This window comes from Callorhinus ursinus, unplaced genomic scaffold, assembly GCF_003265705.2.
Source record: "Callorhinus ursinus isolate GAN/ISIS: 27379988/994484 unplaced genomic scaffold, GSC_fseal_2.0 scaffold34, whole genome shotgun sequence".
Classification (NCBI taxonomy): domain Eukaryota; kingdom Metazoa; phylum Chordata; class Mammalia; order Carnivora; family Otariidae; genus Callorhinus; species Callorhinus ursinus.
The window spans coordinates 10,969,770-11,113,948 of NW_027397096.1; the positions used below are offsets into that span (position 1 = coordinate 10,969,770).

General features: G+C 40.8%; 2 protein-coding genes and 1 long non-coding RNA gene across 5 annotated transcripts; 1 reads left to right on the plus strand and 2 right to left on the minus strand.

Moving 5' to 3' along the window:
• The first annotated feature begins 3,815 nt into the window (after positions 1–3,815).
• Positions 3,816–12,939, plus strand: CHCT1 (CHD1 helical C-terminal domain containing 1). 3 transcript variants are annotated; one of them, XM_073879248.1, is made up of 6 exons: positions 3,816–4,038; positions 5,154–5,255; positions 5,490–5,665; positions 6,126–6,273; positions 9,712–9,907; positions 12,669–12,939. In XM_073879248.1, exons 1-6 carry the CDS (start codon positions 3,988–3,990, stop codon positions 12,752–12,754), a joined length of 759 nt encoding a protein of 252 aa, XP_073735349.1. In that variant the 5' UTR covers positions 3,816–3,987; the 3' UTR covers positions 12,755–12,939. The 3 variants fall into 3 exon arrangements, with proteins under 3 accessions (XP_073735349.1, XP_025707206.1, XP_025707205.1); XM_025851421.2 differs by having other exon boundaries at positions 3,826–4,038; positions 6,158–6,225; XM_025851420.2 differs by having other exon boundaries at positions 3,838–4,038; positions 6,126–6,225.
• On the minus strand, positions 11,957–14,405 carry LOC141370387 (uncharacterized). The gene is made up of 3 exons (XR_012374381.1): positions 14,299–14,405; positions 13,011–13,088; positions 11,957–12,517 (listed from the first exon to the last, which is right to left on the minus strand). It is a non-coding gene; the product is annotated as an uncharacterized lncRNA (long non-coding RNA).
• Positions 14,406–26,506: 12,101 nt separating this feature from the next.
• APPBP2 (amyloid beta precursor protein binding protein 2) lies at positions 26,507–86,129 on the minus strand. Its single transcript, XM_025851279.2, has 13 exons — positions 85,702–86,129; positions 58,855–58,943; positions 56,691–56,842; positions 54,373–54,496; positions 42,977–43,145; positions 39,250–39,339; positions 37,839–37,906; positions 37,653–37,758; positions 36,828–36,952; positions 33,673–33,758; positions 31,975–32,165; positions 29,899–30,064; positions 26,507–28,878 (listed from the first exon to the last, which is right to left on the minus strand). Exons 1-13 carry the CDS (start codon positions 85,837–85,839, stop codon positions 28,625–28,627), a joined length of 1,758 nt encoding a protein of 585 aa, XP_025707064.1. The 5' UTR covers positions 85,840–86,129; the 3' UTR covers positions 26,507–28,624.
• Between the last annotated feature and the right edge of the window lie 58,050 nt (positions 86,130–144,179).

Sequence of the window (144,179 nt, forward strand, 5' to 3'; positions counted from 1 at the left end):
CTTTAGGCTATAGACCTCTCTGACTACCTGATGAAGGCAATGAGTCCTTAACTTGCTAGTTAAGAGTTTCAGTGGGTTTGTTGATTCTCTCAGGCTTATTAGTCCACCCCATGCTAAGAGATTTTGCCTTAGGTAGTGATAGAATCCCTCGTGGCCTTGGATTAGGGATGCCTTGGCCCTCAGCTAGAAACTGTCACATTTCCTCCAGACCCAGCATTCCAGCTACGGTGGGAATTTAAATGGCCCTCCTTTTCTTGGAGACTTGATACAATTCTAATTGGATAATTTAGAACAAGATCAAGGGGTTTCTTTTGGCAATGCTAAGATACCCTTGGGTTTCATAGTAAAGAAAGGGATAAAGAGGCACCGGGGTGGCTCTGGCATTAAGCATCTGCCTTCGGCTCAGGTCATGATCCCAGGGTCCTGGGATCGAGCCCCGCATCGGACATCCCGCTCGGGGAGGAGTCTGCTTCTCCTTTTCCCTCTGCCTGCTGCTTCCCCTGCTTATGCTCTGTCAAACAAATAAATAAAATCTTACAAAAAAAAAAAAAAAAAAGAGGGACGCCTGGGTGGCTCAGTCGGTTAAGCGTCTGCCTTCAGCTCAGGTCATGATCCCAGAGTCCAGGGATCAAGCCCCACATGGGGCTCCCTGCTCGGTGGGAAGCCTGCTTCTCCCTCTCCCTCTGCTGCTCTCTCTGTCAAATAAATAAATAAAATCTTTAAAAAAATTTTTTTAAATAAAAAAAAGAAAGGGATAGAGAGAGAGTTTTTTTTTTAAGATTTTATTTATTTATTTGAGAGAGAGAGCACATGAGAGAGGGGAGGGTCAGAGGGAGAAGCAGACTCCCTGCCAAGCAGGGAACCTGATGCGGGACTCGATCCCGGGACTCAGGATCATGACCTGAGCTGATCCTGAGTTGAAGGCAGTTGCTTAACCAATTGAGCCACCCAGGTGCCCCGAGAGAGTTCTTTAAGGGAATTAAAAGTCTCTGAGTCACTGTTGAACCCAGGGAGAGAGATGAAAAGATCTTCAAGTCTATGAGAGGAAGTGTAGGCAGTAGATGCCAAGAGTCATTTTCCTTGTCCCCTGAATTTAGGACATACAACAAGATTTTTGTCACTAGTGGGTAGGGGTGAGACATAATGATTAATGAAACCAGCCCACACCATTAAGGAATATGCCAACCTGCATAGAGTGGAGGGTGAACAAATTAACACCCTCACCCTCACCTTCCCCACGCCACCTGCCTGAAGTACATGGCACACAGAGGTTTTTTTAAATTAAATATTGGAGGAATGACTCAGTTCAATGAGTTGACTTGCCCTATAGTGTCATTTTATGCTAACCAATTGGATTTTGAAGAATGTCTCCCAAAGGCAATGGATTTTTGTTTTTATGTTGAGTGTTGAGTCATTCCTAGTTGCTGGTAGGCTCAATGTTCTTTTCAGGCTACTCCCTATGGCTGATAATAAAACCATTATGGGAACAGGGCAGGCATCCAGAGTCCAGGACTTGTTGGAGGCTCTGGGAGGAAAGAGGAGAAGTGGAGTGGGGTGAGGGAGCAGGCAGGGACAGATAAACTTTGAGGTTCTGACTTACTTCCCCCTTTTGAATTGTAAATATTATTTGGGGCAGGGGGGCGAATAGATATATAATATCTACATCTGTGTTCAATTCCTTGTTTCTTTTTTCTACTGTTTTCTTCCAGTCTTGGTCCATATTCATGTTGGCTTCTCAGAGCTATAGTGTAATACTCTTTTGGTTTGTGTTTTTAAACTTAGCATTATATAACATTTTTAATGATGTTGTTTATTCCTTATGAGTAACTTTTAAAAACAGACTCAGCTCTCCCTTTTTTTCCTGACTGTAAATGTAAAGCATATTCATTAGTTTTAGAAAGGCAGACAATATGCAAAAAAGGTGAAAAATCACCCTTTACATTTTGAAGTGTATCCTTCAAGACTTTTTTCTATGCATATATAAATCCATACTTTCAAAAATGGAATCAGGGCACCTGGGTGGCTCAGTCATTAAGCGGCTGCCTTCTGCTCAGGTCATGATCCCAGGGTCCTGGGATGGAGCCCCACATCGGGCTCCCTGCTCCGCGGGAAGCCTGCTCTCCCTCTCCCACTCCCCCTGCTTGTGTTCCTGCTCTTGCTGTCTGTCTCTGTCAAATAAATGAACAAAATCTTTTAAAAAAATGGAATCATACCAGACATGTTGTTTTAGTCCTTGTTTTCCACGTCATTAAATATAAAGTACTAATTTTAAAAATTTTAATTAGTATTATGTAGATACAGAGTAATATTTTAATAATAGTATTTCAGTAGTAAAGTATTTTTTAAATTAATTTTATTTACTATTTAATAGAGTAGTATTTTTAAGTATTGGTGTTCCACAGTTGATTTACCCTTTCCTACTGATTACACTTCAATTGTTTCCAAATTGTCACCCTTGTAACAGTCCTTATGCACACATCATCTTTCCTTAGGACCAACTCCTAGAAGTAGAATTTGTGGGCCAAAGGGAATGTACATTTAACATTCTTCATTGTTCCCAGTAGAAGCGTGTAAGAGAGCCCCCTTTCCCTTACTCTTGCCAATACAATTTCCTTCTTAATAGCCGCAAAGTAGTCCCGGATTAATGCTCAAACACACCAGGCTCTCCAGTTTGGCGGGGAGCCACATTCCCCTAGGCATGTCCTCAGCCACAGTGTCCCTGTCGTGTGCGGGTACCACCGCCAGATGGCGAGAGGGAGACCTGGCAGGACTTCGCGGGGCGGGGTGGGGATCCCAGCCCGGCTCCGTTGGCCACTGTGGTCCGACCCGGTGCCGGCGAGGGCAGAGGAGGAAGTGGGCAGTATGGACTGGGGGCTGCAGCGGTGGAGTGGGGGGATCCCGGGCCTAGAGGACACGAGAGCAAGGGCCAGGACGTGGAGCTCAGCGTCCCCGGGAAGAAGATACAGGTTGAGTAAGCGGAGGCTGCAACGGTCCCATCAGCGCCGAACCCCGCCGTGCGCCGCTGGAGGTCGCGAGCGGGCGCTGGGCCGAGTCAGGGGCGAGGTCGCGGCTGGTTGCCCGCACCTCCGAGCGCCTCCGGGCCGAGCCGGCCAGGCAGACGCCGGGACTCCGGCCGCAGCAATGCCTCTCGCGGCCTCGGATCCCCGGAGGGCGGCGCGGGTGGGAAAGGCTAGAGCGGTCCGGATCCGACCGAATGCCCCGCGCCCCACTTAGTGGCCGCGGACCTAAGGCAAGTCACCGGACCTCTCTGTGTCTCGGCTCCTCTTCTGTGAAATGGGGTCACTGCGGTACCCACCTCAGAGAAGACTGTTGCGAGGCTCAATTGAGATATTACAGGGTAGCTTGTACTTTTTGCACCCTCCCGAAAAACGCTACCACCACTTAACCATCGCCCAACACAACTGGCTTATTGACTTCCCGGAGGCTACAGAGGAACAGAAGAGGAGATCCGTCTCAGGAGAGGCTTACTGTATTCCATTCTCTCCGAGCTCCCTCTAGACCTTTGTCCCCAAACCAGAAAGAAGCGTTATAAACCATGGCCCTCATCACGGGGAGCCCACGGCATAACCGAGGAGTCATCAGCGATACACATGCAGGAAAGTTACTTCGAAGCTCTTACCAGGGGTCACAATCACCGGCATCTGACGGTTCTCCTGGGAACAGGGGTTACAGCCCCACCTGGCCAGCGCTGAGCTCTGACAAAGTCCTGGGTCTACTCGGCACATCTTGCTCGCTTCCCGAGTTCTGTTCCCTGTTGAAGGAGGTGGCTGGTGGCCACCCCCAAGAACGAGGGCATGGGAGGGGGAGGGGAGCTAGGCTCTGTGTTGGCGGTTGCCATGGTATTGCTCCGAGTTCTGGAGCCAACCTGCCCACTCCCTGAGACACTCAGGTCATAGAAGCAGTAGGTCAGAAGCCTGAGGGGACATAACGAGAGCCACTTTGGAGGCCGCCAGTGCACCTGTTGAGATGGAGGCCTCCGATGGGCAAGGGGCTGAAGGGGACAAGCCACTAAACAAGGTGAAGTGGGGCTAGGGAGGTGAGGGAGGGAAGAAAGGAGGGTCCTTGAGGGGCTGGTCTTGGAAAGCAGAGAACATGAGATTCAGGGAAGAAAAGAAGAAGGAAAAATGGTGATGTACATGAGCTAGCAGGAGACGGAAAGAACAAGAGAAGGTTGATTCATTCAAAGACATACATTCCTGGCAAGATGATTGTTGGTTATGGAGACAAGTGCTCGTGTGTGTGTGTGTGCACGTGTGTGTGTGTGCGTGTGCACTTGAGTTATGGTCTGTGTGCTGGATTGGTGTGTTTATGGAGTCGATCCGCCAGAGTCCCCTCGCTCTGGGGCCTGGAGGAGCCTGGGTTCCATACTCTCTCTGTTTCCCTTCCACCCTCTCCCTGGTCTCCGCCTTCAGAGTGGTCTGGGCCTGAGTCTTCCTGAACACAGGCAGGAATTAATGCTCACTTTTCTGAGAGGCTTTTGCAAAGTCAGGTGCAAATCCTACTGTGTCAACCTAATCTTGTGCTCTGACTTCAAGTATTATTTCAAAGTCACTTTGTCTTCATTAATTTTCAGCTTTTTTTCTGGCCCCACGTTTGCTGTCAGAGAGCTTCTTCTCATTACCATCACTGTCACATGCTTTTCTGAGTGCTCATTATTGTGGCTTGATGCTAAGGGTTGGAGGCGGGCCTGGGACTTCGGCGCTCAATAAATGTTTGCTGAATGGATGAGTGAATGACTCCCTGCTCCTTCCCCCAAGGAGTCCCTTAAATCGCTTGGTGCCTCAAAGTGTTCTCATCCGTAATCAGGGATAATGATGTCTCACCTTAAAGAATTTGTGGGAGAATAAAATGAGTTCATGTTTATCAAGTGCTTTGCAAAATTAGCTACAATACTGTGCTCTAATGATTATAAAAGAAATGGGCAGGGCATTCTAGGTTTTCTAAGCAGGGATCTTCAGGGTTGGGTTTCTTTGCTGAGGGCTTACTTGCCTCAGGGCTGGGCCAAGGAAGAGGTCCTAGGGAAAACGGAGAAGGGCTTTGGTTGGAGTTTGGACCACTGGCTGCCTCGCACTGCCCCTCAGGAGCAGGCACCTAAGCCCCCCAGCTGACCGCGGCACCCTGCCTCCTCCCAGGTGACAAATGTACCCTGCTTGGAGAAGAGTTCCGGCACCACACCCACTGGAGACTCACTTGTACGCCATGCCAAGGGCCTGGGCCAGGACACCTTCAAAATTGTGAGTAAGGGACCCTGTCCCTCCTCCAGGCCAGGAGACCTGGGTCAGAAATTGGCAGGCCTCAGATCCATAGCTTACTGTCCCACTTGTCATGTCAAGTAAGACCTTGACAAGAGCCTCCTTACTTAACCGACTTAACACTTCCTGGCCCATAAGGGCTGCTGGTTACTTGGGGCTACCCATCTGCCTCTTCTTTTCTCCTATGGTTGCTCATTTCACCTGTTGCCTCTTCAGTGTAAAGAATATCTAAGGCCACTGAAGAAGTTCCTGCGAAAGCTGCACCTGCCCAGGGATCTTCCCCAGAAGAAGAAGCTAAAGTACATGAAGCAGAGCCTGGTGGTCCTAGGGGACCACATCAACACCTTTTTGCAGCACTACTGCCGAACCTGGGAAATCAAGCACTGGAGGAAGTAGGGCAGCCTTCTTGCCCTTCCCACTATACCCACTCCTGGGCCCCACCCCACACCCCATTCAAGGACACACCTCAGTCAAGATCCCTGAGTCCCTCACCTTTATGTGAAAGAGTGAGGATCCTGGAGTGAGCATGGTGAAGGAGAGGTGGAGAGACCAGGGGCCTCTAGTTACTCAGGGCAGCACTGATTCATGGCAGCTTGCACACGCAGTGGACAAAGAACTCTCCTGACCCTGTGGAGAATGACCTCTGATCGAAAAACTGCTGTGTGGTGTGGGTGGCCAGCACCAGGATGGGGTACTCAAGGTATAGCAAATGTCCACCTCTCCACGTCCCTGGCCAAATCCAAGGAGGCAGGATGTGGTCCATTTCTCCCTGAGTGGGTCGTGGACACAAGACAGAGGCTGAAGGGAGAGGGGCTGTGCTCTGCCTCCCTCAGCCTTGGTTTCCCCCCGCAGGATGCTCTGGCGATTTGTTTCTCTCTTCTCAGAATTAGAGGCGAAACAGCTTCGCAGGCTCTACAAGTACACCAAGAGCAACCAGACGGCCGAGTTCCTGGTGAGGCGCTCAGGAAAGCTCCTCCCGGGCCCAGCTGAGGGTTGGCTGGTGTGTTCTTAGATTGTGGGGGGAGGCCTGGGGCTGAGGGGGCCCTCTGATACCGCCAGCATCCCTTGACTTGTTTCCACACTCACTGCCTCAGGAAGACCCCACTGCCCCTACCTTTACCCCCGACAGGGGGCACAGTGGGGCTGAAGAGGGCAGAGGCTCAGCTTCAAGTTCTTGGTATTTCTTCACTCTCCACACCCACACCCTGATGTTGACAGGTGCAGGGACATTCCCGAGAAGATACGGGTGGGGATGGTGGAAGCCAGGCAGAGAGGCACAGCCAGCTTGGGGAAGGCTCTGAGGACTATCAGAGCCTGGCCTGGCTTTGTTCAAAAACAGTGACTCTCAAACATTTTGGACTCAAGTCATGTTCACCCTCTTAAAAAGCTATTGAGAAGCCCCAAAAGCATTTGTTTATGTAGGTTACAGCTACTGATATTTGCCCTATTAGAAATTAAAACTAGGGGTGCCTGAGTGGCTCAGCCGTTAAGCGTCTGCCTTCGGCTCAGGTCATGGTCCTAGGGTCCTGGGATCGAGCCCCGCATCGGGCTCCCTGCTCGGCGGGAAGCCTGCTTCTCCCTCTCCCACTCCCCCTGCTTGTGTTCCCTCTCTCACTGTGTCTCTCTCTGTCAAATATATAAATAAAATCTTTAAAAAAAAAGAAATTGAAACTAAAGAAAAAATTCTAAATATGTACTCACTAATCCATTTAAAAATCAAAACAAGGAGCCCATTACATTTTAACATAAATAATTTTTATAAGGAATAGCGATATTTTTCAAAACAAAAAAATGTAGTGAGAAGAGTAGCATTGTTTGACATTTTCACAAATCTCTTTAGTGTCTGGTTTAATAGAAAACAGCTGCTTCTGCAGTCTCTTATGCTATGTGACTTGGCTGAAGGACGTGAAGAAAACCCAGGCTGTACAGATGTGTAGTTGGAGAAAAGAGTATTTTACTAGCATTTTCAGAGAGTCATGGATATTTTTCTTTGATACCACACCAAAACCCAACAAGTGGCAGCTACTTATTAGCAATGTGGAATCTGAAACCATATCAATGAATGTTTATATATGTATATATAATTTTAGGTTTACAGAAAATTTGGGTGGAAAGTACAGAGATTTCCCGTATACTAACCCCTCCTGTTGCCCTCATTATTAGCATTTTGCATTAGAGAGGTACATTTATTACCATCACTAAGCCAGTATTGACACATTATTTATGACACATTATTAACTAAATACTGTCCATAGTTTATATTAGGGCCCAATCTTTGTGTTGTACATGCTAGGTTTTTTTTTAAGATTTTATTTATTTATTTGAGAGAGAGAGAGAGAGACAGAGATAGTGAGAGAGAGCACGAGCAGGGAGGAGAGGGAGAAGCCCTCTGCCAAGCAGAGAGCCCGATGTGGGGCTCCATCTCAGGACCCTGGGATCATGACCTGAGCCGAAGGCAGACGCTTAACCAACTGAGCCACCCTATAGGTTTTGACAAATGCATACTGACATGTATCCACCGTTCCAGTATCATACAGAATAGTTTCACTGCCATAAAAATCCTGTGCTCCACATATTCATCCCTCCATCCTTTCCCTCCAAACTCCTGGCAACCATTGATCTTTTTACCATCTCAATATTTCCAGAATGTCATACAGTTGGAATCATACAGTGTGTAGATTTCTCAGATTTGTATCAATGACCTTTTCACACTAGGCTCATTAGAATCCATTGGTTTCTCTCTTGCACTTTGAGGAGACCCCACTTTGCAGGGGGTCAGCGGGGTCAAAATATTTCAGGGGTCCCCAGGGTTTCACAGAGCACCCTTTGGGAATCACTGGTTCAAAATAAGAATCATAGGTAACAGTTTCTATGTGCCAGGCCCTTTATGTTCCCTCCTAGAATCTTCAAAAGTAACCCTACATGGTAATTACAATTAGTGTCCACAGTGTGTAAATGAAGATGCCAGATGCAGAGAGGTAAAGTAACATGACCCAGACCACATAGCCAGTGGGGGCAAGAGCCGGGTTCAAACGTAATCTGGCTCAGGGGAAAGCCTTGCTCTAACTACGGCACCCCACCCCACTCTAGCTACGCATCTTTAACCCAATCCTTTCCCCCTTTGGGTCTCTGTTTCTTCCTCTGAACATGAATGGGTGGATCATTTCAGGGAATCCTCCTCTGAATATGAGGTGTTGTCATTTTAGTGATTCCTGGATTTCACTGGCCAGGAAAATTTCAAAAGATATTTTTAGGCTCTCAATTTTAATCTTGCCAAAGACTTTAAAACAAATACCATTGTTTCATTACAAACAAATGCATAAGGCACTATAACTCTAGGCCAACAGACACATGAGAAGATGCTCAACATCACTTATCATCAGGGAAATAGGAATCAAAACTACAATGAGATGCCACCTCACACCTGTCAGAATGGCTAGAATTAACAACACAGGAAACAGCAGGTGTTGGTGAGGATGCGGAGAAAAAGGAACCCTCCTAACACTTTCCGCAGCCACTGTGGAAAACAGTATGGGGGTTCCTCCAAAAGGTAAACATAGAACGACCTTATGATTCAGCAATTGCACGACTAGGTATTTACCCAAAGGATACAAAAATACTGATTTGAAGGGGCACATGCATCCCGATGTTTATAGCAGCATTATCAGCAATAGCCAAATTATGGAAAGAGCCCAAACATCCATTGACGGATGAACAGATAAAGAAGATATGAGATATATATATATATATATCAGCCATCAAAAGAATGAAGTCTTGCCATTTGCAATGACGTGGATGGAGTTAGAGTGTATTATGCTGAGCGAAATAAGTCAATCAGAGAAAGACAAATACCACATGATTTCACTCATGTGGAATTTAAGAAAACAGATGAACATAGGGGAAGGGGAAAAAAGAGAAAGGGAAGCAAATCATAAGAGACTCTTAACTATGGAGAACTCTTAACTATAGAGCCATAGAGAACTATAGCAACTGAAGGTCGCTGGAGGGAGGTAGGCGGGGCATGGGCCAGCTGGGTGATGGGGAGTAAGGAGGGCACTTGTTGTGAGGAGCACTGGGTGTTGTATGGAAGTGATGAATCACTAAATTCTACTCTGGAAACCAATATTACACTATGTTAACTAGAATTTAAATAAAACCTCGAAGCAAATTAAAAAAGACACTATATATAACTCTAAAAAGAGATGGAGGACATATATCCAAGTAAAGAAGCACCCAAGAAGAGACGGTTGGCAGCCCGGCCTCAGTGCCCCCACGGTCCTTCCTCTCCCCCGTCTGTGACTCGTGCCTCCTGCTGGCTAGGCAGGGGGGTGAGGTGCAGGCAGACCACGGTCATTTCCTCACGGGGGCAGGGCTGGGGCTCTGGAACGTGGGGCCCTCTCTTCTCCACGCTCTCCTCAACATTATGGGCCCATTGCAGGTGACGTTCTGCCCCTTGGACACCCTGGAGAGCTCCCTGCTGGCCGACCGGGAGGACAGTCTGCCCAAGCTGTGCAGTGCGTGGGGGCTGCACAACAACATCAGCTGCATGAAGGAGAGGCTGTCCAAGATGCAGGTGCCTGGCCGAGAGGCCTCCCTGCTGGGGGAGCCACCACCCCGGGGCCTGGGCAGGAAAGGTAATGCCCTTAGGTGTGGGGGCATCGACAGCCCTCCCTTCCCATCTTCCCTTTAACCCCACACTTCTCTCTCGGTCCATCTTTCCTTCCCCTTCTGCACTTTCTTCTTTTCTCCTTTTTGTCCCCCTCCCTGCGGGGGTGCTTATCATAGAAAGTTTGAAATGTATAGATAAGTGTAAAACAGGAGAGAGGAAGGGGGGTGGGGGGATGGGTTAGCCTGGTGATGGGTATTGAGGAGGGCACGTTCTGCATGGAGCACTGGGTGTTATGAACGAACAATGAATCATGGAACACTGCATCAAAAACTAATGATGTAATATATGGTGATTAACATAACAATAAAAAAAATTAAAAAAAAAAAAGAAAAAAAAAAAACAGGAGAGAGGAAAATCACCCATCCCCCAAGGCCATGACCGGTAAAAGTTTTCGCGTGTCTCCCCTCAGCATTCTGCATGATTTCCCTCTGGAGGTCTCATGATGCATACAGTTTGGGATCCTGCGTTTTTCAATGAACAGTTTAAACGAAGCCACTTGCCCATAGGAGTAGAGGCAGAGACCGTCGCTGGCAGTCAGGAGTGGGGACTCCCAGGAGGTGTCTAAGCAGAGGCGGGAAGCCTGCTCTGGGTGTTGGGTGGGCTGTGGACTAAGGAAGTGGTTCATTCCCACAGCAGGGGGAAAGTCGAGTCGGATGGCCTGGGACTGGCCTTCCCGGCAGCCTTGGTCTCTGCCACGACTGCACTGCTTGGCCCTCTGGACAGAGGCTGTGGGGTGAGGGGACAGAGACTCTTCAGTGAGGGGTCCCAGCCAAGGTTGGAAGCTATGAAGGCCCCTCCTGTGCACTGAGGTACAAAGAGATGTAGGAGCCACTTACCCTTCTCCCTTCTGGATCCGGCTTCGGGGACCACAGTTTAGCTGTTCTTGCTTTACTACTGGGGGAGCAAGTGAAGGTGAACAGAGTGGCCTCGGATCTCCGAGTGTGGTCCTAAACTGGCCCCTCTGAGGGTCGGGCTGGCTGGGTCTGATGCAGGCCCCCGGCGCTCGGGGCCTCGCCCACCAGTCACAGCTGCCCCGAGGGGAGAGCAGGAGGGGGAATGGGGCAGAGGCAGTGGGCGCGTTGTCAGGCATTTCCTGAGGCCCAGAGCTCTGTCTGGGCTCTGTGAGGGCCCTTGGCCCTGGTGCCTATAGTTTAAATTGAGGAAGCAAAATATCCAATGGAATGAAGGCCAGTCCATGATGAAGATGATGTAGGCGACGCAGTTCCTGAATCAGATAGGGAAAGTGAGCTCTGGGCTTTGGGGCCAGCCTCCTCCATACCAGGGGACTGGTATCTTTATTTCACCTAACCCTCACCCCTCCGGCATCCTCAGATGGGTGTTATCACCCCCCTTTTACGAGTGAGCCATCTGAGGCCACAGGGCAAAGGGTAGGACAGGCTGGCTGGAGGAGGTAATTCTGGGACGGGCTTTAAAGAACGGGCAGAGGAGAAGGAGGGGAGGAGGGGTAAGGGAGGGAAGGAGAGGAAGGAAAGGTGTGTGCAGAGATGAGGGGCAATGAGCAGACAGTCTGGGCCTGGAGGTGAATGGAAGAGCAGGTTGAAGAAGTGCAGGACGAGGGGTAATAGGAAAAAGCCTTGGATGGTGGGTTAAGAACGTTGGCTTTTATGTAATTCTTAAAATAACATTTTATTCCTACAAACAGAAGCGTAGCATAGAAAATAAGGTGATACCGATAAGCAAAATTAAGAAAATATAAACATCACATTGTCCTCCCTACTGCTAGCACTTTCCAGATGTTTTTTATACATATCAATACATGTATTTTAGCCAAATGAGATCTCACTGCGTATAGGATTTTGATTGGAACTTGCTTTTTTCAGTTAATTAGATCAGCATTCCATGTCAATATTTTCCTTTCATCCAATTGTTGGATTAAGTACTCCTTCTTCAAATTTTCCCAGTAGTCCAGGACCTTTCTTGCACCGATTTCCCACTCATGCATCATTGCACCTGGTCATGTCTCTTCCATCTCTTTGAACCCAACAAAATCCCCTTTTTCACATCCTGACTTGTTGAAGAGATCAGGCCACTGTTCTGCAGAATGTTCCACTTTTGACACTTGTTGCTTCCTTTTGGCATTTTTTTTTAAGCTTGTTCCTCTGTGCATAAACAGAACTTCAGATCAAAAGTCCTGATGAAGTCCTGTTAAATATTTGTTTGCCTGGGATACAGACAAGGTTGTGTTCTTCACCTTGTGTTATATGACAAAGCACGTGCTATCTGCTGGACCCACCATGAACGGGCTCTGGTCAATCACTGAGTCCATCTGTGATATTAAAGGTAACCCATCTGGTGTTTCTTTGGCACCATGTTCATAAGTCAGTTTTTAAGTAAAAAGATGGCAGGGGTTGGCAAACCGTCTGGCAGCCAAGTCCTGGGAACCAGGGCCTGGAATCTGAGACGGGTGTGGGGAGGTCTCAGCGTCAAGAAATGTGGTCTGGTCCTGACTCTGCCCCTCTCTTGCCTAAGGCTTTGGGCAGGGTGGGCTCTGCGCTTGGGTGAGATCCCTCATCTATAAATCGGGGTGATACAGTCTTCCTCCGCCACAGGGTTTCTGTGAGAAAAGAGGAAGGGACAGAGGTTGCAAGTGAAGATAAGATTTTGTCATTCTTCCTTTCTGTCCCTACCACCCCCCCCTGACATGTTACAGGCTGAGATTCTCTTACTGCTTATGTTATCAGGACTGTGTCACTTTCCCTTTTCAGGTTCTCTAAGGAAACTTCCTCACAAAACAAAACTCAAGAGAAAGAGGATTAAGGAAGCCCCAGAGACTCCAGGGACCAGCCCGTAAGAACAGCCAGGCAGGAGGGGCGGGGGCAGCTGGTCCTGGCTCCCAGAGCACTTGTCTTCAACACCTCTGCACCCTGGGGGCTGGGGGCCAATGAGGGGAAAGAAGAGAACTGTCTTTGTCAGAAGGATGATCAGGTCTTAGTTATGTATAAACGGGGTGGGGAAATAAACATCCTTAAGACAGTTCTACCTTACTTGGCTAACAGTCATCATTCATTCATTTTGTAATTTATTAAAAAAAAATATTTGCCAGCTACCTTCTGAGCGGCAGGTGCCCCACACAAGCACAGACAAATAAGGGGTGGTCACTTGCGTCCATGGCCATCCATCGCCACCTAGAGCAGGAGACACACGTGGAGAGATGTTACAACAGTTGAATAGAGGTGCGCGGGAGGCCTTGGCCCGTAACAAAGGAGTGATGTATGCCCAGGGAGGGCGCAGTGTCGGGGGGCACGGTGGGGAGCGGGCCTGGAGTCAGAGAGGGAGAAGTCCGGCAGCCTGCCTCAGTTGTCTGCACTCGGTCTCCTGAGTAACCTGGGGGGGACCATGGCAAGGGAGCCGTCAAGCAGTGGGAACGAGCTGGTGTGACCTGGCGCCTGGGGAGATGCTCTGCAGGCCGCAAGCAAAGTGCACGGAAGTGAGAGACGGGAGAGGCCGAAGGCGGTAGAGGAAGCCACATCAATAGTCGTAGCTAGGATGGTGGTTAAAACCGGTGGTCAAAAATCAGCCGCTGCCTGCGAAACTCGGACCACTGGTGTGTTGTTTGCCCCTTGTGTTCTACTTAGTGTTTAAAACATTTAAAAAAAAAATCAGTTGCCAAAATTAACTTGGTACATTTCACATTAAAAACAACGAACAGCAACAGATTTCTGGCTTTTAACAACTTGCCACATGTGGATGTGCCTCCCCGCAGAAGGGCACGTGGCTCAGGTTTCACGGATACTCTTTCGGCTTCACGGCAGTCCCCACCCTTCCCTCTTGCCTCACACTCTGGCCTTCTTCCCTTTCACTCGTTTCGCTTTTCATATTTGCTACCCTGGGGATATACAAAGGCAGTGAAGATGCGCATAAAGGGGGGTGGGGTGAATTTGTGACATTACTTAGGATAAAACGGACAGTTTTGGTGACAGATGTGAGAGATAAAAGAGGGAGGAGAAAGGTAGTGAAGATGGTACTTTGTTTCTAGCTAGAAAGACCATGTAGCTGGTGGTCAGCTCCAGGAGAGGACACAGGTGCAATCATTTTCCAAAAGCACAGGAGGCAGCAACATACGAGGTGCCCCATATGTGTGTGACCCTTTCTCCTCCCCCCCCTCAATTCATATTCCGGAGTGAGCATCATCACAATGTTTAAGTGTCAAAATGAATATCAATCTAGACTTGAAGAACAAGTACATGGAAGTATAAAGAGGGAAAAAACACCCTGGCTCTCTCTTTGTTGTTTACACTCTTTGCTTCCCAGAAGTGGCGAGATGAGAGTACGGGCTTGGGGGTTGGCCTCGCTCCAGGGGCCCCTGGCAGTCCTGACAACGCGAGGAGGATTTACCAGAGAAGGGTGAGCTGGCTGGAGGATGTCCCTGATGATGGAGGGCCTCTCCAATTTTCTCCACTCCTGAGCGATTTCACTGACAAGGTCCCAGGGAAAGGGCTGGCCATTCTGGGAACACAACAGAACAGGGAGGTGTCCCTGTGTGTGATGCAGCACCACCACCCAGAGGAACGACAGGGTTCTACAGCCTCATTCTTCCAACTGAGGCAGGGCATGAGCAGAGGCGGAGACCAGGGGGAGGGCTGGGAACTTTATATCCGCCCTCGGACCCGCAGGAGGCTGGAAGGCAAAATAGGCAACAGTCTTGGTTCTGCGGCCCTCTTAACTCTTTCCTCAAATTTAGTAGGATCTCAGAATTCCAAAAAAGATCACAGGACATTGCTTCACTCAAAACCCTCCAACAGCACAAAGGATTTTTAGGGCAGTGAAAATACTCAGTGTGATACTAGAATGGTGGATATGTGTCATTATACGCGTGTCCAAATCCATAAAATGTGCAACATCAAGAGTGAGCCCTACTGGAAACTATGGATCCTGGGTGATGATGTGTCCCTGTAACAGGTGTATCACTCCGGTGGGGGCGGGGGGTGAATAATGAGGAGGCTGTGCATGTGTGGGGATGGTGGTGTACGGGAAATCTCTGAATCTTCTGCTCAAATTTGCTATGAACCTAAAACTGCTCTAAAAAAATAAAATATTAAGGGGTGCCTGGGTGGCTCAGTTGGCTAAGCGTCCGACTTTTGGCTTGGGCTCGGGTCATGATCTCCAGGTCCTGGGATGGAGCCCCACATCTGGCTCCCTGCTCAGCAGGGAGTCTGCTTCTCCCTCCCCCTCTGTGCCTCCCCCTCACTCGTGCTCTCTCTCTCTCTCTCTCTCAAATAAATAAATAAATAAAATCTTTTTTTTTTTTAAGTCACCTTCTTGGTGTAGCCTAGCATGTACCCTCGTTTTATTTTTTATTTTTTACTTTTTTAAAAGATTTTATTTATTTGACAGAGAGAGAGAGACAGTGAGAGCAGGAACACAAGCAGGGGGAGTGGGAGAGGGAGAAGCAGGCTTCCTGAGGAGCAGGGAGCCCGATGCGGGGCTCGATCCCAGGACCCTGGGATCATGACCTGAGCTGAAGGCAGACGCTTAACGACTGAGCCACCCAGGCGCCCCTGTGCCCTCATTTTAAATCCCAACATCCACACACACCCTGAATATCCCTTACTCTGCTTTTGTTTTCCTAAGGCACTTATGCCTCTCAAATATTATATAATTTAATGATTATATTTCTCATTTGTTGATGGTATCCTCCCACTAACATGTAAGTTCCACAAGGGCAGAGCCTTTTGTCTGTTTTGTTCATTGCTATATCTCAAACAATTACAGCAGTACCCCCAGAATGTGGCAGGTACGTAACAAACATTTGTAGAATGAATGAACGAATGAGCGAACCCAACTTGAGCATTTAGTCCCACCACTTCCTGGTTCAGAGGGGGGGGGGGGAAAGAGGCCCAAGAAGAAAGGTTGACTTCTCCGAGGTTGGGCAGGAAGTCAACGCTGGAACTGGGACTTACTCAAACTTGATGCCCCTGGGCCAGCACACTTCCCATACACCCATGACACATGGTCCACCTGCCCTTGGCCGAAATGCTCATGCCCCACAAACAACCCATCAGACTCAATGCATTAGTTCTCTGATACTTTGTATTTTCTTAGCTAAGGTGTCTCTACCCAAAGTATGACTCTCTAAGCTGGACTTGGGGACACCAGAAGCAGGTGGTTGGGGAAGGCTATTTGGAGATGAAGTGCCCAGGTGGGGACCCCCCCAATTACACTTTGGCCTATGGTGACTTAGGGGGTAGTCTCACTGTAGGGAAAAGGCCTCACCAAGAGCCAGACCAGGGAGCCCTCTAGGAGGGCCCCTCCCGTAGAGAACAGTGGATACTTTCCCCCAAGTCTTACATGGAAGCAACTTAGAGCTGGGCCAGCTGAATTGAAATACTGACTTTCCAGGTCTCCTGGCTCCACACCCAGTGCTTCTATGTTTTAACTTTATGATTTTTCCTTTGTGCATGCAGACGTTTTCGATTTTTATGTAGTTCAGTGTCCTTCCTTTAATGGCTTATGACTTGGAAAGGTTTTCCCCACTCAGAGAATATTTAAAATTGTGTCTCTCCTTCTAGCCCTAGGGTTTCAATTTTTACATTTAAATCTCTGGTCTATCTGAAATTTATTTTGGTATAAGTTGTATAATAGGAATGCAACATATTTTTTTTTCAGATGGCTAACCAGTTGTCCTTGCACATGTGGGAGTATATTTATAGGATAGGGGGGAAAATCCATCTTTCCCACACTGATTTGAAGTGTCACTTATACATTAGACGCCCGATTTATTTGGGTCTATTTCTGAACGTTCTGTTCTGGTCCATTCATCTGTGTCCATGTAGAATTTTAATGAAAAAGCAGAAAAATATACTAACATAGCAAGAGTACATAAGGGACACCTGGCTGGCTCAGTTGGTAGAGCATGTGACTCTTGATTCTTTTAAAAAAATTATTTTTTTAAAGATTTTATTTATTTATTTGAGAGAGAGAGAGAGCGCACATGAGGGGGGAGGGTCAGAGGGAGAAGCAGACTTCCTGCTGAGCAAGGAGCCCGATATGGGACTCGATCCCGGGACTCCAGGATCATGACCCGAGCCGAAGGCAGTCGCCCAACCAACTGAGCCACCCAGGCGCCCAAAAATTATTTTATTTATTTATTTATTTAGAGATCAATTTATTTAGAGATCACCCAACGTGTGGCTCAAGCTTACAACCCCAAGATCAAGAGTCACACACTCTACAGACTGAGCCAGCCAGATGCCCCTAATCCATTTTGAATTTATTTTTGTGTATGGTGAAAGAAAGTGGTCCAGTTTCACTCTTTTGCATGTGGCTGTCCAGTTTTCCCAACACCCTTTGTTGAAGAGATGTATTTTTTCCATTGTATATTCATTTCTCCTTTGTCGAAGATTAACTGACCATATAATTGTGGGTTTACTTCTGGATTTTCTATTCTATTCCATTGATCTATGTGTTTATTTTTATGCCAGTACCATATTATTTACTACCACTTTGTCATATAACTTGAAATCTGGAATTGTGATGTCTCCAGTTTTGTTTTTTTCTTTTCAAAATTGCTTTGACTATTCGAGGTCTTTGTGCTTCCATACAAATTTTAGGATTGTTTGTTCTAGCTCTGTGAAAAATGTTATTGTATTTTGATAGAGAATGCATTAAATCTGTAGATTGCTTTGGGTAGTACAGATATTTTAATGATATTTCTTCTTCCAATCCATGAGTATGGAATGTTTTTCCATTTTTAATTAATTAATTAATTTCTACGTTTTTCCATGTCTTTGTGTCATCTTCAATTCCTTTCATTAGTATCTTATAGTTTTCACAATACAAGTCTTTCAACTCTTTGGTTAAGTTTATTCCTAGATATCTTATTGGTTTTGGTGCAATTGTAAATGGGATTGTTTTCTTAATTTCTCTTTCTGCTGCTTCATTATTAGTGTATAGGAATGCAACAGATTTTCTATGTTGATTTTGTATCCCACGACTTTATTGAATTCATTTTTCAGTTCTAGTAATTTTTTGTTGGAGTCTTTAGGGTTTTCTATATATAGCATCATGTCATCTGCAAATAGTGAGTTTTACTTCTTCCTTACCAATTTGGGTGACTTTTCTTTTTGTTGTCTGATTGCTGTGCTAGAACTTCCAGTACTATGTTGAATAAAAGTGGTGAGAGTGGACATCCTTGTCTTGTTCCTTGCCTTAAAGGAAAAGCTCTCAGTTTTTCATCATTGAGTATGATGTTGGCTATGGGTGTTTCATAAGTGGCCTTTATTATGTTGAGATATGTTCCCTCTAGACCTACTTCGCAGAGGGTTTTCTTTAATCATGAATGGATGTTGTACTTTGTCAAATGTTTTTCTGCATCTACTGAAATAACCATATGGTTTTTATCCTTTCTCTTATTGATATGAAGTATGTTTATTGTTTTGCAAATATTAAGCCCTTGCATCCTGGGAATAAATCCCACTTGATCGTGGTGATTGATTTTTTAAATATATTGTTGGATTCAGTTTGCTAATATTTTGTTGAGGATTTTTTTTAAAGATTTTATTTATTTATTAATGAGAGACAGAGAGAGAGAGAGAGGCAGAGGAAGAAGCAGACTCCCAAGGAGCAGGGAGCCCGATGTGGGACTCGATCCCAGGACCCTGGGATCATGACCTGAGCCGAAAGCAGATGCTCAACCGACTGAGCCACCCAGGCGCCCTTGCTGAGGATTTTTGCACCTACATATATGAGAGATATTGGCTTGTAGTTCTCTTTTTTTGTGTGTGTCTTTATCTGGTTAGTATCAGGGCGATCCTGGCCTCATAGAATGAATTTGGAAGTTTTCCTTCCTCTTGTATTTTTTGGAATAGTTTGAGAAGAAGGGGTATTAGCTATTCTTTTAATGTTTGGTAGAATTCGCCTGTGAAGCCATCTGGTCCTGGACTTTTGTTTTTCGGGAGTTTTTTGATTAATGATTCAATTTTATTGCTGGTGATTGGTCTGTTCAAGTTTTCTATTTCTTCCTGCTTTAGTTTTGGTGGGTTATAAATTTTTAGGAATTTGTCCATTTCTTCTAAGTTGTCTAATCTGTTGGCATATGGGTTTTCATAATATTCTGTTACAATTGTTTGTATTTCTGTGGTGTTGGTTGTTATCTCTTCTCTTCCATTGGTAGTTTTATTTGGGTCCTCTCTCTTTTTTTTTAATGAGGGTGGCTAGAGTTTCATCCATTTTGTTGATCTTTCCAAAGAATCAGCTTCCGGTGTCACTGATCTGTTCTATTGTGGGTTTTTTTTTTTTTAAGTTTTTATGTCATGTATTTCTGCTCTAGTCTTTATTATTTTCTTCCTTTTGCAGGGCTTGAGTTTTGTTTGCTGTTCTTTTTCTAGCTCCTTTAGGTATAAGTTTAGGTTGTTTGAGATTTTTCTTCCTTCTTGAGGTAGCTCTGTATTGCTATAAACTTCCCTTTTAGGGGGCGCCTGGGTGGCTCAGTTGGTTAAGTGACTGCCTTCAGCTCAGGTCATGATCCTGGAGTCCCCGGATCGAGTCCCGCATCGGGCTCCCTGCTCAGCGAGGAGCCTGCTTCTCCCTCTAACCCTCCCTCCTCTCATGTACTCTCTCTCTCTCTCTCTCATTCTCGTTCTCTCAAATAAATAAATAAATAAATCTTAAAAAAAAAAACTTCCCTTTTAGGACCACTTTTGTTGCATCCCAAAGATTTTTGACTGTTGTGTTTTCATTTTCATTTGTTTTCATGTAATTTTTGATTTCTCAAGATTACAAGTATTTAAAAAAAGACTTTTTGCTATTTTCCATATATAGTTAATATACATCACCTGTATGAGATAGAAAAAAAAAGTATTTGGTTTTTCAGTGTCAGTTTATCAATCCCATTCCACCTCATGGGGCTCCCTCCCCTCCCCTCACTTTTGCTCAGTGGGAGGGTTAGTATGGCTAGAAAAAGGGTCTCATAGTCTCCTCTTTGGATTTTCCCTAAAGTTTGTGTGAACTCATTTAACATTCTCCCCACAACCCCCCAGCCCTTGTGGTATAGCTTCTCCTGGTGTGGGAGAGTAGTGTCCTAAATTCTCAGGTTGGCCCTGGGAGTCTGCAGCCAAAGAGCCTGGTGATATCTATGGCTTTGAGATGACCAGAGGCAAGGGCACAGCTGTACGGGTCATGTTGCATTTTTTGCTAGATGTAGGATTCTGGTCCAGCTCCAAAGTCTGCATTCTAAACCATACTAGAGATGTCTCTAGGATATGATAAACCCTCCATCAGGGAGACGTTAAGAAACAGATATGGGATGTCCTTAGGGGCAGAGAGATCTTTGAGGACCCAGGGCAATCTTGGGCTTGAGTGAGTCTGTCCACACTACCATTCTGGCCTGGGTTGTGCTAGTGAACTGTGAGCTTCCTGGAAATGTTGGTAGGCTTTGATGGACTCCCTCCTCCAGCTTCTCTCTTCTCAGACTCCTCCCTTTCTCACCTGTAGTGACTTCTCTGTCACTGGAACCAACCTTCAGAAGGACGCAATCTTCCTAACACTCTTCCTCCACGAACCTGACCTGAAGCCAAGAGCTTAGCTCAACCCTACTTACTATCCAAATCCTGAGTAACTGCTATGGTGCTGGGTACCAGCTGAGTCTTACAGGTGCATCCTGGCAGATGGAGTCACCTGGCTAGGCATGCTGCATCATCACGTATTTAGTAAAAGGGAGGTTTTCAGGCTCCTCTTTCTTCTCCTCCATAATCCTCTAGCAAGGGAGAAAGAAACTAACATTTCCACAATGTCTATAATGGGCGTGGTACCGACTCAGGCGTTGCATTCATTTTATTTAATCTTCATTATAATCCAAGAGCCAGGTAGTGTCCTTTTCACTTGAAAGATGAGGAGCCAAGGTCAGAAATTTGCCTAAGTTCTCCAAGCTAGTAAAAAGCAGCTCCTCTGGACTCTTAAGTCCTTGTTCTCATTGTAAGCACCCTGCCTCCCTAGAATTCTCACCTTCAGATGAACCTTGACTTTATTTATAAAATATTTATTTATTTGAGAGAGAGCGAGCGAGCTCTCGCACAAGCAGGGGGTGGGGGGGGAGGGAGGAGCAGGCTCCCCGCTGAGCAGGGAGCCCAATGTGGGGCTCCATCCCAGGACCCCAGGACCATGACCTGAGCCGAAGGCAGACGCTTAACTGAACCACCCAGGTGCCCCAAAACTTGACTCTCGGTAATCATGTTTCTAAAAACTAAAAGATTTGAATGATCAAATATATACTAGGTAAACTTCATCCCAGTCAAAAAGCACCAAAGGTGCTTTTTATTTTTTTAAAGATTTTATTTATTTATTTGAGAGAGTGAGCACAAGCGGGGTGAAGGGGCAGAGGGTGAAGGAGAGGGAGAAGCAGACACCTCGCTGAGCAGGGAGCCCGTTGCAGGGCTTGATCCCAGGACCCTGGGATCATGACCTGAGCTAAAGGCAGACGCTTAATGGACTGAGCCACCCAGGCGCCAGTTTGTTTTTAAGTAATCTCTTACCCAATGTGGAGCTCGAACTCATGACTCCGAGATCAGGGGTCGCATGCTCTACTGTGAGTCAGCCAGGCGCCCCTAAGGGTGGTTTTTAAATAATGACTCTTTGTTTGGTCTTGTGTAATTTAGTTACTCTGACACCAACATACCAGATGCAGAACATGTGCTGTGATGAGAGCCAATAACAGAAGAGAAAAATACTCAAACGACTTTAGGAGCAGCAAGAGTCAAGGACAAAGCCTGATTCTGTGCTGAGCAGGAATTTAAATGCAAATCAAGTTTGACATGTTCTATCAACGTTCTAATTCAGAAAATAAATTGTACTTAAGGTTTATCAAGGCACTGAGTGGAAGTGATCAGATTTTTTCAAACTTTATCATACTTTATCATGTCTTATATAACTGCTAATGCAATTGGAAAGTTTGTCCTAAAAATTTTAACTGTGGTAACTCATAAAATGTATCATCTTAAGTGTACAGTTCAGTAGTAGTATATCCATTGTTGTGTAATGAATCTCCAGAACCATTTCATCTTGCAAAACTGAAACTGTACCCATTAAGCGACCACTCCCCATTTTCAGCTCCTCCCGGCTCTGACAACTACCATTCTACTGTCTCTGTGTTTGACCATATACCTCATGTAAGTAGATTCATACTTAACAGTTACAGTATACTCTCCCCTCCCTTTTGTGCCTGGCTTATATCACTTTAGCATTATGCCTTAAGGTTCAATGTTGTAGCATGTGTTAGAAATTCCTTCCTTTTGGGGGCGCCTGGGTGGCTCAGTTGGTTAAGTGACTGCCTTCAGCTCAGGTCATGATCCTGGAGTCCCGGGATCGAGTCCCACATCGGGCTTCCTGCTCAGCAGGGAGTCAGCTTCTCCCACTGACCCTCTTCCCTCTCGTGCTTTCTATCTCTCATTCTCTCTCTCAAATAATCTTAAAAAAAAAAAATCTTAAAAAAAAAAAATTCCTTCCTTTTGGGGCGCCTGGATGGCTCAGTTGGTTAAGTGTCTGCCTTTGGCTCGGGTCGTGATCCTGGGGTCCTGGCATCGAGCCCCATATCTGGCTCCCTGCTCTGTGGGGGGCCTGCTTCTCCCTCCCCGTCTCTCATGAATAAATAAAATTTTTAAAAAGTTTAAAAAAAGAAATTTTTTCCTTTTTAAGAAATAATTCTTATTTTGAATATTATTATTTTTTAAGATTTTATTTGTTTCACAGAGAGAGACACAGCAAGAGAGGGAACACAAGCAGGGAGAGTGGGAGAGGGAGAGGGAGAAGCAGGCTTCCCGCCGAGCAGGGAACCCCATGCGGGGCTCGATCCCAGGACCCTGGGTTATCATCATTCAGGATAATATTGCATTGTATGGATATATCACATTTTGTTTATCCATTCATCCACTGATGGACATTTGGGTTGCTTCTATATTTTGGTTATTATGAATAATGATGCTATGAACATGGTGTACAAATGAAAGACCCTGCTTTTTTTTTTTTTTAAAGATTTTATTTATTTGAGAAAGAGAGAGAATGAGAGATAGAGAGCACAAGAGGGAAGAGGGTCAGAGGGAGAAGCAGACTCCCCGCTGAGCAGGGAACCCGATGTGGGACTCGATCCCGGGACTCCAGGATCATGACCTGAGCCGAAGGCAGTCGCTTAACCAACTGAGCCACCCAGGCGCCCGCTTTCAATTCTTTTGAACATATACCCCTAAAAAGGATTGCTGGATCACATGGTAATTCTATTTTTAATTTTTTGAGGAACCACCTTACTGTTTACCATAGCAGATGCACCTTTTTACATCCCCATCAATAATGCATGAGGTCGGGGCACCTGGGTGGCTCAGATGGTTAAGCCTGCCTTCGGCTCAGGTCATGATCCCAGGGTCCTGGGATGGAGCCCGTCTGGCTTCTGGCTCAGTGGGGAGCCTGCTTTTCCCTCTCCCTCTCCCCCTGCTTGTGCTCTGTTATCTCTGTGTCTCAAATGAATAAATAAAATCTTTAAAAAAAAATGCATGAGGTCTCCAACTTCTCTACATCCTTGCCAACACTTTTGTTTTTGATAACAACCATCCTGATGAGTCTGAGTTTGCCTTGAATTTTTGAACTGTAGAAATAGATGTGTATAAAGTAAGTGGGTGTGGTTTGCTAACATCTTTAGAATAGTATCTGCTACAGAGTAAATTCTATGTAAAATTTGTTAAATGCACAATCAGCAACGTTTGTAAGCTGTAAAGTTTTAATTATGTTAGTTGTATGTTCATAGGGTAATGTCTTTTTAACTAAGTTTTAAATAAAATGGGGCTTAAGTACCAAGAAGAGGCAATTCGAACTTTCAGGGAAGGCTTCCTTGTCCTTTGAGTTTGACAGATGAATAAAAGTTTAGGCACAAAATGGCATGCCATACAAAAGAGAGAACAGCATGTTCAAAGTCATGGGAATGTAAAAAGAAAAATTTAAGCAGTCTCATTGCAGGTGGCAAGTGAGATCAACCCAGTGCTGACTATTGCAAGTGAAGGTGGGATTTTGTTGAAATGTTAATTTTCTTTATATTAACTTAAAATTTGGTTTCATTTCCAGCACCAGCTGTTCTGCGTGCTTACGATTCACTGTTTCATGGCAGATTTTCTTAAAGACCTAATTTGAGGGCACCTGGGTGGCTCAGTCGTTAAGCGTCTGCCTTCAGCTCAGGTCATGATCCCGGGGATCCTGGGATCGAGCCCCGAAGCAGGCTTCCTGAGCAGGAAGCCTGCTTCTCCCTCTCCCACTCCCCCTGATTGTGTTCCCTCTCTCGCTGTGTCTCTGTCAAATAAATAAATAAAATCTTAAAAAAAAACAAAAAAACCCAGGTTGCAATAATAATCCCAAGTCCCGACCAAAAGTGATCACAACTGAATTGGAAACAGATACGCTATGAATGCAGGAACACTATATTTATTAGGTCAATAATTCATTTTTAGCAATACAAGTACAGAATATATCACAATGCTGGTTACAAACATACTTAGTATGGTTCAATGGTTACAAATAATGGTGGGCACTACAAGTTTGTGTTAAAAGGATGATATGAAAGGTCATTCTGACACAATGAACAATTGTCTTAAAAAAATCTCAATGACCCTAGATATTTCTATAGAAATTACTGTGGCACTATTAGTGGGGATTTTCATGTAAAGAATTGTTAGTAATTTGTTTCATTAAGAGCTCTTGAGCCTATTAAACTAAAATCCCCTGTTGCTTAATAAAGTATAAAAATAGTACTGACTTGGTAATATTTAATAAAAGGTAGCATTCATTCACATCATAAAAGTAGAACTAAACTGAAAAGTTTTAGTTACCATGGCAACATCTTTCCATAAAAGGAATATACAGAAATGAGTAATGTTACACAAACGGTACCTGCAACAATTATCTAGTGATCCAACACTTGTGCACCACAAACCAGGTTTTCTAGATATCTATATATAGCATATATTTTTAATCTTAAATTTTACTTTTGAAAAAAAATGTGCACTTCAACAAACTCACTAAGGCCACTCATGCTATAGATACCTAGGACTGCAATTAAAGAATAGTATTATTTAAGAAATCCTAAAGCACACTCCTTCAGATCACCGACAGGGTAAAACCAGTTTTCTGCCTAACACATTCCTGAGATTTGTGGGCAATACAACTACTAGTGTTCAAGCTGGAGATTAATCCAAATGTCAGATTAAAAAAAAATTTTTTTTTCCTAGCAAGAACTGAGGTCCTCCAAAGCCAAGAGGTGAAATATATACATTAATTTTTAAAGCAAAAATAAAACTCTTAAAAAAGTTCGTACTTATATAAATAAGTGTTTTTCCAGTAGTAACTTTGTCGTCCAGAAAAGGAACAGTTTGCAAGCAGCAAGGCTACAAATTCTGGGGAAAAAATAAAGACCAAGTGGCAGTTAAGAGTACCTGCTAACTAAGCAAACCATTGTTTCAATTTGTAAAGTATGGCCAAAAGCTTCCGCTGTGTTTTAGGTGCTGACTGTTGAGCACTGTGTGTGCATGTAAGGAGTTGCCAAATGGCACTCTACATTTATTTATAAGGTAGCAGCCTCTGTACTTAATTTTCACAACATTATGAACTCTTCCCAAACAGGCTAGGAACAAAGGCCTTTGTCAAATCTTTAATTTCACAAATTAATTAACCACGTACCTGCACACGGATTACTACAGAGCAACAGTGAGTTTGTTTTTTAACCAAGGAGAGACAGAGCATCAATGACAAGAAGGGTCCTAAAGCTTTGGGGACCCATAAAACCTGTGGTCTAAAAAACCCAATTGGTTCTATTACACTGGATGCAGGAGTGACTGACCATCTGTGTGGCACAGGAGAGCCCCCCGATGCACCCAATCTGAGTAGCACCAACGTTGGGAAAAAGACTGGGTAATAGAGAAGAAATGAAAGTCAGGGAAGGATGAGACCAAAGGCCCCTTATTTAACATTACTTTGCTGAACTTCCAGAAAAATCTTTAAGTTGGTCTAGGCTTCCTTACACATAACCCCCACCATATGTGAAAAGTCTGTGCAAGCTATTGGTTACTGTGAGGTAAATTTTATTCTTTTGAGATTCTTTTTAACCCCATAAAGTACTAATATTCACCTCTCTAAGCTACCCTAAACATCCCTAGGAATAAAGGATAAACCCCACACTTAGAATCATTAGGGTATTATTCTTCATTACAACCAGAATTAATAGCATACTCTTTGTTATATCATTAACAAGCTGTCAATCTCTTTTCTCAGCCTACAGTTTTTGCATTAAATCAAAGTGTACGGACTTATAGAAAACTACATTAAAGCAGTGGTAATAAAGGGAAACTACCAATGCTTTTTAGAAAAACTGGCTGCCACGTAACATTATCACCCTGTGATCGTAGGCTCCTAAATACCATGTTGTTTTATCACTGAGTGTGAGCTAAGTTGAGCTCAAATTGAATTAAGAGAGGATGAAGCCTTAAGTCATTTGCTTGATTTTATCCTAGGAAATGCTGTATGTGCACAAAACCAAAAGATACAGATTGATTTAAAAAAAAAACTTCATATGGAAACGTTAAGTTTCAAAATATTTATTGAAAAACAATTTACCATGACATTCCTATACCACAAACATACCACATGACTCTAAATAACCAACAAAAGTATACAAAGCCTATCCTGGAAATATCTTTGGAGGTATTAAATATATAGGCCTGTAAGGATAGAGCTGAGTAACTTAATAAATGTTAGTCCTTGGTCACACAGACTATTTGGTAATTAATAAAGAGGTGCCTCTTGGTGTTAGACTGCAATTAACTGGGAGGGGAGGTGCAGGTGTGCCAATGTACTCTTTTTAAAATGAAAAAGAAAATAATTCAATTTGAGGAATAAACCCAGGTTTTGAAATCATGGTTACAATATTAGGGTCTGGGCTTGCTTCATCTCTTTCTGTACCTCCCCCAGTCAATCCCCTCCTGGGGACTTAAAAACACTGGCTCATAACTAACAAGACTGAAAGTAACAGTTTTAAACAAGATTAGGTTTGGGAAGTTCAAAAAAGTGTTGAAAATCAAATTTACCTGAAATCTCCAATTAATTTTTCTGTACTCAATGTGGCAGTTTAGATTTCTTCCCCCCTCCAACCCCAGCGTGCATGTTAAAAGAAAACCAAAATTCAACACACATCCACTCACCCACAGACTACTCCAAGCATTAGCTAAGAGCAACATCTCTGACAGCCAAGTCATGAACCCCTGAAAATAGGGGGGAAAACCCTGATTCTTAACTATAGAGGCACCACATAGGCCACTATAGTAAGAACTGAGGTAACAGCAAAAGACCTTTTTGTTTCTTAATTGCTACATGTCACTTTCCAAATCTGAGTATTAATTACCTCAATATTAAATAACCTGACTGGCTTAAGATTACAAAAATCAAAACCCAATAAACAGGAAGACAAGTTAGTGAAACAGATATATAACTAGGGGATCTCTGCATTTGACTCTTGAATTTCAAATAAAATGACACAGCTGTACTATTATTTACCATAAAAATGAAGGATCTCTAAGAATTGCTTCTTTTGGGCATTCATTTTTCCATTAATCCCCACAAACCATATAGTAACCTAAAATTCCCACCCATGAGCTATTTCACGACTCTTAGCCAATATACTTGTTAATTGCATTGATTATTAGGGTAACATTTAAAATGAGGGGGATGGTTGCAGCAGATATTTATAGACTTGCTTATGGCATTGCCATCTGTGCACACTGACTAAAGATACACCATCGAAACTGCCAAATCTCCCTAGTTTGGTGTCTAATTACATGAATATAGTTTTTGCATTATCACTTTTCATTATACCTCTAAATGAAACATTCTACTGATAAAAGTATATGCAGGGGCTAAAATAATTACCTAAAGCCTCTGGTCCAAATAACCCCTTTCTACATTAGGCTGGTCCTTTTTAAGTCCTCCTGGTCCTGTTCGCAAACGCTTTCAGAGCATCTTGCATTGTTATACCAAAAAACCCTGAAACAAGCAAAGGGTTAATAAAACTGCTCGTCTGTCAGCTTTTCTATTACTTACAGATCAACACTGGTCCAGTTCAGATGAATCTGACAATCCTTCCCTGTAATAGAGCTCTGGAGTGGTTGTATCCACTTCTCTGGGTAAGGTAGCCAAACCTAAGTCAGGATGTCCCTCTTCTACTAGTACTGTGTTAACTTTTCTATACTGCATATAAAGATTTTCCCCATAAAATTTCTTTACAATACAGTATTGAATACCTCCACAAGGAAGAATATGTTAAAAAGTTGTTAAAATCATCCTTACATAATAAGAATGCAACTCTTTTAAACTCTTAAATAGTTTTATTTAGGGGTTCTTTTCAGGCTTTCTGCAAAATGAATTATTCTTTAAAATGGAAAAAAAAAAAGATTTCCTGTTGTTTGTTCTACTAGGTTGAAAATATGGGCCAGACTACTTATACATGCGGTACATGCTGAATATAACTGAATATATGCTTATTCCTACGGACACTCTGCAAGGTAGGGATCACCCAAATAGGGTCAATGGACTGGACCAGTGTTTCAATGCAAATTCCAGCCCCAAAAAACAACATGGTTTTGATTTCACAGTATGAATTCCCTGGAATCTGGGAAAAGGTAAATTAATTAACTGAGGTCCTCCCTCAGCAGCTCGGTCCCTCAACATTCTGAGAAATCAAGAAGGACTGCACCACTTCTTCAGTGGACTGGGGGCTGGTGTTGACATCTTCAAGAGCATCGGTCACCGAATATTGACGATCTCGCAACCGGTTCCAGTTAGACAGAACATTGTGATATTCAAACACTTTCTCATAATTTCCAATGGAGTTGTAAAGTTTAATGAGACCTCGGTAATCATATTCTAGTCCACTGTAGCCTTCACCAAACAGTTTCTTCCCTGAAAGTAAAACACACATACACACATGCACAAGGGAAAAAAAAAAAAAAAGAAAGCTCAAATAATGAAACAAGAGGTTCTTAAAAAAATAACACAAGTTCAATTCTTTAAATAAGGTGGCTTTATTTTATTTCCTAGGCTAAATGAGAAACTAATGAGATTGGGTACCCACAGACAAGATAAATATTAGAATTAAGAACTTCTGTTCTTTGAAAGGCACCATTTAGAAACAAGGAGCAGAGTGAGTTATCTCTCTTACAACATATATAACCAACAAAGGGCTTGCTGCATCCATAGTATATGAAGACCTTATATAAATCAATAAGGAACGACAGACAATTCAATATAAAAATAGGGAAGAATTTTTTTTTTTTAAGTAAACTCTACCCTTAACATGGGGCTCAAACCCATGACCCTGAGATCAAGAGTCACATGCTCTACTGACAGAGCCAGCCAGGTACCCCCAAAACAGGGAAAAATTTTAATAGGCACATTAGATGATGACTACAGTACGTTATTCTGTAATCTTATTTCCTGAAATGGAAACAATCCAAATGTTCTGAATGTCCATTAACATAGAATGGATAAATGATATACTAATCCAATAAAATATTATACAGCACTGGAAATTAATAAGCGATAGTGTTATGGAACGACACAGATGTATTTCACAATTCATGTTCACCAAAAGAAACCAGACATGTAAAAATATGCATTGCATGATTCTATTGGTAACATGTTCAAAAAGGGAGGTGGAAAGAGTAGTAACTACACAACTAGTTTAGAATAACTCCTTTTGCCTATACTTGACACTCTGCCTCAACAGTCACTTACTACTGGCTTCAACATCAATAAATCATCTTTAGCAAAATGTTTCAGATGGTTTTTGGGTGGCTTCTGGATATCCTTAGCAGCTCTATAAACTCATTTAACTCTTTGTAATTACACTTCCCTTACACAACATATAAGACATGTTGACATGTTGATACTATCAATTCACTAAATTTTAAAATAACATACCAATCGCTATGGATCGCAAATAAAGTTTCTCAGCATTTTCGTACTGATTCATGTCATAATTGTATAGAGAAGCCAGATGTCCCACTGAAAGGGCTACTTCATAATCTTCTTGACCAAGAAGTTGCTCTTTTATCTGAATTGCTTTGATATGCATTTCTTCAGCTTCCTGAAAAATAATTAAGCTGTTTTAGCCATTACATTATACTCTCATATTAACAATTCTCAGCCAACGAGTAAGACTCTTCTAAATGCCAAGACATAGATGGCATAAGATAATCAGATCAGAGGACATACTACGTTAATCCAAAAGCTGCCTAGGGGAAGATTACTAGTTTGGGAAGCCATGCACACAAGCTGATGACAGTGAGTATCCTATGCCAAAAATGATGACAAAATCTGTCCTGGTAATAAAAAATTGTTAGAAGAAATTAACATCAAAACTTTCTAAAATGACAATTATTTCTTTGTTAACATGCTCCAAAATTTAAACCTTGTTAAGAAACTTCATACTATCGTATGTTCAGTTATATAGGTATACGCTTTATTTTTTGGAATTTTGACAATAAAACTCAGGTTAATTGAGGGATATGTAATGGATTTTCAGGTAAAAAAAGAATGTCTTAGGCAGTGACTCTCATCCTTTCCTTACTGTGACCCCAAAATGAACAACATTAAGAATTTATAACCCAGGGCGCCTGGGTGGCTCAGTTGGTTAAGTGACTGCCCTCGGCCTCAGGTCATGATCCTGGAGTCCATGGATCGAGTCCCGCATCGGACTCCCTGCTCGGCAGGGAGTCTGCTTCTCTCTCTGACCCTCCCCCCCCTCTTTTGTCCTCTTTCTCTCTTCTCAAAAAAATAAAATCTTAAAAAAAAAAAAAAAGAATTTATAACCCAAAATTTTAAAAGAGAATTCAGTAAATTTTTATCACCACAATTAATAATACTTGCAATATCTGACATTTCTTGCATACCTACCATGTGCCAGACATTATGCTAAGGGCTACTTTTTTTTTTTTTTTAAAGATTTTATTTCTTTATTTGAGAGAGAGAGAGAGAGAGTGACCGTGAGCTGGGGGAGGGGCAGAGGGAGAAGCAGACTCCCCGCTCAGCAGGGAGCCCAAAGATCCCAGGACCCCAGATCCCAGGACCCCGGGATCAAGGTCTGAGCTGAAGGCAGATGCTTAACTGACTGCACCACCCAGGCGCCCCTGCTAAGGGCTACACTTAACATAACTAACACTATGTTGTTGTTGTTGTTGTTTAAAGATTTATTTTTAGAGACTGAGTGGGAGAGAGAGACTGTGTGTGCGCACATGTTGGGGGAGGGACAGAGGGAGATAACCTTTGAGCAGACGCCCCACTGAGGGGGGAGCCCAACTGGGGTTCGATCTCACAACCCATGAGATCATGACCTGACCTGAAACCAAGAGCTGGATGCTCAACTGACTGAGCCACCCAGGCGTCCCCCTTTCTTTTTTTTAAACTTTTTATTTATTTAAGTAATTTCTGCACCCAACGTGGGGCTTAACTCACAACCCTGAGATCAAGAGTCACATGCTCTTCTGACTGAGCCAGACAGGTGCCCCGCTAGTAGCTATATTTTAAGTCTAACTATAATAACCGTATCAGCCTTTGTGGTTTGATCTTATGTCTTATTTTTCCATGGTTTGGATTTTGAATTTTATTTATATTTTGACTCTGTTGTTTTATACTAGCTATTTTCTCAATTCTTTCATGGAATAAGGTAGGAGTATAATAAATGTACACTTTATTACTGAAGGTTACTGAAGATGTATTATTTTTTTTTTAAGATTTTATTTATTTGACAGAGAGAGACATAGCAAGAGAGGGAACACAGCAGGGAGAGTGGGAGGGGGAGGGGAGAAGCAGGCTTCCCGCAGAGCAGGGAGCCCAATCGGGGCTCGATCCCAGGACCGTGGGATCATTACCTGAGCCGAAGGCAGACACTTAACGACTGAGCCACCCAGGCGCCCCATGAAGATGTATTATTTAAGATTATACTTTACTACCTAAAATTATTTAGTGAGAGAAAAAGATAGTAAAACATGCTTGTACCTTAAATTTTCTCATTGACTGGTAAAGTCTTCCAAGGTTTCCATAGTGTTTTGCAGTCTGTACATTAAATTCCCCAAAAGCTTTTTTAGCTAGTTGAAGTGAAGACAGGTGCAAATCATGAGCTTCTTGAAGCAGCCTCTGTTCAGTTTCTTTATTATGACAGTCGATTGCAATCTCCTCTAAAATAAGGGCTGATTAAGAAAGCAATAAAATTAGCATACTTCCAAACCATCTATCAAAGCTAATCAGAGCATATAATTTAAAATTAAATTCTATAAATGTTTGTGGTTATGGATTAGAACTGGTAAAGATGAATTCCACGATAATGAAAAAATATACTTCTGGGGGTCATTCTAGTTTGCATAGTATAATGAACTTCAAATTTAAGAAAAACAATGGTATACATCAAATATTTTGCAGAATTTCTACTTTACTAGACTATTATATTTTGCTGATGTGAATTTCTTATTGAAAGCAATGTAAGACAAGGCAAAGGCAAAATTTTAAAGTTATGAAACTGTGTCAAGGAGTACCTAAGCACTGTTGAACATTTTGAAACCACACTATAAAATACAACCTTTAACCAAATACAACTAAAAGAACTGGTTTCCTCCTACTAACTTGACCAACCAAATCAGGCAAGAAGACAGCGCAATTTCAAAGTCACATAAAAGACTTTCAAATTCCATTTAAAGTCTTAAAAATACATATTCTTTTACGAAGTAATTTTATTTCTAGGAAAATTGTCCATATGCACAAAAGTAAAAGAGGTTTAGTTTAGCGTTTTTAAAGAATAAAAGGATATATATCCATATGTACTGCAATGAAAAAATGTCCGTAAGGTATTAAGTGAAAAAAGCAGAATATAAAACTAAAAAAATTCATTCATTCCATTATTGGGAGAAAAAAAGCCAAAATGCTGAATCTGGATTGGTGGGATTTCAGGTGACTTAATTCATTATTTTCTCTTTTCTCTCTAACTTTTAATTTTTACAACAATTATGTATTACTTGTTTAACTTAAAATCCAAACCCAGAGGGGGGAAAAGAACCAGTTCAAGAATTAAGGTAAAATTTCTCCAGCATGCATGGAATTACCACATGGGTGACCCAGTGATGTTGGCAAATAAATGCTTTTTAAATTAAAGGGCTTTGGTAGTGATTAGAAGAAAAGAAGAAAGTGGTATTTGGTAAGAGCCTTGCAACATTAAGGGTAACCTGATACAAAACTGAGTTTCAAAATCCTGCACTATAAAGCTGAAGGTACGTGAAAAACCTGTTACTGTGCAATAATCATGTTATTCTTTCTTTCATCCTCCCCTCAAAAGAAATGAATGAATGAAGGCATTACAGAGAGGAAAAGGGGGTGAGGGGAGGAAGGAAGAAGAAAAAAAAGCGACAAAAGATATTCTGGCTTATTAACAATGCTATATGAGAGAAGCTAACCTTTTATTATGAACCACTGGAAATTCTTAAGTAGAGTTATAGGCAGATACTTTAAATCAGTGACTTGGCTACCTTAGTAATATGCAGATATAGTCTAATCCTATGCTACTACCCAAAGAAATAAACAAACAACCCTATTTTAAACTATGTATCATTAAAATATATGAGGCTAGACATCTAGTACAACTGACAGCAAAAGAAATCTAAAAAACATATATATACAGGTATACTGGAGACTAATTGCAAAGGGTACCTTTCACCCTCTTTGAAGAAGCCAAAAGAAGATGATCTTCAGGTAGGATGTGGGTAATGATACCAATAGCTCTTTCGGCATGAAATCTGTAATATAGACAAATATATTCTGGCATTTCTTTTTAGTTATAAATAATTACAGCATTTTAAAAAAACCCTTACAACTTATAATACTGATGGAATTTCTAAACCTATCTGTGGTAAAGGTACTGTTTTTTGTTTTTTAAATTTCTAATCTGTTGTGGACTGAACTTTTAAAATATCCACTGGATTTCTATCTCCTACAGAATAAACTGTGAAGTTGTTATCACAGCCTACAAGTCTCACCATGTTCTTTCCCCCGCCACCTGTCTGACCTCATCTACCATTCTCAGAAACAGCCCTCTCGGGGCGCCTGGGTGGCTCGGTTGTTAAGCATCTGCCTTCGGCTCAGGTCATGATCTGGGGGTCCTGGGATTGAGCCCTGCATCGGGCTCCCTGCTCCGCAGGAAGCCTGCTTCTCCCTCTCCCACTCCCCCTGCTTGTGTTCCCTCTCTTGGCTGTCTTTCTGTCAAATAAATAAATAAAATCTTTAAAAAAAAAGAAAAGAAAAAGCCCTCTCCTTCTCCTCCAGCCATAGGCCTCGCAGTTTTCTGAACATGCAAAGCATACTCTCACCCAGGACTCTTGCACTTACTTTACCGTCTCTTTGGGATACTATCCCCCTGAATATCCACCCACATGGCTCACTCTTCAATGAGAAGCCTTTCCAGACCAGCTTATACAAAAGTCCCTAAAGGGGGAGCCTGGGTGGCTCCGCTGGTTCAGCGACTGCCTTCGGCTCAGGTCATGATCCTGCAATCCCAGGATCGAGTACTGCATCAGGCTCCCTGCTCAGCGGGGAGTCTGCTTCTCCCTCTGACCCTTCCCACTCTCATGCTCTCTTTCATTCTCTCTCAAATAAATAAATAAAATCTTAAAAAAAAAAGTCCCTAAAAAATTTACCACAGTTCTTTACTCTTAGTTTACCTTAATCTTCTTCACATATATGTGTTCTCAGCTGCTATGTCTAGTTACTTGTTTATGGCCCATCTCACCAAACAGAAGGTAAGCTGCCTATTTTATCTACCAGTTTCTTTCAAGTAACTCCAAGTCTTCTATCTCCATCTGCCAGGTAATTATTAATTTTCTCAGATCTGTTTTCCAGTTCACTGTTTCTTTAGTTGTGTCCAATGTGCTGTTTAACTTGTCTACTGAGTTTTAATGTAAATGACTATTTTCTAATTCTAGCTACATTTTATTTGTTATAACAGCTCTTACTGAGATATAATTCATACCACACAAGTCGCCCACTAAAATGTACAATTCAGTGGTTTTTAGTATATTCACAGAGTTGTGCACCCATCATCACAAGCAATTTCAGTGTATTTTCATGACCCTAGAAAGAAACACTGGCCCATTAGTAGTCTCTCACCATTTTCCTCCAACCCTATGAGCCCATGGCAACCACAAATTTATTTTCTGTCTCTCATACATTTGCCTATTCTGGGCATCTCAGAAAAAAGGAATCATACAATATGGGGTCCTTTGTAACTAGCTTCTTTCAATTAGCAGAATGTTTTCAAGGTTCATCCAGGTTGTAGCATGTATCAGTTATTTTATTTTTAAATCTGCCCTTTACCCCCCTTTATTTTCCCTCCAAAATATTACTGATTCATTCTTTTACATCAGTGTCAGCAAATTTTTTCTGTAAAGGGCCAGATAGCAAATATTTTAGGTTGTGTGGGCCACACACTATCTCAACTACTCAACTCTCCTGATGTAGCATGAAAGCAGCCATAAACAATACATGAGTGAATGAGTACTGCTATGTTCCAATAAAATTTTACTTTCCCTAGAGGCCACAGTTTGCTAACCCATTTTATATGCTTAATCATTTAAAGATACTTACTTTATAGCATCAACCAAGAAGTTCTGTTAGCCAATATTCTTTGGGTTCTAATCCTGTTTGTTATTTCTGCTGATTCTCATTAATAGAGGAAATGTTTCCTTACTTTATTTTGAAATTTTTTAATGGTGAGTTCATCTTAGGTAGAGCTAGATCTATGGGAAGTCTGTTTGGTTTGGGTTGAGAATTTCCAAGAGTTTTGCATTTTCTCCCAAAAGGCTTCTCAGGAGAAATAGCAGTCCCCAAGAGCTTTTTAATGTTTTCCTCAGTTTGGGGATTCTTTTTTTTTTAAAGATTTTATTTATTTGGCAGAGAGAGACACAGCGAGAGAGGGAACACAAGCAGGGGTAGGGAGAGTGGGAGAAGCAGGCTTCCCACTGAGCAGGGAGCCCGATGTGGGGCTCGAACCCAGGACCCTGGGACCATGACCTGAGCCAAAGGCAGACGCTTAATGGCTGAGCCACCCAGGTGCCCCTGGGGATTCTTGAATACATGATGCAATTATAAATTCCACTGTGAGGCTGTTTTTGGTTAACTGAGAGCCCAACCTGAGATGAATGAGTTTCCTTGTCCTCTTTCTTGCCAGTGGGAAATTTTTTGTTTTCCTCCTAGTCTTCCCTTTCCCTGATGGTGCAGGCTTGATCTTGACTTCAGGTGAGGGTTTCAGTTCTAACTCATAGTTTCCTGTGGACTAAATGCCTTATCTCATAAACCCAGGATTATTGTCCAACCAAGGTTTACACAAACTACTAAGCTTTCCCATCACCCTAGGGCAGTTATACCATATAGTTCATGCCTACCCTATTGGATTTTAGTCCATGAGTGGCCCTTGGGGTCTTTCTTTCTCTCCTGCGAGCTCATTTATGCATTTACAAAGACAACTGTTATATTTTACTCAGTATTTTTGCATATTTTGAGCAAAATGTTTTCTGGTTAAGTTTGTCATTTAGCCAGAGGCTACTATACTACCCAAAGAAAAATTACTGAAGTATTCAGAAGATAAGCCATATTCCTTACGAAGATATATAACTCTCAATATTAAACCACATAACATCTAAATAAATGGCTTATAAATTGGTATGATTTTAAATGACTTCAAGAACAGTTAAGGCATCTTGTTAAAGCTCCAGAAGACAAATTTAATCTATAAATACATTAAATACTATTGCATTAGGAAAAACAATAGCAACACCATTTAATCGCTCACTGAAAAGGAACATGGAACTTACAGTGCATTGTCAAATTTCCCAGAGCTATACTGGTGAACATAAGAAGAATAAGCCAAGTCTTCATGAGCTGTTGCTACATGAATATTTTTGCCGCCGAACACTGACTGCCGAATGTCAAGGGCTGCCTGAAAGAGTCATGAAAATTATTATTACTATAAATCCTTAGATAACACTACCAGTAATACTAAGCATCCTAGTAATTTAAATATATGTTCTATATATCAATACCATCAGTTTTGAAGCAAAAGTCCTGCTATATTTAAATCACACAAGAACATAAAAGTCACCAAAAGGCCTGGTTTTCTGAAGACTGAATCTAACTTAAAAGACAATGGTTTCGTAATAAAAATTATTCATATGTCTGAGAATCACAGCAGTGTTTTTCTATGTCCTTCTTTATAAGTGAACCATAAAATCAAGGATACCTTGTCCAGAGTGACGGTGTAACACATTTACCTAAGAATGACTAATGGGAGGCCTAAAATAATTGTTATCAACCCTCCTTGCTATCACAAAGAACAGCTATAATGACTCATGCTAAATCAACAATGAAGATAGGTCGTCCTCTGGGCAAATGAAAAATGGAAAATTACTCTTATATATGAGCCCACAAGCCAAAAATTCTTTTCCTCAATGGTTTTCTGTAATTCCTACAACATTTACTTCTAACCCTTCTACATGTTATTTAGTAAAAGAATGTTGTCCCATATACGAGGAGGGGTTCAGAAAGAGTTGTTCTTAGAGAGTGGGTTATACACCGCAAACAAATACAGGTTAGCAAGTCAATTCAGGTTGAAAGAAAAAAAGTGTTAACTGTTAACATACCTGATAAATTGCAACAGACTGACAGATATTATCTACATTGAGTAAGTAGAACCCATAATCTAGCAGTGTATCAGAATATTTTGGGTGTTTGGATCCAAAATGATCCCTATAAAAAGATATAAAACTATTAGGATATAAAGTAGAGAGAGACAATTTGAAATGGTATTTTTAGTAACAATCACCTACCGTGCCAAATACACTGCATGTTTAATTAACTGTTCTGCTTTCTTAAATTCACGTTTTACAACACAAGCCTAAGGATAAAGTGAAAAATTATTAAGTAACTCTCAAACAGTTAATTAGTGTGCTAAACTAAGTACAGATTATATAGTCAGACTATGATTATAAAAATAAAAATCCTCAAACATAAATATAAGGGTTCTATTTGTAATTTCTTCCCTTCCAAGTATTCGAAAATTCTATTATAAACACATCTGTACATATCCTGGGAAATTATAAAGTTTAAAATCTTGACATTCATGCCCAATACAAACCTGTTATAACAAAGTTACCTTACAAAGCTGGTATACTCCCATCATTCCAGATTATATAATAAGTAAATGGGGGGAGGGTTCAACATAGCATTTTCTAAGCCACTTATTTATATCCTAGTTCTAGAGTGGCTTAAGTATCTTGTAATCTTCATCTGTTTTAAAATGCACAGAATTTCAAGTTTTCCTAGTCTTAAAATATTTTGATTCATGAAAATAGCCAGTAGTTTTCAAACTCTTAAATATTATCTGCATATAAATATACAAATCTTGCACATAACTGTCTTTATATTAATGGTATATCGAACGTCTTAAATTAATTAAAAACATATTAATATCTCTCTTCTAGCTCTGATAATCTGAACAGTTATGCTATGTACTTGTCTAAAATAACTTATCTAGGAAGTTTCACAGAAATCTTAGACTCTTATAAACCTGTAATTTTAGAATCTTTCTTCTAATTAAAATTTCCATGATTAAAACCAACCAAAATGAAATATTCAAAATCAAAAAAACTCTGGGTAGAAAGAATATATTTGAAAAGCACATCAATGTTTTAAAGCCTCAGTACACCAAACCAGCAATTTAAAAATAAATGGCTTCAGAGAGTGAATGCATTTATCTATAGAATAAGAAGAAACTAAAGGGAAAATCAAGTGTCACCCAGCAGCTCAAGAACAGGAATCTGTGACACCGTGAGGCTGCAATGCTATCACTCAAAGATTAAATACTAGGCTAGCCTTTAGGACGAAAATGGCCAAAATCCATACAATTGTGGCATGAGGAATTCAGGTTGCTGGAAAGGTTAAGAAAAACAAAAGCAAACTCAAGCTAGAATAGCACCAAAATACTGCCTCAATCTGTAGTTCAGTAAGCTGAGTTATCAAAATGATATTTTTCATGGGTTTTCTGGGTATAGAAAAATTAGCTCAATTCTATATGTAGATTTCTAAATCTGATTTCTACAACTGAGCAGAGAAACTCAGAAAATAAACCTTGTGAGTCCATGGAGTACGCAGTATCTAACTTGTTAAATAACAGGTTAATTAAGACAAATTTAAAGCTTGCTAAATCCTATAATACATTAATAATTTTATTATATTCACCTTAGAAGCTTGTCTTAAAACATCCACCACAACTTTGACTGGTAAGCCCACTGTGATTTCTTTCATTGCCTCGATGCACCATTTGTAAGCCTAAGAAAATATTTAAAGAGCAAAAACTGATAAATCAAATTGACAGTATTTAATGAAATGACTGTGTATCTTTCTCCCAAACTTTCAAGTACCTGAATAAGAATACACACGAAGTATTTACACTTACAATTTTCTGAGACTAAGTTTTCTTGAAAGTGTAAGTTTGTTATACTTTCTTTGAATAAGTGACACACAGGAAATCAGGGGCATGTTCTCTCTTGCCCACAGCCTTTGCATATACTGTTCCCTCTGCCTTATATACATTCCTCTTTCCTGAACTAAATCCATATGACTTATTTTCCAGGTTTCAGCCCTAGATTAGGCTTCCTGTACTTTCTTCCCCTACTGTAATGCTTATTATTTTTTATCTTAATTGCCTGTTTGAGTGCTTACTTTGTGAGAGTTATTGTTCTAAGCACTTTATGTGCATTAACACATTTAATTGACACACCAGTCCTATGAGATGCATACTATTATGGAAAACAGAGGTGCAGAGAGGTTAGGTACCAGGTAATGTGCTAGCACCTAGGTTATCTACTGGGAAATAAAACATAGTATGTGTCAAAGAAAAAAAAAAAAGGAAAACAAATTACTTTGGATAGTAAGAACTATTTCAAAGAAATAAAACATAGGGGCACCTGGGTGGCTCAGTCAGTTAAGCATCTGCCTTTGGTTTGGGTCATGATCCCAGGGTTCTGGGATCAAGCCCCGCATTGGGCTCCCTGCTCAGTGGGGAGCCTGCTTCTCCCTCTCCCACTGCTCTCTCTCTCTGTCAAATAAATAAATAAATAAATAAATCTTTAAAAAATACCATAAAAGAGTCATAAAGAATGGGGGAGGGGAAAGGAAAAATTAGAAAATAAAAAACAAACATCTGTTTTCCTCTGCAAGCTTCCTTCTCTTCCATTCCACCTAAAATATTCAGAAGAAATTTTGATGTAAAAATGAAATGTATGTGATTTAGGCCAAAAAACCTGGTTTGTTTTTGATGTTAAATAAGCAGATTTTGTTCCAGAGTAGTAAGTTAAAATCTTTAGAACTGTAGTAGACTGTAATACTTCTTTAAAATATTTACTTCCTTGGGGAAGGATATACTTCCCTTCCACATCAAAGCTGACAGTGGTCAAGTGATGTCCTTTGGTCAATTAAAAAGTTAATTGAGATATGAAAGTGAAATGAGCAATTTCTGGGAAAAATCTCTAAGAGCAAGCAGTACTTCCTCATGATGTTTTTGCCTCTACTCTAAGGTTGGTAATGTTTTAGATGGAGGATGCTGCATCACATGGTGTTTTGATCAAAGTGTAAACAGAATGTTAAGCAGAGCCACAGGCATCCCAAGAAAGGATGTAGCATGAGTAAGAAATAAACTTATTTTTCCATGTCACTACTATTTTGTCAGCATAGCCTCGGCCATGTTAATATCAAAATATGGTGATAATTCATCAAACTATATCCTCAATATTTGTGTACTTTTCTGTAGCTATCAACGACAAACTTATTTATATATATTTTTATTTATTTATTTTTTTAAGATTTTATTTATTTGACAGAGAGACAGAGCGAGAGAGGGAACACAAGCAGGGGGAGTGGGAGAGGGAGAAGCAGGCTTCCCGCTGAGCAGGGAGCCCGAAATGGGGCCCGAACCCAGGCCCCTGGGATCATGACCTGAGCCAAAGGCAGATGCTTAACGACTGAGCCACCCAGGCGCCCCAATTTATATATATTTTTAAAAGATTTTACTTGTCAGAGAGAGAGAAAGCACAAGCAGAGGGAGAAACAGGCTTCCTGCTCAGCAGCGAGCCTGATGCAGGGCTCAATCCCAGGACCCTGGGATCATGACCTGAGCTGAAGGCAGATGCTTAACCAACTGAGCCACCGAGGCATCCCGAATCTTATCTATATTTAAAATAAACTATCTGGGGCGCCCAGCTGGCTCAGTCGCTAGAGCATGTGACTCTTGATCTTGGGGTCATGAATTCAAGCCCCACACTGGGCACAGAGTTTACTTTAAAAAAAAAAAAAAAGGTGAGTTCTATGCATAGATATATAAAGATGGTGGGGTACCTGAGTAACTTTTAAGGTTGGCATTTCTAAAAAACTGTTGTATATCGTACTTTCATTTCCAGTAAAGTCAGCTATCCACACAAAGGCCTTCTGTGAATGGGGTTCTTTGTTCTTGGTGTGTGAAAATAAGAGGTTGAGTTCTGTATTTGGGTTGATAAGCTATGGAACAACCACTGCACAGAAGGGGCAGCAAAACAATCCATCAACAGAGCTAATTCAGCAGACATAGGAATTCATCCTCAAAAATAACCAGAAGAACATACCTAACACCCCCCTAAGAAACTGTAGGCATGCTGATAAGGATTTTAGATTTTTATATATAGATTTGATGCCTTCTTATATGGATATTAAGGATGATCCTAGCATCAGGGTTGCACAACATCACTTTTATAATCATTCTAGGATTTTCTAGTTTTACCTCTAATTATAATTTTCCTTTAAATAAGGAATATTAATGAGGCAAAAATCAAGACAGGGATAATTATAAAATATGAAAGCTAAATAACATCTATGTGGCAACATAAAATAATTATGATATTCTTCCATAAAGAAAACAACCAAGTAAAGGAGTTAAACAGACATAGTTCACTTCTCAACTATATATTCATTAGCACTGAAGCATGAAATTAATAGCATAAAGACAGGAGTGAAGCTATCTTTCTTGTAAGGGAGAAGCAGGAGCAAAACAATGCAAAAAAGTATAAACAAAATCTAGCTTCCCATTAAAAGGAATGCCTTCAGGTCTGAGAGTTCACCCAGAGCTACACATCCAATAAAAAAGCATCTATTAAGGGTTCATTTGACAGAACATACCCATGAAAATAATTCAGATATATATTTGGTCAAATTAAAAGAAAAAAAAAAAACAGGCCATAAACCATACATGTGTATGTTTGAAATACATCTCATGGTATACTCTTTTTGCCTCATTTTAAATATTCCATTACAAATGTGTAGTGCTTTAAAGTAAACCTGACATGTGAGAATAAGATCTATTAAGACAAATAGAAGATGTATGATTTCTTTTTTTATATTTTTTATTTCTTTTTTAAAAGATTTTATTTATTTATTTGACGCAGAGGGAACACAAGCAGGGGGAGTGGGAGAGGGAAAAGCAGGTTTCCCGGCGAGCAGGGAGCCCGATGTGGGGCTCGATCCCAGCACCCCAGGATCATGATCTGACGCATAAGGCAGATGCTTAACAACTGAGCCACCCAAGTGCCCCCCCCTTTTTAAAATTGAGGTACAGTTGACACACAATGTTATAGTAGTTTCAGGTGTAGAACAGAGTGATTGGACAATTTTATACATTATGCTATGCTCACCACAGTAAGTGTAGTTACCATCTGTCACCATACATTATTACAATATTATTGACTATATTCCCTATGTTGTACTTTTCATCACTATGACTTATTCTGTAACTGGACGCTTTGTACCTCTTAATAGCCTTTACCTACTTGATCCATCACTTCCTGCTCAGGTTGTTCTGTTTTTTTTGTTTATGTTTTGATTTTACCCTCTGTTTATAGCTACTTGCTGATTACAATAAAATGCACTTCAAAATACTCACCTCATCATAGTGACTTTTTGCAAAGAGTAGTGCACACAGTTCTCCATATAGTGCAGCTTTGTTTGCTTGCTGGCCATGTTTTGAAAGTTTATCCATATATGTCTGAGCTAACTTAAATGTTTCTTCACCCAAGTGATATTTGCAGTTTCCATTTCGCACATGAAGCAACCTGCAAAAGCAGAAATAACATTCCTCTATTTCTGATATTTCCACCATGGTCCTCTTACAGATCACTACTTAGTACCCAAATGAGTTAAGGAAACTAGATGCAAAAAGGAAGGTAGCACTGGAAAATAATGGTCTGGCCCAAACTGAGATTGACTAAAACACATAATGAGTATATGCTCTTTCCAGAAAACTACCCATGATTAATCTCACCCAACTATGATTCTTTTTCTTCTTTAAATTTTTGTATACTTTGTGCACTCAGTATGTGCTACATCTAATACTTAACTTTTTGTTCCAAATCGAAAAGATTGCAGTCTCGTTATAAAAAAATTTAGAAAACGATGAAAAAGGGCGCCTGGGTGGCTCAGTCATTAAGCATCTGCCTTCAGCTCAGGTCATGATCCCAGGGTCCTGGGATCGAGTCCCACATCGGGCTCCCTGCTCAGCGGGAAGCCTGCTTCTCCCCCTCCCACTCCCCCTGCTTGTGTTCTCTCTCTTGCTATGTCTCTGTCAAATAAATAAAATCTTAAAAAAAATTAAAAAGATGAAAAAAATAAAATCAACACCAAATACTATTACCTACCATTACTTTCCATTCTTTTTTCTAGTATATTTGTGCAACACCTGATCAGTAACCTCATCTCATGTTGCTTCATAAATGCTCATTTTTTATCTTTCCAGTAAGGTAAGTTCACTGAAAATAGTGGTATTGTCACCTATTTCTTTTAAAACCTTTATCTTCTATGGTGGAAAAATAAAGAGTTTTTCATGCAGAGTAACTGTAAAACCATGTTAGACTATATAATGATATGCAAGAGTAGTAAAGTAAAACCACGTTAGACTAATGATATGCAAGAGTAGCAGGTCAGACTGTGATACCAACAGACTATATACATCTGCAGAGGCTATGTAAAACAGAACAGTAAGGACCAGACATGTATTTATGTATCTATTATAATGCTGGCTAGAACATTATGTGCATGTTATCATGTCAATACAATTTTCTGAAAATGCTCAGCCCTGAGGGGGAAAAGGGTATAAAAATCATTTAAAAGAAACTGATTATGGAGAATCTGGGAAGCACTCTTTAGGAATATAAAAAACAGATATTTATTTTTTTTCTATCTACACCAAAAACATTAACAGATCAATGACCCAGGATGAGAAACATCTAACAATCTTCAAATCACTATCATTTCTTTGTACAGTCAGGGAAAACAGATGGAATAACTTCAAATGAACTGAGACTATTCAATAAGTGGCAGATACAATGCCAGTGTGCCTCCTTCCAACACTCACAGTTATCTGCTTTTAGAAAAGACTAAAACACCCTCAAGCAAAATAATATACTAAGGCTAACCAAAAATTCTGAATGGAGTATCTTTTACATTACCAAATTCCAAATTAAAGCAGAAATACATATAGTAATTTTCAGGCTACTCTAGAATGGTGAGTTGATTGGATTCCTATTTTTATGCAGAAATATAATAGAAAAAATGTTTTGGTATACAGAAAATTTTTCCTGCTAAAATAAGTGTACTGGTATAGAATAAAGAAAAAATGTCACTTGATGGTCGAATTGCTGATTTAATAACCAAGAAGTCTGCAATGATCTGTCACAATGGGAACCACGTGTAGGAAAATAGAACTGAAATCTAGGAAAAGATTACCTGAAAAAGAAATATGTAGTTCATATGATAAAGTTTTGAAAGACTCTTACAGTCAATTATTGACTGAACACCTATAATGTACCAGTCATTTTTCTAGGTGAAAGGGATGTAGTGGTAAATAAGACCATAAGAAGCTTCACTCTAGGGGGAAGGAGTATGAGGGTAGGCAGACAAACACACCAATAAGTAAGACTTTCATTTAAAAGTAAATGCTATGGGGGCACCCGGGTGGCTCAGTAGGTTAAGCAGCTGCCTTCAGCTCAGGTCATGATCCCAGGGTCCTGGGATCGAGTCCCACATCGGGCTCCCTGCTCAGCAGGGGAGTCTGCTTCTCCCTCTGCCTCTGCCCCTACTCATGTTCTCTCTCTCGCTCTCAAATAAATAAATCTTTAAAAATAAATAAATAAAAATCAATGCTATGTATATCATAAAAATAAGGTAAGATGATCAGGAGCTGCTTTTTTTTTTTTTAAGATTTTATTTCTTAAATAAATTCAAACTCACAATGCTGAGATCAAGTGTTGCATGCTCTACTGACTGAGCCAGCCAGGCGCCCCATGATCAGGAACTCCTTTTTTTTTTAAAGATTTTATTTATTTATTTGAGAGAATGAGAGAGAGAGAGAGAGAGAGAGAGAGAGAGAGAGAGAGAGAGTTCGAGAAGGGGGAGGGTCAGAGGGAGCAGCAGATTCCCTGCTGAACAGGGAGCCCAGTGTGGGACTCGATCCTGGGACTCTGGGACCATGACCTGAGCTGAACCTGAGTCACTTACCCAACTGAGCCACCCACGTGCCCCAGGAACAACTTCTTCTTTTTTTTAAGATTGTATTTATTTATCTGACAGAGAGAGACACAGCGAGAGAGAGAACACAAGCAGGGGAAGCGGGAGGGAGAAGCAGGAGCCTGACATGGGGCCTGAACCCAGGACTCCAGGATCATGACCTGAGCCAAAGGCAGACACTTAACTGAGCCACCCAGGAGCCCTGGACTTCTTTTTAAAGATTTATCCATTTATTTGAGAGAGACAGAGAGAGAGACCGTGAGCATGTGTGCTCACGAGCAGCAAGAAGGAGCAGAGGGAAAGAAACTCAAGCAGACTCCATGCTCAGCATGGAGCCCAACGTGGGACTTGATCCCACCACCCGAGATAGCAAGCTGAGCTGAAATCAAGAGTTGGATGTCCAACCAACTAAGCCACCCAGGTGCCCCAATGATCAGGAACTTCTTTAAAAAAAAAAAAAAAGATTTATTTGAGAGAGAGTGCAAACTAGCCAGGTACCCCTAGAAGGAACGTCTTAAAGGAGGTTCTCAGGGTAGACAGGAAAGAATTCTCTTGACAAGTTAACATTTTAGTTGACACCTAAATGATGAAGAAGCAATCACGTAAGGTATGGGAGGAAGCATGTTTCAAACAGAGGGAATAACTGGGGTGCCTGGGTGGCTCAGTCAGTTGAGTGTCAGACTCTTGATTTCAGCTCAGGTCATGAGATCAAGCCCCCTGTGGGGCTCCAAGCTCAGAGGGGAGTCTGCTTGGGGTTCTCTCTCTCCCTCTCCGTCTGTCCCCCTTTCTCTAAAATAAATAAACCTTAAAAAAAATTTCCTTCAAACAGAAGGAATAACAAGTGCAAAGCCCTGAGAAAAGGAAAAAAAAATTCTGGCATAATCAAAGAAGAGACAAAAGACCAACCTGTCTGAGGTATTATGAATAAAGGATTATATAAAAAGAGATGAAAAAGCAGAGATTGGGGGCACCTGGGTGGTTCAGTCAGTTAAGCGTCTGCCTTCAGCTCAGGTCATGATCTCTGGGTCTTGGGACAGAGCCACATGTCGGGCTTCCTGCTCAACGAGGAGCCTGCTTCTCCCTCTCCCTCTGCCGCTCCCCCTGCTTGTGCTCTCTAATAAATAAATAAAATCTTAAAAAAAAAAAAACAGAGATTAGGAAGATTTTATAGGGCCTTGCCAGTCTGGGCAAGAAATTTTAGTTGTAATAGTGAGGTATGATTTATCCCCTACAACAACACTAATAGAATTTTCTAAAATGTTCTGGATCTGCTCTGCTCAATCTGGTAGCCACTAGTCACAACTGGCTACTGAGTATCTCAGATGTGCCTAGTGTGACTGAGGACTGTTTTAATTTTTAACTTTATAGTCATATATGGTTGATGGCTACCATACTGGACAGTGCAACTCTAGAAGGACTGCTCTGGCTACACTGTGGAAAATGGATTATAGGGGCACCTGGGTGGCTCAGTTGGTTAAGCAGCTGCCTTCAGCTCAGGTCATGATCCCAGGGTCCAAGGATCAAGTCCCACATCAGGCTCCCTGCTCAGCGAGAAGCTTGCTTCTCCCTCTGCCCCTCCCCCTCCTCGTGCTCTCTCTCTCTCTCTCGCTAGCTCTCTCTCAAATAAAAATCTTAAAAAAAAAAAAAAAAGAAAATGGATTATAATAAAGCCAAGAGTGGAAGCAAGGCAATCTGGACAGAGGTATTACAATAATCCAGAAGAAAAAAAGACCTTGAGAAAAAAGGATAGGTATTAGAGATAGAGTTGATAGTTACCCAACTGGTTCAATAGGAAAAGGTTAAACTCAAGCATAGGTTGTAAATTCACAGAATGAAAAGAACAGTAGTCACCTCTCATTTCTACAATACTAAGAATTGCATTTCCAACAACATTCACTGTAGATATTCCTCCTAAAAATAAATTTCTAGAAATTATTTAATAATTGGCATATAATGGGATAGCAAACTAAGTATTTTAAGCCAGAAAAGCACAGCTTGTTCTTTTCTCCAGTCCGTGATGGCTGTCTATTGAAACAAAAGGGCAAATTAAACATATGGAGACTCTTCAGGGTCTGTATATCCATCTGGGCTGACACGGAGCAGGATGAAGGATCCAAGGAACTTTTGGTCCAACTGAGGATCTAACTTTGTGTTAATACTCAGCCTAATGAAAAGGCAAGTTCTCAAGGTTCTCCAAATGTGGTTCTCCAATGTAAGCACAGTATTTTCTTATTTTTAAAGAAGATTAAAAAAATTTTTTTAAAGATTTTATCTATTTATTTGAGAGAGACTGAGTGAGCATGAGAGAGGAGAGGGTCAGAGGGCGAAGCAGATTCCCTCCCAAGCAGGGAGCCCAATGTGGGACCTGATCCCAGGACTTGAGGATCATGACCTGAGCCAAAGGCAGTTGTTTAACCACTGAGCCACCCAGGCGCCCCCCAAAAAGATTTTATTTTTAAGAGCAGTTTTAGGGGCGCCTGGGTGCTCAGTCAGTTAAGTATCTGACTTTGGCTCAGGTCATGATCCCGGGATCCTGGGATCGAGCCCTGTTTGGGGCTCCCCACTCAGCAGGGAGTCTGCCTGTCCCTCTACCCCCATACCCCCTGGCTCGTGCTCTCTTTCTCTCTCAAATAAATAAAATCTTTAAAAAAAAAAAAAAAGGCAATTTTAGGTTCACAGTAAAACTGCACAGAAGATACAAAGATTTCTCATATACCCTTTCCCATGGTATGTTATTTTTAAAATACAATCACATCTACTTGATCGAGAGCTACTGTCAAAAATAATTATTAATTCGTTAAACGATTCATTGTTTGAATGGCAAATACACAAATTTTTTTTAAGATTTTATTTTTTATTTTTAAAGATTTTATTTATTTGAGAGAGAGAATGAGAGAGAGAGAGAGCACATGAGAGGAGGGAGGGTCAGAGGGAGAAGCAGACTCCCTGCTGAGCAGGGAGCCCGATGCGGGACTTGATCCCGGGACTCCAGGATCATGACCTGAGCCGAAGGCAGACGCTTAACCGACTGAGCCAAAGATTTTATTTTTAAGTAATCCCTACACCCAATGTGGGGCTCAAACTCACAACCCTGAGATCAAGAGTTGCATGCTCTACTGACTGAGCCAGGCAGGTACCCCTACAAGTTTAAAAGTCATTAGTTTATGAATATATTCACTGTAAGACTAAGCAAGATGACTAGTTAGATCCTCATCCCACAACAAAAATAAATATATTAAAAGTAAATGTGAAGGAGGCGCCTGGGTGGCTCAGTCATTAAGCATCTGCCTTCGGCTCAGGTCATGATCCCAGGGTCCTGGGATCGAGTCCCACGTGGGGCTGGCTCCCTGCTCAGCAGGAAGCCTCCTTCTCCCTCTCCCACCCGGCCACTTGTGTTCCCTCTCTTGCTGTGTCTCTGTCAAATAAATAAATAAAAATCTTAAAAAAAAAAAAAATGTGAAGGAAAAGAATCTCTCTCCTGCTTATAAGAGCATGTCTCCAGGAACTATTTAAGAATTTTGCAAATAGGGACACCTGGGTGGCTCAGTTGGTTAAAGCGACTGCCTTCGGCTCAGGTCATGATCCCAGGGTCCTGGGATCGAGCCCCGCGTCGGGCTCCCTGCTCAGTGGGAAGCCTGCTTCTCCCTCTCCCACTCCCCCTGCTTGGGTTCCCTCTCTCGCTGTGTCTCTCTGTTAAATAAAATTAAAAAAAAAAGTCTCATAAAAAAAGAACTTTGGAAATAAATGACAGACTATAAAGGGAGGACTGGATAATAAAGACTTATATATTCTTTTTTATTGTGGTGAAATATGTAACAGAAAATTTGCCATATTAACTACTTTAAGCATACAATTCAGTACCATTATATCCACCACGTTGTGCAACCATCACCACCGTCTATTTCCAAAACGTTTTCATCACTCCAAAAAATAAACACTCTGTAACAAGCAATCGCTTCCCATTCTCCTTTTATCCCAGCTGCACCATTTTACACTCCCATTAGCAAGGATCCCAATTTCTCCACATTCTTGATAACACTTTTTTTTTTAATTTCAGCCATCCTGGGTATGTGTAAAGTGGTATCTGTTTGATTTTCATTTCCCTAATGAAAAATGATGCTGAACATCTTTTCATGTGCTTATTAGCTGTTTTATCCTCTTTTTAGACAAATGTGTACTCAAGTCTTTACCCAATTTTTAATCAGGTTTGTTGTTGTTGAGTTGTAGTGCTTCATACATTCCGGATACTAGACCCTTATCTGATATATGATCTGCAAATATTTTCTCCAATTCTCCAATTCCACTTTCTTGATAACATCCTTTGATGCACGTAGCTTTTTATTTTGATGAAATCCAACTGACCTGTGAACAGAGATGGTTTTACTTCTTTCTTTCCAATATGGATGCCTTTTTTCTTTTTCTTGTCTAATTTCTTTAGTTAGAACTTTCAGGACAATGTTGGATAAGAGTAGTAGTAAAAGCAGGCATCCTTGGTCTTGTTCTTGATCCTAGGGACAAAGCTTTCAGTCTTTCACCATGGAGTATGATGTCAGCTGTGGGTTCTTCACAAATGCTATCATACTGAGGGACTCTTCTGTTCCCAGTTTTCTGAATGTTCGATTATGAAAGGCGTTGCATTTTGTCAAATGTCTTTTGTATCTATTGAGAAGATTGTTTTTTTCCTTTTTAAAATTTTTATTTTTTAAATATTTAATTCGTTTATTTGTGAGACAGAGAAGTGTGCACAAAAGCAGTGAGAGTGGCAGGCAGAGGGAGAAGCAGGCTCCCCGATGCGCAAGGAGTCCTCTGAGGGACTCAATCCCAGGACTCTGGGATCATGACCTGAGCCAAAGGCAGATGCTTAACTGACTGAGCCACCCGGGCATCCCTCCTCCTTTCTTTCAATGTGGCTTATTGGCTTCACTGACTTTATGTTAATCATTGCTGCATTCCTCGAATAAATCCCAATTAGTCATAGTGTATAATCCTTTTATATGCTATTAGTCTGATTTGCTCGTATTTTGTTGAGAATTTTTACATCTGTATTCACAGAGGATATTAGCCTGTAATTTTCTTTTCTTTTTTCTGACTTTGGTATCAGGGCAATGCTGACCTCAAAGAATGAGTTAGGAAGTGTTCCTTCCTCCTTAATTTTCTGGAAGACTTTGAGAAGGTCTCGTGTTAATTCTTTAAATGTTTGGTAGCATTCACTTAATGAGGTCTTCTGGTCCTGGAGTTTTCTTTGTTGGAAGGTTTTTTTGTTTTGTTTTTAAAGTAGGCTCCATGAACACTGTGGAGCCCAATGTGGGGCTCAAATCCTGAGATCAAGACCCTGTGCCAAAATCAAGAGTTGGACACTTAACCAGCTGAGCCACCCAGGTGTCCCATGTTGGAAAGTTTTTGATTACTGATTCAATCTCTACTTGTTACAGGTTTGTTGAGATTTTCTTGGGCCAATTTAAACAATTTGTTCATTTCTAGGAATTTGTCTATTTCGGCGACATTATCTAATCTGTTGGCATACAGCTGTAGATAGGGTTCTCTTATGATTCTATTTCTGGAAGGTTGGTAGTGATACCTTGACTTGTATTTCTGATTTTAGTCATTTGCATCTTTTCCCCCCCCAGTCTAGTGTGGTTTTAATTTTAAGTGTGGGAGCAAAGCATTGTGAGATGCTGCAGACACCACTGGCTCTGTAACAGCTGTTTTCCCCACCTCATGCTTTGGTGCAGAACCCTGGTTTTGTTTAGGCACTGACCCCTTTCTCATAGGACTCAAGAATAAATCATGAGTAGTTTAAGCCAATCACAGTGTAGTGGTCCTACTCTGCTTGCCAGTCACTGATTCAGAAGTCACCAAATGACCTAGCTCTGGCCAATGAGACTCCGAGATAGCAGGCTGGGTGGGTCCTGAGAAAGGTTCCCTGTCATTAAAGATAAAATACGGAGCTTGGAAAGGAAGTCTTTCTTCTGCTGGACAATATGAAATCTGCATGTGTATTTCAAACCATGGCAGCATTCTTACAACCACCTGGGAGCTGGTCAAAGTCAAAACCAGCACCGAGGACAGAGAAGCAGATATATGGAAAAAATTTAGTTCCTTTTTTTTTTTTTAAAGATTTTATTTATTTATTCATGAGACACAGGGAGAGAGAGACAGAGAGAGAGAAGCAGAGGGAGAAGCAGGCTCCCAAGGAGCAGGGAGCCCGATGCGGGACTCAATCCCAGGACCCTGGGATCATGACCTGAGTCGAAGGCAGTCGCTTAACCAACTGAGCCACCCAGGCGCCCCTGTTTAGGGGTATTTTAACAATATATAGCTGGATTTCATTTTTTAACCCTCTTGGTAGATACCACCTTTACATAGAGGAACTGAACCCATTCACATGTACTGTGATGTTATATTTTGTTTTAAGCTTTTCATACTATTTTTCATTTGTCATTAGTTAGCTTTTTTTCATTTATCATACGTAGTTATTTCCTCTCTTCTCTTTGTTTTTACCTAGTTAGGACAATTTTCCAATCATTCTTACCCCTACTCCCACTACCCTAATTTAAAATGTCTATCATATTTTCCATTATATAAGTCATTATGTATCTATCCCTAGCACTGATAATGTTTGAACATTAAATAATGATAGACATTCCTACTCCACTCACCAAGATGAGACCTTTATAATACCCTCTTGTACCACTACATTTTCTCAAATGTTTATTTTTTAAAAGGCTATCATATATGCCCAATATAAAGCAACCTGAATATAGTAACAAGAGCCTCCACTTTCTACCCAAAAAGGTTTTTTTTTGGCTAACTTGAAAATATCAAGTATTAGGGATATATAGGATAACATTTTTAAACTTACAATATTTAAATCATCTTTATGTTATGTTATATATACCTATCTAAAATCTAAAATTTTTAAAAATTTAAAAAATTTTTAAGTTTTTTCTCCTTGCAATTTATGAAATAATATTATCCAAACTATCCACATACATCTAAAAACATTTACCTTCATCATCACCATAACTAGTTTTTGAGTCATCTAACAGTTTTTCAGGGTAAAATGTTTATACTTGTTTGAAAATCAGCACTTTTTGAGTCTGGTATGATGTTGCCAGAAATTTTATCCAAAATACCATAACCATTTGCAAAGCATTAAAATTGCTGGGCTTTTCTGACTTACCTAAGGCAAGTAGATATCCACAATCTCCACAACCAAACCCCTAAGGCAAGTAGATATCCATAATCTCTACAACCAAACCACTTATTGCATCCCGTTTTAAAGGAGCATTTAAAAAAAGGCAGTTAAGGGGGTGCCTGGCTGGCTCAGTTGGAAGACCACGCAACTTGATCTCTGCTGATCTTGGGGTCATGAGTTCAAACCCCGTGTTGGGTATAGAGATTATGAAAATACCCATAAACTTTAAAAAGGGAGTTAATAGAAATATCTAACATAACTGTAAGATTATGACCTCCAGAATAATTCTGAATGTGTTAAATCCCATTATTCCCTCAAAATGAAAATTGTGCCAGGTGGTCTCTATGAGCTTCCTGACACTGGCACTGGCTGAGTTTTCAGGCTAACATTTCTTTCTCAAACAGTACTGTGTTGTTCAAAATGATACACTTAAAAGAACATCACATTACATGAGGGGCTTCGTAAGGCAACTCTCTTTACTAAAGGTTCATTTTCAGGGAAAAAAACCTTACCTGACATTTTATAGTATGTGGTAACTGAGAATTTCTGTTTTGTGTTATTTCTAAAATCTCCCTTTCATTTCCAGTTTGAAAAAAAATCCTTACTTAAGACATACTACAAATTCCCAATTTGTTCTTCATTCTCTTTCTACTTCATTTACATGTAACTATATATTACAATATTCACTGCTTACCACCATTTCTGTATCTTCTCCTATCTTGAGAAGTGTTATTACTGAGCTTTTATTTGGTTAGAGAAATTCCTTGAGTATTTTCCTCAGCTCAAAAACATGGAAGTATACTGCATCCTTATATATTTGAAAATTCTTTATTTTACCCAGAAGTTGGTGAAGTATAGTGTTTTCTCTCAGTAACAGAGACACTTCTACTACCTTCTAGCTTCCAATTTCTATGTATTCTTTGATTTTAGGACATTCAATTGTGTAGGGCTCAGAGTTTTTTTTAAATCTAGAATCAAGTCTTTCCCTCACCAGTTCAGGAAGTTCGCTGTCACACTTAAAATTCCAAAAATACACCAATACCATAATTGTGGCTATTTCTGGGTAATAGGATTATAGATAATATTGATTCTCTTCATAATTTTCTGTTACATGCATAGAAAAAATAAAGACAGTAAAAACAAAGAGTTACTTCTAGACTTGCTTGCCTTTCCTTTAAGTACATCTGTTAAAAAAAAGAAAAGTTATTTATAAGTAAAATCCTAATCTTCTTATACACAATTCGAGAAATGTCAACAGCAAGGGTAAAAAAATGACACCCAAGGAAAACATATATTTATTTTACCAGCATCCGGTGCCTAGCACAGTTCTGAGTACATTGAGGCATTCGATAAACAGTTGGTGAGTGAACACAACACACAAGCTCTATGACAAGGCAAAAAATATTACGCTAAGATGACTATAGCAAGTTAACTATATTTTGGAGATGAGAGAGAGGAGTCCAGACTAATGAAACTGTGACATATAAATATCACCGCAGAGGTTTATTCAAGTAGGCGTGTAAGAGCTAAAACTATAAAAGCCACTAAGGACCATTACAGTAGGATCTGTTCCGACTTACCTCACACAACATTCTACTGCACGAAACCAATGAAGCATCTCATCATGTAGAGTACACAACTGAAGACAGGACAGAAAAACTTTCTCAGCATCACTGTACCAGCCTGCATCTGAAAGAAAGCCACCTAAAGGACAAGAAAACCAGGTACTTTAAATAATTTAATAAATCACTTAAAAGCTAAAGTGACATGCTTAAAATGAATATCATCTAAAATGAAAACACTCATAATATTAAAGTCCTGTGTCTGGCCCAAAATAAAGATACTGTGAAATAAAAAACAAAACAAAACAAAAACTTTTAAACTGGGGGAATTAGATCAAAGTTGAGGCCTTGAATAAGGAGTCAAGAGTTTTAACCCTCTAAAAATACTCCATAGCCTAAGAAATGACATTTTCCAGTTAATTAGCCATATATTCTAATGATCCAAACATTTTCAAGTTGCAGGGTAAACGTAACTTTTCAACTCTCCATACCCAATTTCAAAGAATATCTCAATAAAGCTATCTTTAAAAAAATTATCTCTATCACTGTATACTTTTGGTATGAAGTTTTTTTCACTGTTTTGGTAATTTTAGGATCCAGACCAAAAATGTAATTATGAGTTTGTTAGAACTTGGTTCTATCGCCAAGATATTTCTTCAATCTGGCTCGTTACAATGGCCAGATACTGATATAATAAATGTTTGTGGAGATGACAGAGGACCTCAATGAACACTAACCTTCCTGCCTTTCACTTTTATTGATTCTAAAGTTGTTCTCCCACAGATTTTTACACGACCGTCTAGGACTAAAGGGATGCCAACCTTAACATTCATCAAGATCACACTCCCTTGTTAGAGACATTCTCTGGTCACAATTTTTGGTTGCAGTTTATATTCCATGGGACTACCAAAGGATAAATGCTGAGTGGCTTTTTTTTGTAGAAAAAAAAGTTCTGAAGTTCCTCCAGCAACTATGAATACAAAGAATTATTCTAAGACTAAAGGAAATGATCGTGAAAATGTGTTGGGCAAAGAAAATATATGTGCACGTGTAAAAGAGCTAAAACATGCACATGCAAGTGAGAAGTTAAACATGAGAGTCTGGGGGCGCCGGGTGGCTCAGTCGCCAGGCATCTGCCCTCGGCTCAGGTCATGATCCCAGGGTCCTGGGATCGAACCCTGCATCGGGCTCCCTGCTTGACAGGGGGCCTGTTTCTCCCTCTCCCTCTGCCGCTCCCACTGCTTGTGCTCTCCTGCTCTCTCTCTGCCAAATAAATAAATTAAATCTTTAAAAAAAAATTTTTTTAAAAGAAAACAAGAAGGGTAGCAACAACTTAATAAGTAGTTGCCTGAAACGTACTTATCTATGTAGATTTGTAAACAGCATATAAAATATTATATAAACCATAAACATTTTTCTCTATGTAACATATAAAGACTTCGCAGATTCCTTTCCCATGTATGTTTTTGGTATTTTCCTAACATCCCCCGTGAGGAAGTACAAGTTTACCCTTATTTTAGAGCCTGAAAACTGAGGCCGCAGAAGGATGAAGTCCCATGTCACAGCATATGGTAAGCTGGTGAAAGAGGCTGCTGGCAGCATGACACGTAGCAAAATTTATATGGTAGGGATGGAAAGACACAGGAGTCTAAATTTACAGTACACTACCAGCTCTGTGCCTAGAGCAAGTTACTTAATTTTTCTGAATCCTTCCTCATTTGTAAAGTGCTATTAATGCCATCACAATACTGAAATGTTGTGAGGATTTAGAAAGATAACATTTACGGGCACCTGGGTGGCTCAGTTGGTTAAGTGTCCCACTCTTAATTTCAGCTCAGGTCATGATCTCAAGGTTGTGAGACTGAGTCCCTTGTCAGGGGCACAGAGATTCTCTCTCCCACTCCCTCTGCCCGGCCCCCTCCCCCAAGATAACATTTAAATGCCTACTGTAGGGGCACCTGGGTGGCTCAGTCGGTTAAGCGTCTGTCTTCAGCTCAGGTCATGATCCCAGGTCCCTGGGATAGAGCCCCACATCGGGCTCCCTGCTCAGTAGGGAGCCTGCTTCTCATTCTCCCTCTGCTGCTCCCCCTGCTTGTGCTCTCTTGCTCTTCTCTCAAATAAACAAATAAAATCTTCAAAAATAAATAAATAAATGCCTACTGTAGCGTTTGGCCCAAAGTTAACATCCAATAAATCACACCTAATTTTTCTGATGTTTTTCTCATAACCTCCTTATGTAGACTTTGGGAATGCCCTGGTTGAATCCTTTACTGTTAGTAGGTTTAATACGAGTCATACTATAGGACAAAATACTCCTCTATTTTACGATTACCTACCTAAAACAAAGCCAACCTGAATGGCTTTCTCTTTTACCGCAGCATCCGATTCTGCTATGTAAGAGCACCGTCTACTGAATGAGTAGGCCAAGACTGAAGCAACTTTCACACCGTGATCCATCAAAGCCTGGAAACAATGGTGAAGCAAATGTCTGCAAGATAAGAAAAGGCTATTTCATAAAGGTAACATATTTTATAGTTTTAGAAAGTGCTAGCTTGCTTTTTAAAACATAACAGTACCATTACTTTCCAAGACGGAACAAGATAAAAAACCTTCTGCCTTATGAATTATGAGGCTACAATAATCCACAATTTAGCCTAATATCTTTATTCAGTAGATTACTGAGTGATTCTTTATGTGTAAACTAATGGCAGTAAACAGTAAAACTAACTTTTAAAAACCAAATCATCTTATAATTCAACAATAACCCAATTTAAAAATGGGCAATGGATTTGAATAGAGATTTCTCCAAAGAAAATATACAAATGACCAATAAGCACATGAAAAGATGATCAACATCATTAATCATCAGGGATATGCAATCCAGAATCACAACGAGATATCATTTCACACCCTGTAGGATGTGATTACTATTCTAAGTGATGGCAAAATATGTGAACATTGGAACTCTCATACATTGATGGTAGGAATGTAAAATGGTACTGCCACTATGGAAAATAGTTTTGAGGTTACTAAAAAAGTTAAACATAGGGTGATATGTATATACCCTAGTTACATATACAAGAGAACTAAAAACATTTGTCCACACAACATCTTGTCCATAAATGTTCATGGCAGCATTAGCAGAAGAGCCAAACAGCCAAAATGTTCATCCACAAATGACTAGAAAAACAAAACACAGTATATTCATACAATGGAAATTATTCAGCCATAAAAGGAAAGAAGTACTGATACAAGCAACAACATGAATAAACCTTCAAAACATTATAAGTAAAAGAAGCCAGTCACAAAAGACCATATATTGTATGATTCCCTTTATATGAAGTGTCTAGAACAGGTAAATTCAGAGACAGAAAGTCGATTAATAGTAGTCCAGGGTAAGAGGAAATAGGAAGTGATTGTTAATGGGTACAGGATTTCTTTTTGGAATGATGAAAATGTTCTAGAATTAGACAGTGGTGATGGTTGCAAAACCTTGTGAATACAACCAAAAGCCACTGAACTGTACAATTTAAAATGGTGAATGTGGTGGTATGTGAATTATATCCCAATAAAAAATTTTTAAATAGAAAGATTGTAAATAACGGAATCACTGCTTTGGATAATGGGGGGAAAAGTCAAACTACATGCTTTTAGTTTCACAAATATATTTAACACTTAGCAAGGGATCTGGACTTGGTGAAAGATAACCTGAGAGATGAGAGAGAGGTATTCCACTAAATCTTTACAATGGCCATGTTTAGAATTGTATAGAGAAATTCAAATCCCAGAAAGCTGATCTTTTCTTAAAGAATGTTTTTAAAAAGTTTTTCTGTAGCCTTCTTTTACCAAAATGAAGTTCTCATTTATGTGTTTTTTTTTTTTACGGATTAATTTTAATTATTCAACTAAAAGTTTCTCTATAGTACAAAGGCCACATTTCAAAGTTACCCCTGAACAGTGAAATTATGTTATTTACTTGTTTACTATTTTATCATTCTTCTCTAAAATAAAAAATCTACAGGAAGAGATGTTGTAGATCTTATTCACTGCCATAATCCCAGCATCTTGAACAGTACCTAAACCTAACACATTAGGCATTCAACAAGTATATACTTAATTTGTTGAACAAATGGAACAATTTGGCAATATTCATATTAGAAATCAGCAATATTTTATAAAAACTACATTCTTATTTTCCTAGGGTTAGGAAAAACGAATGGCTTTTAAAGCAAATTTTGGGAAGACTGCTAAAGAGAATAGCAAGTATGATCAAAGGTTGTGTCACTATACCTGTATGTGGAGGCTCTTACTATATGGTAACAGCTACAATGGGAAAGATGAATTCAATCTCCTTCTCTTGAACACAAAAAACAAGGAGGTACTGATGGTTTCACAACAATGGGAATGCACTTAATGCCACTGAAGTAAACTTAAGAAGTTACAATGGTACAATTCAGGTATGTATAGTTTACCATAATTTTTAAGAAAAAGTAATTTTACCTTTTATCCAAAGCTCTCAATACTTTAGCAAAAACTTCCAATTCACAAAATTCACTGCCCAGTTGACATAAGCGTCCCTGTTGGTAAAGCTGAAATGAAAATGAAAAAGGGAATTTAAAAATGTTAATTTAAATTTCTACTTTAGTTATACTTATGGATATAATTTGATGGGCCTAATATTTGATTATTTAATGGATACTACCCAAAGTCAGTATTATCACACAGCAGGATCAGGAAGCATACTTCTGCTAAGAGAAATATAACACTAAATTAACAATTTTTTTTAGAGGGGGTAAGGGGCAGAGGGAGAGAGACAATCCTAAGCAGGCTCCACGCCCAGTGTGGAGCCTGACACAGGGCGCAATCTCACAAACCTGAGATCATGACCTGAGCCCAAACCAAGAGTCACATGCTTAACTGACTGAGCCACCTAGGCACCCCTAAATTAACAAATTTCCACAATTCATATAAAACATTTTAATAGTTGTATATAAAGTTAAAATTAATATTTATAAAATAGTATCTGGTTCATGTTAAATACTACAAAGTGCTATATAATTATTTATTAAATAAATTTTATAAGTTATGGGGCACCTGGGTGGCTTAGTTGGTTAAGTATCTGCTTTTGGCTCAGGTCATGATCTCAGGGTCCTGGGATCAAGCCCCATGTCAGGCTCACTGCTCAGTTATGCTTCTCCCTCTCTCTCTGCTCTTCCCCCTGCTCATGCTCTCTTTCTCTCTCTCTCAAATAAATAAAATCTTTAAATAAACATAGAAAGTTATATTCAAGAAACTTATAAAATTAACTTTTTTCCTTAAACAAAACTGGATAGGGGCGCCCGGATGGCTCAGATGGTTAAGCGTCTGCCTTCGGCTCAGGTCATGATCCCAGGGTCCTGGGATCGAGCCCCGCATCGGGCTCCCTGCTCCCCAGGGTGTCTGCTTCTCCCCCTCCTTCCTGCTCAAGCTCTCTCTCACTCTCTCTCAAATACATAAATAAAATATATAAACAAAACTGGATACTTAATGTAAAATTATCCAAATAATAGCACAGATAATGTCCAGAAGCCAGAATGGTCAATAGGCCCACTAAAAGGCTCCTCAGATCACCACAAGTATCTCAGTTCAGTTCTAACAGACATCTAAAGTAATCCAGGAAGGGGCGCCTGGGTGGCTCAGATGGTTAAGCGTCTGCCTTCGGATCGAGTCCCGCATCGGGCTCCCTGCTCCTTGGGAGCCTGCTTCTCTCTGTCTCTCTCTCTCTGTCTCTCATGAATAAATGGTGGCTCAGTCGGTTGGGTGTCTGCCTTTGGCTCGGGTTGTGGTCTCAGGGTCCTGGGATCGAGCCCCGCATCGGGCTCTTTGCTCAGAGGGGAGTCTGCTTCTCCCTCTCACTCTCCCTCTGTTCTCTCTCTCAAATAAATAAATAAAATCTTTATAAAAAAATAAAATAAAATAAAATAAATAAAAATAAAGTAATCCATGAGGGCACGTGGGTGGCTCAGTCGGTTAACCATCTGCCTTCAGCTCAGGACATGATCTCATGGGTCCTGGGATCAAACCCCAGATTGGGCTCCCTGCTCAGTGGGGAGTCTGCTTCTCCCTCTCCTTCTGCCCCTCCCCCTTTGTGCTCTCTTGTACTCCCTCAAATAAAATCTTTAAAAAAAATAAAGTGAATAAAGTAATCCAGGATGAAAAAATAAAAACAAAAATAATCCAAGGTGGCAGGATTTCTAATCATGTCACAATCATTTATTTTGCCTGACTTTTTAGAACTTTTGTTCTAAAAATTTATTTATTTGAGGGAGAGAGAGAGCGCGCGTGCACAAGAGTGAGTGGGGGAGGGGAAGAGGGAGAGGGAGAGGATCTCAATCCAACTCCACACTGAGTGAGGGAGGGGCCCGATCTCATGACCTGGAGGTCATGACCTGATCTTAAAGCAAGAGTCAGGCACTCAACTGACTGAGCCACCCAGGCACCCCTAGAACTTCTTTTAAAAAATAACATTTTAGGGGTACCTGGGTGGCTCTGTAGAACATGCAACTCGATCTTGGGGTTGTGAGTTCAAGCCCCACACTGAATGTAGGAATTACTTAAAAATAAAATCTTAAATAAAAAAGAAAGAAAAGAGAAAAATAACATTTTAACAAATGTGTTAAATGTTTATCACCATTAATACATGCACCCAGTTAAAAAGAGACAAATACTACTACCCCATTCCAGCTTCACCAAATGCTTTTGAATTTATATGTTTTATAAATACAGTGCCTTAGAAGGCTGGAATTTTGTTTTATTAATTCACTTTATAGGCATTTAACTCTTAGCTCAGTTGACAGAACATGGGTTTCAGAAAGAAGACAACATAAATTTAGAATTCATTTGCCAAACTGGCCAGTTAACTTTGTGCTGGGAAAATATACCACAAACTCGTCAGCTAGTTCTTGGGTATAAATCAATAGTCATAATGGAAGCCAGGTCAAATTAGGTAGATACTTTAATGCGAATCAATAATGACAGCTGTGAAAAATCCCTAACTGCTGAAGGGGGGAAGAGACAAGGGACCACCACATGCCCTGGAAGGGAAGGGAGAAATGTTATTTTTACATTAAAATGGTTAGACAGTCATATTATCAGTAAATCTTTATAAGGAAAGATTTGCTAATTTTGGAGATTATGTTTTCTGCTATAGAAAGAGTTTCCAGGAATGTACACAGTAAAATTCAGTATTATTAATCATTGTCATACTTACTTTGACTATTAACCAATAGAGACTAACTCAGGGAAAATAAATCTAAGTATTTATAACCTAATTCCTACTTAGGGGCTTAACAATGTGATAAGTTTTTAAAAAAAAACAAACAATGTGATAAGTTTTTGATCTGGGCAGAAAAACAAATGCAGTTAACAAAATAAATATATACACATACTCCAAAAAAGGAATAGAACAAAAAAATTTTCACTTACCAAAATAACTCATCATTAGCAAACTTAAGGCTTAGAATTTCTTTTAAGATAGGAGAAATGAAAACAAGTTGTACAACTTTTTTTTTTTTAAAGATTTTATTTATTTATTCATGGGGGGGCACAGGGAGAAGCAGGCTCTCAAGGAGCAGGGAGCCCGATGAGGGACTCGATCCCAGGACCCTGGGATCATGCATGACCTGAGCCGAAGGCAGATGCTTAACCATCTGAGCCACCCAGGCGCCCCAAGTTGTACTTTTTTGCCTATACTCACTAGTCAAATAAAGACAAATAACCTTCTATGTTCTACAACTCACAATATCCTTTTAATGACTAAAAATTGATATATCCTACTAAATGGGATTTTTTAAAATAATTTTTTATTGTTATGTTAATCACCATACATTACATCATTAGTTTTTGATACTAAATGGGATTTGAAACTAAAATTTAGAGAAGTTGCTTCCTTAGTCACAATTACAAATATATCGTAAATATGCCCTTATCAACAAAACCCCCCCTTTACTCAGCTGTTCAATTTTTCTAGCTAAAAATGGGTTCACATTTAAATTCTGGGAAGAGGGTAATGACTTAATTGTTTCAAATTATCCTTATCAGGCTTATGCAAAAAATGCAAATTTACACATTCTATGAACAGGATTTCTGGATATTGATTCAGAATAAAAACAGCATTTAATGCTTACAAAGATCTAACATTTGCCAGGCACTGTTCTAAGTGCTTTTCATAAGGAACTCATTCTATCCTTTCACAGTTAAGGAAATTGAGGCATATAAAGTTAAATAACCTGCTCAAAATCACACAATTAAAAAGTGGTAAAGTACAAATCTGGCCCCAGGCAGCCTGTCTTTACATCCACGTTCTTAATAACTTACACTAGACTGCCTCTTGAAGATAATCTATCAAGAAGAGTACATAAAAAAGGGTAATGTTTAACATTTTATAGAATAGAAGATTTAAACAATAATTCCTTCATAGATTCATTCAGCTTATGGAGCAGAGTTTGGAGAAAAGGAAACTGAGGCTCCAGATTCCTTGGCAATGATTCTGTTTAGATTTCTAAAATTTTGACTTATTTCATTATTACAGTGCTTCATATTCTTTTTTTAAAGATTTTATTTATTTGGGCACCTGGGTGGCTCAGCAGGCTCCTTGGGAGCCTGCTTCTCTCTCTGCTTCTCTCTCTCTCTCTCCCCCTCTCTCTCTCCGTCTCTCATGAATAAATAAATAAAATCTTTAAAAAAAAAAAAAAGATTTTATTTATTTGCCAGAGAGAGAGAGAACGAAAGTGAGCACAAGCACACACAAGCAGGGGGTAGTGGCTGGCAGAGGGAGAAGCAGGCTCCCTGCTGAACAAGGAGCCCCATGCGAAACTTGATCCCAGGACCCTGGGATCATGACCTGAGCCCAAGGCAGCCCATGAATAATGAGACTATTAAAGGACTCTTATCAATTACTTTTAGCTATTTATTGGTTCTTTAAGGAAAATAAGGAAAAATAATTTATTTTTAGAAGTAGGTAAATTACCTCCCAACAGATATGAAAACAGACAATAAAATACAACTAGAACAGGGGCGCCTGGATGGCTCAGTCGGTTAAGGGTCTGACTCTTGATTTCGGCTCAGGTCACGATCTAAGGGTTGTGAGATCAAGCCCCACATGGGGCTCATGCTGGGCGTGGAGTCTGCTTAAGATTCTCTCTCTCTCTCTCTACCCCTCTCTCCTGCTTAAAAAATAAAAAAACAAAAAAACCCCGACCTAGAACAATAATGTACAGGCATGAACATAGACTAACCAATGTAACAAAATGTAAAGTTCAAAAGCAGACCTCAGTATGTGTAAAAAAAATTAACATATTATGAAAGAAAAAAATTTTAAATCACTGAAGTAGCTAATAAAGACTACATACAAATGGGGAAACAAAGTAAGATGCCTCCTGACAAAATATAGCAAAAATAAATTTCAGACTTAAATCACAGTAGTGTTAAAAGTCACCTGATAAACACTGCCTTTTGAAACATTGTATCACAGGCAATATTCATAAAATAAGAGATTACATAAAACCCTAAAATACCCATAAATATTATAAACAATTATAAATACAATAAAACTGAGTAAAATATTAGTAACACACACATATAAGATTTAATATCTTTAAGACACAAAAGGATGAAACTCCTGGTGATGTTTTAGAAGCAAAGGCTTCCACAGACTAGAGTAAAAGTCTTATGACATACCAAAGCAAAAACTATTGCAAGGGCAATGCAAAACAGCCCCAAACCCAGAAACTCTTTGGGAGATAAAGATGGGGATGAAAGCCTTCCTTAACCCAAGGGATTTTTAACTGGCATGGCTGCTTTCCCAGCCAATTCAAAATCACCACAGGCTAAGAGTGAACAGCTTAGTTCTGACATCAGATTAGCATATAAAATAATCTAGGCTAATTCCCAACAACAAAAACTTGGAAAGGTTTAGAAAAAAATATAAAAGAAACTACGTTCAAACTACCGTCTAAGAGTAACTATGAAATGTCACACACAGGGCACCTGGGTGGCTCATTTGTTAAGCGTCTGCCTTTGGCTCAGGTCATGGTCCCAGGGTCCTGGGATCGAGCCCCACATCGGGCTCCCTGCTCACCAGGAGGCCTGCTTCTCCCTCTCCCACTCCCCCCTGCTTGTGTTCCCTCTCTCACTGTGTCTCTCTGTCAAATAAATAAAATCTTAAAAAAAAAGAAAGAAAAGTCACACACAGACACAATCTATGAAACTCGTGTACCTCACTCACGTTTGAACTATTACTCCCTCTTTAAGAGTCATTAAAGAGCAAAAATCTTCAGAAATGAAAAGGAGTTATGAAGGAAAAATTACCATGACACATAAAATGAACAAGTTTCAGAACAGTTTTGAGTACTCTAACTGCACTTTTGTTTTTAAACTGTATATCTACCATTATATATATGTATGCTTTTTAAAAATCTGGACGATATTCAATAAACTGTACACCCATGAGATAAGGTTTGTTTGTTTCTTTCTTTCTTTTTAAATCTAGACTGCAGGAAACTCTGTAGTGTCTACAGGACAAAGGATCCTGTTTCTTCAACAAATAAATTGCAAACATAAGAAGCAGGGGAAGTAGCAGGCAGAGGGAGAGGGAGAAGTAGGCTTCCCGCTCAGCAGAGAGCCCAATGTGGGGCTCGATCCCAGGACCCTGGGATCATGACCCGAGCCGAAGGCAGACGCCCAACCGTCTGAGCCTCCCAGGCGCCCCCGAGATAGGGTTTCTATTTCAAATCTTTCACCTGGATTAATACAAAGGTTTCATAGAACTGGCTTCTCCATTACCACTCTTGTCCAATTCTAATCAATTGTCCAAACAGTAGCCAGAATCATCTTTTTAAAATGTAAATTATTTCATGCCATTCCTTGTTTAAAACTTTTCAATGACAATGTCAATGTGAACATAATTTAAAATCTTTAATGTGGTCCGTGAGCCTCTGAAAGTCCTGACTCCTATTTTTCAAACCTCATCTTTTCCCATTCTTTCCCCGTCCCCTGCATTCCTGCCCCATTAGCTTTCTTTCAGCACTATCTTACCTCATGACTTTTGCACACATACGCTACAGCCTCCACATGAAGCACTAGTACCTAGATTCTAGATTCTTTGAAGAAGCACTAGATTCTTTGCCTGGTTAATCTGTAACTCTCCCTAATGGTCTCAACTAATATGTCGCTTCCTCAGAGACCTTCCCTTGACTCCCAATCTAAATTCTATTCCCTGTTATACTTTCTCATGACATACTGTATTTTTTCCTCTGTAGTAGCATCAAGACATGCAAGTACACATTCACTCAACTTGTTAAACATGTCAGTCCATTACACTCTACACTTTATGAAGTGACCACTGTTACCACTATATCCCCAATACCTAGCACAAGCACCAAGCACTAGATATATGTTCAGTGCTTTCTGAATCCATAATCTAAATTGGTAGTGATCTACTTTGGACGGAACTGAACCTCAAAGCACCCAAATTCATCTAAAGAAGCTGACACTTAGGGAAAAGCCCCAACTTCATACATAGTTACTTACTGTCCCCCAACCACATTGTAAGCACCTTATTAGGCATAATCTTATGTCCTGTCTCTATAGGACTCTGTACAAAACAGTGCTCATGCAATAAACTCTGAGAACAAATGTGAATGCAAACTTAATATGCCAGTGATGAAGAACAAACTGCCAGTACCTAAATGGAAAAATCAAGAACAAAATCTAAATAATAGCTGCTTAAATTTATAGATAAAAAAGGTGTTTCCTATTTTAACATTTGATCTTTTACCAAGATACCTTAACATTTGCTCTTTTACCAAGATCTTTTACTGGCATATTCAGTACATGAAACTCTTAGCTTACTGAACCTGTTTTATCTTTGTGATTTTTCACATCAAAGGCAAGAAAACTACAGCTAGGAATATTCTACTTATTGTTTTTATCAAGATAGTAAATACCAGGAACATTTGTGTAAGACACTGTGCTAGGTATTAGAGATATACAGTGGTGACTATCACTACCGGAATACAAAGTCAGTAATAACTGTCCTGTGATCTCAAAAAAAAATTTAGAATCTGTCAGAGCGGAAAAATAATATTCACAGATTATACAATGGAGGTAAGCAGAGTGTTTTAGTAGCACAAATAAAATATCTGTATCTACTCTAAGAAAAATTTTAACTGAGTTTTGAAGAGGAACAGGAGTAAAGCTTCTGGCCATAGGGCAGATAGCAGTGACACATTATGAAAACCTTCCAGCTCCCTTTCAAACAAAGGGAAATGCTAAATAGAGTATCCGAAAATAACTTTTGGATAAAGAGCTGAGTGTGAAACCAAGAGCAAAAACTTCACAGCTGTCAAAAATTAAGAAGACACAAACTCAAAAACAGCTGGGAAGGAAGAAAAACAGAATAGGTTATACCTCTGAATGGTGTGGTAGAGTGCAAACACCAGATAGGAAGGAGTCCAGGCAGCAGATCCTGTTAAGCAAAGGGACCTGGAGCTGAACTACCTACCTAAGCCAGGAATAAAAAAGTCAAGAACATCCACAGCCTTAAAAGTCTGTTATGAAAAACTGAAACCTCCAATCTAAGACATATGAATAACCAGTCCAAAGTCATACTTCCTAAATAATTTACAGACCCCAAACCCAGAACTGGTATTAAAAACTGGTCTGAAACCAGTGAAACCCATGAAGTTCCCACAGAGACAAAAGCTAAAACACCTACAAGGGATAATGAAAATGTTTTATATCGTGATCACTGAAATCTAGACTGCAAGAAACTCTGTAGTGTCTATAGGACAAAGGATCCTGTTTCTTCAACAAATAAATTGCAAACAACAGATGGAAAGGGAACCTACAGATCAAGAGAGACTTAAGAGAGAGATCAACCAACAGCAAGGTATAGAACTCATCTGGATCCTGATCCAAACAAGCAAACTGTAAAAATGCATAAAATATTTGACATGTGAAAGTGAAAACTGGAACAATGACTAGATATTTAATAATAAGCTGAATTACTATTAATTTTTTTAGGTGTTATAATAGTATGGTAGCTACTAAAACATTTACAGATGAAATTATATGATTGCTAGATTTGCTTCCAAATAGTATAGGAAAGGGAGATGTGGGTAGGGGAACAGATTTACCAACAGGACTGGCCAAAAATTAACTGTTAAAGCTGGGTGATGGACACATGGAGGTCCATTATTCTATCTACCTTTTTTAAAAAAAGATTTTATTTATTTATTTGAGAGAGAGAGAGAGCACAAACAAGGGGAGGGGCAGAGGGAGAAGCAGACTCCATGCCCAGCAGGGAGCCTGACATGGGGCTCTATCCCAGAACCCTGGGATCATGATCGGAGCTGAAGGCAGATGCTTGACTGAGTCACCCAGATGCCCCTATTCTATCTACTTTTGTGTTTCATTTTTTCACTCAAGTGTTTTTTTTTTTAAGATTTTATTTATTTGAGAGAGAGGTAGAGCACAGAGGGAGAGTAAAAGAGAGCAGACTTGGGCGCCTGGGTGGCTCAGTCGTTAAGCGTCTGCCTTCGGCTCAGGTCATGATCCCAGGGTCCTGGGATTGAGCCCCGCATTGGGCTCCCTGCTCAGCGGGAAGCCTGCTTCTCCCTCTGCCACTCCCCCTGCTTGTGTTCCCTCTCTCACTGTGTCTCTCTCTGTCAAATAAATAAATAAAATCTTAAAAAAAAAAAAGAGAGAGAGAGAGCAGACTCTGCTGAGCAGAGCCCGATGTGGGACTCGATTCCAGGACGCTGAGATCATGACCTGAGCTGAAGGCAGACAGACACTTAACCGACTGGGCCACCCAGGTGCCCCTGTGTTTAATTTTTTCAATAAAAGGTTTTTAAAAAGAATGTATCCTTTATCTGCAAACAAATATATCCTTTATCTCTAAAATAAGTAAAATTAGCAAGTTTGTTTTATTAAATACACATGTACTATCTTCACTTATAAGATACATTTATTCTTGTTCTCTAATCTCAAAATTCATCTGAAATGTAGCTCTGAAAAAATTCACATTGGAATATAACTTAATATTCATTTCCTTTGGTCCTTTTTTTAAAAGATTTTATTTAAATTCAAGTTAGTTAACATATAGTGTAGAATTAGTTTCAGGGACAGAATTTACTGATTCATCAGTTGCATATGACACCCAGTGCTCATTACATTAAGTGCTCTCCTTAATGCCTATCACCCAATTACCCCATTCCCCCCACCCACCTCCCCTTCAGCAACCCTTAGTTTGCTTCCTATAGTTAAGGGTCTCTTATGGTTTGCCTCCCTCTCTTTTTTTTTTTCTTATTTTAGTTTTCCTTTCCTTCCTCTATGTTCCTCTGTTTTGTTTCTTAAATCCCACATATGAGTGAAATCATATGGTATTTGTCTTTCTCCGACTTATTTTGCTTAGCATAATATACTCTAGTTCCTCCTTTGGTCTTATGTTGTATATTATATGTAAAATTCTGTAACTGATTACATTGTAATCTCAGACTATAAATTCCTGGATTAAAGCAAGTACCATGGAAGTATTTCAACATAACACACATGTAATTAAAAGGTAAATGCTTTCTTCTGAAGGTAAGCCAACACTTAAATGTCTTGCTTCTTATTAACATTTTAATTTCTTATTGCTCTACACTCATTGGTTCTATGGCATACTTTTTTTTTTTTAAAGATTTTATTTATTTGACAGAGAGAGACACAGCGAGAGAGGGAACACAAGCAGGGGGAGTGGGAGAGGGAGAAGCAGGCTTCCCGCCAAGCAGAGAGCCCGATGTGGGGCTCGATCCCAGGACCCTGGGATCATGACCTGAGCCCGAAGGCAGACGCTTAATGACTGAGCCACCCAGGCGCCCCTATGGCATACTTTTTTTTAATACAACTGACCAACATATGATTATTTGTATCATGCAGGGCAAATGCTTTGCTTATTGCTAAGTAAGCCAAAAGGTTAAGTGAACATGTTCATATTATTAAAAAGCACAAGGAGCAGTTGACACTCAAATAGGAGGGCAAACCTTAACTAAAGTTTAAAAATGCTGTCCAGGGGCGCCTGGGTGGCTCAGTTGTTTGAGCGGCTGCCTTCGGCTCAGGTCATGATCCGTGGGTCCTGGGATCGAGTCCCGCACCGGGCTCCCTGCTCAGCGGGAGGCCTGCTTCTCCCTCTCCCACTCCCTCCGCTTGTGTTCCCTCTCTCACTGTGTCTCTCACTGTCAAATAAATAAAAATAAAATCTTAAAAAATAAATAAAATAAATAAAAATGCTGTCCACATAAGAAGATATTGGATCCACACCCATTAAACAAGAAATTAAGAGTTTTCCCCCAATCATTATGAGGATGAACTTAAGTCTAGTATCCAGAATCTTGTAACTCTATCCCTCATTTGATGGGTCAATCACATAATTTGCATGATTATGTTAACAGTGGAAGAGGCTACCATGATACAAATGGAAGACCAAAAAATCTAGTTAATAGTAATAGCTAACAATGGTAACAACGATAACCACCAGCCATATATAACTCAGTATGTGTCCGTGATCTCTGTATTTGGGTAAGAAGTTTCCTAGCTTCTTTTCTTAGAATTTCATTACCAATCTGTGGTGAAAATTAGGTGTACCCATGAGGCAATAGAAAAACAGTAGCAGAGTTCTAAGAAATACCTTCTGTCTTTATAAGAAAACTCATTCTGAGGGGAACCCTCCTACACTGTTTGTGGGAACACAAGCTGGTGCAGCCACTCTGGAAAATAGTATGGAGGTTCCTCAAAAAGCTGAAAATAGAGCTACCTGATGACCCAGCAATTGCACTACTGGGTATTTACCCCAAAGATACAAATATAGTGATCTGAAGGGGCACATGCACCCCAATGTTTATAGCAGCAATGTCTAAAATAGCCAAACTATGGAAAGAGCCTAGATGTGCATCAACAGATGAATGGATAAAGATGTGGTGTGTACACACACAAAATGGATTATGCAGCCATCAAAAAATGAAATCTTGCCATCTGCAATGACATGGATGGAACTAGAGGGTATTATGCTAAGCAAAATAAGTCAATCAGAGAAAGACAAGTATCATTTGATCTCACTGATATGAGAAATTCAAGAAATAAGACAGAGGATCATAGGGGAAGGGAGGAAAAAATGAAACAAGATGAAACCAGAGAGGGAGACAAACCATAAGAGACTCTTAACCTCAGTAAACAAACTGAGGGTTGCTGGGGTGGTGGGGAGTGGGAGGGATGGGGTGGCTGGGTGATGGACACTGGGGAGAGTATGTGCTATGGTAAGCACTGTGAATTGTGTAAGACTGATGAATCATAGACCTGTACCTCTGAAACAAATAATACATTATATGTTAAAAAAAAAAAAAAGATAGTAGGAGGGAAAAAATGAAGGGGGGGAATCGGATGGGAGGACGAACCATGAGAGACTAGGGACTCTGAGAAACTGAGGGTTCTAGAAGGGAGGGGGTTGGGAGGATGGGTTAGCCTGGTGATGGGTATTAAGGAGGGGACGTACTGCATGGAGCACTGGGTATTATATGTAAACAATGAATCATGGAACACTACATCAAAAACTAATGATGTAATGTATGGTGACTAACATAATAAAATAAAATAAAAAAAGAAAACTCATTCTGTATTCTATTTTTTTTTTTAAGATTTATTTATTTATTTGAGAAAGCGAGAATGAGAGAGAGAGAGTACATGAGAGGGGGGAGGGTCAGAGGGAGAAGCAGGCTCCTTGCTGAGCAGGAAGCCTGATGTGGGACTCGATCCCGGGACTCCAGGATCATGACCTGAGCCGAAGGCAGTCGCTTAACCAACTGAGCCACCCAGGCGCCCTCATTCTGTATTCTAGATAACCAAGTGTAAACAATTTGTTTCCTCTGATTTCAGAAGAACTACATGTTTTTAGAAAAATTAGAAAATAGGGCACCTGAGTGGCTCAGTTGGTTAAGCGACTGCCTTCGGCTCAGGTCATGATCCTGGAGTCCTGGGATCGAGTCCCGCATCGGGTTCCCTGCTCAGCAGGGAGTCTGCTTCTCCCTCGGACCCTCCCCCCTCTCATGCTCTATCTCATTCTCTCTCTCAGATAAATAAATAAAATCTTAAAAAAAAACAATTTAAAAAAAAGAAAAATTAGAAAATATGGAAAAGAATTTATAAAAAAGAAAATTCACAATTGTATCATCTAGAAAAAACCACTGTCAACATAATGGCACATTTCTTTTTAGTCCTCTTTTTCTTATTAATTTGTAGGAGTTTTGAGTGTGTTTCATAAACTTCAATACTCCACTATGTAAGTTAGGAACTTTTACTTCCATTTCACATTTTTAAGTTCTTAAACTTGGTTCCAAAATACGTTCTGGGGATTTTAAGTCTACACTGAATATACACCCTCAGAGAGAAATCTTATCTTTAAAATCCTGAATCTTTCAAACTAGAAACAAAATATGTCTCTTCTACATTTACCGAAAACTTCTGGATTTCTGTACACTTCCTTTTAGATTTACTCCACAGCATTTTTCCTGTTATTTTGAGTACACTCTTTCCTATATTGCAGACAGAAAAATTATAGAATTTTAAGGGGCGCCTGGGTGGCTCAGTTGGTTAAGCATCTGCCTTCAGCTCAGGTCATGATCCCAGGGTCCTGGGACCAAGCCTGGCATCAGGTTCCCTGCTCAGCGGGGAGTCTGCTTCTCCATCATGCTCTCCCTGCTCCCTCATGCTCTCTCTTGCTCTCTCAAATAAATAAAATCCTTTTCTTTTTTTTTAAAGATTTTTATTATTTGACAGAGAGAGAGACAGTGAGAGAGGGAACACAAGCAGGGGGAGTGCGAGAGGGAGAAGCAGGGGCTTCCCGTGGAGCAGGGAGCCCAATGCGGAGCTCGATCCCAGCACCCTGGGATCATGACCTGAGCCGAAAGCAGACACCTAACAACTAAGCCACCCAGGCACCCCTCAAATAAAATCTTTAAAAAAATTATAGAATTTTAAATCATAAATGTGTAATGATCCCCCTCACTGAATTATCTTTTCTCTCATTCTCTCTCAAATAAATAAAATCTTTAAAAAAATAAAAATATTTTTTTTTAGAAGATTTTATTCATTTGAGAGAGAAAGCACAAGAAGGGGGGGAAGGCAGGAGGAGAGGGAGAAGCAGGCTCCCAGCTGAGCAGGGAGTCCCACATGGGGCTCGATCCCAGGACCCTGGGATCATGACCTGCGCCGAAGGCAGATGCTTAACCGACTGAGCCACCCAGGTGCCCCAAGATTTATTTATTTGAGAGAGAGAGAAAGAGACAGCGAGTATGAGCAGGGGGAAAGGGAGGAGAGAGAGAATCCCAAGTAGACTCCCCACTGAGCTTGGAGTCTGACGCCAGCTTATCTCACAACCCTAAGATCTGGACCTGAGTCAAAATCAAGTTTTGGACACTTAACTGACTGAGCCACTCAAGTGCCCTGAATTATCTTACTGCTCTAGTTTTTCAGTTAATTTTCCTGGCTATTTATTCTTTTTTTTTTTAATTTCTTTATTTTAATTGCACTAATCAGCACTTCAGGAACCCTGAATATTCAGTATACAGCTCTGGAAATAAGTCTGAAAGTCTTTACTTAAAAAAAAAAAATCTAATGACACTCAACTATATTTCAATTAAGAAAAGAAAAAAATCAGTCTGGGACACCTGGCTGGCTCACTTGGTAAAACATTCAACTCTTGGTTATAAGTTCGAGCCCCACAGTGGGTATAGAGATTACTTAAAAATAAAATCTTAAGGGGCCCCTGGGTGGCTCAATCAGTTAAGCAGCTGCCTATGGCTCAGGTCATGATCCCAGGGTCCTGGGATTGAGCCCCACATCAGGCTCCCTGCTCAGTTGGGAGCCTGCTTCTCCCTCTTCCCCTGCTGTACTCTCTCAGGCTCTCTGTCAAATAAATAAAATCTTTAAAAAATGAAATCTTAAAAAAGAAAAAAATCAGTCTGGCTTCAGTGGCCAAAAGAAACAACAAAAAATAATGAATAATGGAAGATACCTTATTGTAGCCCTGATTTTAATTAGAATGCTTTAAATGTTTCACCACTGAGTATTCTTGTTTATATATGTGTATTACCTTTTGACTGGATGTATGTTTATAATGTCAATCTATATTTCTTATTAAAAGTCGGGCGCCTGGGTGGCTCAGTTGGTTAAGCGACTGCCTTTGGCTCAGGTCATGATCCTGGAGTCCTGGGATCGAGTCCCGCATCGGGCTCCCTGTTCAGCAGGGAGTCTGTTTCTCCCTCTGACTGTACCCCTCTTGTGCCCTCTCTCACTCTCTCAAATAAATAAAATTTAAAAATTAAAAAAAGTATTAACTTAAAAAAAAAAGTCTAAAGCGGGGTGCCTGGGTGGCTAAGTCGTTAAGCGTCTGCTTTCAGCTCAGGTCATGATCCCATCATGGTCCCAGGGTCCTGGGACTGAGCCCCGCATCAGGCTCCCTGCACCGCAGGAAGCCTGCTTCTCCCTCTCCCACTCCCCCGGCTTGTGTTCCCTCTGTCAAATAAATAAAATCTTAAAAAAAAAAAAAAAAGATATGCTCGTTTCCATTTGTTATTATTTTATCTAGAATTTCTGCCTCATGATTCACAAGTGAGGTTTTCTAGAGACTTTCTTTTTGCTCCTATTTTAGGTTTAGGTACCAGTGTTATGTTGACCTCTACTTTTTTTTTTAATTGGAAAGAATTAGGTTGGTTTGGAACAAATTAAGTATCAGTAGCATCAACTTAAGTGCCTGAAGTCAGTGGGAGTTCTTGTCTGTTTGCTGAGGGAGGAGGCATGGACAAAGGAAGAAGTATAATTTCTCAATTTCTTTCATGGTTTTTAATCTATTAACTTCTCATTTGGTCATTTGTATTTTCCTAGAAACGTAATTTCAGTAAGGCTTTCAGACAGATTAGCGTCGAATTATACAAGCTCTTCTAAAGAAGCCATTCTACAATTAAAAAAGCTCCTTTCTGGGATGCCTGGGTGGCTCAGTTGGTTAAGTGTCTATCGTTGGCTGAGGTCATGATCTGTGGGTCCTGGGATAGAACCCCGCATTGGGCTTCCTGCTCAGCAACGAGTCTGCTTCTCTCTCTCTCTCTCTCTCTCTCCCCCTCTGCCCCACCCCACTGCATGTTCTCTGTCAAATAAATAAAATCTTTAAAAAAAAAGTTACTTTCCAAGGCGCCTGGGTGGCTCAGTGTGTTGAACGGCCTACTCTTGATTTTGGCTCAGACAATGTTCTTAGGGTTGTGCGATTGAGTCCCACCTGGAGCCCAGCATCAGGCTGTGCCCAGTGTAGAGTTGGCTTGAGATTCTCTCCTTCTTCCCCTCCCCCTGCTCGTGTGCTCATGTTCTCTCTAAAATAAATAAATACATCTTTTAAAAAAAGCTACTTTCAGGGTGCCTGGGTGGTTCAGTTGTTAAGCGTCTGCCTTCGGCTCAGGTCATGATCCCAGGGTCCTGGGATCGAGCCCTGCATCAGGCTCTCTGCTCAGCGGGAAGCCTGCTTCTCCCTCTCCCACTCTCCCTGCTTGTGTTCCCTCTCTCACTGTGTCTCTCTCTGTCAAATAAATAAATAAGGTCTTTCAAAGAAAAAGAGAAAAAGCTACTTTCCCCCTTTCCACTGTATCTGTTTTTGAGAATGAGAGCTTTCTCTCATGTTTCTTGATTTGGCTAGCTATTGGATCAACTATTTAATTAGTTGAATTATTTATTTTTTAATGAAACCACATGGAGTTCTTATTCACATTGACAAATATTTGAGAATATCAGTTTTTAGGCTATTCTCCTCTTGGCACAATTTTGTGTCCAGATATCTTAAAAATTCTATTTTACTTCTTTTATATATCAAAATAATACATGGTTATAAAAATCCAAGTACTGGGGCGCCTGAGTGGCTCAGTCGTTAAGCGTCTGCCTTCAGCTCAGGTCATGATCCCAGGGTCCTGGGATTGAGCCCCGCATTGGGCTCCCTGCTCTGCGGGAAGCCTGCTTCTCCCTCTCCCACTCCCCGTGTTTGTGTTCCCTCTCTCGCTGTCTCTCTGTCAAATAAATAAATATTTTAAAAAATAAATAAATAAAATCCAAGTATTAAAACAGAAAGGATATATGTATAAAGTATAAAGCAACTGCAATCCTACCCCTTGAATAAATACCATTAAAATTTTGTGTTCTTCTAGAAGCTTTTTTTCAATGCACATAGAAACAAATACGGGGCACCTGGGTGGCTCAGTCGGTAGAGCGTCTGACTCTTGATCTCAAGGTCATGGGTTCAAGCTCCACACTGGGCATAGAGCCTACTTAAAACAAAACAAAACACAACAAAAACAGACACATATATTCCCCCACTTAAAAAAACAAAAACAAAAACAAAGAAGATGTTATTCATACTACTTTGTAGCAAGCTTTTTATTCTCCCAATTTGATGTGCTCTGGCATCTCTACCCCAGTATATGCAGCATCCTCATTCTTTATAACTGCAGTACGATATTCCATTCCTGTTTGAATAGCATATGGTTTGCATCCAATTTTTGCCATCATAAAAAAATTGTAGTGAATATCCCTGTACAGAACTTTCTCCACACTCAACAAGCACTCCTGTAGGGAAAAATAAAATCTCTAAATAGTATTGTGGTTAAGGGGTATGAGTGATTACACTGATATGAGGAATTCTTAATCTCAGGAAACAAACAGGGTTGCTGGAGTGGTGGGGGGTGGAAGGGATGGGGTGGCTGGGTGATAGACGTTGGGGAGGGTATGTGCTATGGTGAGCGCTGTGAATTGTGCAAGACTGTTGAATCACAGATCTGTACCTCTGAAACAAATAATACATTATATGTTTAAAAAAAAAAAGAAGATAGCAGGAAGGGAAGAATGAGGGGGGGAAATCGGAGGGGGAGATGAACCATGAGAGACTATGGACTCTGAAAAACAAACTGAGGGTTCTAGAGGGGAGAGGGGTGGGAGGACGGATTAGCCTGGTGATGGGTATTAAAGAGGGCACGTTCTGCGTGGAGCACTGGGTGTTATACGCAAATAATGAATCATGGAACACTACATCAAAAACTAATGATGTAACGTATGGTGATTAACATAACATAATAAAAAAAACAAGCGGTATGAGTGATTTCAATTTTAAACCTTGGATGTTATATTTTTAAAACCTTTTTACTGAAATATAGAGAGAGCGTACAACTCATATTTAAAATGTAACACTCAATAAATTTTCACAAAGTGAACACACACATAACCAACATCCAGATCAGGAAACAGAGTATTGTAAGAATTTCAGACACCTCCCTTTGTGCCCCGGTGTAATCACTATCCTCCAAGGGTAACCTCTCCTGACTTCCAACACTTTTGATTAATTTTGCTTGTTTTTGTACATTTTTTAAAAAAGATTTATTTGAGGGTGCCTGGGTGGCTCAGATGGTTAAGCGTCTGCCTTCGGCTCAGGTCATGATCCCGGGGTCCTGGGATCGAGTCCCGCATCGGGCTCCCTGCTCCTTGGGAGCCTGCTTCTCCCTCTGCTTCTCTCTCTCTCTCTCTCTCTCTCTCTCTCCCTCTCTCTCTCTCTTCCTCTGTCTCTCATGAATAAATAAATAAAATCTTTAAAAAAAAAAAAAGATTTATTTGAGAGAAAGAGCACGCACGCACGGAGTGGCGGGGGGATAGAGGGAGATGGAGAGAAGCAATCTCAAGCAGACTCCCTGCTGAGCATGGAGCCTAACTCCATGACCTGAGCTGGAATCAAGAGTCAGATGCTTAACGAACTGAGCCACCCAGGCATCCCGTGTTTTTGTATATTGCATAAATGGAATCATATACAATATACCCAGAGTTTTCCAAATTGCACCAAGGGCGCCTGGGGAAAGTCAAGGAACTTTAAATTTGAGAAAAATGATACTCAACATCTGTATTACACCATAACAACTACTAGATTGCTATACTCTTTTCAGTGATGTCTAATCTTTGTTAATAAGCTGCATTTTCAGTGGTTGCTGTAATAATAAGTATCGTATAAAAGTCAACATGGAACAGGGATACCTGGGTGGCTCAGTCGGTTAAGTGTCTGACTTCAGCTCAGGTCACGATCTCAGGGTCCTAGGATCAAGCCCCACGTCAGGTTCTGCACCCAGTGGGGAGTCTGCTTGTCCCTCTGCTCTTCCTCCCACCCCCATACTCTCTCTCTCAAATAAATAAATAAAATCTTTAAAAAAAAAATTCAGGGCGCCTGGGTGGCTCAGTCGTTAAGCGTCTGCCTTCGGCTCAGGTCATGATCCCAGGGTCCTGGGATCGAGTCCCACATCGGGCTCCCTGCTCTGCGGGAAGCCTGCTTCTCCCTCTCCCACTCCCCCTGCTTGTGTTCCTGCTGTCGCTGTCTCTCTCTCTGTCAAATAAATAAATAAAATCTTTAAAAAAATAAATAAATAAAAAATAAAAATAAAAAAAAAATTCATCATGGAACAGACAAGGAGGGTGGTGGGTGTCCAACCGGATTCCAAGATTTGAGAAGTTGTACAGTGCTGAACATACACATCCCAATAATAAGTGTGTTATGTGGTGCCTGGGTGGCTCAGTTGGTTAAGCATCTGCCTTCAGCTAGGCAGGTCATGATCCAGGAGTCCTAGGATAAAGCCCCATGTCTGGCTCCCTGCTCAGCAGAGTCTGCTTCTCCCTCTCCCTCTGCCCCTCCCTACCGTTCATGCTCTCAATCTCTAATAAATAAAATCTTAAAAAATATAACTGTGTTTAACAATAAAGTAAAAATACTATTTTTTCTTTCAATTTCTGGGCATTATTTTTTAATGGCTCTTAAGTTGTTAGGACACAAGTATTATTAGGTTATCTGTATCTACTACTTAAAAAATAGAACCGTTAGGTATTTCTTTTGGCCTAGGAGTGCCATGAACCAACTGCTGGGAAGGGAGAAAGTCTGGGAGCCTCTGGTGTATATTCCTGTCACTGGCTTCTTATACTCAGTATCAGTTGTGAGATTCATTCATATTGTGTCTAATGGTTGCAGTTCACTCATTTTCTTTTTTTCTTTCTTAAGTAGGCACCAAGCCCAACCTGGGGCTTGAACTCACAACCCTGAGATCAAGAGTCACACGCTCTACTGACTGAGCCAGCCAGGTGACCCCATTCATTTTCATGGCATAATATTCCACTACATGACTATTCCACAATTTATTAATTAATTCTATTGATGGACATTTAGACAGTTTATATTTTTTGGCTTTTATGAATAGTGTTGCTATGAACATTCTTTTTGTGTGTGTGAATTTTTAAACTTTTAATTCCAGTTTAGTTTATATAGTGTATTAGTTTCAGATGTACAAAACAGTGATTCAACATTTCTATACATTACTTAGTGCTCATCACAATGTGTATTCCTGATTCCCTTCACCTATTTTAACCACCCCCACACCCATCTCCCATCTGGTAACCTTCAGTTTGTTTTTTTAAGATTTATTTATTTGAGAGAGAGAGAGAACCCATGCTTGGTGGGGGTGGGGGGAGAAGCAGAGGGAGAGAAACTTCAGACTCCCCAGTCAGTGCGGAGACTGACATGGGGCTGGATCTCACAACCCTGAGATCATGACCTGAGTCAAAATCAAGAGTCAGGACACTTGAGCACCTGGGTGGCTCAGTTGGTTAAGCGACTGCCTTCGGCTCGGGTCATGATCCCGGGGTCCTGGGACTGAGCCCCACATTGGGCTCCCTGCTCCACAGGAAGCCTGCTTCTCCCTCTTCCACTACCCCTGCTTGTGTTCCCTCTCTCACTCTCTCTGTCCATTAAATAAATAAAACCTTCAAAAAAAAAAGTCAGGATACTTAACCAATTGAGCCACCCAGGCCCCGCAGTTTGCTTTCTATATTTAAGTCTTTTTTCCTTTGTTTTGAAAGATTTTTTTAAAAAGATTTTAAGGATATATGTATTTATTTATTTATTTGAGAGAGAAAGAGAGAAGGTGGGGGAGGAGAGGGACAAGCACAAGAACCCCAACACAGGGCTGATCCAGGACCCTGAGATCATGACCTGAGCCAAAATCAAGAGTCAAGACGCTTAAACAACTGAGCTACCCAGGAACCCCCATTTTGAACATTCTTAAGTGTACATTTCTTGAAGTGGAATTACTGTGTTACAGGGTATGTATATGCTCAGTTTTAGTAGACAATGCTAGTTTTCCAAAATAGTACATCAATTTACACTCCCACTAACAATGTATGAGTTCTGATTCCTCCATGTCCTTACTAACATTTTTTTTTCAGTCATTCTGAGGAATGCACAGTAAGACAGCAATTTCCCTGATGACAAAATGAGGTTGAGTCCCTTTTCAAAAGTTTGATCAGGGGCGCGTGGGTGGCTCAGTCGTTGAGCATTTGCCTTCGGCTCAGGTCATGATCCCAGGGTCCTGGGATCGAGCCCCACATCGGGCTCCCTGCTCCGCGGGAAGCCTGCTTCTCCCTCTCCCACTCCCCCTGCTTGTGTTCCTGCTCTCCCTGTCTGTCAAATAAATAAATAAAATCTTTAAAAAAAAAAAAGTTTGATCAGCCCTTTGAATATATTCTTTTTAGAGTCAAGTTCTTTCCCCATTTTAAAAAAAAATGGGTTATTTTTCATTTCCTTAGTATTAGTTCTTTAGATGGAGGATGAGTCCTTGATTTAGACATATGTCCTGCAAGTATCTTCTCCCACTTCTCCCAGTCTGTACTTGGCTTTTCACTTTCTTAATGGTATATTTTCATGAACATATGTTCTTAATCTTAATATAGTCCAATTTATCAAATTATCTTTATATTTAGGCCATTTTCTATACTATTAAATAAACCTTTGCTGACACAGTGAAAACTTTTTTCCTAAAAAACTGCTTTTCACATTAGGTCAGCAAGCCATCCACAAATGATTACCGTGTATGGTGTAAGGTAAGGTCATATACTTTTCCCCCAAATGGATACCTAATTGACCAATACCATTAATTTGACTTTCCTTTCCTCCTGTACCACAGTGTCACTTGTATCATAAGTCAGGTGATGGTTTATGTATCAGTCTGTTTCTGGAATGTTTTGTTCCACTGGTCTATTTGTCTATCCATGTGCCAATACCATATTATTTTAATTGCTATGGCTTGATATTTGATAGTGTGAGTTCTCCAGATTTTCTTTCTTCTTCCTCATGATTGCCTTGGCTTGATTCTGCATTTCAGTTGAGCATCTTTTGATGTTTATTGGCCATTCATATCTTCCCCTTCTATGAGCTGTCTGTTCAGGTCTTCTGGAAATGAGTTGGTTATTCTTTACATACTGATTAGTATTAGATCTTTCTGTATTAGAAAATATACCCCTTACCTGTCAAATATTGTCATTTCCATAGTCTTTAAAAAATGCTTACAATTTTCCCCCTATTTTTTTTATGTACTTAAAAGTATCAATTTCTTTTTTTCCTTCCAGGTTCTGGTTTCATGCTTAGAAAAGCCTTCCCCGTGCCAAGATAGCATTACAATGTTGGCCACTGTAATAGAGAACTTTGCCTATTACTTATTTTTATAATGTTTGACATTTTTTAAATTTGTAAAGTACCTTAATTTTTTAAAGATTTTATTTATTTGAGAGAGAGAGAGCGAGAACGTGCGTGCATGCAAGCAGGGGAAGGGGCGGAAGGAGAAGCAGACTCCGCACTGAGCAGGGAGCCTGATGCAAGACTCAGTCCCGGGACTCCGGGATCATGACTTGAGCTGAAGGCAACCTCTTAGCCGACTGAGCCACCCAGGTGCCCTTGATAATTTGTTTAAAGAAGAAATTTCAGTCATTTCCCACTCCAAGACACTGACCCAATAATTTATTGATACTTTTTTAAAGAGTTTATTTATTCATTTATTTGTTTGTTTAATGGGGGGAGGGTGGAGAGGAGCAGTGGGAGAAGGACAAGCAGACTCTGTGAGCTGAGCTTGGAACTCCACACAGGGCTCGATCTCATGACCTGAACTGAAATCAAGAGTCAGACGCTTAACCGACTAAGCCACCCAGGCACCCCTATTCTGATACTTTTATGATTTCATTTGCCATATTTAAATCTTTTTTTTTCAAGATTTTATCCATTTATTTGAGAGAAAGAGCAAGTGGGGAGAGGGGCAGAGGAAAAGGGAGAGAGAGAATCTTAATCAGACTCCAAACAAAGCAGAGCCCAGTACAGGGCTTGATCCCACAATCCTGAGACCATGACCTGAGCCGAAACAAAGTCGAACACTTAAGAGACAGCCACCTAGGCACCCCAGCCATATTTAAATCTTTAATTCACCTGGAAGTCATTGTAATATATGGTGTGACGTAGAGATCCCCAAACAGCCAGTTGCCCAAGGTATTTTTAGATATTTCCCCCATTTAAAATATAGCATTGTCTCATAACTTTATCATTTAACAAATTCTTAAATATGCTTTGATTTCTATCTAGACTGCTTACTATGCTCTATAATCTCTCTGCTGTTCTTGTGCCAACGCTGCAATGTTTTAAAATAGGTACCTTTCTCATATACTTTACTATAACGCACATCTCTCCTAAGCACTGTACATCTTCAAAATTTTTTGACTCATTTATTTTCAATAATCAATTCCCCCAGATGAACTTCATATTTAATCACTTTCCTATACCAATAAAATTCTGAGTGCCTGATTCATATATCAGATAAATTCACAGCTTAAATCTAGATGAGCTGACATTATTTATAACATATTACCTTACCATCCAGAGAGATACACGGTATGGTGGGCTATTTACAGTCTTTTATGCCCCTCCCCCATAGTTTTAGTTCTCAATTTATTAATCCCAGGAACTCTTTATATGAAAACATTATTAACTCTTTGGCTGTAAATATATTGCAAGAATTTTTTTTTCAATTTGTTAACAAAAGATTATCAGAATATTAGTTGAGGCATTATATAGCTATACAACAGAAATATATGCAGAAAAGGAAAAAATTAACTCTAAAGTCAGGCATTAACTTGTATGGTTTTCAGCATAAGACTTACAATTATAATAAAAACCAAAATTGTTAAGGTTAAGACTGAAAATAATAAATAGAACATATTACGGAAACACTTCACCTAGCCAAAACTTAACTCTATGGCCAATTTTTTAAAAAAGATTTATTTATTTAAGAACCAGAGAGACAGTGCATGGGGGGGGGGGCAGAGGGAGAGGGAGAGAATCCCAACCAGACTCCCTCTGACCACAGAGCCCCACGCCCAGCTGGATCTCACCACCCTGAGATCCTGACCTGAGTCGAAATCAAGAGTTGGACCCTTAACCAACTGAGCCACCCAGGTGCTCCCCACCTGTCATTTTTTAAAACACATTTTTAGTGAACTTCCCTTCCCATAAACATCAGCAGCCATTTCCAACTTCAGTTTAGCCTTCCTACGTAGAAGCGACCACTCTTATCCCTTACTCTCAGCAGATGACCTTACCATTCACAACAACCATTCTTTGCAAACTTAACTATGCTGATATTTTATGTCCCCAACTCCTTCCATCTGATCTTAGAGAAACAAGTATTCTTTCCCCAACTTCAATTCTTTCCCCAACCAATACCTTAACTTATGCACGGTAAAGGAAGAGGCAAGACTCATTAATTAATGCTCCCGTTTAGGGACTCTGCTTCATAATTCATCTCCCACCTCACTTGTACAATTAAACTCTCATTCCATTTTGGTTTCTGCCATTCAGCCAATAAATACATTCTAATGTCTTCCATTCTTTAAAAAAAAAAAATCCCTTTACATTTTACCCTCTCTATGTATCAACACCTCTCTTCTTTCCCTTCCTTAGGGAGCAGTCAGCATACCTACTTCACCTCCCATTCATTCCATAACCCCATCTCCTAAAGCTTTAGGAAGCTACTCACAAAAAAATTAACACAGTGACACTGGACTACAACATTTAAGAGGAATGGGGTTTTTTTGATTCCACAAATATTATAATTTTGTCTGTGACTATGCCTACTGATGGAACTTGGGACTGCTGAAGGAATCTGATTATGACTTTCTCCTTGGTTCGTAGAATTAGATAAGATATTAGATATTATTGGATAAAATTGGAATTAGATAAAATTGGAAACTTGTAAGCAGCCTCTTAAAATGTTCACAAATTGGGCAGGGGATGAGTATCTTATATTCATATGCATTAAAATGCTTAAAAGGTATTTATATTTTATGTACTGATACCATGTTTTAAAGTAAGAAAAGTTCCTTCTATTTCCATCAAAGATTCAAGTCCAGGAATTAGTTCTATAAATGTCTTTCATCAATTACCTCAAAATGCAAAATCTTCTCAAGCAAGAAAACAAGGAACACAGGAACCTAAATACTAAGTATTAGACCTTGACTGAATTACTTAACTTTATCACCTTTAACATAGGGTTATGCCTTACTCTATAGTTTAATCAAGACAACACGTGTAAAAGCACTTAACACAGTTCCAGGCACATGTTAAATACCTTCCTTCATTCACTTTAACACAATGCCACACTCTAAACAAAGAACTATTTAGAAATGTACCAAAAAGAAGCAATATTAAAACTTTGTGGAAAACAAAACAAAACTTCGTGAACTATGTGAAACAGAAAATGTGGCAAACGCACTATCTGTTCATACTAGTAATAATAATCTGCAAATGAAAAGCTTCAATTAGGACCAAAAGTGACTAGAAGATGGTCAAGTATACTCTGAGAGAATTCAAGCAGTAACTGTACTTTGCTTGAATTTCCAATTATTTCCTCTTAGGAGTATATAAAAGATTACATAAGATTTAATAGAATGGACAGAGTAAGCATACACACAAAGCTGTAGTTTCCCAGGCTGAGAAAGACAAATTTAAAGTCACCCTACCTTGGGAGGAATGAATCTTAAATATACAAAATTTCCTTAGATACATACAAAAGTAAATCAATTTATCAAAGGGACTTGGGATGAAGGGAGGTTTTCACTACCCCAGGGCCAAATAATAAAATGAATAATCAAAATAAATCTTCTCCAAATATTTATGGGGGGAAAAAAACATTTGAATTGTTAGAATTGGTGTAATGCAGCTGGATTTAGTAGAATGTAGCAAGTCAGCTGCTTTCTGAAAAAATATGCTGGGGTGGAGAAAGTGGGCAATCTTCCCAATAAAACAACTGCCATAAAACACCATATATATATAAGAACACACACATCTGTTAAATATCAGTTTACACTGTGTTCTAGACAAGTTACTAATCAAGAGGAAGTATTTAAGATCTAAAAAATAAATCATACTCCACTTCTGGTCACATTTTGCACGGGTGGCTACTGGAGAGTTATCCACGCAGATTCAAGGCAATGAGGACTGAATAATAAGTCCACTGTTCACATTCAAATGTGGGGGGGGGGGGAGGCTCCGAGTCCATAAAGTTCTCCTCCCTCTCCAAACACTGCAAAAAACCGTCCACATCTAAGATACTTACCCTTGAAACTCCTTGGAGAGTGACTTGGGAGACTTTTTGTTCAGATTTCTGAGGGGGAGCTATTTAGGAATGCTGCAAAATTGCAACTTCCAAATACATGAACATAATTTAAAGTTTTTTTTTTTCCTTTCAGGAAAGATTGCCCCCTTTCCTTTCAAATGGTTTATCACTACTCACATATTAACAAAATCCCCAATTCAACCCCAAGTATAAACAAAAACCAAAGCTTTAAAGAATATGCGAATAAAGCACACAACTATTTCCAGTAAATCCTCAATTCCCTCACGATTAGGATGAGGAAGGAGAAACGAAGAACACGAAGCAGAAAAAAATAGTTGGGAAGAGAGGCAGCAAGAGGAGAAAGTAGGAAGGGGGATAACAGCAGATCAAAAAGTTCAGCTAATGCTAACACTTAATCTGGGTAAGAAAGGGCAGAAAATATCCTGAAAGCAAAGGCTAGAAGTGGACTGAGTGGGACAGGGGCACAATAGAGGAAATCCACGCAAAAGGCCTACCCCTGGTGGGGGGACACAGTGTAGGAGGGAACACCAAAAAATCGGGAGAGACTCATTAGGAAGAGATACCAATCAAGGCCCAAGAGCTTGAAAGTCAGAGGATATGGAGACAGGGTATTCCTATACTGCAACCCGGAGACCGCACCAGATGTCTCGGGAGGCGATCCTGCTACGAGGGGTGAGGGGTTAACTGCGGGGGTTCGCAGACGTGGAAGGGGGTGCGGCCCCAGGGGTTGCGGCAGGGGAGCGGGGAGCAGGCCCACCGCCCGTACCTTGTAGTAAACATCGAACTGGATGTTCTCGGGCAAGGAGCGGATGTCTCGGCGGGAGCGGATGTAGTTGTCCACGACAGCGGAGATGGCGGTGTTATAGAGAGTCTCCGGGATCCACTCTAGTTCCACGGCCGCCATCTTCCTTCCCTCCTCCTCCGCCTCCTCCGCCTCCTCCTCCCGAAGGCCCCCGCCTCCCTCCGTAGCGAACTCCTCAGCGGCCCCGGAGGATTCGGACGGGCGGCGGCAGCCACGCGGGCGCAGGGCAGAAGCGCACGGCCGCCCTGGCTCCTCCCGGGCGAGCTGTAGGGTAGCAGCGGCGCACGCAGGCCCGGGTAAACAGCGGGGCACGGAGCCAGAGAAAGCCAAGCCCAGGCCTCACATTCCGTGTTTGAGAGAAACCCGGGTTCCGTCCCAGCGCGGAGCTCTGCAGGGGCGGGGCTGCGTGTGCGGCGTCATGACGTCAGCGCACGCCGACGCGCGGGAGGGAAGGAATGCGGCAGGCGGAAAACTTGGGAAGAAAAGAGCCGTGATTTTTTCCACAGAGAACGTACTTTCTCAGGGGCCCGGAGTTGGTGGATGGGGGTGGGCTTTTTACACTGGGACGACTAACCCTCTCCCGTGCCGAATTACGCGGGCGCGTCAGTCCCTTCAGCAAATCCTGCCTCGAGAGTTCTTAGGCATGGACCTTTTTGAGGCTCAGGTAAAAGTTTGGATCCTTTTCCTCACAAAAATGCACATTATCAGTACATTGAAAATCATGCATTCAGGAATCTCACATGGGTCTAGACAGTCTAACTTAGACTCCGGTCCCTAAGCCAAGTTAGGAACCTTCGGTCCGGGAGCTAAGGGTCATCATGGGTCATTGTATAACCATTTGCATTGTTTGAACTTTTTTTTTTTTAAAGATTTTATTTATTCATTTGCGAGAGAGACAGAGAGAGAACAAGCAGGGGGAGAGGCAGAGGGAGAAGCAGACTCCCTGCTGAGCAAGGAGCCCAATGTGGGACTCGATTCCAGGACCCTGGGATCATGACCTGAGCCGAAGGCAGACGCTTAACCATCTGAGCCACCCTGGCGCCCTGTTTGAACTTTTTTTTACCATATTTCTTTTTTCCAAAGAAAATTTACAAACAAAAACAAATAAATAAATAAAAGAACTCCTGTAGAAGAATTTGGTAGGAAGGTTAGCCTGATAATAGAATTACAAATAGTGGTGAGAAGAAAGGGGTTAATTGTTGGCTTGTGTCAGGACTTAATGGTAAGATGAAAATGAAGATTTCAATTTTCTCTCATAGTTCTAGTCCCAACCTCAGGGGATTATTGAGTAATTGAGAGTACTTGTTTCAGCTCCCTTCCTTAGTCAGGCTGAACATCTGCTATTTATGTAACTTAACTTTCCAAGTGGGCCATCTCAAGAACTTTGGGCAATATCTTTCCGCTCTAGGAATTTAACGAGGAAGTTACTGGCCATAATTGATGGCACTGTCTCATCACTGTCTCATAGTCACTCTGTAACAGTGTAAAACCCAAAGACGATAATATGTCCTGACGTTTAGAGCTAAAGGAATTGGAATTGGTTCTTCCAGTTCACGCTGGTATTTCTATGTTAAATGGATAAATAATTTGGTAAGAAAAGAAATACACTTAAGGGTGCCTGGGTGGCTCAGTCTGTTAAGCGTCTGCCTTAGATCTTTTGACGCTGTTTGGACCTCTTTCCACAAATATGTATAATTATCCTATCCATGGAAATACTGCATGGGACATACTTATACTAAAAAATTATTCATTGTTTATCTGAAATTCACATTTAACTGGGCATTGTGTTTTATCCAGCAACCCTACCTCAAGGGATCCATGAATACCCTGAAATTGAATGCATATGTTCTAGGACATTTTGGCTGAATCAGGACCTGGGCTCAGTTCCTATAAACAGGTTAAGCTGTGTCAGACACACTTATTAATTGCTATATGGACCTTAGATGCTGTTGGGCATCTTTGTCCATAGACGGGTCTCTATGGACAAAGGAGCCTTTTAATCCCTTCTTCAATGTTTTGAGATTGAAAGTTATTAAAATGTGTGTGATGGTCTGGGAGGCCCTGACCAAGGGCATACAGATTACCTGAAAGGGCAGGACTCCTGAGAATTAAATGTTGGAGAAGTCAGGGCCCTTGAGAATTTAATGTTGGAAGACTCGGGACCAATAGCTGGCATCAGTACAAAGGACTAAGCATCGAAGGGGAGCACTACTCCAGAACTAGAACCCGCCTGCAGGTTTGGGCCATCAAGAACTGGCTTACCAAAGAAACCAGTGGCAACTAGGCCATTTTTGTTGTACACTACCATCAACTGAGGGAAGAAAGGTTCTCCATTGAGCTCTAGGAAATTAATGAGTCCCAACAGAACTGGGATTTGAACTCAGTAATTATATAAACACTGTGTTTCAATATTTTGTACAATAGCATAGCATCTGACTTTTCAGTGGTCCGGGTCAGATCATAAAGGGGCTTATAGGTGATGCTAATGGCCTTGAACTTTGTCTTAGAGATGATGGGGAATCCTTGGAGGATTGTAAACAGGGAAGTAAAAGGATCAGATTTGTGTGTCAGAAAAAAGACAGCAATCATATGATGGAAGAGCCAGAAGAAGGTCTAGAATCATGCACTCTTAGCTATAGGAAGGAAGAATACAGCAGAGGCCTGCTAAACTGTCATGACCACCTATACATTTTGATGGACAGAGGTTCTTTGTATCACAAAGTTGACCCTACAGTACACCAAATCCCCTTTAAGCCTTGGTAGCCTCAAATTTGGTAGGAGGCCTTCTAGTATACAGATCTAGATGAGGCCTGAACCTGGTCCAAAAAGAATCCTAAGAGGCGATATACATCATGATCATTTTTAAATTGCAGCTACTCCCTTAATCGAGATGTGGGGTCCAAGTACCTTCCTTTTGTTTTGTTTTTATTTTTATTTTTGTTTTTTTAAAGATTTTATTTATTTTTTGAAAGAAAGAATGAGAAAGAAAGAGCACGAGTTGGGTGAGGAGCAGAGGGAGAAGCAGACTCCCTGCTGAGCAGGGAGCCTGACGTGGGGCTGGATCCTAGGACTCTGGGTCATGACCTGAGCCAAAGGCAGACACTTAACCGACTGAGCCACCCAGGCACCCCTGTTTTGTTTTGTTTTTAAAGATTTATTTATTTGGGGGGCGCCTGGGTGGCTCAGTTGGTTAAGCAACTGCCTTCGGCTCAGGTCATGATCCTGGAGTCCCGGGATCGAGTCCCACATTGGGCTCCCTGCTCCGTGGGGAGTCTGCTTCTCCCTCTGACCCTCTTCCCTCTCGTGCTCTCTATCTCTCATTCTCTCTCTCTCAAATAAATAAATAAAATCTTAAAAAAAAAAGATTTATTTATTTGAGGGAGAGAGTGCACGAGCAAGTGCATGAGTGGGGGGAGGGGCTATGGGAGAGGGATAGAATCCTTAAGCAGACTCCCTGCTAAGCGTGGAGCCTGACATTGGGCTCTATCCCAGGACCCTGAGATCATGACCTGAGTTGAAATCAAGAATCGGATGCTTACCTGACTGAGCCACCCAGGTGCCCCATAAGTACCTTTCTTTTGAATCTGGTTAGATGTTGTCTGCTTTTACAAGTAGAGTCCAGCAGAAGTGATGTTAGGACAGAAAAGACCATACAGAGTCCATTTTGTTCTCTGGAATTCTCATTCTTGGATTCCTGAGCCACCATGTTAAAAAGAGGAACCACTCTGAGGCAACCATGCTTTCAGAAAGCTCAAGCCGCATGCAAAGACTATGTGTAAGCACTCCACTCAAGAGTTCCCGGTAAGTACAGGCTTTGAGTCATACCAGCTCAGGCGCCAGTTATTTCAGCGAAGAAACTTTGGATGATTCCAACTCCAAGACATTTGAGTCACCCTCAGCCACTCCAGTGTTCCCAGATGAGGGCTCAAACATCATGGAGCTGAGATAAGCATCCCTATTCTCCATCTGAATTCCTGACCCACAGGAGCAAAATAAAATGGTTGTTAATGTATCACTAAAGTTGGATTGGGTGGGTGGGTTATTATACCACAGTAGATCACTAAAGTTCTCAGGAACCCATCACCTTAGACTACATATTGAACCTATTCCCTTTCAGGGCTACATATTGCTAAGCATATAAATGCATTCATGAAAATGATACAATTCATAACCCGTACTGGACAATCTTCCTAACTTTCTGATGATGGCTCTGCTATACCACTTATAAAAGTGAATTGCCTAACCATAGAGTATCAGCGTAGAGACAATGATTTTTGTCCTACATTTGAAGAATCTTTTTCAGGGCCCTCCAAGTCTAAATCCATATATTCAACACCCATTAGCCACAGACCAAAATCACATGGACCTCATAAATAAGATTGTCGAGGCACACGTATGGCACCACACATCATAAAGGCAAAATGACTGGGTCCTGTAACTTGTAATCACCAAAGAACAGAACAAGGGTTTGTTACCAAGTTCTTGTTGCTTGGGGAAATAATGCAGATAGGAGATTCGGCCCAGTTCTCATTCCTCTGTACTATCACCCATATCCGTAGAAAACTTGTGCTGATTCCAGTGTATATAATAAAGGCTTAAAGGTTGTTCTTGGAAAGACAGACACATAATCATAATAATATACTGTGAGAAATACCGTGATAGTTTGCACAGGACATTGTGGGAGTGCTAAAGAGGAGATAATGAGTTGGTTTGGGATGTAGTAATGCTATAACGCTTCCAATGTAGGTCAGTACTAAAAAAGTATTTTTAGTTGCAATGAAATTTATAGGAAAAGAACACTTGAACAGATTTACTTGAACAGTTATAAATAGGTTCATTTTGCCATTATACTACACCTCTAATTTCTGAGAAATTTTCTAATTATCAGAATGTAAAAAATACAAGGGCACCTGGGTGGCTCAGTCGGTTAAGCATCTGCCTTCGGCTCGGGTCATGATCCCAGGGTCCTGGGATTGAGCCCTGCGTCAGGGTCCTTGCTCGACAGGGAACCTGTTTCTCCCTCTGCCTGCTGTTCCCCCTGCTTGTACTCTCCCTCTGTCAGATAAATAAATAAAATCTTTAAAAAAAATGTAAAAAATACAGGAAAACATGTGAAACAAACTTGTAGTTCTTTAATTGTGACAGGAAAAGTTTTGACTTTTTTTTTTTTAAAGATTTTATTTTATTTGAGAGAGAGAATGAGAGAGAGCACATGAGAGGGGGGAGGGTCAGAGGGAGAAGCAGACTCCCTGCTGAGCAGGGAGCGGGATGCGGGACTTGATCCTGGAACTCCAGGATCATGACCTGCGCTGAAGGCAGTCACTTAACCAACCAAACCATCCAGGCACCCAAGTTTTGACTTTTTCAATGAGATAGAAATAGGAACAAGGTAAGCCATATGCAAAGTAATATAGTCGTATAATAATAACTCTTGAGCCAATCCGAGAGAAATACTATTATCCTGCCTGAGTAGGATCCAACTCCCCACCAAACATTTTAGTTAAAATATACAAATGAGGGGTGCCTGGGTGGCTCAGTCAGTTAAGTGTCTGCCTTTGGCTCAGGTCATGATCCCAGGGTCCCCACGTTGGGCTCCCTGTTTGTCCCTCTCCCTCCACCCCTCCCTCCACTCACGCTCTCTCTCTCTCAAATAAATAAAACCTTTTTTAAAAAAAACTTGTATTGGGTGCCTGGGTGGCTCAGTCGGTTAAGCGACTGCCTTCGGCTCAGGTCATGATCCCGGAGTCCCGGGATCGAGTCCCACAACGGGCTCCCTGCTCAGCAGGGAGTCTGCTTCTCCCTCGGACCCTCCCCCCTCTCATGCTCTCTCTATCTCATTCTCTCTCTCAAATAAAGTCTTTAAAAAAAATAAAAAATAAAAAAACGTATTAAAATAAATTTTAAAAAATATACAAATGATGCAGATATTTAATTTAGGTGACAAAACCTATAGTGAACCCATTTACTGAGGTTAACAGCATACTGGAGAGTTTGGGTCCAGTTTTGGATTTTGTTTAAGAGAGAGCATTGGGGAGAGGGGCAGAGAGAGGAGAGAGAGAGAGAATCCTGAGATTACCACCTGAGCTAAAATCAAGTCAGATACTTAACCAACTGAGCTACACAGGCACCCCCCCAGTTTTGGATTTTTTAAGTATGATGTGTCTGAAAGATACATAGACCAACTTGGGAAAGTTTTCAAGTGTGGAAAAAAAAAACAAACCTTGATAATTTTTTATGATAGTTTAAGATAAGAGAGTATATTAAAAGAAAGAATGTGTATTCCAGAGAAAAGAAAAAACTAAGAGATCACATTATAATCTACCCTGTAACACTTTTTTAAAAAAATTTTTTTTAAAGAGAAACAGACTTTTTTTTTTTAAAGATTTTATTTATTTATTTGAGAGACAGAATGAGAGAGAAAGCACATGAGATGGGGGGAGGGTCAGAGGGAGAAGCAGACTCTCCGCTGAGTAGGGAGCCTGATGCAGGACTTGATCCAGAGACTCCAGGATCATGACCTGAGCTGAAGGCAGTTGCTTAACCGACTGAGCCACCCGGGGGCCCTACCCTGTAACATTTCTTATAATAATGTCATATGTCACTTATATCATGTGTGGATGCCTTATCTCCCCAACGGGCCCATAAACATCTTTTTTTTTTTAAGACTTTGTTTATTTATTTGACACACAGAGAGAGATAGTGAGAGAGAGAGGGAGAGAGCACAAGCAGGGGGAGCGGCAGGCAGAGGGAGAAGCAGGCTTCCTGCATGAGCAGGGAGCCCAATGTGGGGCTCGATCCCAGGACCCTGGGCTCATGACCTGAGCTGAAGGCAGCAGTTTTTTTTTTTTTTTTTAAAGGTTTTATTTATTTATCTGACAGAGACACAGCGAGAGAGGGAACACAAGCAGGGGGAGTGGGAGAGGGAGAAGCAGGCTTCCTGCCGAGCAGGGAGCCTGATGCGGGGCTCGATCCCAGGACCCCGGGACCATGACCCGAGCCGAAGGCAGACCCTTAACAACTGAGCCACCTAGGCGCCCCTGAAGGCAGCAGTTTAACCAACTGAGCCACCCAGGTGCCACCCCATAAACATCTTTAAGACTAGAAAATAAATATTATGTATTTCAGATACCAAGCCTAGTGCAGACGTAAGGTGAGCATTTAGTAATTAGATTAAAAAATGAATAGGCCTTCCTACCTCTCTTCAGGGGGAAAAACCACACAGTTGGTTGCATTGCAAAATATCTATTTCCTTTACACTCAATTTTTCAAAAACATACACTTTAGTTTGTTCCTTTTTTTTTTTAAGATTATTTATTTGAGAGCAAGAGGACAAGCAGGGGGAAGGGGCAGAGGGAGAGGGAGAAGCAGACTCCCTGCTGAGAGGGAGCTTGACGTGGAGCTCTATTCCAGGACACTGGGTCTGAGCTGAAGGCAGATGCTTAACTAACTGAGCCACCCAGGCATCCCTATTTTCCACAGCAGCTGTACCATTTTATATTCCCACCCGTGACTCACAAGGGTTTCAGTATCTACATGTATTCACTAACACTTGTTATTTTCCGTTTTTTTTTTCATTTTTTGGATAATAGCCATCTTAATGGCTGTGAAGTGTATTAAAATATTTTTATGTTCCACCAAAATTCACATTAGAATGATGAGCTAGCCCAATAAGAAGAGAAAGTATAGGGGTGCCTGAGTGGCTCAATCGGTTAAGCGTCTGCCTTTGGCTCAAGTCATGATCTTGGGGTTCTGGGATTGAGCCCTGCATCTGGCTCCCTGCTCGGTGGGAGTCTGTTTTTTCCTCTCCCTTTGCCTACCCCTCAACTTGTGCATGCTCTTTCTTTCTCTCAAATAAATAAGTAAAATCTTAAAAGAAACAGAAGAGAAAGTATATTAAATACATAGTTGAAGAGGCTAAAGTTATGTTGGAGAAAACATTTAGGCAATACACATCAAGAGGCTTAAAAAATGTGCAAATTCCAACTTAATTTATAGATGATTCCTCACATGTTCAAATAGACATATGTATAAGGATGTTCATAAAGCTTGTTTATGTGCTAATCAGTTTCAATATGAAGAGCAGCCCTTCCCCTCACTGAGACAGCAGATAGAATGGTTCTATGCCTTTTGTTTTTAGTGAGAGGACACAGAAGAGGGAAACAAGGAGCCTTTTCTTTACTTTTGCATTTTTAAAAGTCTGGGCCCTGCAGGGAAACAAAGAACTTATATGCATAGACAACACAGTAGATTTGATGAATAGAGCTTCTCCCTCCCTTCCAGTTTCCCTGGAAAAAAAGAAGAGGGAAAACCCAAAGTAAAAAGTATAGGAACCCGATAGTGGAGGAAGTGCCCTACACCCTGTCCCCTGACCACAACTACCACTTACCTCCACACCTCCATATGGATCCTAGAGTAGGTATAAAAAAGGTTTATGGTGGTCTGAGTGCAGAGGGTTTACTTTCATAAGCAGAGTCCACAAAGGCAGTAAGAATGCATAGTGGGAATGATTGGCTGATAGGCCCAGGCATGTGAGCCTAAGATAATGTCACAGGGCCCCCCTGCATGATAAGGGAGTAGTAGAATGATTCATTTTAATCACCTTGGGGTAACCAGCATCTGTGAAGGACTTTGAGCAGCCCAAGTATTGCTCAGAATGATTTCTGTACCCAAGACTGGCTCTGGCCTCCCAGAGCCAGTCCCTGGCAACCTGTCACAGGGGCTGACAATTCCAAAGTACCGGAGAGTGCCCATGAGGGAGGAGACAGAAATTTGTCTCTTAAGGAACCTCTGAGATCCAGGGGTGCATGGGTGGCTCAGTCTTGAGCTGACTCTTGATTTTGGCTCAGGTCATGATCCCAGGGTTGTGAGATCGAGCCCCAGGTCAGGCTCTGTGCTGGGTATGGAGCCTGCCTAAGATTCTCTCTTTCACTCTGCACCCCCCGTACCCCCACACTGGCTCATGTGTGCTCTTTCTCTCTCTTTCTCTGAAAAAGGAAAAAAAAAAAAGAACCTCTGAGATCCAAAAGGAGAAAAGTACAGCAGTGGTGGGCCTGGACCACGGCAAAGATCTAAATAGGACACTGATCATCTTGAAGATGCTGACCACCACCCCAATCAAGGTACACATTTCCATTTCCCCAGAAGTTCCTTGTGCCCCTTTGCAGTCAGTTTCCCCAACTGCCCCAACCCAGGCAACCACTGATGTGATTTCTAGGTTTATTGATTAGTTTTGTCTGTTTGGGAATTTCATATAAATGGAATAACAATCTATTATTTTTAAATATTTCATTTTATTTCCTATTAACCTCTTAGCTATACATCTCTTTTATTTTTTCAGTGTTTTCTATAAGGCTAATAAAATGTATTCTTTTTTTTTAAGATTTTATTTATTTATATGGCAGAGAGAGACACAGCGAAAGAGGGAACACAAGCAGGGGGAGGATCAGATGGAGAAGCAGGCTTCCCACTGAGCAGGGAGCCTGATGCAGGGCTTGATCCCAGGATGCCGGGACTATGACCTGAGCCGAAGGCAGATGCTTAACGACTGAGCCACCCAGGCGCCCTAAAATGTATTCTTAATTAGAGTCTATTTAGAGTCAATACTGTATCTTTTCCCACTTCCCACTTTCTACTTAACCCTTACCCCTACTCATGTGATACTTCCTGCTTCACAATGAAATAAGTTGACAACAAATAAAAATTTAAAATAAATTTACCTGCCCTCCTGTATTTTGTATGATTGTTCTCATATGTTTTCCTTCTACATTTATTATAAACCCCTCTTTACATTTTTTTGTTTTAAACATTGTCTTTTAAATAAATTACAAGAAGAAAGAAAACAGTCTTTTCCATTTTCCTGCTTACTTATAACTCCTCATGCTCTTACCTTCCTTCCCATGGATCCAGGAGTTTGGAAAGATACAATCATTTTTGAAGACCAAACTTCTAAGTACTTTGTACTCTACTAATTTACATTTCTGCTAGTAGTGGTGGTGATTTTCCTATATAAGAATCATAGCAAGTTAGAAAATACGGGGCACCTGGGTGGCTCAGTAGTTAAGCATCTGCCTTCGGCTCAGGTAATGATCCCTGGGTCCTGGGTTGGAGCCCCACATTGGGCTCTTGGCTCAGCGGGGAGTCTGCTTCTCCCTCTCCCACTCCCCCTGCTTGTGTTCCCTCTCTCGCTGTCTCTCTCTCTCTGTCAAATAAATAAATAAAATCAAAATAAAGTCTTAAAAAAAAAGAAAAAGAAAATATAACACGGGTGCCTGGGTGGCTCAGTCAGTTAAGCGTCTGACTCTTGATTTTGGCTCAGGTCATGATCTCGATTATGAGATTGAGCCCCGTGTCAGGCTCCGAGCAGGGTGTGGGGCCTGCTTAGGATTCTCTCTCTTCCTCTGCCCCTAGCCCTGCTGAAAATACATACATACATACATACATACATACATACATACATACATATTTATAATGGAAGGAAAGATTGTAAGAGCAATAAAAGCATAAACAACTGAAGAATAGAGTCAATAAGAAATGTGAAAGATTGGGCGCCTGTGTGGCTCAATTGGTTAAGCGACTGCCTTCGGCTCAGGTCATGATCCTGGAGTCCCGGGATCGAGTCCCACATCAGGCTCCCTGTTCAGCAGAGGGTCTGCTTCTCCCTCTGACCCTCTTCCCTCTTGTGCTCTCTCTCATTCTCTCTCTCAAATAAATAAAGAAAATCTTTAAAAAAAAAAAGAAATGTAAAAGATTATGTCAGAAAAGCCACAAAACGATCAAGGGATGTAAAAAAGATTATCTTTTACATTTTAAAGATTCTTTTAAGGAAAAGAGGGACATGCTTTATTCCCAGAGAGAAAGACAATATGGTAATGATGTGATTTCTACTTTATTCTCAACAATTCCATGTCATTAAAAAAAAAAAGATTTATTTATTTTGAGAGAGACCACACAAGCCGGAGTGGGGGGAGAGGGGAGGGAGAAGCAGACTCCCTGCTGAGCTCAGAGCTCTATGTGCAGGCTCCATCCCAGGACCCTGAGACTATGACCCAAGCTGAAGTCAGATGCTTAATCAACCACCCACATGCCCCAACAATGCCATGTCAATTTTATGGTCAATACAGCATATAATTGGACTTTACCTTAAAAAAATGTGTATATATATATATATATATATATGTATGTGTATATATATATACATATATATATTCACGTATTAATAACTGGTACATATGATTGTGACCAGCCATCATGCTTTACATTTTCTACCATTGAATATTCTTGTTTCCTTTCTTTTCCTTGTCCCTGACTTTGGCTAAATACATTTTTTTAAAAATCTGTTGTTTTTGAAGTACTGCACCCTATTTCCATTCTTAGAGTGGTGAGTTTTACCTTTTATAAAATAATAGTTATTGTTATTTTCTAATTATAAAAGTAATACATATGAAAGGAGGTTTAGAATACATAGAAAACTAGGAAAAATTTTACTGTAATCCCACCATGCAGACATAACCGCTGCTAACATCTTTAAACTTTTTGTGTTTTTAAATTTTTTTAAGGAAGTAACACACACTTCCTGTACAATTTCAATTAATACATGGGCACCATAGTGGACCATCTTACATTTTTGCGTATCCAGTATCTATTTCTTATTTTTCTGGTATCAATACCCTGATTTCCCTTTGGAGCATTCTCTCTCCCTCACTTTAAGTCCATGTGTTTCAGATGGGACTGACCGCACCACCCCTCAGCTCCAAGGACTAGTGCAAGATGCAGGTTTGGTCAGTGATGATGACCCAGGCAAGGCTCATGGAAAACAATTCTGGAACTTTGGTTGAAACTATCGGGAAAGAGAAATTCTCTTTCTCTGCTGTGACTCAAATCTAACAAATAGAATATGGTGGAAATGATGCTATGTGACTTGAAGGATGTAGCTTCTGCTTGGCATTCTCCTTGAATTATTCATTCTGGGGTAAGCCAATCACCATGTTGTAAGGATACTCATATAGCCTTGTGAAAAAGAGTGAGCAAGCCACCTTGAAAGGGGATTCCTCCAGTCTCAGTTGAGCTTCCAGAAGACTGCGGCTCCACCTGACATCTAGACCGAACCTTCATGAGAAATCCCGAGCCAGCAACTGCTCAGCTAAGCTGCTCCTGACCTATAGAAACCTTGAGAGAGACGAACCAGGAGAGATGATGGACTCTGAAAAACAAACTGAGGATTCTAGAGGGGAGGAGGGTAGGGGGATGGGTTAGCCTGGTGATGGGTATTAAAGAGGGCACATTCTGCATGGAGCACTGGGTGTTATGAACAAACAATGAATCATGGAACACTACACCAAAACAAATTATGTAATATATGGTGATTAACATAACAATAAAAAATTAAAAAAAAAGAAACCTTGAGAGATAATAAATGTTTGTTGTGGTTTTAATCCATGAAGTTTTAGGGTAATTTGTTATGTGGCAATAGATAACTAATAGAAGATTGGTTTAGGAATCCAGACTTAAGCCAATGAGAACATGGCGTTCCCAGGTAAACTTTATTAGTTTAGGAACAGGCATGTTACTAAACTGTCCCAAATCAACCAAAGGACAGGCTTCTTTTTTTTCTTTTTTTTTTAAACTCTCTTCCACTTACCCATAAGCATGAAAACCTACATTCAGATTATAACTGGCAACTATCCTGTTATCATAAAGGAAGCCAATTTTAAGATGAATATAATATTGCAGGGGGCAAATTACTTAGACCAAATGAAGTGGGTCTTTGATGAAATTATTGAGCTATAGAAATAGCTGTAAATCCCACTTTAACTTTAGCCTTTCAGTTATATGAGCCCATCATTTTAGTCACAAAAGCTTTCTTTTGTTAGCATGTGTTTTGATATAAAACAGCTCTCTTTATTTTCAAACTTTTTTAGTTATATTATTTTGGGTATATCTTTGGCTCAGTTTTTTTCTTTCCTCACCATGACTGCCTATGAATGGGGGAATTTACTATACTTGCTTTTATTGTGCTTAATCATACATTTATCATATTCTTGCTATTTGGGCTTATGCATTCTATGTATTTTACTTTCTTGCTCTTTAGTAACTTTGAAGTCCTACATCAGGGGTTGCAAATCGATAGCTTATATTCAGCCCACAGATACAGTTGGGGTTTTTGTTTTGTTTTTGTTTCTGTTTTGACCTCATAGAGTATTTAAAATTTTTTGAGCTAATATTTAAAACTATGGTTATTTCACACAGAAATTCAGATATCTATCTAGCCACACTTGAAAAACCAAAAGATTTATACTAAGGGGCTCCTACTCTCACATGGCAACAATCATCTAGAACTAACTAGTGGCTGGCGCCCTGGAAGAAGTGTGTGCCCTCTGGTTCACCATAGTCCCTACCATTTTGTGTGTGTGTGTTTCAAAGTGGAAAGTAAATTTCAGTTTATATTTATAATCTTTGCTTACACTATTGTTTTCTTATGGTAGAATATGCCTCTGTTCCCATGGTGTGATCATTTTTATTAAAGACCTAAGATGGCCGTTGCCATGGACTGAATTGTGTCCCCTGCCCCCCATACATATGTTGAAGTCCTAACCCCCAATGTAATGGTATTTGGAGATGGGGCCTTTGGGCAATAATTAGGTTTAGAAGAAGTCATGAGGTGGGACTCTCATGATGGGATTAGTGCCTTTATAAGAAAAGATACCAGAGGGCTTATTCTCTCTCTGCTCTATGTGAGGACACATCAAGAAGGCAGCCATCTATAAGCCAGGAAGAGAGCTCTCACCAGAACCAGATTATGCTAGCACCCTGTTTTGAGACTTCTAGCCTCTGGAACTATGAAACCGTTTGAGCCAACCAGTCTATGGTATTGTTATGGTGGCCTGAGCTGAAAAATATAGCCATGTTTCAAGAAAAAAAAGTAAGACTGCCCACTTCTATGTTACCTCCCCGACCCCTGTGGCCATTCAGCTTTGCAATTTCTGTTCAAATCCTTTTTCTCTTTTACTTGTAGTCACCCATAAATTGTTAATAATTATAATATGAACCAATATTTTTCATGACCATCAAGATACATTATCTATAATTTTGTTCCCCTATAGATGATTATTTTATTTTATTTTATTGGCTTAACAACAGGAATTTATTTTTCTCACAGTTCTGGAGGCTAGAAGTCTAAGATCAAGATGTCAACAGAGTTGATGTCTTCCGAGGCTTCTCATGTTGGCTTGCAGGTGGCCACCGTCTCCCTGTGTCTTCACATGGCCTTCCTTCTTTGCATGTCTATGTCCTAATCTCCTCTTTTAAAAAAATTATTTTTAATTTTTAAAAAAATTCCAGGATAATTTATGTACAGTGTTACATTAGTTTCAGGTGTACAATGTGGTGATTCAACAGTTCTATACATTACTCAGGGCTCATCATGATAAGTGCCCTCCTTAATCCCCTTCACCTATTTCACCCATCCCCCCACCCACCTCCCCTCTGGTAACCATCAGTTTGTTCTCTCTGTGTAAGAGTCTGGGTTTTTTTGTTTTTCTCTTTTTTCTTTGTTTATTCTGTGTCTTAAATTTCGCATATGAGTGAAATCATATGGTATTTGTCTTTCTTTGACTGACTTATGTCACTTAGCATTATACCCTCTAGATCCATCCATGTTGTTGCAAATGGTAAGATTTCATTCTTTTTTATGGCTGAGTAACATTCCATTGTAGATTCCACCTCTTCTTCATCCATACATCAGTGGACACTTGGGCTGCTTTCATAATTTGGCTATTGTAAATAATGCTATAATAAACATAGGGGTGCATATATCTTTTCAAATTAGTGTTTTTGTATTCTTTGGGTAAATACCCAGTAATGGAATTACTGGGTCATATGGTATTTCTAATTTAATTCTTTTTTTTTAAGATTTTATTTATTTATTCATAAGAGACAGAGAGAGAGAAGCAGAGGGAGAAGCAGACTCCCAAAGAGCAGGGAGCCTGATGCGGGACTCGATCCCAGGACTCTGGGATCATGACCTGAGCCAAAGGCAGATGCTTAACCATCTGAGCCACCCAGGCACCCTCTAATTTTAATTCTTTGAGGAATCTCCATACTACTTTCCACAGTGTCTGTACAGTTTGTATTCCCACCAACAGTGAACGAGGGTTCCTTTTTCTCCACATCCTCACCAACACTTGTTGTCTCTTGTGTTTTTGAGTTTAGCTATTCTGACAGATGTGCAGTGATATCTTATCATGGTTTTGATTTGCATTTCCCTGATGATCAGTAATGTTGAGCATCTTTTCATGTGTCTGTTGACAACCTGGATGTCTTCTTTGGAGAAATGTCTGTTTCATGTCCTCTGCCCATTTTTTAATTGGAGTATTTGGGGTTTTTTGGTGTTGAGTTGTGTAAGTTCTTTGTATATTTTGGATACTGACCCTTTATCAGATATATCACTTGCAAATATCTTCTCCCATTCTGTAGGTTGTCTTTTAGTTTTGTTGATTGTTATTTTTACTGTGCAGAAGCTTTTTATTTTGATGAAGTCTCAGTAGTTTATTTTTGCTTTCGTTTCCCTTGCCTCAGGAGACATGTCCAGAAAAAAGTTGGTATAGCTGATGTCAAAGAGGTTACTGCCTGTGCTTTCTTCTAGGATTTTTATGGTGTCAGGTCTCACATTTAGGTTTTTAATCCATGTGAGTTTATTTTTATGTATGGTATAAAGTGGTCCAGTTTCATTCTTTTGCATGTTGCTCTCCAATTTTCCCAACCCCATTTGTTGAAGAGACTGTCTTTTGCCTATTGCATATTATAGAGGATACTTTTAGCAAGATTTTATTCTCCCCTGTCTTATACCCCACTTCCAATTTCTTGTGATTTGGTTCAAGATTGCCATTAATTTTTCTTATTTTGTCTCTTCTATTTTAAGAATCTCTTCTGAGGAATTGCATTAAACTTCAAAATCACTTTATCAACAGCTATTTATACTTAACTGTAAGCTTGCCAATTTCTTTGTTTATCACTGTTTCTTATGTATCATTCTTTATTTTTTTTGAGCTTTTTATTGTGATTCTTTTTTATTAAGGAAAAAAATCTGTGTTGATAGATGGTTTGCACTTCCTCAGAACTTGTGCCAGTCACTGAGCTGTTCGGTTTCCCCTGAGCTGGGCCTCCCACTTCAAGGCTGCAGAATTCTCTGGCAGGTTTTACCTTTGGTGTGATTCATGGGCCTGGAACAGATCTGCAAGAGAAGACCTTCCCAGGCAGGAAAGCATAGGAGGTGGAGGCTTAAGGTATTTCACTGATGGCATTTGACTAGTGTGCTGAGCATTTTTTTAAACTAATTTTCTCTTTCTTTGTTGTGGTTGCCTAAATTAGTTGGATCTCAGCCAGCTGGCCACTTCAGGGAGAGCTAGGTATAACCATCTAGAATCATGATTTTTTCCCTTTAAAACGGTTAACCCTGCTCCAATGTCATTTTGTATCTACAGCTGCATATGAGAATGCATGGAAACTTGTGAGTTTCTTATTATCTTTGGAATATAGAAAAGTCACCAAGATTCACTTGGAATCATCTTTGATTCCCTTCTTTCTCACACTCCATATCCTACCCACCAGGAAATCCGGTTGGTTCTACCTTCAAAATATTTGCAGAATTTGATGACTTCTCAGCATATCTATTGCTACCAGCCTGGTCAAAGCCACCATCATCTCTCCTCTGGACACTGAGGTAGTTTCCTAAAATGATCTCACCAGATTCACTCTTGTCATTTCTCTACTCAAAACCCTGCAATGGCTCCCCATTCCACTCAAAGTAAAACAGAAGTCTTTACAATAGCCAACAAGACTCCACAGGATTTGAAGTGTCCCCCACCCACCACCTCACCTCCCTGACCTGATCTCCTACTGTTTTCTTCTTCATTCTATTCCAACCACAGTGGTCATTTTGCTCCTCTGTTTTCTCTGCCTGGAATGCTCTTCCCACAGATAACTTTACTATTAACTTTCTCGCCTTCTTCAAGTCTTTATTCAAATGATACCTTTCAAATGAGGCCTTGATTTCACTGATCACTCTAAATAATGTTATAACTAGCTCTCCAACCCAGTTACTCCTGATCCTCTCCTTTCTCTGCTTTATTTTTTCCCATAACACTTACAGTCTTCTAACATGTTACATATACTAGTAATTATTTTGTGAGTTGTTTATTGTCTCTTCTCCTGCTGGAATGAAGCTGCATAAGGGTAGGAATTTTTGTCTGTTTTGTTCATTGTCCAATTTCCAGTGACTAGAACAGTATCCAGCACATAGCAGGTGCTCAATGAAAATGTTGAATTGAATGAATAGGATATATCTAGATGTGGCTTATTTTTTAGTAACCTAAAATAAAGACAATACCAGTTTATATTTTTTTCCCAAATAGAGGTAATCTTTGGGAAATTCTCAATGCAAAAGCCTTCTTTTTCATCTCCAAATGAGATAGTTCCAAACTTTAAAAAATTGTCTATATAGTTGCTTCTCTGCTCCAAACCTTTCATCTGATTCAGCTCCATGGAAATTACTTCAAGACTAAGGTGGGAAAGGGGTTCCTCTTTAGTTTCTAGAAGCAAAACAAAAATTTTCTTTTTATAATTTTTGAATCATTTCATCAGGAAATTGGGAGAGATAGGAAATAGAATGTGTGTGATTTGTTCACCACCTTGGCCAATTCAACATGTGTTTTTTTATTAATTTTTTTACTAAACAATATTTAAAATATTCCTGACTTCTAGTTCAAAAGGTACTTTGGACAACTGTGGTTTTTAAAAATTTTATTTATTTATTTTAAGTAATTTCTGCACCCAACGTGCAGAACCCTGAGATCATGAGTCACATGCTCTTCCAACTGTGTTTTTTGCCAAAAAGTTCCCTCTTGCCAGAACTCCATTACAGAAACAATGAAGGTATTTTAAAAATAAAATAAAAAGGGGCACAAACCAGCAAGAAAACAAAAATAAAGACAACAGCAATAATATTTTGGCAACTGGAATGTAGATGGGTGGGTATTAAGTGACTTAGTAGATCTTAAGCCAGCAACAGAAAAAACAGAGTCAATCTGATATATTACAGAACTCATAAAAGACTCAGAAGTTGGTGATGCCAAGTACTTCTGAATTGGAGGAAAATAAGGGGCTAAACCAGAAAGATTGAAAATATGATTAGGAAACCTTAGGCTCTCAGGGGTTCCCCCACACAAATGCTGACAAACAACTTTTGCTTCTTCCATCCTGGCAGAAGAATGGAAGCTTATTCTTTAGAGAGGGTAAAATGAAGGGTCTGGACTAGGTGATACCAGGTTCAGTTGAAGGTAGGGGTTTCACACTAAAAACAAGGATACTAAGCGAAAATTTTTATAATAAATGTTAAGATACTTCCCCTACTCCCTGTCCTTCTTCCTGCCTCAGGTCTCAGAATGCTGACATCCAGGTCCATACCTGTCATTCAAGAGAAGAGACTTCTCTAGGGAGTCTGATCAGCCCAAACCAGCTAAAGGAAGTGCCATCAAAGGTTCCTCGCCTAAACAACTAAGTCAGGTTACCATACAGTAAAGGCCACAGTGAACAAGCCCCACTCACATACAGAGCCCAGAGGAAGCTCAATATTAAATATGAGCACTTAGCCACACAACATCAGGCATTAGATGAAAGCATCTAACATAAAACATAGTAACTAGGAGCACCTGGATGGTGCAGTCAGTTAAGCGTCCCACTCTCGGTTTTGGCCCCAGTTGAGATCCAGCCTCATGTTGGGCTCTGCGGTCAGTGTGGGGTCTGCTTGGGTTTCTCTCTCCCTCTGCCTACCCCCAACCCCTCTGCCTGGCTAGCACTCTCTCGCTCTCTCTTTCTTAAGAAAAAAAAAAATCAATAGTAGTTTTGGAATTCAGAGTTGAGACGATCTCCCAGAAAGTTGAAGAAAAACTAAAAAAGAGATTAGAAGAGAAAAACAATGTAGGATCAGACTGAGAGGAATAACATTTTCAAATAGTAAGAGGTTTTTTTGTTTGTTTGTTTGTTTGTTTTTAAAAGAATTGAGGGCGCCTGGGTGGCTCAGGTCATGATCCTGGAGTCCCAGGATCAAGTCCCGCATTGGGCTCCCTGCTCAGCGGGGAGTCTGCTTCTCCCTCTGACCCTCTTCCCTCTTGTGCTTTCTATCTCTCATTCTCTCTCTCTCCAATAAATAAATAAAATATCTTTAAAAAATAAATAAAAGAATTGAGAAAAATAGAGGGAAGAATAAAATAATCCAGAAATAATTTAGGATTTTTTTCCCCAAACCACAGGACATGAGTTTCCAGACAGAAAAGGCCTACCAAGTGCCCAGCAAACATGAATGAAAATGGACTACCACCAAGGTTTATCACTGTGAAATTTCAAAACACCAAGGAAGAAGGATAAATCCTTCTGCAGGATTTTAAAACACAATCAAAATGACATCAAACTTCTCAGTAGGAACACTATTATGAAAATATTTATAGGGGCACCTGTGTGGCTCAGTCGGTTAAGCGTCTGACTCTTGATTTTGACTCAGGTCACGATCTCAGGATCGTGGGATCCAGCTCCGAGCTGGGTGAGGAGTCTGAGTTTCTCACTCTTCCTCTCCCTGGCCCCTCCCTCTGTTCATATGCATGCTTGCTCTCTCACTCTCTCTAAAATAAATAAATAAAATCTTTAAAAAAAGAAAATATTTATTCATGTACAGCTTCAGGAAACTTCTCTAAGAAACAACTAAAATTCTCTACTCAGCCAAATTATCAATTAAGTGTTAAAGTAAAGTAAAAATATTTTCAGACATAGGACATCTAAAAAAAAGAAAATTGTTCTCCATTTACCCTTTCTCAAAAACAACTAGAAAATGGTCTCCACCAAAGTCAAGGAGTAAACCAAGAAGGGGGGAAAATATGACACAAAATTGAGGGTCCAACCGAAACAGAGCTAAAGTAAACCCCTAGGATGACGGTAAAGACAGAGACCAGTAAAACAGTGGTACAGGTCTAGAAAGAAACCAGTATAGACTGCAGCCAAACAGAAAGCTCTGGAAGAGATGTCTAAAGAAGATTAAATTGATAAAATATTATTGCTAGAATACCAATGTTTTTGAATGTATCAAGAACAGATTTATATATAACTAGAGGAAGTTTGGGGTTAAATTAATAAATGAAAAACCAAGATAATCTCATAATAGGCAAAATGTGAAAGAAAGGAAAACTAACCATGGTATAATACTAACTTTGATAAGAATAGGATTTATTTATTCAGTTTTTAAATTTTTTAAAATTTTAATTCCAGTATAGTTAATATGTGTTATATTAGTTTCAGATGCACAACATACTGATACAATAAGTCTACACATCACTCAGTGTTCATCACGATGAGTGTACAAGAACAACATTTACTCAGCCATAATAAAGCATATGCTGTATGGTGTTCTGTTGAAATTCTATTTCAATATATGAAAAGGATAAGGAAATGGGAAGGGCACATATGTGACATGGTAGGGGACAGCAAAAGAATCAAATCCTCATCTTCCATGAAAGGAAAACAATAGATAATACCTGAATTTGAAAAATAAGGAGTAACAATGTATGTTTTTTATTTTATTTTATTTTAAGATTTTATTTATTTATTTGACAGAGAGAGACACAGCAAGAGAGGGAACAGAAGCAGGGGGAGTGGGAAAGGGAGAAGCAGGCCTCCCACTGAGCAGGGAGCCCGATGTGGGGCTCGATCCCAGGACCCTGGGATCATGACCTGAGCCGAAGGCAGATGCTTAACCACTGAGCCACCCAGGCGCCCCTCAATGTATGTTATTTTAGAGACAAGGAGGTAAATTCCAAAAGAATCATCTAAGAAGTCGAAAACTGGTTGTCTCTTGGGAAAATATTTCATAAAAAGGGTAAACAAGTAACAAAGGTATTAAGCTTTTCAAAAGAGATGTTGTTGGGAAACTGTTGATTAATGTATAGACTCGGTGAATAACTTTGAGGGAAAACTATTTTCAATCTAAAACAAACTGAGAACAGAAAATGGAAAGGATGGCTGTTTTAAATAATAAAACTTGCAGAATTATTTGACTCAATTATGTGAATGTATAACTTTGAAAAAACTAATTATAAAATATTTTATGTAATTCTCTTTGTGGTACTATGTTAAAAATAAAATGACTCATGATGACCGAATTAGTTGGTTAATTATTATTCTTAAATGGAAATTAAAAGCTAATTTTTCTACTTGATAATGTAACTAGCAAGTGATTGAGTTAAAATGTTGTGAAAATGTTTACTAGGGTATGGATTCATAAATTCCTTTGACCGGCACCTGGCTGGCTCAGTCGGATGAACACGTGACGCTTGACTTCAGGGTTGTGAGTTCAAGCCCCATGTTGGGTATAGAGATTAAAAAATTAAAAATTAATTAATTAATTGAAATAAAAAATATTTAAATAAATTCCCTTGACCCACAAAAAAGACAACGTGTGGGCTTGGTGGTGTGCGCTGTGGACCAGTAGCACTGGTATCTTATCGGAGTTGGTGAGAAATGCAAGACTCTCAGGCCTCACCCAACCTTTTTGAATTGGATTCTCTAGTGCCCAACCACTGTAAAAATGTCTGCAGTCACCTCTGCCTCCTGAGACCTGGCGGAAACAGCTGTGCCTGCCCCCAAGGCTCCACCTTCATCGCAGGGAGCAGCACCGATTGTAACACAGCCATCAAAAGTCCTATCAACATGCCCCCCCCATGCAGGTGTATGTACAGAGGAAATTGCTATTTTGATGAGAATGACCTCCCCAAATGCAAGTGTCCCAGTGGCTATATGGGAAAATACTGTGAAATAGGGCTTTCAAAAGGCGTCCCTCCAGGAACAACAGTGGCTTTGCTCTTGACAGTCATCCTGATCATCATCGTTGGAGCTTTGGCAGTGTTAGGATTTTTCCACTACAGGAGAACTGGCTCCCTTTTGCCTTCTCTGCCCAAGCTACCAAGCTTAAGCAGTCTAGTTAAATCCTCTGAAAATGGAAATGGGGTGACCTTCAGATCGGGAGCGGATGTTAACATGGATATTGGAGTATCTGGTTTTGGGCCTGAGTCTGTTATTGACCGCTCAATGGTGATGAGGGAAAACTTTGCCATGGAAATGGGGAAGCAGCCCATAATATTTGAAAACCCGACGTATGCATCCAGGGACAGTGATGTCAAAGTGGTTCAGCCAGCCCAGGTGACTGTATCTGGAAATGTGGATAACCAGAACTATGGAAGTCCCATAAACCCTTCTGAAATAGCCCCGGACATAAAGCTGACTTCCCCTAGTGCTGATGGAACTCAGGCAACAGGGGCGCCTGGGTGGCTCAGTTGGTTAAGCGACTGCCTTCGGCTCAGGTCGTGATCCTGGAGTCCCGGGATCGAGTCCCGCATCGGGCTCCCTGCTCGGCGGGGAGTCTGCTTCTCCCTCTGACCCTCCGCCCTCTCATGCTCGCTCGCTCTCTCTCATTCTCTCTCTCAAATAAATAAATAAAATCTTTAAAAAAAATAAAAAATAAATAAAAAATAAAAAAAATAAAAAAAAAAGGAACTCAGGCAACAATATGGAATATCTTTAAACGAAAACCAAAACCAACCACCAACTTTGAAAATCCAATCTACGCATAGATGGAGAATGAACAGAAGGAGGGCGAGGCTGTGACTGCAACTCCAGCACCTTCTCCTCCCGCTAAAAGTTCTCCGAGAGGCCCAGTGCCGACCTACACTGCGACAGAAGACACTTTCATAGACACCGCAACCCTTGTTAGAGAAGACTCTGAGGTATAGCCATGCCAGCTAGATAGGGAATAATTAGAAACACACTTTTGCACATATATTTTTTACAAACAGATGAAGAGAAAGTTAACGTTCAGTACTTTATTAAAAATATATATATATATTTTTTTCCGGTTTGCCTATAGTTGGAAATGTCCATGGAAACTCTGCCTTGTGTGTCTTTTTTTTTTTTTTTTTTTTTTTTACTTAATGCCGTCTCTTATTTTTACAAATAATTATCACAGTGTACTATATGTATATCTTTGCACTGAAGCTATCTGAAGGTGATTCTATAAATATATTGTACATTTGTAAATTTGGAAAGATTATCACATCATTAAATTTGCTGATCAACATGAAGTGATGGGCCTTTAAAGACCTTTAAAACGGGTATCCTGTAGTTCAATATTAATTTGGTCTTTCTTTTTTAACAGACATTATGAGAAAAAAACTTCTATTAAGCCTGAGAAAAGGGAATGAATTCTTTTGCCGGCAGATCCTGTCCTTCCCTGTTCTGAAGCCACATAAGTAGCTGGAGCTCAGTGGAAGCCAAGAAAGGTTGAGAAGGTCTGCCCAACTGAAGGAGTCTCCTCCACTTGGCTGTCAAGATGTCAGAAAATTCATCCTATTAGTTACTCTTTTATATGTGGATAGCCAGTTGAAACAGGTTTTAACTGGAGCTAATTTACTAAGTCACTTATTAACGATTTAACAATTAACAATATAAACAATTCAGTTTATCAGATCTGGTCTCTTAGCAAAATCCTGATGTTAAAGGACCAGGAATAGTAAGCATTGAAGAGAACAAAGAATTGTCTGAATCAGCACTAATAGAAATGTAATACCAGCCATATGTTAGCTGAAATTGTCCAGTAACCAACAAGTAAAAAGAAACATATGAAATTATTTATAATTTTTTAACTCAATATATCTAAAATATTATCATTTCAATGTAGAATTAATGAAGAAAATTACTAAGGAGATATTTTACATTCTTTTGTACTAAGTCTTTCAAATCCAGTGTGTACCTACAACGCAAATCAGTTTGGGCTAGACATATTAGAAGTGCTTAATAGTCACCTGCTGTTAGTGGTGATCGTATTGGACAGAGTGGGTCTAAATCAGTGCTTCTCAAAGTGTGCTCCCTGGACCAGCAGTATTGATGAGGGATAGAAGCAGAAAAACATTCATCTAGGGGCTCCTGGGTGGCTCAGCCCGTTGAGCATCTGCCTTTAGCTTAGGTCATGATCTCAGGGTCCTGGGATAGAGCCCCACGTCAGGCTCCCTGCTCAGCGGGGAGTTTGCTTCTTCCTCCCCTTTCTGCATTCTGTCTCTCTCTCTCTCTCAAATAAATAAATAAAATTACAAAAAAAAGAAAAACATTCACCTTTAGCTCAGAAGGCTGACCTATAGCCTACATAGTTTCGATAAGGATCAAATACGTGCTGGTTGCTACATTCTTAAAGGATCTCATGACTGCCTATAAATTTCACTGATAATATTGAACTGAATGATAAACAGCAGAGAAATCTTGTGAAAGTAGTTTTATGAGTAGAAATATGAAGAAACATTTATGATCTAATACTCCCTGTGATGTGGTTTTAGAATATAAGTGAAGTTCGGTGGGGTGAGGTCCAGAGCTGATGACCAAGAAAGAATTCTTGAGATGTCTTTGGTGCAAAATGGTGGTTTTATTAAAGCATGGGGACAGGACCCGTGGGCAGAAAGAGCTGCTGCACCTGGGTTGTGAGGGTGGCTGGTTATATACTCGGATGTTGGGGGGAAGTAAGGAAAAGGGAGGTATCAAAATAACTTTTTTTTTAAAGATTTTTACTTATTTATTTGAGAGAGAGAGAATGAGAGATAGAGAGCACGAGAGGGAAGAGGGTCAGAGGGAGAAGCAGACTCCCTGCTGAGCAAGGAGCCCGATGCGGGACTCGATCCCGGGACTCCAGGACCATGACCTGAGCTGAAGGCAGTCGCTTAACCAACTGAGCCACCCAGGAACCCCTCAAAAGAACTTTCATATGCTAAAGACAACCAACCTACAAGATACCTACAAGATACCAGAGGCCTTGCTATTTTTAAGGTTGTTTTCACCTCTAGCAAGGTATTAACATTAAGATAGTTGGGAGATTCCTGGAAGAAAGTCACACAGGTCCCACCCAGGAGTGGAGGGTCGGGGGTAAGCTGCAGAGTGTCAGCTTATGCTTTGTCTTCAGCTTGCCTTCTGCTCCCTTATCATCTGCACGCCCCTGCCCCTTGAGCACGAAAGCATATAACCACCAGCTTCATAGAGCAAAGTGTCGCTCTTTCTGCCAATGGGTCCTGTCTGCATGCTATTTAACTAAACGTACCAAGTTGCATTGTAAGACATCTCAAGAATTCTTTCTTGAACTTCACACTCAACAGTCCTGCAACAGTATCAGCATAACCCTAAAAGCTGTTAGAAATGCAAATTCTCAATTTCTACCCTTGACCTACTGATTTGGAAAATCTGACGGTGTGGCTCAGCAATCTGCGTTTATCAAGGCTTTCAGTGATTCTGTTACATGTTAAATTTGAGAACCATTAGTCTAAATCATGGGGAATTGATAGGAAAATCTTTTTTCCTTTAATTTTAAATCATGGGAAATTGGTGGGAGAATTTTTTTTTTAAGATTTATTTATTGGGGCGCCTGGGTGGCTCAGTTGGTTAAATATCTGTCTTTGGCTCTGGTCATGATCCCAGAGTCCTGGGATCAAGCCTTGAGTTGGGCTCCCTGCTCAGTGGGGAGCCTGCTTCTCCTTCCTCCTCTGTCTGTTCCCACTGCGCACGCACGCGTGTGTGTGTGTGTGCGCTGTCTCTCTCTCAAATAAATAAATAAATAAATAAGAGAGAGAGAGTCCACGTGGCAGGAGGAGAGGCAGAGAAAATCTCAAGCCAACTCCCCGCTGAATGAGGAGCCTGCTGTGGGGCTTGATCTCACAACCTGAAATCATGACCTGAGCTGAAACCAAGAGTGGGACACTTAAATGACTGAGCCACCCAGGCACCCCAAAATTTTTTTCTTAATACATTCAACATGGTTCAAAAATTTTTAAAGTACAAAAGCATATACAGTGAAAAGCTTCCTTTCCTTCCCTAGCCCATACCATCCATTTTCCCTCTCCAGAAGCAATCAGAATGGTATGTTGGTAGGCAGCCTCCAAGATGGCCTCCTCTAATCCATGCCTCCTGGTTTATGCTCCTCTCATATTGTGATGTGATAAGAAGCATGTATTTTGGTCTTTATCCCAATCCCTGGCCAGAGGTCTTAAAACCTTTATAATTTTCTAAGTGATAAAGGTGCTAGGAGTATCTTTTGTTTGAATATTTGGTTTTTGACCCTGATTCTTGACAGAGCTCCTAAATCTCTTGGAATTTCCTGGGTGATAAGAGTAGCTTTTTTTCTAATGAGTTGATTCAGTGTGCTCCTGGATACCTTCAGGATGGGGGCTGATCACCATAAAGACCAAGCCATGATTAGAAGCTTTTTAGGCCCACCCCCTATCCAAGAAGAGGAGTTAATAATCAATTATACCTACATTAGGAAGCTTCCATTAAAATCCCTGAACTACAGGTTTCAGGGAGTTTCCAGGTTGGTGAACACATCCAGATACTGGGAGTGTGGCACACCCAAGCCCCACAGGGACAGAAGTTCCTGCACTCGGGACCCTTTCAGACCTTGCCCTATGTATCTCTTTGGCTATCGTCTGTGTCCTTCATCATATCCTTCATTACATAATAAAATGGTAGGCATAAGTAAGTATTTCCCTGAGTTCTGTGAGCTATTCTAGCAAATTATCAAACCTAAGGATGGGGTCATGGGAACCACAATTTATAGCTTCAGTCATCAGAAGTATAAGTGACAAGCTGGGATTTGCAATTGACATCTGAAGTCTTGAAAAGATGGTCTTGTAGGACTGAGCCCCTAACTTATGGGATCTGATGCTAACTCCAAGTAGATAGTGTCAGAACTGAATTGAATTGTAGGACAACCAGCTAAAGTTGGAGTATTTGTCAGTGTGTGGAAACCCCCCCATATATTTTTTGACCAGAAGTAGAGTAGAAAACAGTGTATTTTCCCTTAACAACTCCTATGTATGTCCCCTCTCACACTGTACCAGGGCTAGTCTATATGACCAGCAGTATACTGCAGAGATGATGGTATGTCCATTCTTTTTTCTTTTTTAAAGATTTATTTATTTTATTTTAGAGCAAAAGAGAGTGAGTGGGGGGAGGGACAGAGGGAGAGAATCTTCAAGGAGACTTCCCACTGAGTGTGGAGCCCTACATTGGGCAGCCAAAACCAAGAGTCAGACGCTTAACCAACTGAGCCACCCATTCGCCCTGGTATGTCCATTCTGAGGCTCAGGTATAATAAGACATTATGGCTTTTGCCTAGCACTCTCTTGGATCACTCACTGGGAGTGGGGTGAGGGGCACTGCTATGTTGTAAAGATACTCAAGCAGCGCTACACAGAGGTCCATGTAGTGAGGATCTGAGGCCCCCAGCCAACAGTCAGAAAGAAGCTGAGGCTTCCTGCTAGAAGCCATGTGAGTGAACCATCTTGGCCATGGATTCTCCATGCTCAGCAAGTCTGAAATGACTGCAGCCCCAGATGACATCTGAATTGCAGTCTGATGACACATCTTAAGTCAGAACCACCCCACTAAGCCCCTTCTGGATTCTTGACCCACTGACACTGCACATAAGAAATATTTGTTATTTTAAGCCACCAAATTTGGGGATTATATTCTTTGCAGTAATAGATGACTAATATACTATGGCCAGGAGAATTTTGAAAGAGTTAACTCAAGGTTTATACATATAGGAAACTAGGCCAAAAAAAATCTAAACTGCTGCCCTTTGAATAGGGCAGGTTCTGCTCTAGGTTTTGCAAAGAGAAAAACAAAAAAACAACTATTCTTTCTTAAAGTGTTAAAAATTATAAACATAATGTGTCCTTCTTGTTACACATACACACACACTACAGAATTATGTGAAGTAAATAGGACAACTCCCTCTTTCTCTGAAACTGCCCTGATTCCATACATTCCTGAGTATTAATTCTTCAACTTTTCCTTCTTTTTCATGAAATACAAGATATTTTTAGTATATTCTCACTTCCCCCCACCCCCAAACCACCCAGAATCTGTTTCTTTTTAATGCTATCAGAAGAATAGTAATAGTATAAAATGGAGGTACCATATTTCACCTGTCTTGTCCTTGGACATTTAAATTATTTCAAATTTTTAATATTATTAATAAATAAGAAACATTCCTTACATCTTTACATACCTGTGCATTATCTTTAAAATAAATTCTTAGAGGGCACCTGGGTGTCTCAGTCGGTTAAGCGACTGCCTTCAGCTCAGGTCATGATCCTGGAGTCCTGGGATCAAGTCCCGCATCGGGCTCCCCGCTCAGCGGGGAATCTGCTTCTCCCTCCGACTCTCCCCCCCTCATGTGCTCTCTCTCTCTCTCTCATTCTCGCTCTCTCAAATAAATAAATAAAAATCTTTAAAAAAATAAAAAATAAAATAAATTCTTAGAAATGAAATTGCTGAGTGAAAGAGTATGTACATTTAAATGTTTGATAAATATTACCAGATTTTCTTCAAAAAAATACCACTGTACACTTTCAGGAACTGAATCTTTGGAGATTTTGGATGCTCCTTTCCCCATCTCTACCCAAATTCTGATTAATGAAGAATATGCACACACACAAAAATTGTTCAAATGGTAATTGAAATACAATTCCATTAATATGGACAAGATCCTACTACTCCAATGCTAAACCATAATTTAGCTTGGGTCTGATGCCAAAATACAGACTCTTATTGCAGGCCTGAATTCAGATCTTGTGACCCACACAGTCAGGCATTCTTGCAGAGAAATCAGTCAAAAATGAAATTCCCTTCCTTTTATAAATTAAAGCCACAAATTCTATTCTCCCAAATTTCTGTTGGGCCTGATGAATCTGGTTTCCAACAGCAGTAGCTATATCTCAAGTCCTCCCCCCACCCCTTTGGTGAAGCCCTATTTGAAACACCTCCAAAGTGGAACCAATCCTCCCTCTTGAGTAGCTCCCAGATGAAGGAGCTTTTCTATTGATTTATTTAATTTAATTTAATTAATTTATTTATTAGAGAGAGAAAGAGAGCACAAGCAAGGGGAGCAGCCGAGGGAGAGGGAGAAGCAGGCTCCCCACTGAGCAGGGAGCCCGATGCGGGGCTCATTGTGGGGCTCAGTCCCAGGACCTTGGGATCATGACCTGAGCCGAAGGCAGACACTTAACTGACTAAGCCACCCAGGTGCCCCTATTCTATTGATTCAAGATGAAGAAGGACATGCAGAGAGGTGGTCCCAAAGGATTCTTTTTTTTTTTAAAGATTTTTTTTATTTTTTTATGAGAAACAGAGGAGGAGGGAGAAGCAGGCTCCCAAGGAGCAGGGAGCCCGATGCGGGACTCGATCCCAGGACCCTGGGATCATGACCTGAGCCGAAGGCAGACGCTTAACCATCTGAGCCACCCAGGCGCCCCCAAAGGATTCTTTTTGTTGAGGAAGAGAATTAGGGTCTGTTTCTCAGACTTGGTTTGAAAAATAATTGACTGGAGACTAGAGGGGCTCATTTCTGCTTCATCATTGTTCTGTTGTTCCACTGGATGGATGGAGAAGTAGAGACTTGATTCCTGGTGCCAATGATTATAGTAAACTATATTACTCAGAAATAGAAAGGTGGGCTGTTGGCTTACTGTTACATAGTTACTGATAGCAGAGTATTTTTCTAAAGTATAAATATATTGTTTCACTTACCTGATTAAAGACCTCTGGTGATTCATCTATGCACAAATCATAAAGTCTACAGTTTCCTAATTTGGCTTTTTTTTTTAAAGATTTTATTTATTTATTCATGAGAGACAGAGAGAGAGAGAGAGAGAAGCAGAGGGAGAAGCAGGCTCCCAAGGAGCAGGGAGCCTGATGTGGGACTCGATCCCAGGACCCTGGGATCATGACCTGAGATGAAGGCAGACGCTTAACCATCTGAGCCACCCAGGCACCCCCTAATTTGGCTTTTAAAACCCTTCACAATCTAATCCAAACCTACATTTCCACTTCTTTCATTATTCCTATCCTACCTCTTACCACACTTTCCTATTTTTTGAAATCCAGTTTTCAACTATGCCAAAAAACTGGCCACTGTCTCATGAGGCAACACATGATGAATCATGCTTTTGACATACCTTGTCAATATTGAGAACACCTATTTACCCTGAATTATTCAGAACATATCCTGCCTGAGCTGTCAGGCAACTCAAAGTTAAATTTGATGTCTACTCGCTGAACTGTTATTACTAACCCTTATTAATTAGCCTGAGTCTCTTTTCCATTTCTTTGGACCAGATCTCTGCCCTTCTATTTAAGATTTGGCTTTTTTAACTTATAAAATCAATGGAATATAGAAAGGAAGACAAATACTACATATTTGTTTTTTAAAAAGGAAATAATGCTGGGGGCGCCTGGCTGGCTCAGTCAGTTAAGCGTCCGAATCTTGGTTTTGGCTCAAGTCATGATCTCAGGGTCATGGAATCCAGCCCCGCATCAGACTCCTCACTTAGCAAGGAATCTGCTTGAGACTCTCTCTCTCTCCCTCTGCCCCTCCCCTGTTCACACACACTCTCTCTCTCTCTAAAATACATAAATCTTAAAAAAGAGAGAAAGAATTCTATTTTTTTTAAAGATTTTATTTATTTATTTGAGAGAGAGAGAGAGCATGAGAGAGGGGAGGGTTAGAGGGAGAAGCAGACTCCCTGCCAAGCAGGGAGCCCAATGCGGGACTCGATCCCAGGACTCCAGGATCATGACCTGAGCCAAAGGCAGTCGATTAACCAACTGAGCCACCCAGGCACCCCAGAATTCTATTATTTTTTTAAAGGACTTAAATGTATACAGTTTTACTCCTAGGTATGTATATACCTAACAGAAATGTAGATATATGTGAACTAAAAAAATATATAAGAGAAACAATCATAGAACATTATTCATAATAAATAAAAATTAGAGACAACCAGTTGTAGACTGCACAAATAAATTTTGGTATATTTAATAAAAATACCATGTAAAAGCAGAAATTAACAAACTATAGCAAGATTCAATGTGACTACATCTTACAGTGATGACCAAAGAAGCCAGACACAAAAGAAAATACTCTGTAGGGTTACACTTATAAAGTTCAAAACAGGCAAAACGAATCTATAGTGATAGAAATCAGGGAGTGTTTACCTCTGGAGAGGATGCCTGTGACTAGGAAGGTGTATGAAGAGGCATCTGGGCTGTGTGTGGGTACTTTGCAATAATTTATTGAGCTGAACATTGATGTAGTAAAAAGATATTGATCTCATTATTTTTGATGGCTCCAGAGTCTTCCATCAGATGGATACTTACTAATTTATTTAACTGTTTCCCTTTTATTGGATATTTACCTTGAACTTAGGGGGTTTTAAAGGTTTTTTTATTCCTATTATAATGCTGCAGTGGACAACCTTGTATATATCTTTTTCTATGTGTATGAATATGCCTGTAAGATACATTTCTAGTAAAGGAAGTGATGCTTTAAAAGGAATACATGTCGTAAAGGTTGATGAACATTGTCATATAACCTTGCAAAAAAGCTGTACCACTTTGCATTTTCACTAACAGGACACGAGTGCTTGATATCCATAATCTGGAAATTCACTGGGTAGTAGTATTGGTCTTTTACATTGCTGCCTCTCACTTCTGCATTCTTTTTCTTGTTGTTTTGTATTTTTAAATTATTGGTGATATTGAAAAACTTTTCATATTCTTAGCCATCTGTTTATTATTTTTTTATGAGATTCCTATTTATGTTTTTCTCCTTTTCTCCCTCTAGGGAGTGGTTTACTTCTTATAATTTTTTAATTTTTCTTTTTTTTTTCAAGTGTGCTTTTTTTTTTTAAAGATTTTATTTATTTGACGGAGAGAGAGACAGCGAGAGCAGGAACACAAGCAGGGGGAGTGGGGGAGGGAGAAGCAGGCTTTCCGCCTAGCAGGGAACCCAATGCGGGGCTCGATCCCAGGACTCTGGGATCATGACCTGAGCCTAAGGCGGACGCTTAACGACTGAGCCACCCAGGCGCCCCTACCTCTTATATATTAAGAACATGAACCCTTGGGGCGCCTGGGTGGCTCAGTTGGTTAAGCGACTGCCTTCAGCTCAGGTCATGAAGCCCCGCTTCGGGCTCCCTGCTCGGTGGGAAGCCTGCTTCTTCCCTCTCCCACTCCCCCTGCTTGTGTTCCCTCTCTCTCTGTCTCTCTCTCTCTGTCAATTAAATAAATAAATAAAATCTTTAAAAAAAAAAAAGAACACGAACCCTTTATCAAGTGGTGCAAAGTATTTCTCCTGGTTTGTCCTTTGGAGTTTGTCTTCATTTATGATGATTTTTGGCCTTGGAAGAAGTTTAAATTTCTGTGTGTTCTATTTTGTGTTTTTCATGGTTTCTAGTATCTTGTCAGACTTGAAGTCCAGTAGGCAAGTTTTTCAGAATTTGTTGTGTGCTGACCATTTTTTATCAGTTTTTCCTGGAACACGGTATACCCTGTGGATGTTCTAGGGGAGGAGATCAAGGTAATATCAGACAAGTCCTGCCCACACATCCTGGGCTGGCCTCCCAGACACTGGTCTGGAGCAAATGAGACAAGCAGTCTAGCTCCTCAAGGCCTTTATGAATGCCTCTTTGATACTGGCCTCTGAAGCCTTTGAAATGGGTCAAGGCAGAACATTCACTTTTTATCCAACAGCCACATTATATACTATCCAAGAAGTCACACATTATTTCCTGCTTAGTTACATTTTCAAGTCTAGTTTATTAGATGATGCCACCCAAATAATACTATGCCAGCTATTTTTAAAAAATCATAACATTTGGAATTTAATGTCCTTTTTCCTTGTTTTAAGAGAAATTAATGTTCTCCAAAATGAAACTCTCTTACTCCTAGTGAAAAATCAAAATCACCCAATTTTCCCTTTCCCAATTCTGGGCTTTCACTGGAAAGGTCTCATTCAGGTGCCTTATCATCAGGGTTCTTTCTTGACAACTGCAGCTCTATCCATCTTTCATTAGACCCACTGTGGTTCTTCCAGCTCCTCCTAGAACATTCCAATCCAATTCTGTACTTTTCCTGAGTTTTAGAAGGACCTGTGAAAATGTTTCAGCATAATCCCCTTGTGCACAAAACTTGGTTTCCTAAGCAATAGTGTTTTTGATGATCTAGCAGCAATCTAAATCCACAGGCTAGGTCCCAATCTAGCAGAATTTGCGTTGCTGGGGCCAGAGGGTAGAGACAACAAGAAAGGGCTTCCTCATTTTAGATTTGCCATGAATCTTATCAGTCCCTTCCAGATATTCAGAACACGCCACCTATGAAATTATAGCTCAAGTGGGAGGACATCCACTATAAGAAGTTGTGACACTAAGCTTCCTATGGCCTGAGAAGAAAAATTTGCCTCGCATATAATCTTTCCCTTCCCAGACAATAGCATGTAAATTACTTTTGTCTCTTTGCAAAAAGAAAAAGGAAAAGGAAATTTATAATAGTTACTCCTAAGACCCAGACTAATGGGCATTTTTTTTTTTCCCTGTCCATCTTCCAACCTCTTTCATGGTGAGAAGTAGCGGTTCACCTCCCACGAAAGAAACCAAAGAGGCATATTTTCCCTTCCTCCTTCTTCCCAGCAGCCAGAACACAGAACCAAACAAATGCAACTACCCAGGAATTTGAGCCTTGATCGAGTGATGAAAAGATGAAGCAATGGTCAATTTCTTCACAAGGGGAGCTACTGTTTAAAAACCCCTACTTTGTGGTCATTGGCTACGGTAACCCTAGGAAATGAATACGGGCACTTAGAGTTCTTTTCGTCATAGACTCTTCTAACTCCTGTCTGGTGGTGAGCTTCTAGACTGAGATATGAAGTCAATGAGCTTAAGGTCTGAACACTTCCTCTTAACCCTGCACCTCGCTGGTGGAGGAGTTCTCAGGGAACTAGCCTTCTGCTGTTAGCCCAGGATCCAACCCAGGCTCACACACCACCTTTCGTGGTGCTGTCACTTGTGGTGCTGTCTGGCCCCCACTTTGTGCCTCTTAACACCTGTGGTTTCCCTTGGTTTCACGTTCTAAGCCCGGCCTCATATGCACCCTAAGCATGCTGCTTTTAGCATATGTCTTTGGGTGTAAGATGGGCTATAATATTTCAAATGTTAATGTGTATTTCCTTACCTTTCAGATCACACACCAAAAAATTATTATTATCATTATCATTATTATTTTTTTAAAGATTTTATTTATTTGACAGAGAGAGCACAAGCAGAGGGAGAGAGAGGGAGAAGCAGGCTCCCCGCTGAGCAAGGAGCCCGATGTGGGACTCGATCCCAGGACCCTGGGATCACGACCCGGGCTGAAGGCAGCCGCTCCACCAACTGAGCCACCCAGGCGTCCCTATCATTATTATTTTTATTTTTATTTATTTATTTGTTTATCTGCTTTTTCCAGAAGAGATTTTTCCACAACCTACAATTAGCTCTCACTCCCCTGTTGCTTTGGGAAAACAGGGGAAGAGATGGGGACATCACTGTGCCGTATCAGGAATAAAAGTCAGTAAATTTGGATTTGTAAGTTCAAAGGCCTTTGCTGTACTATAAAGCAAAAAATAGTAAGAAAGTCGATAAAAATAGCCAGCGGAGAAGACCAGGTAGTGACTTCTCACTCCCATCACCGCCTTCCCATCCCCACCTGGGAGGAGGATAAATTCCAAAGGGAAGAAGGACCAAGTAGAAACAAACCTAAACACGCTATATTTTAAACATGAATTAAGATATGACTGACATTGGGGCGCCTGGGTGGCTCAGATGGTTAAGCGTCTGCCTTCGGCTCGGGTCATGATCCCAGGGTCCTGGAATCAAGCCCCACATCGGGCTCATGGCTCAGCAGGGAACCTGCTTCTCCCTCTCCCTCTGCTCATGCTCTCTCTCTCTCTCTCTCTGTATCTCTGTGTCTCAAATGAATAATAATTAAAAAAAAATCTTAGAAAAAAAAGATATAACTGAATTTGACTGTTTGCCTTAGATTGGCAAGATTGTTTTCTGCCTTGGGCAGGCTGGACACTCAAGGTCAGAAAGTACAGCTGAATTGTAGAGAATAGCTCTGTGTTATATGCAGCCTGAACTTGCAGGAGGCTCCTTAATTGTACATACCAGTGCCTCACTTCACCCTAGTACAAGCCCGGCTCTTTAGTTGCTGCTTTCAAAGGGTAAATTCCTTTTTTTTTTTTGAAGATCTTATTTTATTTTATTTTATTTAAGATTTTATTTATTTATTTGAGAGAGAGAATGAGAGAGAGAGAAAGCACATGAGAGGGGGGGAGGGTCAGAGGGAGAAGCAGACTCCCCGCTGAGCAGGGAGCCTGATGCGGGACTCGATCCCGGGACTCCAGGATCAGGATCTGAGCCGAAGGCAGTCGCTTAACCAACTGAGCCACCCAGGCGCCCAAGATCTTATTTTATTTTAAAGATTTATTTATTTATTAAAGAGCAAGTGTGAGAGAGGGCACAACCGGGGTGGGGGGTGGGGACAGAGGGAGAAGAAAAGGAAGAGAATCCCCAGCAGATTCCCTGCCCAGCTAGGAGCCTGACACGAGGCTCAATTTCACGACCCTGAGATCATGACCTGAGCTGAAACCAAGAGTGACTCAACCAACTGAGCCACCCAGGTGCCCCTAAAGATTTTATTTTTAAGTAATCTCTACACCCAATGTGGGGCTCAAACTTAGAACCCTGAGATCAAGAGTTGCAAGCTCTACCAACTGAGCCAGCCAGGCATCCCTCGGAGGGTAACTTTCAACAATTTCCTGAACTTTGGCTTTTTCTGGGAGGAGATCCAGCTACTTCTGAAAGTACTACTTGGCTCCTCCTTTGTTAAATCTCTGGGGTCCCAAATCCTCCTTGAAATAGTGACAATGATGGACTGCCTATTTTCCAAGACTGTTATAGTTGAGTAAAGGCTTTTTTGTACGTCTCTTCACTTGTAAGAGCACAATGTTTCTTCTGATAGGGTCCTCTCCTCCCTCACATCCTGATAACCCTTAGTCTACCCTCAGCCAAATCTGTATAAAAAACTGCTGGTTGGGGGCACCTGGGTGGCTCAGTCGGTTAGTGTCCAACTCTTGATCTCAGCTCAGGTCTTGATGTCAGGGTCATGGGTTCAAGCCCCGCATTAGGCTCCATGCCCAGTGTGGAGCCCACTTAAAAAACAAAACAAAACTTGGGGCACCTGGGTGGCTCAGTCGTTAAGCATCTGCCTTTGGCTCAGGTCATAATCCCAGGGTCCTGGGATCGAGCCCCGCATCGGGCTCCCTGCTCCGCAGGAAGCCTGCTTCTCCCTCCCCCACTCTCCCTGTTTGTGTTCCCTCTCTGGCTGTGTCTCTCTCTCTGTCAAATAAATAAATAAAATATTTTTAAAAATTTAAAAAACAAAACAAAAAATCGCTGTTTGTTTCTTTGTTTAAAATTTCCTACAGTCATTCTTCTTTATGCCAGAGGTCCTTCCTCCATGTCTCTCAACCTAACCCATAAAGCTGAGGATTCCAAATCCAGATTCTCTTTAAATGAAATTTCATAAACCTAAAGGCCAAAAATGTCACTCATTTTCCTCCCACCTTTTTTTCAAGAAGCCACGCATGGTTCCCATGGATTATTCCATTCATTGTTGTGGACGCCATGGATGTCTGAAACCTGAAAGTATAAGGGCTTATCTAACAACCACTCAGAATTCCTAAACAGCAATGAATGGGAAAGTGGTGGTGGTGTATCAGTTAAATTCCTTTGGATGTAAACAGAAAGTGACTGCTACATGTAAGGGAAAGAAAAGAAAAGAAATTTAATGTTGAAGCAGCTCACAGGTCTTAGAAAAAATAGTAGTCTTTTTTTTTTTGCCATTTTGAACATTTCAAAGTGTACAATTCAGTGGCACTAATTACAGTCACAATATTGTGCAACGTCACTCTTTATTTCCAAAACTTTTTCATCACCCCAAACAGAAACTCTGTACTCATCAAGCAATTACTCCCCATTGTCCCATGCTCCCAGCCCCTGGTAACCTCTATTCTACTTCCTGTTTCTATGAATTTGGCTACTCTAGGTATCTCATATAAATGGACTCATACAATATTTTTCCTTTTGTTTTTGGCTTATTTCATTAGCATAATGTTTTCAACAAAAAACCCAAAATATCTGTTTGAGTCCCTGTGTTCAATTCTTGTGGTCATAGACCCAGAAGTGGATTGGCTGGAAAATAGGGTAATTCTGTGTTTAATTTTTTGAGGAACCACCATCCTGTTTTCCATAATTTAATCTTTTAGTAACATTTATTTTTTTACTGATTCCTTATGTGATTTAGAAACTTTCTTAAATGTGATCATATCAGAAAACTTATAATGGATAAAATAATCTTGTTTTTTTCCATTTCTGCAAAAAATAATTGGAATTTTGCTACGGATTACATTGAATCTGTAGATCACTGAGTAGTATTGACATCGTATCAATATTAAGTGTCCTGATCCATTACATGGAATGTCTTTCAATTTATTTAGGTCTGTAATTTCATCCACCAGTGTTTGATGGTTTTCAGTATATAAGTCTTATACCTCCCTGGTTGAATCGATTCCCAAGTATTTTATTCTTTTTGATGCTATTGTAAACAGAATTTTTGTTTGTTTTCAAGGAGCTTACTGTTCATTAGGAGTGTATATATAAAAGCAATCTTTTTTTAAATTGACGTATAACTGACATATAACTTCATATTGGTTTCAGGTGTACAACATAACAATTTGATAATTGTATACATTGTGACAGGTGGGGATACTACCACTAAACTAATGAGGAAGGAGCTAATAATTGTATATACTGTGAAATGATCCTCACAGTAAGTCTAGTTACCATATGTCATCATACTTAATTACCAAAATTTTTTTTCTTGTGATGAGGACTTCCAGGATTAACTCTCGTAGCAACTTTCAAATATGCAATACAGTATTATTAACTATAGTCACTATGCTCTACATGACATTCCCATGAGCTATTTGTAGCTCCACCAGCTGGTGTATAGAAACAGAACCGATTTTTGTGTGTTTATTTTGTACCTTGCAATATTACTAATATAATTTATTAGCTCTAACAGTTTTTTTATGGATTCTTTTTTTTTTTTAAAGATTTTATTTATTTGACAGAGAGAGACACAGCGAGAGAGGGAACAAGCAGGGGGGAGTGGGAGAGGGAGAAGCAGACTTCCCGCAGAGCAGGGAGCCTGATGCGGGACTCGATTCCAGGACCCTGGGATCATGACCTGAGCCGAAGGCAGACGCTTAACAGCTGAGCCACCCAGGCGCCCCTGGATTCTTTTTTTTTTTTTTTTTGAAGATTTTATTTATTTACTTGAGAGAGAGATTGTGAGAGAGAGAGAGACCATGAGCAGGGGGGAGGGGCAGAGGGAGAAGCCGACTCCCTGCCGAGGAAGGAGCCCAATGCAGGACTCGATCCCTGGACCCCAGGATCATGACCTGAGCTGAAGGCAGATGCTTAACCGACTGAGCCACCCAGGCACCCATTTTTTGTGGATTCTTTAGGATGTTCTACATATAAGATCATACCATCTGCAAATAGAACTAGTTTTACTTCTTCCTTTCTAATATGGATACTTTTTATTTCTTTTTCTTTCTTAAATGCTCTGCCTAGATTAGAAAGAATAGACCCTAGAGCAGCCCAGGCACCTCAGAGAACTTCTCATTGGTATGCTGCCACAAGGGCATCTCTATTCTAAACTGTTTCTGTGTGTCTCCATTCAAGATTGCAATTCCTGGGAGATAGAATCTGCACATGTTCATGACCGCTGGTGGCCTTATCCCTGCAGATGAAGTGTTATGATTAGCCTGGTTTGGTCATATTCCTTCTGTCTAGAAGTTGAGTCCGCTACCAGAAGAAAGTGATGGCAGAGACGCCAAGCAGATAAAAGCAGTAAGTACTTCAGTACTTGAGGATCCCCACAAAGAAACCACCTATCTGGTCTGTATAAATTTGATCGAGGTGTCTGTTTTCTTGTTGATTTGCTAGAGATAAGTAATAAGTTCATTCCTGGTACTTTCCTGTCCACTGGGTGGATTAGGATTTCTGTGAGGCAATAAGAAAATTCCTTGTTTTGGGGGCGCCTGAGTGGCTCAGTCGGTTAAGTGTCTGCCTTTGGCTCAGGTCATGATCCCAGGGTCTTGGGATCGAGCCCCACATCGGGCTACCTGCTCAGAGGGGGCCTGCTTCTCCCTCTCCCTTTGCCCCTCCCCCTCCGCTTGTGCTTGCTCTCACTCTCTCTCTCACTCTCAAATAAATAAATAAAATCTTAAAAAAAAAAGAAAAGAAAATTCCCTTTTTTGGATCAAAGCATTAGACCTAGTGCCTAATGTCCCCCCAGAGAGAAAAGAGGCGGAGTTAGTTCCGGTGTTCCTAACCAAACAGAACCTGCCTATTCATCCTCTGAAACATCAGGATCATTAAGTCCATCATGTACTAAGATTTGGAACCCAGGTGACACCTGAGTCTCTATCGCTTACTGTAGACTAGCAACAGAAATCTCTCTTACATCCTGATGATATGTAATATCTTTCTTTTCTGCTAACAAGTGTCCTCAAAGGACCTGGTTTCCTCAGAAGAGGCACACCATCTCTGAAACTGGATGTCAACTTTAGAACTTTGGATCATTCCCCAATTAGGCAAGAACAAATCTTGAAACATGATTTTATTCCTTCTATTTTGAAAATGCCCCCTGGTGGACAGAACTAGTATAGTTGCCATTATAAAAACCTGTCAAAACAAAGTCACTGGGGATAATAGAGTGCCCACAGGGTGTGAACAAACCCTCCACTTGGGGCTACTCACCATATAGTCCAACCAATATGGCCTTTGATGACCACCACCTTTTCTCTTGTCTTTTCTGCTTCCCTCTAAATTAATCACAATACATCATTAAGAGGAAAATATTTGTTGCTCCAATTCATGTTAATCATGCTGTCCAAGTTGTTAGCTCTTGTGGTAGCAAGATATTTTGGGTATATGCAGTAAAGGTTCAGGTGCTAGGCAATTACAGGAAATTAGTAATTAGCATATCCACTCTCCAACAGCATAGAGTGCCCGTACCCAACAGGAAAACCACTAAACCAAAAATCCTATATATCATGTAAGAATTCAATAGATGCCTTATTGTTTGTAAAAATATAAATTATGCCTGTTTCTCCCCACCCATAAGAGTAGCAACTAAAAGCTCTGGAAGTCTTTATTTGTTTTTTTTTTTTTTTTTTGGTAAAGATTTTATTTATTTGACAGAGAGAGACACAGCGAGAGAGGGAACACAAGCAGAGGGAGTGGGAGAGGGAGAAGCAGGCTTCCCGCTGAGCAGGGAGCCTGATGTGGGGCTCGATCCCAGGACCCTGGGATCATGACCTGAGTCGAAGGCAGATGCCTAACGACTGAGCCACCCAGGCGCCCCTCTGGAAGTCTTTTAAAGGTAAGAAGCATTCCAGGGCGCCTGGGTGGCTCAGTTGGTTGGGCGACTGCCTTCGGCTCAGGTCATGATCTCGGGGTCCTGGGATCGAGCCCCGCATCAGGCTCTCTGCTCAGCAAGAAGCCTGCTTCTCCCTCTGACCCTCCCCCTGCTTGTGTTCCCTCTCTCGCTGTCTCTCTCTCTCTGTCAATTAAATGAATAAATAAAATCTTAAAAAAAAAAAGTAAGAAGCATTCCTTGACCTCAGACATTGAACAGTTATAGACAAGATCCTTGAAATCTTCTCTTGAAAAATGTCAGAGTAAAACTGAAATGATATTTGGGTTTAAACAGAAAAACAATGTGAAACTTACTCCCCAAGTACTTGAAATGTCAAATTATCAGTGGCTGCACTTTTACTGAGTCATATGGAAGCCCTTTTGTGTTTCTTCCCTTTTGTTGATCTATCCTAGGTTGAGTGGAATAGTAAATTTCTCCCTCTCTCCCAGCCAGGAATTTCATATTTGAATATAGTCAGTTGGAGGAAGTGACAGAAGTAAACACCATTACAAGTTATGTCATCAATAATAGTTTCTGATGAGAAAGTTTTAAAAATCAGGGAAGGGTCTATGGCAGACCTCCTGGCTTCTGCATTATAACCTCTTGACCCATCTCTGCTTTCGGTCACAGCTGTGGTAGACAGTTCTGTGTGAACTCAGACTTGCTTAACACTGACAGTGCCCATGATCATATACTGTGTGTCTTGTGTATTCTTTTTAAATTTTTTAGTTTATTTATTTGAGAGAGAGAGAGAGCACACAAGCAGGGGGGAGGGGCAGATGGAGAAGCAGACTCCCCGCTGAGCAGGGAGCCCGAAGCAAGACTCTATCCCAGGACCCTGGGATCATGACCTGAGCCAAAGGCAGACGCTTAACTGACTGAGCCACCTAGATGCCCTGCGTCTTGCGTGTTCTGCCCCAGAACAGTCTCCAATGCCGCAGGAGTCTGCTAGACCCATAGACAAATGCAGTCCAGGGCAAACTCATCCAAAGGGGAATGAGAAGGGATGATGATCTACCCTCCTGTCCTTCAGACGGATCATTCTGGGAGGCATCCTGTAGTTTCTCAGGAGGCTCTGACTAACTGGAGCCCCTGTCACCCACAGAAACAACCTAGATAATGGCCCTTACATGCTCTTTTCCTTCTCTATTTTATTCTACTCAGCCCTTCCTGTGATAATCTTCCAAATAAACTACCTTCATTCAGTTCCTTGTCGCAGGCTCTGCTTTCAGGTGAACCAAAGAGTCATCATCGATATTTCAGTTCTCTCTACAGGAACCTGGATATCTTGGCACCTGGTCCCTCTAGGGTATGATGGCTGGGGACATGTGGGAACAAACGGATGGTTTTGAGTATGGGATAAACTGCAGCAGAGACAGGTGAGGGAGGAGAGAAAAGAATTCAGATGTGGACAAGGCAGAAGAGGAAGGGTGTTGGTGGAATGGGGAAGAGGGTGGGTGGGGAGCCTGGACAATCTGAAAAGGAGCACACACCTTCACTCTAGAAAGGAGACTAGCTCAAGACTGTACTCAGGCTACATTGACATATTTTTCCCCCTTTCTATTCTTTTTTTTTTTTTAAGATTTTATTTATTTATTTGACAGAGAGAGACACAGCGAGAGAGGGAACAGAAGCCAGGGGAGCGGGAGAGGGAGAAGCAGGCTCCCTGCTGAGCAGAGAGCCTGATGTGGCTTGATCTCAGGACCCTCAGGACCTGAGCCCAAGGCAGACTGAGCCACCCAGGAGCCCCTCCCCCTTTCGATTCTTCCTCTAATTCTTATTCTGATAGCTCCAGGGACGCTGTGAGCCCCAGCCACTTGCAGGAGCAAGCAGTAATGGCTATTCTCTCCATTCTAGGGATGATATATGGTAAGTATGAAAATTCTAAGGAGAGAAGTGAGTGCACGGTTCAGGCCTTATGCCCAAGGGTCTCTAGCTTATTTCTACCCTTCCTTAACCCCTTATCTCCCTGCTTTTCTTGATACCCCTAGCTGGTCATCAGGTAGACTTTCATGATAGGTTAGAGGAAGGCAAAAGCCACTGAGCTCTTCATTTTCACCCTCTTTATTTGATTCTCAAGTTCCGGAGTTGTGGCCCAGCCTCAGTGCCAGGTCACTTTTGTACCCTTACAGGATCACAAGATTATATCACATTCCCCTCTAATTTGTCCAGAGGAGTAATTCCCCTTTTCTTGCACTCCTTGGGAATGGGGTCCTTGATCCTGTAATTCATTCTTTAAACTTACGAAGAAAAATTAAAATCCATTAGGAACAAGAGGTATTCTTTACTTGGATGTCTTTGCCAAGGGAATCTGTGTGAGAAGGCATGTCTTCTACAGTCTACAAGACAGCCTCAGCTTTCACTTTCTACTTGAAAAGAGCCTTAAAATCAGCCTGAAGTTAGTAACTAGGACCTTTTCCATTCCCATGTCTCTCCCGGGCATGTGCACAGCCTTGTGCATTTACACAGCCTTTTATTTTTATTTCTTTATTTTTTTAAAGATTTTATTTTTAAGTAATCTCTACACCCAAGGTGGGGCTTGAACTCACGACCCCGAGATCAAGAGTTGCTTATTCTAGGGTGCCTGGGTGGCTCTGTCGTTAAGCGTCTGCCTTGGCTCAGATCATGATCCCAGGGTCCTGGGACTGAGCCCCGCATCGGCTCCCTGCTCCTCGGGAAGGCTGCTTCTCCCTCTCCCCCACTTGTGTTCTCTCTCTGTCAAATAAATAAATAAAGTCTTTTTTTTTTTTAAAGATGTTATTTATTTATTTGACAGAGAGAGACACAGCAAGAGAGGGAACACAAGCAGGGGAAGTGGGAGAGGGAGAAGCAGGCTTCCCACCGAGCATGGAGCCAGATGTGGGGCTTGATCCCAGGACTCTGGGATCATGACCTGAGCCGAAGGCAGACGCTTAACTCCTGAGCCACCCAGGTGCCCCAATAAATAAAATCTTTTTTTTTTAAAGATTTTATTTATTTATTCATGAGAGACAGAGAGAGAGAGAGAGAGAGGCAGAGAGAGAGAAAGGCAGAGGGAGAAGCAGGCTCCCAAGGAGCAGGGAGCCCGATGCGGGACTCGATCCCAGGACTCCGGGATCATGACCTGAGCCGAAGGCAGACGCTTAACCATCTGAGCCACCCAGGCGCCCCCCAATAAATAAAATCTTAAAAAAAAAAAAAAGTCGCTTGTTCTACTGACTGAGCCAAACAGGTACCCGTACACGGCATTTTTCTCTTTTTTAAGATTTTACTTATTTATTTGAGAGAGAGAAAGAAACAGAGAGAGAGAGCACGAGCAGGGGGGAGGGGCAGAGGGAAAGGGAGAAGCAGACTCCCCTCTGAGCAGGGACCCCAATGCAGGGCTTGATCCCAGGACCCTGAGATCATGACCTGAGCGGAAGGCAGATGCTTAACTGAATGAGCCACCCAGGTGCCCTACACAGCCTTTTAGTCCCCCTGGAATAAGATGTAGCTTTTCAGAGTTCCCTATGGTTATCTAGTTCTTCAGATGTATTCTTAAATGCCCATCCTGTCTCTTGCTAACCCCAACGAAAAGCATAGCTTTATGCAGCAGCAGAGTTGCCAATAGATGGCTATTATTTTGAAAATGCCCTCTAAGTAGGGCTTTTTTTTTTCTTTTTTCTACTGAGCTGAATTCTGAGTCAAATCAAATAGCCAGAACTAACTAAAGATAGAGATTTTCTAGGGAGCTGCAAATTTGGACAAGATATTGACTGTACTCTGGGGACGTTGCCTTTAACTGAGCTCCACAAGAGGTCAGTCCTCTCCATTGGCTGCAAGACTGATGGCTTTTTGTGGCTACCACAAATGGAGCTGGGGAGGGAGTGTGGATGGGAATAACATCCCATCCACAAGTTAAAATACCACAGATCCCACTTTCTAACCGAAGCTCAGTAGTTTCTCTTGGATAGATGACTTCCAGTTTGTTCTGGGGCTCTGGTTAATTTCCAAAGTTCTAAAAAGGTTCATTTTAGTTGTTTTGCGGGTGTTTTTATTGTTTTTGTGGAAAAGCAAGTTCGCTGAGGTCCTCCTTCTGCCATTCTGGAAGTTGATCTCCAGGCAAGCTCATTCCTAAACACGGTTCTTCCTTGCACATATCCTACACCACCGCAGCCGAGCTTTTATTTAAAATTTGTGCCGCTTCCACCAGACTCAAGCTCAGACTGTGAATCCTCGTCACAGCGTAATTTAAACTTACTCTGATGTGAAATACCCCAGTTACCTTTAAAGTGTATGGTTCTCTTAAATGGAACTTCCAGAGGTTGCTGGAACACATCTCATCAAGAGCATACTACTAGCCTTCTGGGCAATAGAAGATGGCTTACTGATAGACCCTGGACAGAAGGTGGTAACTGGCGTATTGTCAAGTTCTCGGTACAACTGCTCTGGCTGAAACAAATCCCAGTAGATTCTTTTTTATCCATCCTATCATCCAGGATGTGTTCTTGATCCATCATTGCTACCTTTGGGTAGGGAAAAGCATATGGGCTATTTAGAATGAGTGCTAATCTTTCCGACTTAGCTCTGGAACTTACACCTGGCATTCGTGGAGCCAATCCAATTAGAGGAGCCGACTCCTCAGTCCCTCCTCTGAGGATCAGATGTTCATATCATCTCTATGTCATTCATGACTTTACTTCTGGGACATGAACTCTGCCTTTTTGGGGTTCCTAGGCGCTAGTCTGACAAAAGCTTTTTGTCTTCAATGAGTTTTTGTTATCCTCCAATGATTGAGACATATACATCTACTCTCCCCTATCTCTATGGAACTGATTGAAATAATCAAAGAAAAATTACACCAATGATGAAATGATGGAAGGGAGACAGAGATATATACCATAATCACAGAAGAATTTCTGCTGGATAATCGTCCCTGAGGACTCAATGAAAGGCAAAAACCCACCCATATCATTTCCAAGAGAATAGGGCAGTATCATGAAAACTAAGCAGAGGAAATCCTGGCAGATCTACATGAGTACCTACTAATTAAAGAAATAGAATCTCCTAGAAAAAGCTGTTTTTTGGAGTGATGAGGGACTTTATTACTTGGAAACTCTTTTGATACCACAGATCAATAGCACCTGAAGGCAGGTGCAGAGTTTAGAAAAGGAGGCCATGAAAACAGAAAAACTTGTGGAGAGGTTTTCCCTGACTGTACATGTCATTAGAGTAGGTAGTTCATGTCACCACTGGGAGAAGTTTCCTTGTTTTTAGGGGCAACTGACCCCATGAGGCAGCTACTCTTAACTTACAAAACAGCCAGGAAGGAAGCCATACACCTGAACCCAAAGCAGAAGCCAGGCCAAACAGAAAATTGATACCAAAACCTGTTACCTGGAGCAGCAATTTGAAAAAACAGTGGGAAAATTTTCACCAAGACAAACTTCTGGATAAGATGATCCATGATCCTGACTTCCTCTCAGTCCTGTTTAGGATGCTGAAATGCTGAACTGATGATTTAAACCCACATAATGAAGGATTCCCACAGTAGCCAGGTAAATAGTGAGGGACCCAAGAAAAATAAATGCACAATATTTTTAGTCAATTATCATGTCTATCTAAATCAGGGGTCGGCAAGGGTTTTCTTAAAGGGCCAACTAGGTAAACATTTTAGGCTTTGTGGGCCAAGAGATACAACCAAGGCTATTATGCAGCTACTTATAAAATTATTTAAAACATAATCATTAAAAAATATAAAAACCATTCTTAGCTTGTGGGCTGAAAAAAGAAAATAGGTGCCTGGCCAAATATGACCCATGGGCTATAGTTTGCTGATCTAGACTTAACCTCACTCAAATATGAATAATGACAGAAAACAATTGGGCCTGTGACTCTGATGAAACATAGAAGAGAAAGGTAAACAGCATACACAATAGATAGATATATTAGTTAAGATACTTTTGGTCATGACAGAAATCCGATTCAAACTAGCTTAAGTAGGAAAAGATTATTAGCTCAGATAACTGAGGATGGGTGGCTCAAAAGGAGGAGCAACATCATCTTTTCATCCCATCTCTTTCCTCAGCTTTTCTCTATGATTCAGTCACTTTCCTTCTGCAGATGTAAGATAAAAGAAATGAGTATTGTGTCAGAAATCTGGATTAAGTGAAAGATTTGAAGAAAATAAAAATTACCAATACCAACCAAAAAAATCTGTACAAAGACATAACATGAAAGTGAAATAAAAACATGTCAAGAGTGAGCAGTAGAGGGACGCCTGTGTGGCTCAGTTGGTTAAGCATCTGCCTTCAGCTCAGGTCATGATCCCAGGATCCTGGGATCACGCCCTACGTCGGGCTCCCTGCTCAGCGGGGAGCCTGCTTCTCCCTCTGTCTTCTGCTCCTCCTGCTTGTGCTCTCTCTCCCTCTCTCTGATAAATAAATTAAATCTTAAAAAAAAAAAAGAGTGAGCTGCAGAGTGAGTAGCTCTGCATTTTAGGGGGCTGGAAATGAGTGGGGGAAGCTTGGAAAGATGGGAGAAAATAAGAGGGGACTCGATCAAGGACAAAGTATGAGGTTCTTGAGCATTACTCTGCATCTGCAGATGCAGAAATTTGTTACCAGAATTTTTCCTCATGGCATTCCTCATCAGTCTTGGTATGGAGCAGAGAAAAAGGCACAGGATTTATTTTATTTTATTTTATTTTATTTTTATTTTTATTTTTAAATTGTATTATTTTTTTAATTCAATTAATTAACATATAGTATATTATTAGTTTCAGAGGTAGAGGTCAGTGATTCATCAGTTGCATGTAATACCCAGTTCTCATTACATCAAGAGCCCTCCTTAATGCCCATCACCCAATTACCATATCCCCCAGCCCCCCTCTCCTCCAGCAACCCTCAGTTTGTTTCCTAGAGTTAAGAATCTTTCATGGCTTGACTCCCTCTCTGATTTCATCTTATTTTATTTTTCCTTCCCTATCCCTATGTTCATCTGTTTTGTTTCTTAAATTCCACATGTGAGTGAAATCATATGGTATTTGTCTTTCTCTGACTTACTTATTTTGCTTAGCATAATACCCTCTAGCTCCATCCACATCATTGCAAATGGTAAGATTTCATTTTTTGAAGGCTAGGATATATTCCACTGTATGTATATATACACCATATTGTCTTTACCCATTCATTTGTCGATGGACAGCTGGGCTCTTTCCATAGTTTGGCTATTGTGGACATTGCTGCTATAAACATTAGGGTGCAGGTGCCCCTTTGGATCACTACATTTGTATCTTTTGGGTAAATACCTAGTAGTGCAATTGCTGGGTCATAGGGTAGCTCTATTTTTATCTTTTTGAGGAACCTCCATCCTGTTTTCCAGAGTGGCTGCACCAGCTTGCATTTCCACCAGGAGTATAAAAAGGTTCCCATTTCTCTGCATCCTCACCAACATTTGTCATTTCCTGTCTTGTTAATTTTAGCCATTCTGACTGGTGTGAGGTGATATCTCATTGTAGTTTTGGTTTGTATTTCCCTGATGATGAGTGATGTTGAGCATTTTTCATGTGTCTGTTGGCCATTTGGATGTCTTCTTTGGAGAAATGTCTGCTTATGTCTTCTGTAGGGCACAGGATTTATTTTAGAGATGGTGTTTTGATGTGCAGGTTGATTGAAGAAGGAAGGGATGTGAAGGAGGTGAGAGTGCTTCTGAAAGTATTTGAGGTGACAAGTTGTGGAGGTCAGACTAAAGAGTGAAAGAAGCAAGGCAATGATGGGGTGGAGAAGTTGGGAAGAGAAGAAAGCTCAAGAACCTATAAGTATTTGCCAGTCAAACCTCAATAAAGTTGGAAAAATAAAAGAAACAATAGGTCTCTGTATGACCTAAGAACAGTAGTGGTGAAAGTTTGAGCATGTCAGAGGTGGAAGAGAGAGAATGGTAAGTCCACTGGATCAAAGATTTCTATCATGAAGCAGTTTCTAGAACGTTCATGTGTTCAGTCTGGTTGACCTGGAGTGAAGGACGTATGTCACTTGAGTAAGCCATGACAGTGTGAGGTTTGGGGTTTTAATTTTCCCAAAGGAGAAGTGAAGTTATCAGAGTGCTGGCACAAAATGGAGTTTAGAGGTAGATAAGAGCCTAGTGCTACAGGCTCTTCTTATAAATGTAGAATAGTAACCATAAACTGGAAGATAAGAAGGAAAAGTGGTAGAAGGATTTGATTTGTACCCATCTGAGAGGAACACTGGTTTGATAATAATGGAAAGGAGAGAAATTCAAAGTTCCCTTCAGCCCCTATGATGTGTGGATTAGGGGAGACCATAAGCCCCCTAACTTCAAAAGGATAGTACCAGGAGCAGGATTTTCAGGATAAGACAAGAAGAAAAGGAGGAAGGGAAGATTACAGGAGAGAAGAGAGTGTGGGGGAGTTCGTTTATAATGGAAATAAATATCCAGAAAGCACAGTGGAAAAATATTTTAGGAAAGGGAGCAGTGGGATGATGAGTCAGGAAAGAGAGAATAAAGTGCTATTGGTTTGGAAGTATAGAAAACAAACAAACAAAAAGAGTGGCTAAATGATGAGTTGCCTGTATTTTGGGTAAAATCCAAGAATGATAGGTGAGTTCAGCTGGCCTCTAGATGAAATCCTGGTGTCTGGCTTCAGATGATCTCCTGATATGGCTGTATTCAGATAAGGTCTCAGTGGATTCTGTATCATGATATCCAAACTGGGGAGCTGGGGTAGTCATGTGGGAGCTGGTCTAGTTTGGTTCTATAATTCAATAATTTCCAAGTTATTGTATATAGTGGGTGTTTAATATTTGTCCCATTTCAACAGTCCTAGGACTGGGGAATAGGGTGGGATAGGAGTGGGCTACCTCAGAGAATTGGAATGGCAGACTATCTTGCCCAAAGGCAAGGGTATGGACCAGATGAACTTAATCTTGGGTAGGAAGGTGTGTTTGTTGAGGAGGAGGTGGAGGGGAGAATTCATTATACTCCAAACCATGAAACATGCCCAAAAGTCACTCACTGAGAAGTCTATGAGACTGAAGCTTCTGAAAGGAACATAGGGAAATCATTCCATCACCAGATGAAGTGGAGGAAATGTCTTTTAAACAATCTCTCCGTCCCTCTCATTCCCTACCATCACCTCCATCTAATCAACCTATGATTCTCACATGTCCTCACCTCACTTCATCGTCTGGATCTTTTTCCACGGATCTAATCTCAGTGATAATTGTCACTTGTCCTTCAGGGATTTTATTATTTTGTACTATATGTTTGTTTATTCATTTGTTTCCTCCTCTCTTTACTATGCTGCAGACCAGAAGGTACTGAATAGGATTATCATTAATTACCCAGAACCAGATGTAAATAACACCTTATAAACCGAAGGTAAAGCCCTGTTAGAGAGATTGACAGACCCTGAAGTTGAGAGAGATCAATGTACACTACTTTTTTGGAAATAATTATTTTCATTCTACAGTATGGGAAATAGGGAAACTTTCCTGACTGCCAGCAAATTTTTTTTAAAGATTATATTTATTTCAGAGAGAGAGAGAGAGAGAGCGCGAGATCGTGCACGCAAACGTGTAAGCAAGCAGGGGAAGGAGCAGAGGAGGAGGGTGGCGGGGGAAGAATCTCAAGCAGACTCCCCATTGAGCATGGAGCCAATGAAATGCAGGACTCGATCTCACAACTCTGAGATCATGACCTGAGCTGAAACCAAGAGTCGATTGCTTAACTGATTGAGCCACCCAGGCGCCCCTCCCGGCAAATTTTTATCTTCAGATTCTTATCTGTTAAATGGTGGTATGAGTATTTACCTTCGCAGAGCTGTTGTATTAAGGCTAGAGCATATGAGGAACCCAGCGTGAAAATAGGCATTCCATTCAAATAAATAGTGACCATTATTAAAATTTTCATTCCACCTGAACTATACTTTTTAAGTATCATAGTAGTCCAGTTGAGTAAGAATAATTAGTTGGTGATTTAAAGAGGAAACCTGAGAGTTTGTGTGAAGTAATATGCTTAAAGCTAATCTCTGGTGAATTGGTACTACATACACCTAGTGATCACCACTTGGGATCTGAACAAAACTCAAAACAGTTGTTCCTAGCTCTGGAATCCCCAAATTATTAATTAAATTATTAATACCAGATGAAAGGTGCCTCATTTGATCTGCTTATTTGACACTTCATCTGAACTGAATTTACATTGTGGAACCCTGAAGAGTCTATACTGTGAGGTGGCTGGGAATATAGCCCTGGAGTTAGACTGTGTGGGATCAAACTCTACCACTTATTTTCTGTGTGACTTTGAGTATTTTCTTTTTTTTTATTTCTTTTTTTTATTATGTTATGTTAATTACCATACATTACATCATTAATTTTTGATGTAGTGTTCCATGACTTTGAGTATTTTCTTAGGTGTCAGTTTCCTCACCTACAAAATCGGGATAATAATAGAACTCATCTCATGGAGCTATTGTGAGGGTCACTTGAATTCATAAGTGTACAGGGCTTAAAACAATGCCTAGCACACACGAAAAAATGGCTCAATAAATTTTAGCTACTACAATAACAATGATTTATACATTTTTCACAACTTCATATGAATGGTCACTGGGAATTGTGGATGAAGATGGGTGTGGCTCTAGATTCCATTTATTTATTTATTTTTACAAAAAGATTTTATTTACTTATTTATTTGACAGAGAGACACAGCGAGAGAGGGAACACAAGCAGGGGGAGTGGGAGAGGGAGAAGCAGGCTTCCCACCCAGCAGGGAGCCGGATATGGGGCTCGATCCCAGGACCCTGGGATCATGACCTGAGCTGAAGGCAGACACTTAACAACTGAGCCACCCAGGCACCCCTCTAGATTCCATTTAATTCAATCCCCTCAGAAGATCTTTGTGAGGGCGCCTGGGTGGCTCAGTTGGTTGGGCGACTGCCTTTGGCTCAGGTCATGATCCTGGAGTCCTGGGCTGTAGTCCCACATCAGGGAGTCTGCTTCTCCCTCTGACCCTCATCCCTCTCATTCTCTCTCTCTCTATCATTCTCTCTCTCTCAAAAATAAATAAAATTTAAAAAATTTAAAAAAAAAGAAGATCTTCGTGAAATAGATTCAAATGAGAAACTGACTTGAAGCATTTCCTGTGACGGACACTGTGCCAGGTACTTAATGCATTATCTTGTTTCATTCTCCCCAAAACTCTGTGATAGAGGTACCGTTCCCATTCTTATTCCCATTATTCAGTGGCTCAGCTGGTTTAGCATCTGTCTCTTGGTTTCTGCTCAGGTCATGATCTCAGGGTCCTGAGATCAAGCCCCGTGTCAGGCCCCTCACTGAGTGCAGAGTCTGCTTGTACCTCTATCTCTGCTCCTCTCACAGGCCTGTGCTCTCTAGGAAAGAAAAAAAAGAAGGGGGGGGGAGAGAAAGAAAGAAACCGGAGCCTCAGGGCACCTGGGTGGGTCAGTCACTTGGTATCTGACTTTTTGATCTAAATCAGGTCTTGATCTCAGGGTCCTGAGTTCAAGCCTGAGTTGGGATCTGAACTGGGCATGGAGCCTACTTAAAAAAATAATAATAATTAAAAAAAGATAAAAAGGAACCAGAGCCTCTCATCCTAGAGTCTACCCCTTCATAAATTCTATGTCATTCTGCCTTTTAAAACCAGTTGAATTCCTACATTTCTACATCAAAGCACATTGTCAACAAGATTTGAGCTTGGAAATTTCCAAAGCAGGAGTTTCTAGTTACCAGCCAAAGGAAAATCTTGCTAATTCTTCCACTGCACCACATAACTTCTTGGTCAACTTGTCTGGGTGAATTAATTGCAAAACATTCCTTTAATAAGTAACAAAACAAATAGACTTTTTTTTTAAGACCTTATTTACTTATTTGACAGAGAGAGAGACAGCAAGAGAGGGAACACAGGCAGGGGGAGTGGGAGAGGGAGAAGCAGGCTTCCCACCGAGCAGGGAGCCCGATGCGGGGCTCGATGCGGGGCTTGATCCCAGGACCCTGGGATCATGACCTGAGCCAAAGGCAGACGCTTAACGACTGAGCCACCCAGGCGCCCCAAAAAACAAATAGACTTTTTGTATGGTGTTCTGAGGAGAGCTAATTGGAGGGCAATAAGCTTTACCTAATATTTATAGTTCCTTATCCATGTATCCTCTCTCTTTGCTCTCAGCTGATCATTTTACTCCTACTTCACAGAGAAGATACAGGCCAATAAGCAGTAAATTCTTCACATTCTACCCGCCCCAAACCTACCAACTTATCTATACCCCTGTCAGTTTTTGCCTTTTCCTTATTTTCTCAGTGGTGAAGTGATCTTTCTTGGAAGGTGATTTTCTCCACATATAGACGAAATCAATGATTCTCAGAGTGTGATCCTGGACTAGCAGCATCAGCAGCACCTTGGAGCTTGTTGGAAATGCAAATTCTTGTGCCCAATCCCAGATGTACTGAATCAGAAAGGCTGGGTGTGGGGCCCGGCAACCTCTGTTTCAACAAAGCTCACAAGGTGATTCTGATGCATGCGTCAGTTAGAGAAGCACTCTGTAGATTCTTACTATTCAAAGTGGGGCCCATGGACCAGCAGCACTGATGTCACCTGGGAGCTTGTTAGAACTATTGAATCGTAGGCCCCACCCCAGACTTACTGAAAAGGAATATGCCTCTAATTGACTCCCACGGGTGTCTCCAAGATCCCCAGGTGACTCATATGCATATTAAAGTTTGAGAAGCATGCTGTAGATGGCAGTCTCCTTTGTCCCTCTCTTTTACCTTTTCACTCTCTTGGATATTTCCTGTCAGCATTTTAAAAACGATCCTGTCTCTTCATGATTTAAAAACAAATCAATAATAATAATAATAGTAACACAAATTATTCCCTGACCCTTCAGCTACTTCTCTCCTTCCATTCATAAACTTCTTGAATGATTTACCTATACCATAATTAAGATATCTTGGTCACCACCTCTCCATATCAGCCTAACTTTGGTCCCTATCACCCTCCTGGAACTTCTCAGGCAAAGGTAACAAGTAACCCCTTTATGGATAAATCCACTGGGTGGTTTTTAGTCATAAACTTACTTGACCTCTCTACGACATTTGATATTACTGGCCATATCTTCCTTAAAATTTTCCTTCGGCTTTTGAACAGGCCATTTTTTCCATCTTCTCTTACTTCTCTGGCCACTTGTTATCAGTCTTTCTCTGGTATGTACCCTCCCACACCCAGTCTGGGTACTTCAGAGGAGTGGGCTTACTTGGTCTAAAACAGGCTTTCCCAGTCTCAACACTCTTGACATTTTAGGCCAGATAATTTATTGTGGGTGCTGTCCTGTGCATTGCAGAATGTTTAGTAGCCTCCCTGACCTCTATCCCACTAGATGCCAGTAGCACCCCCCCCTCCCCCAGTTGTGACAACCAAAAATGTCTCCAGAAATTGCTAAATGTCTTCTCAGGAGAAAAAACTGCCTGTGGTTGAGAACCACTGGTCTAAAGGTAATCCCATGTGACCTAGTTCTAATAAGCACTGAGAGGCTTCCTGAAGATTTCTAGGAAAATTCTGTACTTGCCATTCCTTTTCTCCCACTATATGGGGGAAGCATGTAAGTTGATCGCTACAGGCAGCCATCCTATAACTCTGGGCGAAGAATGAGAGCAGTCTCATGACATCACTGAATCACTGGATCAACCAGTCTTAAGGTCTGTTCTTTCTCTGGATTTAATCTTGAATAATATACCTCCCAAATGTACTTGCTCATCTTGTTGCCTCCTGTTGTCTCATTTCCTCATACCTGTTTTTCCTCTCTCAGCTCGTTCCCTTTAGACTGACATTTTATTTGCACTGTCTGTTTGGTTTTCTACTTTAGTTTCCCAGTGGACACTAATTTTTCTTTTTCCGTGTTTTGCATGGAGGCCAGCCACCTCACCACTGTAATGATGACTCCCAGCTCCTAGGCCTCAACTGAAACCTCAGAAACAACTCTCTCTGAACAGCTGAAGGGACACCTGGAACAGAGAAGTAGAAAAGAGGTCTGGCTGGGCTCCAGAACTCTCTTTTTCTGTACCTGAGTCTCAGTGGTATCCTCTGCTGATACTAGGTCAGGAGGCTGAATGATTCTAACCTGAAACCAATTTTCTCTGGAGTTCCAAGACCTCCCACTTAATCCTGTGGGAGAATTGCAATTGAGAAATAGAAACAGGAAGTCCAAAAATTACAGGTCCTTGAGATTAAAAGGACACACAGACTAGAGGGACATGAGTGAACATTTTGGAATACATATTTTTGGTCTGTTTGATTCCTTTTCTATCCCCAGTGAACAGAAGAGTCCTAGTCTATGGTAATGCTCAGTCAGTATTTGCTGAGTGAATGTGCTGATGAGCAATTAAAGGGCCGGTCTGCTGAGAAAGGCATAGTTGAGGCCCTTTATGTCCCTAGGAAGATAAAGAGAACTAGTGCCTTGGTTTGGTTTCTGACAAGTCCCTATTCAAGGTCCTAATTAGGCCTGGTAGGCTCCCTGCCCTTTGGTTCCACAAGATACTCCTACATTTATACAATAAATTCCTTTTTTAAAAAAGATTTATTTATTTGAGAGAGTATTGAAAACCATCTGCTGGATTGCAAAAGCAATCCCCTCTAGAGTAGCCCGGCAAATAACTGGCTCAGCTGAAATGATATGCCTCAGTAAGAAGGGCTACAATACTACTAGCAGATACCAGCACTGGTATTTGAATTCCTTTAGACAACTGTCCCACAGAATGTCCCTATTGTATTCATGGCTATTCCTCCAGCTAAAAAACTCTGGTTGATTAGTGTTCCCTACTCCTCCCATTTCCCTGTGAATACATAGAGCAGCTTGGGGCAAAGTGTGTGTGTGTGTGTGTGTGTGTGTGTGTGTGTGTGTGTGTGTGTGTGTGTGTGTGTGTTTTCCTGGAGCACTATTTCTAGAATGTTCAGTTGTGCCTGACCCAACCTTACCTCTCCATGGGATAGTGAGACCGTAAGGAACTGTGTGCACTCTACTGACTCTCTATAAACTTCTACAATAGACTTTGTGTTGTACCTACATCATGTGTCTATAGCATGAAAGAATCTTAGAGATTCTTAGAGAATCTCTAAGTTCACTGCTCACCAATCACAGAGATGGATGACCATGCCTATAATTTCAAATGGATTTTCAAGGAATACCCACATTTCTATACATCTGTATGGCAGATCCACTAATATTGCCACTACAGAATTTATGGTTAGCAAATTACTACACTCCTCTAGGCAGAATATCTTGTTTCATCATAAACATGGTTTTCAGTCCTGTTACTTCTCTATACCCTCGGGATCACTTAAATCTTCTCTAGAAGTCCTACTTAGAACCTGGATAAACCATAGACCACTGCCCTTTGGTTCCACAAGATACCCCTACATTTATACAATGAATTCCTTTTTTAAAAAAGATTTATTTATTTGAGAGAGTATTGAAAAGACAACTATGGGGGGGCGGGGCAAGATGGCGGAGGAGTAGGAGACCTAGATTTTGTCTGGTCTCAGGAATTCAGCTGAATAGGGATCAAACCATTCTGAACACCTACGAACCCAACAGGAGATCGAAGAAGAGAGTAGCAACAACTCTCTGAACAGAGAAGCGACCACTTACTGGAAGTGCCTAGGCAAACCTCCAGACAAAGGCTGAGGATGCTAACTAGCCAGATTCCTGAATGTTGTCCACAACGCTTTCCCTTGGGAGAAGTGCCTATTCCATGGAGATCCATCATTCATTCCTGGAAACATGAAACTATATTCCCTAGAGGAAAACAAGTCAGAGAAGAAAATTTCCTGCACTTCCTGAGAAACCAAAGTCATCATACTCCTATCACCTCAATTTCACTTTTGATGCCACAGCACACTTCTTGTGCCATTCAGAGTGTTTCCTTCCTCAGACCCTGGTCATGATCTCAGGGTCGCAAGATCGAGCCCCATGTCCAACTCTATGCTCAGCACATGGAGTCTGCTTGAGATTCTCTCTCTCCCAACCACCCCCCCACCACTTGCGCTCTTTCTCTAGCTCTCTCTAAAATAAATAAAATCTTTTTAAAAACCAAAAAAAAAAAAAGAAAGAAAAGACAACTATGACAACTACCTTCAAGACTTTCCAGCAAGATAAGGTACAAGGAAAGGATATCTAAATAGGAGATAGTGCTTAGCTGCTGTCTTTCTCCCTCTCCCTTTTCCTCCGTATGTGTGTACTATCCCCACTATGAGTTTATGAAAGTGTTAGATAATTTCTTGGCCTCTTTTCAGATAGTGATTCCCATAAAGGGTTTAAAAATTCCTTCCCAATTGCATCAGAAGAAAGACACTTATTTATTAAAGGAAATGCAAAAATCAAGCAGAGCTTAAGATGGCCAAAAAAAAAAAAAAGGAAAAGAAAACAAGAATCTATAGAGTGCATCACACATCCTTACCTAATATTTTGCAAAATGTCTTGGGGAAAATCAAAGACATCTGGATAGAGTCATTATACAAACTCAGGTCTGGGGGGAATGTAAACTTATTTTCTATAATTATGTTTATATTTAATGCCCCTATTTCCCTAAGTTAATGAAAAATTAATCTTAATAAATTGAGTGTTCTTTCTTTTTTTTAAATTTTTATTTAAATTCCAGTTAGTTAACATATGATGTTGTATTAGTTTCAGGTATATAATTCAACAATTCCATATATCACCTGGTGCTCACCACAAGTGCACTCCTTAATCCCCATCACTTATTATACCCATCCCCCCATCCACCTCCCCTCTGGTAACCATCAGTTTGTTCTCTATAGTTTAGAGTCTATTTCTTGGTTTGCTCCCCTCTTTTTTTTTTCCCTTTGCTCATTTGTTTTGTTTCTTAAATTCCATATGAGTGAAATCATATGGTATTTGTCTTTCTCTGACCGACTTACTTCACTTATCATAATATTCTCTAGCTCTGTACATGTGGTTGCAAATGGTAAGATTTCAGTCTTTTTTATGGCTGAGTAATAATCCATTTTATCTCTCTCTCTCTCTCTCTCTCTATATATATATATATATACATATACAGATCTTCTTTATCCATTTATCAGTAGGTGGACACTTGGCTATTAGGCTATTTTCATAATTTGGCCATTGTAGATAATGCTGTAAACTTTGGGGTGCATGTATACCTTTGAATTAGTATTTTTTGTATTCTTTGGGTAAATACCTAGTAGTGCAATTGCTGGATCACAGGATAGTTCTATTTTTAACTTTTTGAGGAACTTCCATACTCTTTTCCAGAATGGCTGCACTAATTTGCATTCCCACCAACAGTGTGGGAGGGTTCCCCCTTTCTCATATCCTTACCAACATCTGTTGTTTCTGGTGTTGTCGATTTTAGGAAATTGGGTGTTCTTTCAAATAATTCAGATGGGCTGATTCCTTTCAGAGTCTCCCATACATGAGGCTGTACTTAACCTGAGTGGTGAAAAGGGCCGTGGATACATCTTCCCAAATCCCAAGGCAGCCATTTCTACTCTCCTGATGCCCACCATGGTGGACAGAGTAGAGAAGTAAGGCTTAGAGGTTGCTGACTGCCTTCCCAAGAAAATGAGGCAAACACTCTGGAGCATCTGATCCTCAAACTGTATGGAGGAATTCAATTGACTTCCCCCAGGCTTAGTTCACAGAGAGGACCAGGCACAGGATAACCTTCTCTTGGACATACCACTATCTAAGATCTTTAGTTTCTCTTTTAATTTTCCTCCTCATACAGCCTAAGAATCATTTGCTTTTTCTCTTTGAGAACTTTTTTTTTAATGATTTTATTTATTCATTTGAGAGAGAGATAGAGACAGCACAAGCAGGGGGAGTGGCAGAGGGAGAAGCAGACTCCCCACTGAGCAGGGAGCCCAATGTAGGACTCAGTCCCAGGACCCAGAGATCATGACCCGAGCCGAAGGCA

Coding starts and splice junctions, on each gene's coding strand:
- CHCT1 (XM_073879248.1), top strand. CDS start 3,988: ATGGAGGCCTCCGATGGGCAAGGGGCTGAAGGGGACAAGCCACTAAAC. Junction 5,666..6,125: donor GAAATCAAGCACTGGAGGAA/GTAGGGCAGCCT, acceptor TTCCCCCCGCAG/GATGCTCTGGCGATTTGTTT. Junction 9,908..12,668: donor CCGGGGCCTGGGCAGGAAAG/GTAATGCCCTTA, acceptor TTCCCTTTTCAG/GTTCTCTAAGGAAACTTCCT.
- APPBP2 (XM_025851279.2), bottom strand. CDS start 85,839: ATGGCGGCCGTGGAACTAGAGTGGATCCCGGAGACTCTCTATAACACC. Junction 37,759..37,838: donor CATGCAGTGTATTTGGCACG/GTAGGTGATTGT, acceptor ATCTTTTTATAG/GGATCATTTTGGATCCAAAC. Junction 30,065..31,974: donor AGTCAATGAGAAAATTTAAG/GTACAAGCATGT, acceptor ATTATTTTTCAG/GAAGCTGAAGAAATGCATAT.